The 101,781-nt window shown below is 42.7% G+C and overlaps 2 long non-coding RNA genes across 2 annotated transcripts; both read left to right on the top strand.

Annotated features, from left to right (window-relative positions):
- The first annotated feature begins 21,451 nt into the window (after positions 1-21,451).
- Positions 21,452-49,489, top strand: LOC119017195. The gene is made up of 2 exons (XR_005074362.1): positions 21,452-21,845; positions 46,274-49,489. It is a non-coding gene; the product is annotated as an uncharacterized LOC119017195 (long non-coding RNA).
- Positions 49,490-51,008: 1,519 nt separating this feature from the next.
- Positions 51,009-90,439, top strand: LOC119017194. Its single transcript, XR_005074361.1, has 3 exons — positions 51,009-51,142; positions 61,012-61,161; positions 89,517-90,439. It is a non-coding gene; the product is annotated as an uncharacterized LOC119017194 (long non-coding RNA).
- Positions 90,440-101,781: the final 11,342 nt, after the last annotated feature.

The raw sequence follows: 101,781 nt of genomic DNA, 5'->3' as shown, positions 1-101,781 counted from the left end.
ATCAGCGCGCGGTTATTTTCTTTGACTGAACCTGCCTGTGGAGTCAACAACACATACTGAGTCACCGTGTAGGTGTGCGTCGCATGAGATCATACATGTGAGAGTGATAAATACGTTCACCAGGACTCCCCGCCTTTGTTCCGTTCGATCGCGGGATTGCCTATCGCGTTCAATGACTCACACGCAGCAAGTACAGCAGTGTTGAAAATGGATGTCACACACAATTTGCCACACAGAAACTCCCCGCGTTTCACAGTCCTCCCTTTTTCCTTTTTCTTCCTTTCGAGCCAAGACGAACGCGGGAGGGGCGCTGCGTCAACCTCAGCCGACTCCTTACGTACTGCTATGAAGTATGGAGGCTGAGGGAATCTGATAAGACGCCCGGTGAACAAGGCTTCACTGTCCGCCCCACCTACACCTTCTCACAGTTCTGTTTGTGGATATGACACAGCCAACACCACGCAGAGCCGGGTTTATGTGGATTCTGTCAAAACGATAATCCTTTAATGGACAGACGGCTATTTTGCAGAGAGCCGAAAGAATGTCTTTGCAGTGTCAGGTGGTGGGTAATATAGAGACTCCTGAGAGAAGACGGATCGCTGCGATTCTTTCGTTGAGGCAACCATCCATCTTCAAAACCCAGCGTTATCTCGAGGTGATGGAGCGATAAAAAAAACTTAGCGCGGCTTACTCGCGGCAAACACAGCGGAAAAACAGTTTGATTTATGGAATTCCAGAAAAAAATATGGGTTAAGGTTCCCGTAAAAACTGTTTGAGTAAATGCTGCTGAAGGTCTGTGATATTTATCACCAATTGTTTGAAGAATGTTCATGAAGAAACATGCGCAGCGGTTAAATTTATGTCAGCCAGCATGTTGCAGTTAGTCACAAAAGGATCACTTGCTATGAATCAGGCTGTCTGTAAGCATCACAACAGCTCGTGTCTTCTTAACATATTTGTTTTTCTGTTATTTTTTAATCCCATCGTGGGGCAATTAGCACCAAATATTTACATAACTCAACCCTTTTAAGTTTTGTCATTTTTCATGTGTTGAAGACAGAAATATTATGGTTTTGAGAGAAACAAGCCGAAATCAACTGCACATGGCCACCGAGCCCTGCGGGACCAATCACGTTCCCGTCAATCTCCCTTTCATGGTCTGAGACACAAACAGAAGCATCTGCATCTGTTTACTATCTCCCCTCATCTGTTTCTGGTCAAACACGACGAAGATTGTTTTATCCACCAGAACATGTGGGGTGCCGCAGGGCTCAATTCTGGGACCAATTTATATTTTTTTTATACGTTTCTCTATGGTTACATAATGTTCAGGCATGGCGTTGCAGTTTATGCTGTTGACACTCTTGATGTTCCTTCATGTGTAGCCCAACAGCCATCTGTTGGACTTTCTCTCTGAAAGATGATGAAATGAAGAAACAACACTGTCGTGTCAGTGGTCAAATGAATGTGCAGGCGAAGATAAAGCCATCGTTTGGCTATATCATTGTCCTTAAGTGGAAAAACTACACTAATAAGCTTGTCCAGACATTTTTCAATCATCTAACAAATATTTCAACGATTAGATCGCTCCAGTTTTCGATGGTTGTCATAAACAGGTAAATTTCTGTGGTGCTGGGTGACTGCAATAGTCTTTCAACCACAATAAATCAAGCTTTTTTTCCCCAATGTACAGTCTAGAGACAGGTGTGTCAGAAAACGAAATCATGCACGAGAAAACACTGAATTCATGCACACTGTTAAGGCCAGATGAAGGTCTATGACTGAAACCTTGAATTTCTTAAAAACTTATGGCTGAAGGTCTGCAAAAATTTAGCTCCGAACGTACAAAGAAAAATAACTTTATTTAACTTATAAGTGTAATGAATGGAACAAATGCTTGACAGCTGCAGCTGCTAGACTGTTAAATGCGGCTAGGAGGCATTTAAATATAGCAACTACCTCAATGCCAAACATTACATTACATATCTTATATTATAACTGGAGTCCTGTTGGTTATCCCTCTTTTTACTGAGTGTATCTGTAATCTAATGACATATTTTATTTCTGTATCTTTAACTGAATGAATTTACTGAACCAGTAGCTGCTAATTTTTCATAGGATTGATTTTATTAAGCACTATCTCATCACCTGATCCATATTGCACATCTTCCAATGCTAACCTGCATATGTGCAACCTGAAATACTGCTTTTACTGTTTTAATACTCTTCTTTGTCTACTTGTGTACAGTTGATCTGTAATAACCTTTTTGTGGATTTAATTTTGAGTTTTCTGTGTGCAGGACTTTGTCAGTGATAGAGGAGGTGGGTGGGACTTTCACTCCGTCTCCGTCTCTCCCGCCCTCTCTCTTTCACATCACACGTTCTGCTTTTAATTTTCCCCTCTGCTGGATCTGAATCACCTGATGACAACACAAAGTGACTCTCGTATTTTCATTCCCTGCAGCTCCGACATTCATCAGCCAATTCCTTGTTCCTCGTTGACGGTGGATTGCGATACAATAGGTGCCGGGTCGCCAGCTCAGTCTGTCATCTGGCTGGTTCATCTGTGCACTTGTTCGAAAAACCCAGTCTCTGAATTCATTTCAGTCCTTGCTGCCAACAAATACAGAATATATAGAGGCTTTGTTAACTTGTACCTTTGTTTAAGGCCTCCGTAATGCAGCCTGCAATTGTTTTACATATTATTCTTATTTGATTGTAGTAGTCAGAAAGGTATCTCTGTTGTTGTTTCTTTAAAAAGACAAAAATGAAATCATTTATAATCAAAAGGGAAGCAGGTGGTCTGCTGCACAATGTGCTGTCACCACCTCGGACTCATTGACCCACACAGGGTTACACCATTTGATGAATGCAACGCACTGTGAAAATATTTTTATATGAATCACGTATTTCCATATTTTCATTTTTGGGCAAGTCTCATCAAGTCCTCGGTTCGCATGATGAAGAAATGTCACCGCATTCGAGGAGACCGGAGCAAAAATACACTGTTGTGGAAATGTATGCAGCTTTTGACCTCTTTTCCTCGTTCTCACATCATGTCATACATTCCAGCAGTAACTCGACGACATTATGGTGTTTCACTGTTGTTTACTCACAGCCCTTTTTCACCGCAGCGTCGACCCCTCCGTGTTACCACAGAGTTTTTTTCTTCCCTTTGTCTGCTGACAGTTTTGTGACTGTGACGCAAGTTCACTGCGGCCAGACCGAGGGGGGAAAAATAGATGCCTCGTCCCCAAGAACTGGGTTAAAAATTCCAACAACAGCAAAAGAAATAGAATCGAGTCTGTTTTTAAACTGACGAGCTGATCTGCCACAAAAAGGACACATTCGATTGAGATTCAGCACATCGAACTGTAAAGACGGCGAGATACTACGTGCTCTCGTCGTCGTCTTCCTTTAGTTGCACCAATATCAGCTGGTGACTGCACATCTGAGCTGCAGTGATTTTCTCGCTAACTGCTTGCCAAACGTGCTACTGTGCCAAAATATGATTTACAGCGCTCCTGAAGGATGTGTTTTGAGCTTATAAGATCATATTTTTATGACAACCATATGGAAAAAAACGGCACCCAACAGATATGACCGCATCTCTGCTCGCGCATAAAGTCAAATGTCACCGGGCCAAAGCAATTAATTTCTCTGTTTTGCAGCAGGGTTGATTTAATTCTTTTTTTTGCAGCCTCAGAGTCAGCAAGCACGTGGGATTGCGCGCAATGATACGAATAAATAAACAACACGTATCACCGACATTGATAGCGCTGCTTGCTTTGTTTGACAAGATCCTCCGATAACTTGAGACGTTTTTAGACTTAAATCGGGGCGACAGGGAGAGAAAAAAGAGAGAAAGTGAAGTGAGAATTTCCACCTAGGGGAAAGCAGAGAGGCTTTTTTTCACCACGGCCTGTGAGGCATCATTGCGTCACTGTCTGGCGACGCTTGCCTCAGCCATTAGAAACACAATGAGGTCAAGGGAGTGAGTGACAGAGCAGAGCGCGGCCCTTTAACACCTCACAGAAAGCCGGCGTATTAGCTGTCTATTAGGGCTCAAACAGCACACGAGCACGTCTAACATGTCCCGCTGCAAACTGGCAGCTATTCACCTGGTGGTTCGGGGCGGGTGTGTTTTTCGGTGATCTGTCAGAAACATTGACCATGCTACAAACCAGACCTTCACATCCCCCCCCACCCGACACACACGCACACACACTTCTTTACATGGCGAAAGACTCAAAGGTTTCCTTCAGCTACATGATCAGAAACAAATGTCTCATGAAGCTGTCAGCGCTGACGAATTGATTCCCTTAAATCGGAGCAATTTGTCCTCACACGACCGATAACGTGGCCTGGTCAGGAAACCGGTTCGAAGGTGGAGAAGTGGTATAAACTTGGCCATGCTATGTATATGTTTACCGGAGGTCTGTCACATCAAATAAAGCCAGAAGCGCACCAATGGTTTACATCACGTCACTGTGTTGTACGGGTCAGCAGGCCAACACTAAACACAATCAATGACTGGCCTTCCCGCCTCGCCGGCGAGGGTCCTTTTAGTGCTTATTGGAGTGCGTGTCTATGAAGTTGTCACGCACCGAAGCCGCTATTACCAAGTAAAAATAAATGGAGGCTAATTTAGCAAGTGGGGGAAGCGAAGGGACCGCCACATGGTACGTGACCCCGGCGACACCGAGGTCTGACCCACTTGCTGATCTCTCTGGTTCTGTTTGTTTCTTCTGGTGCTCTAACGGTTGACAGAAGTAGAGCCCGGAGGTGCAGAGAGCTTCCAATTTATCGTTGACTGCCAGAAAGCTGTGGCGCAGTCCTTGCGATCCGATGATAATTATTCAGACATTGTCATTCTGTCAATCAACCCTCTAATTCTAATTCTCAGATGCAGTGGCTGACTCAGGAAGTTTGAGGGGGCATTTGAAGGACCCCAGCTGTATGCAGTGGAAGGGCACCCTACAGGGAACCATTGGTGCATCCAATAGCGCCCTTTTGCAAATTTTTCTCTTCTTCCCTCAGTCAGCGAGTTGAGACACATCTGGTCGATCGAGGCGATTGGGTAAGCCACGTTAGCGACAACTTCTCAGTGACCGATATATTATAGTAATGTTATTGCTGAAATACTAAAATGTTATGCCCTTAGTTTAATTTTTTTGAAAATGTTATCAAATGAGAAATTTTTCAGTGTCTTGTATGTAGAAATTCCCATTTCATGACAACATTCTGTAATACATTTGTTAAAATGTCCATAACACTATAAGCGTCTTATGAGCAACGAGTAGTGTGTTCCATGGCTGTGAATGGATGAGACGAGGAATAAGAGGGTTGTACAACTCAGTATTACCAGTATTACTTACCAAAAATCATGCCATATGTAGTCCTCATCAAAATACATAGGTATCTGATTATATGGCTGAAACTTTCCAGCCAATTAAATCCAGGAATTCTCAATGGCACAAGGCGTTAGATATGGATTCATGTGGGCCAGTTAAAAAAAAAAAAAAAAAAAAATGGAAAAAATAAAAGTTTGGCAGGCTTTGGTGTGGTTTGGTGATGTCTTGACAGAGTTCCGACTTTCGGTCTCTTTCTGGGATGCATTTGCAGAGCGCCGCAGGGTGACGGCAGGTGGCGGGGGAGCCAACAGATTGATGTACAGCTCGTCAGCTGGTGTTGAAAGGTCAAGAAGATTTAATGCTCCGCGGTCTAAATGTGGGATTGAAGATGTTCTTGGGTGTGGATGGGAATAAGGTTGCCAATCTCAAAGAAAAATTCCAGAGCTGTCTCTTTAATCGCGTCGAGCTGTAACTCTGACGCAGAACAATCGATGGAGGGTTGAGTTTTTTATAGTTTATCAGTGTTTTGGGAGGAAGAGACGACTGGAGTCACGTCCTACTGAATGTCTGCACGCGATGTAAAATATTTCATAGGTTTTCTTTCGTTCCTTTCCTGCCTGTCTTACATTTTGTGGCATATGTTTGATTTGAAACAAGTCTATGGCTGCGAAACATTTTCTCTTGTCATGAAGAAATTTTGAATAACTGCACCTTTACATGCATTTCTATTATGAGTCACTTAAGGACGCGGGGGATAATCAGAGAGCCCGTCACAAACTGCGACTGCACATTTCTTCAGTTAAAAGCTGAAAATATTCCTCAACTGAGAAGAATCACAGTATTTGGCCATACAACACTTGTCATAAGTCTTTTTAATGAGGGCGAATTCCGGGATTTCTACAGTCTATCTGAGAACACAGAACACATATGCACCCACCCGGACCCTCCAAATAGATAATTAACAACGAATGTCCGGGGCAGAACCTCTATCGCACCACGGCCGGCCAGCCTTTCAACGCCCACGTCCAAACCCGTACTGCTTTTAACATGCTTTAGCCTTTTGTTTCCTTCTGCTTCCTCGTGCCATGGTGAGGGAGATGCTTTGCGCTAAGCACCTTCATATGCCGCGCTGCGGTTGCCAGAAAAGCACTCGATGCGTGGAGGTCGGCCCAGAGTGATGGCCTCCGTAGGTCGTATTAAAAAACGTCCAGGGTTGGCCTGTCAATACCACTTTGCGGGTTTTGCAAGCACCTTTTCCTCCGCTGGATGGATGAGGGGGAGGGAGATAGGTGTAAATCTCCCAAGTTCCTAGTGATGACTGTGGTGCTGTGCAGATGCTATAGCAGGGTGGGCCAACTTTAGGGGGTGACGACCCGGCTCTTTGGCAAAAACCAGACATGGACGCCTCCTAAGATCGTAAATCAGTCGTCCTTTCTACCTTTGATACTGTATATGCTTTTGATTTCAAGTTCATGTGGGGATTACGGCAAAAAAACAATAATTTAATTGCAGGCTTACTTGCAATAGTATCCTAAAAAGGGGACTTTATTGAATGACTCATTGTCTTGTCGGTGCGTACCTTTGTGGGATTTTAACCACAAGACAAAGGGCCGGGGCAGAGATACAATTACGATCGGAGCTCTTGACCCCTGACAAATCATGCGGTCGTCGCTTTGATTTAAGAAGAGCAAATCCATAAACCGGAGGAAAATAGAGAAGACAAAAGCCTGACGGATCCGGGCCCCGTCCACTTTGGCTCCTCATGGGCTCATGCATGCAGCTTCTCAGTCTCAATTTTTAAAGTTGGTTTCTGGGAAACTGGCGCTGCTCGCAGTCAGAGTTGTGCAAGTCACGAAATCATCTAAAACGAGTAAAGGCTAAACATTCACTTCACAGAAAGAGGTGAAAAGCTACAGATATTGTGTAAAGCCCTGTTAGATCACGCTCGGAATTTTGTGTTTCCACATGCCATGGAAAATCCGTGTCAAGGCTTTTTGTGCAAATGCAGAGCTGCGTGTTGGTGTTCGCAGGTTGTTATATTTTATAATTGCGGCCATATCCAAACGCTGACTGCTCACCTTTCCCTGTGACTGCTACTCAGGTCCAAACTTAAATCCTCTTCAATCATGTTTTACTGGTTCTGCTCAGTGTCATGGGGAAAAATAAATCTGTCATATTTTTGTGGCTTTGGCCATCAGACCCTATAAGAGTTTATGGCACTTGACTCATTAGAAGAGAAGGAAAATCGTCTGGTCGTGCCGCGGATACACGCGAGATAACGTTTTCTACCTTTAATTGGTACTTCATTGAATGTTTAGCTGATGCATGGATGACTAAGGACATTCGCAGACACGTAGTCCATGACACATTACACAAGCCTCCGCAGTATAAACCGTTCAGCGACATTAAGTTCCAGCCTGCCATCCTCTTTGCAAACTTCCCTTAATTTGCTGTGGCACTGCACTTTGGTTATCACAGTTCCGCAGTGGATTCATCATCATGACTCCTGACTTTTCCTTCTGGTGACAACATGTGGTTGATATTTGTGGTTCTGAATGTCTCAGCAGCTATTGAACAAACTGCATTACATTTGTTGTGCACATCCTGTTAGCGTTTAAATAGTGCTGTAATTAGTTTAAATTCTAAAGGACCATGGCACCAGCATACAAAAAGGGCACTGATTAGGCAGCCTAAAGGAGCTTTACTGCATTTTTTCCCCGCTTGACGGGTAAACCCAAAGGGACTTTTTCATGTTTTATCTACCATTGGTGCATCCAAAATGCTCTCATGTACTTCTCTTCTCTTGGTCAGCGAGTTGAGACACGTCGACGGGGTTTTCACTATGGAATTGCGAGAGGGATTCAATTATGCAAATGGCTTCATTTGACATGGTCATGCATCACACTGTGAGTGACAGAAAAAGATGCTTTGTAATTTGATGTGAGCATCCAGAGCACCCTGACCGAGGCGCCATCTGTAGAAATCCGATTTTATATCACATTTCAAACCATCTCCAAATGTGGTTTGGATCCGGTTTGCAAAAATCGCATTTCATGTGTGTTTTTTTTTTTTTGTTGTCCACACCTCGTAAAAATGAAGCCCAGGCAGTTTTGCATAAGAAGCCTTTGTGAAGAAAAGGTGAAGGGCAAACAGATAAAGAGCAGCGAGGACACTGCTGGGAAAAGCAACCAGCGTCCAATCTGTAAGAAAGGGTAGCCAGGGGTCACAGATCCATAAATAACACCAACAGAGGAGAATACAGAAGAGCAGAATATGCACACTGGACAGGTGTCTGAGTGCAGTGAAAGCTGCTTTTCCCCAAAGTTGATTCAATGTCCACTCTTGTCCGGTCCAGCCACCGAGATCATGCACACAAATATCTGAGCTGTAGCCTCGCTTGTCCTCGCGACGAGGGTAGCCTGAAGTTTGTTTCATAATGACGGTCGAAACTCAACACTAACCCCTCAGGCAAACAAAAGGCGCTGTAAGGACACTCTTGCGCTTGCAGAGCCTGTGGGTTTATAACTGCCCAAACAAATGCAAACAAAACTGTCTGTGAAGCTGCGGTTGTTTGCCTAAACCCGCCAAATATATGGACTAAGATGTGGAAATGTCGTGCACCGGTCGTCTCATTAGCTCTGCCCCGGGCAAAGTATTCACAGGATTTATTTTTGATGTCTGTCCTTCTAACACATACCCCACAGAGACAGTACACATGCACGGGAGGAGGGCGACTTGAGGCTGGAACTCGACACTAAAAGTCCAAGTTTTGACCTCCCATGGTGTCGTAAGAGGGAGAGAAAGAGAGGAAATAAGTCTAAAAATAAAGATGTGACACTCAGTTGGCGCAGACTGTATGCAACATCTGAAAATAATATTGCTATCATAGCACTTTCTTATGCAGGAGAGCGACGCATTCTCAGTAAATCCGGGAGGACAACAAAAGCACTGAAATTATTCAAAGGGAATCAGCATCAAAAGACATCTGGCAAAGAAAAAGACTAATGCTAATGTTGACTCCCGTTAAGATTAAAAACCTGGAAGATCTTTATCTTTGTTCAATGACTCCACCGCGCTCGAATCCAATAACGTCGGGTTCCAGCGAGAAAAGAAAACAATCAGTGATTGATAACAGCAGGTTCACTTTTCATGCTTTTCGTGATTCAGCATGTGACAGTTTAACCTCGGGTCAGTGTTAACAAAGGAACACGGTGAGATGTGTGAAATATTTTGTAGTAAAAAAAAAATGTATCTAATGCTTAAAATAAATATCTTAATGTTTCCGTGAGGACACATCAGGAAGAAGGATCTGTAATTATTGAGGCCTCTGTCCAGAATCATGCTCACCCATGTGTTTTTAGCCTGTTTCTGTTTTACTTGCAGCCAAGTTCCCTGAAGGTGCAGGCAGTGCTTTGCTGATGTGGCGTGTGGTGACTAGCACCCTCTTGTGATATCACCACAGCCTCGCCGTCACCTCGGAGCTCGACAAGACTTGCCAGATGCAATCCAGCTTCTGCCTGGAAACTGAGAACCGTGGTCCAGCGCTGGCACCGCTGCCAGGCTATTTGTACTTTGCCGTGGTGATAATGAGCAGCCTCGATGGCGCTGCAGGCAAAACTGCAATTGGAGAGCAAACAACCTTTATCTCAAAGGCAAAATAGACGTTCCCAGATAAAGGACTTGATTTGGCTTGATTCGTTTTTTTCTATTATGGATTAGCACTCAGAATCTTTGGCTAAAGTAGCAATGCTGCACTGTAAAAATACTACATTAGAATTCATTAAGTAGTCAAACAGTCCTACACTCACAACTTTGAAGAAGTTGAAGGCCTAAATTATTGGTGGCAATAACCTGTGATGTTACAGCTGGTTGAGGTAAAGTTAATTTTTCATACTTCATGTTGCTGTTTTATTAACTGATTAATTAACTTAATATGAATACAACCAATGACTATAACTGAAAAAAAAATTGCATTTTCTTTTTGTAAAACAATCAAGTAGTTTGTCAGATTTGTACTCAAATGCAGCAATGTGATGATTGACACATTAAATGTTACTTATTTCTTCAAATCACACCACTTTGATTAACAAACTCTTTTCTCACTCAGTCTGATTCTCTCAGCAGTGCTTTTTGAACAGCTTCTTAGCCTCGGCACACATGTTATGTCTTCTGTATGAATACCTAAGCCAGCTAAGAAGAAGTACAACACAGCAGGTTCAGTTTTCTGTTTCTCTCTCGTCACAACGCTGTCTTATAGATTGGATATAGCTAGAAAAACATCCTGTTTTAGAGTACCTATTTTGGTTGCCACAGAAATGGCTGGAGACGTCTCCAGGTCTACTTAAAAAGGAGTCCAATTTGCCACCACAAAAATGGCTGGAGGTGGTCGGTTCTTTCACGTAAAGTAGCCAGTTTTGGTCACCATTTGGTAGGTTTTGGGCGGCTGGAGATGAGCCCACAGACTCGTTTTGCAGCCTCGTGGCTTGTAATAAAGACGCCACCTTCTCATTCAGCTCTGGATGTTAACCTCAGCTTATAATTATATATCACGAATGTGATACGCCACATTTGGTACAATTCCGACATGTTACAAAAAAGGAATTTCAAACTTTAATCCCATCTGGTTACTGACAAACACTGTGTTCCATTATTATCCATTTTTATTGTGTTTTTATGTATGCATTTTTGCTCACAATCCAAAAAGGAGTGTAAGGGGGCTTGGCCTATTCTACTGTAAAGACCCCCTCCCCAACTGAGGCCCGGTGTCACTGAGGTGACGGGAGATCGTCCCCACACACTGTCACGAGTGTGGAAGAACAACTCTGTTAATTGTGTTTCATATCTGCTAAAAGGTGTCAGGACAGAGCAGCATGACCGTCTTCACATTCTCTTACACCCTCTATTTTTACCGACCACTGACAGCTCGTGCACTGCAGCCGATCTGGGAAGCACATGGAAGCTATTCAGACGGGTCGGAAACAACCGGATGCCAAAAACCCCCGTATCCACTCCGATCCCACCACAACAGATTGATTGAATCTCAAAATATTGATATAGTCCCGGTTTTATGCCTCTTGTCAAAGTGAGACCGGTGGAACCCCCTCGACTACGTCCTCATCAGTTTGAATTTCACCCGCGGGACTTGGGAACTAATTTCTCAATGGTTACAATCGAAATAAAGTAAATAGAAAACACACTATCAGCCATCATGTTTCATTAAGACAGGCTTCCTTTTTATTTCCCCAAATAATAAGACTTCAATGACCAATTTATCTTAAACTATCTAGGAAGTTACGTTGCGCTAACAGACCACCCTTCTGTGCACACTGCTTTGGGATGTCCACGTTTATCTGTAATTATACAATCGCTTTCACAGCTGCTTGGCATTATGCTCAATTTGTTGCACAAGCTTCGATACGGGCCCTGCCGCACTGATGCCACACTCCACCTACGAAATGATGTATTTGATTTGGCGCCCGGATGCACACAACTGTCTGCTTGACGTCTCTAATGTGACAGAGACAGCTGAACTCACGCCCAACGAGCCCGACAAGTGTCGGCGTGATCGATGAAAACGAGGTTTAGCAAAAGATTTTTTTTTGCTCTAATTGCAGAACGGTCCCCGTGGTCCCGGCCGATGTGGTGTGTGTGTGTGAGCGTGTAGACATGAGTGAATGTGATTAATCTGAAAACCAACACGCTCCCCTGAGTAGCCCCTTAATAAATCTGACCTCAATTTAGTGGTTTTAGTCCAGAGAGCTGCTTCATTTCATTTCAGTGTTGTGCTTTATTCCCTCTTCTCTTTGACCACACATACCTGAGCTGCGTCTGGCTGTGAGCTGCCAAGCAGCTTTCCAAGTATATTATGGCCACGTCTCTCTCGAGGTGTCCCATACGTGGCTGGAGAGATGGCATCTGTGTTGAAACGATATTTTGTGCCCTGGCAGCTGAATGGGGTCTTTGTGCGATGGCCGCGAAAAAAACCAAAACCCTGCGTTCTGCAGAGCGTCTCGAAAAAAGTGCTGCTCATGTCCTTATCTGAAAACGGACAGAGAACGAGTTCCAGACCTTGCCAGGAAGAGTGTGCTATCTTAGATCTTGTAGGCGATTTGTCATCCACTTTGAAGGCCACTTTTAAATTCTGGCGTCGTGTTTTAAAGTGTTGTCATTGTGACGCACGCTGAAGAAAGTTGCAAATTACATTTTCATTAGCGTTGGTTTGGTTTACAGATCAGATGGCTTGCAGCGATAGGGCTTGCAAGAGAAGTTTCCCATTATTAAAAGTTCGCATTGAGCGTCACTTTAAGAGCCTCCTGAGTACATATAATATTCGACGTTTATAAATTCACCGTCCTGTTTTGCTTTGGGGATTCGGCTTTGTTTTGGACTGAAAAAAATTCAGCTTTCATCAAAGCATTAAACTTCATAAATCTTTGCTCTCAGCACTGGCAGACAAAGTGAAGCAACAGCACTTTGACTCCATTTGCACCTCTGAAAGTGCATTCAAGCCTCCCAATGATAAGTACATAGTACAGTAAGTAGTGGAAAGGCTTTGGAGCTCCGTGGACAGCTGTAATAAAGTGAGCCGTTAAATCTCGACACCAAAATGAAGTCAGAGCACATAACTCTTGTTGATTAATTCAATATTAAACTACAGTTCGTTTTAATGTGATCAGATGATGAAAAGACTGTCTTTGGCAATTTAAAAACTTATAACACATTCATAATATCATGGATTTCTACGGTTGAGGATATGCGCTTTGAATATTGGGCCCATAGCTTTTGTTTTAGTGTTGTTTTTAACGGAAAAGAGTTCATTAATCAGTCAGCTGCAGCAGCCATATATAATTTTTCTTATTCCCACTGAATAAGACAGTTAAAATTAAATTACATTTAATTTTGTTTTACTTGGTAGATCACATTTTAGCATGGATATCCCACCCAAACCTGGTGAGACGTTTGATCATTGGCTGTTGTAGGCTCTAGTGTGGGCATATCAGCTGCCGTACAATCCTAAATACCGTGTTTTGGACTAAATCTGTCTCAGAAATGGATCTAATGGACAGTTTTTCTTGGAGTTTGATGCACTACAACCTACTGTCTGTGTTGGGGCTATATGTATTCACATTAAGTGCTGGGCTTTGAACGCAACACAGAGGCTATTTGTTCCTTTTCAGGTGGCAAACACTGATTAATTCAGCTCACTCAATAACAGCGTTAGGCTTGAGTCAGGTTTTGATTGGAAATTAAATGTCTGTCGAGGTCAGGTCGGGCTCTGTTGCAGCTCTCCAAGAGTCAGTCGGGCTCAGACAGAAAAATGCAGCCTGAGCTCACAGTGCTGCTACTGTGGATCACAGTGGGTAGAGAGAGTTTGTGACCATAATAGACCACAAGGCCATCAGGACAGACTTGTTTATACACACTTGTTCATACAAATCAAAATTCAGAGAGCACACTCGCAGCCCAGTTCACCTCTGAGGGAAGCTCCATATCAGAGTCACATTCACCCTTTTAAACCTCACATTCAGCCCTGTGACAGGAATGCAGCGGCAGATAGACAGATCAATGGCGCATTTTACAGGAGCCCTGCCACCTCTTGACACTGTAATAGCTCCATCCGCACCGCAGCATTTGCAGAAAACACTGCAGAGCATTCCTGATAAGGACCGGATGGACCAAGTCTAATTTTCTCCCCTGGGGATGAATATCTTTTTCACTGAACAGCGTGGCTTAATGGGGCCGACAGAACTGCTGATTTAGGCTTCTTTGAACAATGCACAAGCGTCCTGGAATATATTACCAAATAGTTTCTGCAGCTCATAATCGGCTGATAATGATTTGTGATGTGCAGCGCAAGTAAGTGAGATGTGGCCCGTACTCGGCACATTTTTGTCTTAATAAGTGTTGATCTTGAAGATTGGAGTGCTGTTTGTCCTCTCACAGAGCTGATGAGGGTGTGAGGCAGTTAGAAACACTGGCGTGCTGCTGACTTTTAACACTTTTGTTGTAAATTCACATTGACAATTTGGTTGCGTGTATGTGTTTTTGAGAGAGAGAGAGGTGAAACTAGGGGTTTCATGCTCGTTCAATCACCGACTCCATATCTGTCATCGCCCGCGGAAACGTAGCGGCTATAAAACACGGCATCCAAAAGTACCATTGACCCACACCAACCTCACCTCTGGAGAACCAATGGACACGTTAGATATACATAGCTGATAAATCCATTATGAATGAATGGGAAACACATAGTCTGAAAGGTAAAGATATTGGAACTACAGATATGTAACTGGGAGTTTCACAGATTTATGATAAATCTCTTGCCATCAACTAACTCTCTGACTATTTATTGGATTAGTTGACGACTACTAAAATGAAGCAGTCCAGTATGTTTGCTAAAGATAGCACAAAGCAAAAAGTCTGGCCTTGATAGATATATTGTACACATTTCACATTCCACATTCTGGAAGATGTTCTTGTTTGCCATCTTGCCGACAGTCAGCTGGGAACAGCTTAGCTTAGCATTAAGACTGGAAACAGGGGGAAACTGTTGGCCTAGCTCTGTCCCAAGGTTAATTAATTAATAATAGATTATTTCATTTTTAATTAGTGTGCTTCTGAGTGGATTTTTGTGGACAGAGCCAGGCTGTTACCCATCATTTCCAGTCTTTGAGCTAAGATAAGCTAACGTCCCTTTCCTCCAACTACCTAACCTTAAGCCAACCTCTGAGCAACCTACAGTCTAAAAACTAGAACTAGAAACTAGTCACCCGCACCATGACCCTAACCCAGTTGCTAATGGCATGGACCTAAACAAGCTAACTGGGGGTATCTTTTCTTCTGCAAGGATGTAGCTATTCTCAGCCTGTCCTCACTGTGACAACAGTTTATGACGACCAGTATTGGCATTTCTTGTTTTGGTGGTGATAGTAAAGTGGTTGGTTGGGTCAAACAAGGACTGTACACAGTGAGTTATTTAAACATACTAAATATAGTTAAGTTTTGTCACGTACGTAATGTAACAGTAGTTCAGTATGTAACAACCAGTGTTTTCTTGCCTTAATCCGACCAAAACAACGAGTGCTATCTGATATCTTTTATTGCCACTGATAATAACCCCATTTAAACCCACATACCAGTTCACCTCTCTCTCTCTATGGTCAGAGGGTTTACGTGCAGTCAGTGGGCCCAATTTGTTCACACCTTCTTTCTCTTTACAATACGCAGTGGTTTTCAATGGGGAACAGATTTTTGTGATAGCATCTTTACACTTGATGTGGACCTCAACTGCTGCAGCAGGTCAGCTGTAGTGTGTTAGGTCGATAGGCTGCACGATCATGATTAGAAGCACCATTCCCTCCCTCCAGAGATTTCTGATTAGAGAATTAGAGAAACATATGAGACGGAGGACTGTCCCTATTTCGAATGATGTAATGGTTGCAGGGCCAAACTATCACACTTTAACGGCATTGTGTGTGTGTGTGTGCGTGTGTGTGTTGGGTGTGGTTGGTGGGTGAGCATTAGCAATGTATGTAGGCACCAGAACAAGAGCGAACGTCAGAGGTAACTTGAGCCTGACGTGTCCAGGAACCCTAATTCATCAGTTTCCAGGCGTACAACTGACAGGAGGTCACAAGGGTGTCGCCGTGTGTGTGTGTGTGTGTGTGTGTGTGTGTGTGTGTGTGTGTGTGTGTGTGTGTCAGAGGGGATGGTTAAGGAAACGGACCAGACAACTGATAGCGGTGCACAGGGCAGACAAGGACTACTTTAAATCTGAGCCGTGGTCTAGATGGGAGATAAACTCAGTCGGGTGAATGCGTGTGAACATTAGCTTAAAGGAGTGATTGTGCAACTTTGATTTAAATTAGCTACTACTCGTGAATCTACCAGTGGAAATCCCTTTTCCCTGTTTTGTAATCCCACTGCAGATGTAGTTCAACATCAGTGTGGTTGAAGGAATAATTTGACATTTGGGAAGTGCAGTTATTTGCTTGCTTGTCGAGATTAAGCTGCGAATACTGATAACCGCTCTCATGTTTCAAGCTTAGCGTCAAGCCTAGCATAAAGACTGCTGATCCACTTGCTTCCTGTCTTTTATGCTATGCTAGGCTAATTGACCCCCGAGCTCAATATGCACGAACATGGTATTACTCTTAATCTTTTCATCCAAGTCTCGGCAATTGAACGGTGTTAGAGATGACGTATTTTTGTAGGCTAACCCAGAAGTTAGCATCTTCCTGACACCCTCAATAAAAAGCCTATTGGATTTTAGAATTAGATTTTTGGATATCGCTGTAAATAAGCTCTGTGGCAAACAATTATTATGATACTTACATTATTTTAACGGTTAGTGATCCAATTCGTGCTCCTGGCATTCTATCCCCCAACACCCCCTTGTGATTTTCTGATTTCAGTTCAGTTAACGGTAAATGCTGATATTCTGCCTCCTGTTTGTTTGGAGTATCTCACACCATCAAATGAATTCAGCTCCGTCAAAGTTTTAGTGAAGTGACTTTTTAATTCAGCCTCTTTTCTGAGCATTAGATGCCAATTACCGTTGACAGCCAAGGTAGTAAATGGAAGTCCTTCCTGGGGGATAACATCAAAACACAGCCCGCAGTGTCACAGTTAGTTAAAGGAAACACATTAAGGCAAGGAAAAAAACCCCAAAAAACCTAATTACACACAGCGTGAGCTGCGCGGCTAACTGATGCCAGGATCATCCTTTATACAGTTTAAAAAGATCTTGCAGTTACTGTGCATGACGGCTCCTTTCCCCTGAGTCTGTGTCTGTTCTCCTAATGACTAAAGGAGGCATTATGCAAATGTGAGGGAATCTAATCTGAAGTTAACAGCGTCTGAGTGCTTTGTGGCGGGGATCAAAAGGAGTCTGTGTACCCCGGCTACGGCCCAACAAACCCTCGGGGCAGGTGGGTCATGAAGGCCTCTGATAGCCAAACGGCCCCTCGGGGTGGGAGACTGGGACAAGAGAGAGAAGAGTTTGGAAAGTATTTACTGGGCCCCGCTTAATCTACACAGAGAGACAGAAGAGAATGCTGCCGGTATCAGGGGAAAATCCTCGGAGGAAACTCAGCGAAAGGAAAAAGCAGGAATGTTTGATTTCTTTTCAGTTATGGCAGGAATTGGGTTACGATCGTCATTCACCAGCTGGCCCACCAACGCAACAGCAGCCCGTAAAAAAAGCAGTCAAGTCGATAAATCATCCATCTGCGGGCCTTATCCCCCCCCTCCAGTCATCTGTTTAGGAACTCCACAGTAAAAAAATAAATGAATAAAAAAAATAAAAGGATCATAGAGGTGAATTGTAAATTGTTGCAGTGGGAATATTGTCATCTTAAAACGCAACAGTCAGAGACAAGGCTACGATTTGTGATTTATCCGAGCTGCGGAAGCCATTAAGAATAGGACATGGGCTGACACAGGGGGGATGTTTGACGTCAGATATATGTCGGAGAGATTCTTCATTCATTCATTCTTCATTAACAGTGACAGGGTTATACATGAGTTCAATGTAAAGGAATAGCATTGACTTTAGATGTTGTTGAGTGAGTGTGAAACCATAAATCTGTGGTTATTATCCAGGAGAGGTGATGAAATGAATAGAACACAAACCTAAACACATGTTGTTGTGCATGTAGATCAAGGTTTGTTTAAGGCTTACAAAATGAGTTGTAAGGGCAAAATTAAAGCATGACTGCCACCTGTTGGACATGAAAAGTAAAAAAAAAAAAACACTGTAAGGTAGTCATCCCTCCACTCATCACACCAGAGCTCAGTTTGCTTTTTTAAGCAAACACACACATCCCCCTACCCCCACTCAAACACACACACACGCGCACCCTCCATGAATCATGTCAAGCTATGGTGAGTAAACCGACGACATAATCAATTTTTCATCTTGCCAAGTTCAGTTAAACTGGTTAAAAACACAAAGTAATTTGAAGAACGGTATAATGGTTGAGTGTGTTTGAGCGAGAAAGCAGGGTTTATGATCAGTGGACACAAACACACACACACACACAGCTATGAACTGTGTCATAGCTTAGGGAGTTAAGTCCCAGACATGCTGTCTAGAGGACGGCTCATCACTCAGCAGCCCAGGGGGCTCTGCTGCTGGGTATGTGTTGTAAATGTGGGGCTATAAGGGGCATTAAGTTTTTGTGTGAGTGTGTATATATGTGCACATGTGCTTAGTAAGTGTGTGTGTGTATGTGTAGAAATGAGTATGTGTTAGACGTTATGGGAAATCGCTGCATTGTTGTTGGATTTATGCTTTAATATCTTTTCCGTTCTTTTGCCCAGATGCATTCATGTACGCAAACCTCATATATCTGAATTACACCTGTGTGTGTGTGTGTGTGTGTGTGTGTGTGTGTGTGTGTGTGTGTGTGTGTTTGTTTGTCTGTGTGTACAGAAAATAAATATAAATATCTCCACAGGGCAGGAAGACTCTAAACACCCCCCATCTTATGTTGTTTATAAGAGGAAGCGACTGCATTATTAGGGGATTTACCATTCGCTTCACAAATATCCTACCTACTCACTCTGAAGCCCAGAAGTATTAGGACAGTTTGTTTTGGCTGTGTGATTCTGCACGCTGGATTTGAAGTGGAACAGTTCTCTTCGAGGGATACATGTGATGGCTCCCCGCTCTAATTTTAGGGTCTTCAAAATCTGCATCTGATCAAGTGTGGCCATTTTTGTACGTCTTTCCAAAGGACAAAAATGTGTTCGCCCAGTGTGGTTGTGAACACATTTAAATGGGCCTTTAATCCTAAACCTGCAATAACAAAGATAATTTGGTCACTTGGGGTCAGTGGAGAGAAGTTGTAACCACACAGTACTGACATAATATCACCTTTTAAGTTGATATTATAAAACAGTTGCTCATATAAACATGCAGCAGACAGGAAGTTGTATTCCATGTTGGCACGCTAACCAGCCAGATCAGAGAAATCCAAAGTCCAACTGCCTGCATGGTTTTAGCTGGGAAAGAGGCAGCAAGGTAGCTTCTCAGTCAAATAATCACACTTCATTCAAATGCGTCAAAATCTAAACAAAAATCACCAAAACAGATATGGTTTGTCTTTCCAAAATCATATCAAATGATATGAAAATATTCCTGCTCTACATGCCTTTTTCGCCTGTTGCTGATGCTCGACACTCTCTCCCTTACACGTCTGTCACTTCCAGTCCCCGGAGTCTGTAGAGCGCCTCCATACTGTATTCCCCCGTCTGTCAAACTGGCATCTGTTGGTCTCAGAAGCCATGTTCCAGTCCCAGTGGAGTTCACTGAGAAGCTGACTGACTCCCCCTCGTTACTATGGCCAACGCTAGCTACAGAAAAGAGCAGGAAATTCAGTAGAGTCAGCAACAGTAACCAGTTGTGCTGCTCTCTATAGTTTTGGAACCACTTTTGAATTCTAGCCATTTCTTAGACATTATACCTTTAAAGACAATGAAAAACATATCACTGCAAATAACTCGTCAAAATCGACACAATTGAAAATTGCCTCTTAAGCATCTTGATTTGAGTTTTGTAAAATATCTTTTAACAAGTAAGCATGCATTACATTACATTCAGACAAAAAAAAATAGTAATCCGAGGTCAAGACTAACAGACTTTTTAATCCAGTGTCTATCTATCAAAAGAGAGACTGCTGGGTTTCGAGGTCAGAGTTGCTACAGAGGATTAGGTTGTCACTGTTCAGTCCAATAATGATAGATTGTCTAGGTTTTAGCAGTGCACGTCTGAATGCACTCACGCACACACACAGACACACTCTGTTCCCCTTCTCCCTTAGTGTCCCTGCAGAATTGAAGGCAAATGTGTTTCACTCCATTCCTGAGGGAGAGGGTCTGGTCTCTGGTTCGCTTGTTTATGTCCTGTAGTCATGTGAGGCTGCACCGCAGAGAGGTGGCGTTGGTGGAGGAGGTGGAGATGTTTAGGCTGCCTGTGTCCCGTCTAACCTTCTATAAGGGTGGAGCTGAGGGCCAGAAGGACCCAAAATATCCCTTGGTGGATTTTTGGACACAAACCAGACAGAGGGAGGGTTTGTGTTTGTGTTTATATATATATATGTATATATATATATATATATATATATATATATATATATATATATATATATATATATATATATATACACACACACACACACACACACACACACACACATATCTGTGTATGTATAAATGTGTCAGAATTATATGATTTTCTTCCGTGATACAGCTCAACCACTAGATGGCAGTGGAGTATTTAACAAAAAAACTTAATATTCATCCTCGGCTGTACACACATGCACAGGTAAAGGACATACACAATGGTAAGCTCAAGATGTTAACAACATATGGGCTGTTTTATCCTTGTGTCATAAATAAAACAGCATCCATCAGATGGTTTTTGTGCTTGCATTCATTTTTGGAGATGGGACAAATATGCATCACATTAAAATGCAAAGTAATAGGAAAAAAGAATCTGCATATAAAAAGCTTTTTTTTTTGTGCGTTTGACGATCCCAAGGATAGGTAGGTGAGCGGGTAGAAACGCCGAGGTGAAGCCGGGAGGAGAGAGTTGCATTTTATTTACCCGTTTCTCCTGCACAATGGGCGAGAGAATAAATCCATACCAACCCTCCAGCAATGTGACTGTGAATAAAAACGTCCTATTTTACTATTTCGGAGGAGAAGGAACTCAATAGTCTAATGTTACACCCTTGTACCTCGGTTGTATAGAGGGCCCTGGACTCTTCTGTTATGGGTTTTATAAATGCCAAAACCTGAAACGTGAGATCTGAATAGGTGAGTGAAAGTTAATGTGAACTCGCCTCAGCATACACACACCCTTTGGGCCTGGTATTTTCAGTGTGAGACATAAAGTATTCACAGCAGGCTTAGCAAGGTGACAGTAGTGAAACTGATATATGTTGCCTGCTTTGTTGCCGAGCAACTATTAAAAACGGCACTATTTTATATCGGTACAGATATATGTGTGTATATTTTACACAACAAAGACAGAGAGAGTAGAGAAAGGGTAAGTCTGCCACACCGTACATGGTGGTGTGCCGACCTATGAAGGAAGCAGAAACTACAGAAGCAGCGAAATTAAAAAAAAATTAACATTATCGATTGTTCCCTTTAGGCCGATTGTTTTACCTCAAAGAGTCATCGCCATAACCTACATGACACTCAAAAAATTCAGATATTGCATGTCCCCTCAGGGAATGACAGAAAATGTACGAGAGCTTACAATAAGCCTGTCAGCTAAATCTGTTTTTGTTAGCTTCAGTATGAGTTGAGCTAAGTTCACCATCATAAGTTGATCTGGCAACTTTCCCAGTTTGGTTATGTGCAAAAACTTACAGTAAATGTAGACTTTGAACAAGATTTTACAAGTCTTACTCAATGGATTAAGCATTTCTGTTGACCAAACCAGAGGGGCTCCTGGAAAGACAAACCAAGACTGTTTTGGTGAGTATTACTTAATCAGTGTCGAGCTGTGACAGGTGCCGTACAATGAATTAACAAGGAAATAGAGCTCGTCTTAGGTCAGGTAAAGGGAGAAACTTGAATTTAGAAGGTCTGGATTTTCCTGTTTAGCAAGAAAAATATTCAAGTTAAATGCTAGCTCCTTCATGCCAGCTTTGTCTTAGTTTAGCTAGGTTCTCTATTAAAGTCGACTAAGCTACTCTTTAGCCACGGCTAGCTATGGCTTTTCTCATCAGCTAGCTTATGTGTGATTTAGCATAAAGCTAAATATTTTCACATCTTACTCAACGAATTGAGGATTTCTTTAATATGACAGTAAAATAACTATTTTTCTGGACATTTCATGGGTTTAATTTGTTAAATGCTAGCTGCTCTGCTTTTTGGCATTATTATAGCTAGGACTTTCCCATTTGGTTATGTGCAATGACAGTCAATGTAGGTTTTATGAAAAGTATTTGTTAAGTAAATGTAGTTATAGCTAAGGCTAGCTGTGGCTATTGTCACCAGCTAGCTTATGTCTGATGTAGTGTTCAACTGAATATTTTGACCAAAGTCAGAGAGACTGTGACTGTAATCTCACTCCAGCAGATTGAGAAGTTAAGTAAACATGCCGTCCAAGCTTTTCGACAACATTAAACTTTATCTAGTCCACCTGCTAAGTTCAGAAACGGGAGGAGGGAGACTGCAGAGGCTTGTGCATAAACACGCGTTCTGCACATTCCCAACATTCAGACCTCCTCCTCGCCCACTTCTCCACCCCTCCAAAATTTTTGTTTTGGACCTGGGATCCTGTGATGCTCTGCCAGTGGCGCCCGGGCCGTCGAGCGCTGCTCAAATATTTGAGCTCAGAGGCAGCCAAGTTGACTTAGCGCGGAGAGCGCGGCGTTTCCCGGCGCTTTGATAGGACGCCTGTGCCGAGCCCCGGGCCCACACTGAGCGCCTCTTGTGCCCCTCGCTCCGTCTTATGTCTGGTGGGTTTGAAAACAGACAGCGCAGACGGCCACATGAGAGAGAGAGGGCTGAGGTTTCCCCCCACCGTCAGAGACAGACACTGGCACGGCGCTTCTGCTATCCTGAGCTGTTGGCTGGTACGGATCAAAGAGTTCTGGTCAACAGGTTTTGGTGGTGCAGCAGAGGAGCTGGGTTTCTTCAGGGTAACTCAGGAGTAGTTCTGCTGAATTATATCCTACCCCCTTTTTTTTTTTTCCCCATCCTGTCCTATAACCGAGACTAGCGGGACTCTGTGGCTGCTGCTTTACAGTTTATACCGACAGTCAGCTCGGTTCTGTATGCAAGGTCATGAGACTTTTATTTATATATTGTTTACATTCATTGTCTTTGCATAAACAACAACACACACCTTTACATTCTGTCATTATTTGTGTCTCATGTACATACATGTATGGATAGTTAGATACACATGCACTTTAGCCCTGCTGTCTTATTCTATTCTGTAAACCTCTTCTTCTTGTTATTATAGACATCACCATCATTATTATTATCATTATTTCATACATTTTATTTATTCATTCTGAGTCTCCAAGCAAAAGTCTCTGGTTCACTTCAATTCAGATAATTTCCAAAGACAGCACAAGTAAATCTGAGGTATCTCTTACTGACCTGATTTGAGTTCACATCAATACAATGCAGCGTTGAAATAGATCTTAAAAATCAATTTAGCGCGTTTCCCTAAACAGTGATTACCCGATTGAGTTCAAACCAGTTCAACAGACAGAAAAACACTCCTGAGCTGGAGGTCACTGGGGGGGTAAGCAGTTGTTGTTCGATGTGTAACTCTATAGTTGGTAAAAAGCTGCGCCTCGGGCTAATCTGCTGCCTTTAGTTCCTTTTTTCTCACAGGGTTGTCAATTATCCTCCTTGTCATTAGACTGTTGAGGCACATTTTTCTCCATTTTTCTTACAGTCCCTCCAGCTGATCCTTTTCATTGCTTGCCTCTTAGACGGCACATCAAAAAAAGGTTTTTCATCTTAGTTGCGGCACGTCGTGATGCGCGCCGAGGTGACGGGACCCCCTTCCTGCTTTAAACACTCGGGTGAATAATTTACATTCCGAGATGAGAGACAAAATGAGGGGTTTAATAAATTTATATTTGAAATTCAATCCTGAAACGCTTTCTCTCCCGCTTGGCCTTGAGGACGGTGAAAAATCAGGCGCACACATTTGACAGAGCGACAAGAGTGGATCTGAGGAGGCTGTAAAGAGACGACAGAGAACGGCGACGATAACAGAGTGTATACACGCCTGCAAAATCTCCTGAACAATAACGAGACAGCGAGGCTAAGCGGGCATAGCCTGGAGAATGAAATTCAATGAATACCTATGAAAGGGTTTGATTTTCTCTGGGAACCAAATCCATCTTGCTCCAAGTGTAGGTTAAACAGCGGGCGTTTGCAGTCCAAAGGAAATTCCCATGGTAGACTAGAGCCCTGTTGTTTCCACGAGAAAGAGGAAACCGGGCCTACGCAGATACAGCCGAGAACTGCAGCCCACGGGCCCGTGTGAGCTGGAGGTCGTCCAACTGAGACGAGTTCTGACAATGAGAGATCTGCCGAACGATCGGCGCACATGTGACTACCCACGGAGCAAAGGCAACGCTTCCCCTTCTTCTCTTTCCCCTTTTGTTTCAGTTATCTCGGAGCAAAGAGTCAGCGCGAAGAAGTCCGCGAGTACACAGAAATCCTCCTTTCCACCATTTTTTTTTTTTTTTTTCTCCCCCAGCGTTTAGCCTGTCACATCTGATTTGGAGAAAAGATGTTGACGTTTGGCCGCGGGGTGAGTTGAAGGTTCCACTTGTCAGTCTCCAAATCAATTTTCACCTCCGGATGAACTCCCGTGTCCTCCTTTGACATTTTCCTGCTTTATGCAAAAAGACCTCCGTCCTCACTCCCCTGTTCCTCCCCTCAGATAATCATGATGTGCGAGATATATCACTATTTTCCATCTCTCCTCTATATCCGTTATGTAAAGTCATACCCAGCCAGAGTAAACGATGGTGATGAGTTCAATTTGGCCACGCTGACACCTCTCACTGCATTAAACATCTCCAGCAGGACTGGCTTCCTCCTGAATGAGTAGTGGCAAGATTGCATGTTTTGAATTCCGTTGCATCACTTCATCTCCAGATATGTGTATCTCTCGTGTCAAATACAATTTCACATCACATCTTCCACACTCTGAAGGGACCCTTTGTCTTCATTTTTCCTGTAGGCCTTTTAAAATTCATGTGGGGGGATGTGCGTGCCAAAACTTGAGATAGCCTCATCAGTATTGATCCTCTACAGCCGGGGCAGCCCGACGTGGTGCCCAGCGGCCAAAGTCGGCCCCACCGTGAGATTACACTTGGCCCGGCAGATGTTTCGAGCAAAGAAAAAAAAAAAGAAATCACTGCTTTCCGAGTAGAAATCACTGGTCATGCTCTTGAAATATGTTTCCTAATTATGAATTATTTCTCATAGTTTGAGCACGATGCGCAGAGTGAACCTTTGTACAGGAAGTCAGCCATGTAAACTTGCTAACTAACATAAAATTGGGACACCAGCAGCAAATGTTGGCGAGTGATGCAAGAGCAGGTGAAATATAAATACAACCACCAATCAGAACCCCTTACAGAAAGGGATTGGACTTGATTAAGTAGCTGTGTTCTATTCTTCACTGTGTCTAACAACAGCAACAGAAACATGTAAACGAGAGATTCAATTAATCGAGCGGCATTACAACGCAGTAAGTGGTCGGAGAGAGTGGAGGAAGCTAACTCATCAAAGGTGAAACATGCCGCAGAGCGATTTTACATCAATGAATGTTGTTTTTGTCCGACGAACATCGCGGGCTTGAAATAATGATTTCGTCTTGCTCTCTGTCCCACTCCCCATCAGATGTTGGCGGAGACTCACAGTTCTGTTGTTTGCTAGCTGAAAAGAGGGAAGAGGAGAGGAGTTTCACACAAAACGCAGCGGGATTGAAGACTCAGCAGTGTGTTGCTGCCAGGCACTGATCTTCTGACGCATCTCATAACTCCAGCAGAGACATTTTAAGCAACACACAAGGGTTATGGTGTTTGTAAAAAAAAATATATATATATATCACATCCAATACGGAGCTTCTTGCTGAAGGGTGCACTTCGGGGCATTTTCACTGACTTATTAGATCCGTTTAGGGCAATTTCCCTCAGCGCATATTACGACGGATGGAGTGCTTCCACGATGAATTTGTAAGCGCCGGGCTCCGTCAGCGCCAGACGCTCCCAGATACAGTGCCGGGATTAATTTCACCCTTTTAAAGTTTGACTGACATTAAGTAAGTTTCATTAATTGTCCGTCATTGCAGTTTAATTTTCATAAAACTGCAAAAGTCACGAGTCAAACCATTAGTTCGATTGCTCACCTTCCTCTAATACTGCCCGCGAGCACACACACACACACACACACATTCACAAACGCTGTGTCCAGTTCCATGACAGTCTGGAGCTTAATTTGCATTTTTAATTAAGCAGTGCTTAATGGGGATACAAGGCCCACATATTGGTGGGGTATTTAATGGCGTGGAGGCAATCAGAGAGATGACTGTTAATTACAGATACACAGTCTGATTGCTTTCCGCTTTCTAATGAATTGTCTGCCAGGATGAATGGCTTCCGATCTAATGGACGTGGTCCCGATGAACCCAGCGGACCACCGGCTGAAAGTTTACTCTCGGCCATTAGGGCAAATCATTTTAAGATTATTCAACAGAATATGGTTTGTTGAATGCTAAAGTTCACTTAAGCTGTGAAGGAGCACTCGGTGTAGATGGGTTCAATCTACAACGAGTGAAATTGCGCAGGATGTCATCATTGTCATCAGAAGTGTTCCTGTCTGTTGGGAATGGCGAAGCAAATAATTTTATTTCAGTTCAGTAGATGCCAGTTGTTGTTTTTGCCGCTGACAGGCTGAGGTTGTTATTCTAAAGTGTCTGGCAACACTACGGAAACGATTTCTGCGATGATGATGACGACCTTTTCGTCAAAGGATCTCTGTGGAACGGCAGAGTTGTGTTGTATTAGTGGACCGCGATTCTAGACTGACGCTAGTTGCTGTTGCTCTCTGTTCATTGGGTGGTGAGAGGCACTGCGACATGAACAGGAGCATGAGCAGCTAAAACAGATCATCCGTGGGCCTGTGCAGGTGATACAGAGTGATGAGAAGGCCAAATTTGGATTGTTGAAGGAAGACGGCGAGTTAAGCGTTGGACAGGTGACTTTGTAGTGAACCTCGAGTAACTGCCAGCAAGAAAGAGCCATGTGTTTGTGCTTACAAAAAAGGAATCTTACTCTCCAACAAAAGGTCGGATTCTGTAAGAACCGTTGCCGTTCTCTCAGTGGCAAAAAAAACCATCAGAGTAACTTTGATGGTCGCGGTTGCCCAAAAGGATTACACACCAGAACTCCACTTTAAGAACACTGTGGAACACGACCCTCCGAGCGATAAGGTCTTCCGATATCGCTCTCTTACCCCAGAAAAAAAGAGTTCTGTAAACATGATACTATTATGAAAATCCAACCTGTTTGCTGTACAGAAATGATACAGGCTGTAATTACCAATCCTCCACTCTTGTTCAAATTGTAGTATGTGAATCAATATAGCTAAGATGAGACATTGGAGGTATAATTTGTAATATATGAGCCAACAGGCAGACGGAATGTTGTAGTATACCTTGTATGACAATTACATACTACATTATTACATTATTTACCATTTGAATGAGATGTATATCCTCAGAACTGCAATTATTTCTATATTATAGAAGCACAGTTTAGTAGTTCACTTTCATTCAATGCCGCATGGCCTTGTGGGGGGGATCTGCAGACGTGCACAGATTTAGAGGAATGTGGTTTGTTTTTGAAAGTACCAAAGTCCACAGAGTAATGGCTGTTTCATTGCCTTTCATATTTGATCTAAAACAGCTCGGCTGTATTCAGTGCAGTCGGCGTCCAGACTTTACTAACGTCAGACCTCAAATTTCCCACAGTGCGCTGAAATTTGCACCACCGTGTGTTCCCAACCCCCGAGACGCAGCTCCAAGCTTTTTTTCCCGGGTGGAGATGACATTGAAAGCAGAATAAAAAAGCGCCAATTTGATTTTTTTTAAGGTCATTTGTGTCTCTGTTGTCCGTGAGATGGGACCAGGTTTTTATCCCTCACTAAAAGCTCATCCTTTATATCTCCGCTTCCAGCAGCACGCAGCGATTTCCTCTCTCAGCAACTCGGGGAGATGATGACATTGGGCGAGACGACCTTGCGGGGACATGGTAAACAAGTATATTTACCCACATTTAGTCACAGGGACGAGGTCAGGATGATCTGACATACAGGAACCCACCTTGAATGGATGTTGTTGGCCCGTTACCACATTCATTAACATAGGGAGCTGCGAGGTACTACTAACCATCCGATGAGTACCTTGAGTGACTCAAAAAAATAAAGCATACAGCCGAGTCATTAACGCTCTTTGTCCATTTACATAATTTCTCCTCCTTTTTACAAACAAGTATGAGCAGCACTCGCATGAATACGCAGCACACACACACAGAAGTAGGACTTCCAACAGGCACGTCCCTCTGCTCTTTTTAAAAATGCATGAGTGCTGTATCCCATTTGGATAGTGGAAAAAAGAGAGTGGCAAGGCAGCGTAGGGTGGGATGGGGTAACGTGACATCGCAGAAGAAATGTCGGTCTCGAGCGGCTTCTCAAATAGCTCAGAGGGGGACGGAGTGAAATTAGGTTCGCGAAGGAAAGAAAGCCTTGGAGGCTTATTTAAAAAAAAAAGAGAAAAATGTAGGGTGAGAAAAAGGAAAAGAGATGCAATTATCATTAACGAGCGCGACAGGTGGAGAATACGCCGTGTGAATACGCGTCGTTAGGGAGCGCTAAAGAAAAGGCGGCCAATCAGGAAGGGAAAGTTGATTTTTTTTTTTTTTCTGGGACAGAGAAGGATCAAGGAATTATAAATTATAGCCGGTGGAGATTTCATGCTGAGCAGATGATCAGCTGTTATTCACAGTGAAATGAGCCCCAACAGAGAAAAAAAAAAAGTTCTTGTGCTGTTCAGGGATGTGATTTGAGCCACTTCGGTTGACTCTGTTGTTGTGAGATTAACATTCAGGTCAGTACAGTGGGAGTCTCTCCATTAGACAGAGAGTCAGTCAGATCACTTTTTTTCCATCGTCAGCAAATCCCATGAAAATACCAAAACTAATTACTGCATGAATTGACCGTACTATGAGCTATAGACGAGCTTGATATAGCTTATTTCAGCCCAGTGTTTCAAAAATGACTGATTGCCAAGAAAATATATATATATATATATATATATATATATATATATATATATATATATATATATATATATATATATATATATATATATATATATATATATATTCAAGAACAAGACAATCTCTTTTTCACAATGTCATCAAGTTTTTTTCTTTGTACCAACCCAGTCGGTATAATAAATGCAGGGAATTGTCATTGATAACCATGGATATGTTGAAACTTTCTATTTCTTTCAGTTAGATGTTTTTATTTATATCATGGCAACACTGTCCTTATGGTCCAGTTAGATTTAGAAACAAAACCACTTGGTTAGGGTTCACAGCTGGGGATTGTTCAAGATCTCCCTGAAAGTATCTTGTGGTGTCACCCTTACAAAAGTTAAAACAGTCTCTGACTTTGGCCACTGGTGCGACAGCCTTGACCGTTACAGTCAGTTCATAAAAGCGTGATGTGAACGTGATATTATTGAGTGGTTCGGGGTCATTTACGGACACGTTTACCACGTGTTCAGATGACGCCTCTTGCTTGTTTGCGACATGCGGGCGCAAAACAAAAGCCCACGTTTCACCAAACACCAAACTTTAAACATTATGAAAGACTTGGATATCAACAGGTGTTTGGATCTCCTCGAGTACTGCAAAGCCGACCTTTTCGAAAAGGTCACCGAACAAATGAAAATGGGAGGCTGCTTTTGTTGAGCTACCTGTGCGTGGCTGCAATTAAATTGGGATATTAGGAAATCCTCACCAGCTGGGGCAGCGTCGGCTGCGTGAGCCTTTCGTGTGCGTGTTTGTTGTCATCACGGCAAAATGTGGTATTTCCATCTATCTTCGTGGGTGTGTGTGTGTGTGTGTGTGTGGACAGATTTTGTTGGCGTGATAGCGTTACAACCAAGCAAGATGGAGTCAAGAGACTTTACAAGTGTGTGCAGCTGAGATCAAATACTTCCTGTGTTTGCCATCAAGACTCAGAGATGAGCATTTTAAATCATTCGGGTCATGTTAATATGGAACAGTGTGAGATATGTTGACCATTCTGTCCAGCACAAACACAACTTCTTCAAAAACATTGTATTTACCCTTTAATGTGGCTGAGTTTCTTCAAGTCACCTCAAAGTGTTAATGAAGCTCAGTTTTTCAGTTTTTCGGAGAAGTTTTCTGATGGCTTCACTTTTGCTGTCACGGAAGAAATTATTTCCTGATGTTTTTTTTTTTTTTTTTTGGTCCATGTCGGCAGAAAATTGCCTCTAAAGCGAAATACACGGCCCGGGGACCGAATCATCCATCAATCTGAGAGGAATTTACCGCTGTCACTGAATGTCACGAGGAGCTCAAAACTCAGTCCGAAAAAAAGCCAACTGCAGCTTCATGAAGTCAAACAGCTACAGGAAACTTCTAACCCTTTTTCATGCATCTTTAGTGAGTCTGAATGGGCTTGGGACAGCTGTCCACGCAGGCAGCTCTCTGTATTCTGACACGCGTTGGATGTAGATTTCTTAAAAAAAAAAAAAAAAAAAGCCGCCTCTGATAGGAAACATCCACCTGAGGTCGATGGCTTGATCCGACGGCAATTATCCTCCGCGCTTTCACGTAACATCAGAGTTGTTAAACCTGACTTCTGCGGAGGCGTCTCATTTGTCACAGTCAATGAAGCCAGCTGGGATCCTCCCGAGATTTGATGCTTCACATCAACTTCCTCTGCACCCGCTGACGGTCTGGGCAGGGACCTGAGCGGTGGCAGGTCTCCGTTTGAAACTGCGCGTCCTGACACGTAGCTGGCTGGCAGGCCAGCTCAGAGACAGACCCCGCAGCTTGTGAACGACACGACACGACACGGCCTAAGCCTCTTTCACGCGGCCTCCGAGCACGTTTCTTTCTTCTCGGTTGCCAAGGTAACCCTGGGGCTGGGAGGAAAAAAAAACATCCCACTTACTGTCTACACAGCTGAGAGACAGGAAGAGAGAGGGAAAAAACTGACAGCGAGAGACTAAGCAGACCGCTCTAAGTATACTATGATTTAGGTACATTAAGTGTGTTGATCACAGTGGTATGTGGTGCTGTTTATTTCCAGTCGGGCCCTGCGTGGTTTTTACTGTCGCCCTTCCAGTTCTATAAAATGTTCTCGTAAACTGACAGAGTTCTCACTCTTGACGGGCGCACCTGTAGGCCGATGCGTGAATGTGCTCTTTCTTCGCGCTAGAAGCCACACACGGCGAAGGGAGGTGAACATGACGTACCGCAGTACAAACTGCAAGACTGCAGGGTTTTTTGAGAAATTGTGTCACTGAAATAACATCCTCTCTGGGCCGGAGGGCTGAAGGAAACTTTTCATGTGTGAAACACAGAAGGGCCGGCTCTAAATCTGCCTCTTTTTAATTCTTATGAAATATCATTTTTATTTTTTATGGTTTAATCTTCAGGGTCAACATGGATTATTAGTCATCTGATTCTTTACTTTAAAAGCACCAATACCACTCTGTGTAATACTCCATTACAAGAAAGAGTCCAGCATTGATTTTGATACCAAAGAAACAGTATGCACGTATTGACAGCAACACATACTTTTTTTCTTAAATCTTGCCCAAATAAGCACTGCCTTGATACAGGTGACCAAGTTTAATGGCAGCTTTTCGATCTACTAGCTTGCACAGTGGTCAAAATTTTTGCTCAATTAGAAAGAACAAGTACAGCAAATTAATCTCAGCGGGGCCTAAATAGGCCAGAACGTCTGTCCGACAGTCTGTCTGGATGAACGCTCACCTCTCTTAAGCCTTCACAAAAGGGCGTCGCCCTGACGGGCTGGGAGGGGAACACCCCAAGCTGCTTTCACTCATCCATTAGGAGACAGTCTCCGCACCCTGCACACAGGTGATCTGAATCCACCGCAATCAATCCAGAGGGATTTTGACAATTCAGGAAGAGGAGAGTGAAAATATGGCGGCAACAATGACCAAATACCACATATAAATACTGCCTAATGTTGCGTAATTTCACTCAACAATCTACTTAAAGGCTGATAATTAAATACAGTTGGAAATATGGAATTGAATCTTCTCTGATAAAAGAAGAAATATGAGGGTGCTGACCATATGAGTTAGTGTTTCCCATGAATTCCAAATGAGAAAGTCTCACATACGAGCCATTTCATGCCTCCTATCTCACCATATGGATTTCCAGAAATTGCACATCACCTCCAGCGTGTCACTGGAGGTGCAGAATCAATGGAAATGCAATTCCTGCCCAGAAACTTACAGTATTGTAAGGAGGGGAGAAATCAGATAAAGTCTATTTACAGGGAGAATAAAAGGTAGATGAAGGGTTGTCACCAGAAAGGGTTGTCTCCACAGCTCTGCCATGCTCACGACAAATGAAAGCGCGCTGTATATATTCCGTCCATGCGATGTGTTGTGATACGGAATGAGGAAACAGCTTTCCAGTTTTAAACCTTACTCTCCTATTAAACTGCGAGGGAATAAAACGTTTGACACGCTTGAATTCACAGGTTTCTGTCAGCTACGAGCAAAAATAGGTTCCTCTCTTCGACAAAACATACAACACTATGTCAAAATATGGCCTGTATAGAGATAGGACAAATTTAGTGGTCAGTTTTGGGATAGAGCATAACCTATATGTGTACAATTTCATGATTTATGATTTCAGGCGGTTAGGAAAAGCCAGCTTGTCTTTTTCGCAACACAACAACAACAACAACAACACAAGTAATGAATTATAATGCCCTGCTGCTGCAAGCACACTGACTAGCAGCAACATGGTTGTCTCTGTTAGTCACGGCCTGAGCAGAGTAGCCTAATGTGTGAGTGAAGTACAGGAAGACGTATACAACGTGGGGCAGTGATTTAAACATTTAGTGTTGCATAGTACTCGCGGTGTCAAAATGCCACGGTTCCTACACAACAGTACAGTCAACCGGGGGACGGACGGACGGAGAAGACCGCGGCAGCCCACAAACACCTGCTATAAAGCAGCTAACACTGAAAATGAGTATAGTGGCGCTGAGCTAGCAGTATAGCTACACTGGTCAACATGGAGTGCCAGCATCTGCAGAGGCATCATTGTGTTGCAATTCTTGCAGCTAGCCTTTAGCATGAGGGCAAACTCAGGAGCACTAGCAGGGAGAGGTGTAAGGTCAAGTTCGTCCTGAAGAGAAACAATGCACAGGACAAGCTTCCCTCCTCCGAAGTACTTCTTAATATGGCTCCAGTGTAGCCCTCAGCCTCTAAAGGAATAACTGGAAGTTTCCTGCTTCCATTTCCACCTATTAAAATGACAAACAATATAAAGGCATAAACCATGATGTATTCATGTTTTTTTCTGCAGTATTAACAACAAACATAAAAGAAGTTGCATTTTAAGTACAGTAATTATGTACCTGCTGCTTTAAAAAGGAGCCACCTGTCCTGGAGCTGTGTCATCCTGGGGAATGTCTTCACCAGTAAACTGGACAACTACATTAAAATGATGACCCTTGATGACACAGGCAATCAGGCAATGTACTTGCTTCAACATGCATAATATCTCAACATGTGATATGTCAGAATCTACTGACACAGTCCTCTTCCCCAGGTCTGCTTGCATAAAGGTTAACTCCTCCCTGGGGTTTGGAGTTATTTCCACATTAGATCCAAGTAAAAAAAAAAAAAAAAAAGAAACATCGAATGGCTTCCATATCTTCACAGCCTTGGCTGTATGCATTTGACCTCTGGGGAGCAAAGAGGACTGATTTGCAAGCAAAGGCTTTTAACTTGAAAGCAAAGAGGACTGATTTATAAGCAAAATGGTCGTATGTTTTTACTTACAAACATTAGTTTTAATTGAAGTTGAAGAAGTTGTTCTCTCATATTTTTTTTTTGCAACCTGTTCTGTTTCGATCTCAAAAGAAAAAAAAGAAAAAAAATTGATTGCCACTTACTCTTTTTTGCTCTCAGATCTCTTTTTTGGTTTCAGATCTATTTTATTTGATTGAATAATAAAGGAACAAAATTCTCTCCATAGAAGCGTCTTTAAAAGCTCTTGAGTAAGCGCCTGCTGGCTACACTGACAATATAATCCTAACGGGATAATCTCAAATTGCACGACTGAAATGACAGCTGTCGCTAGCTAGCTAATTAAGCTAACGTTAGCGTCACATCTCTGGCTTACTTTTTAATGTATCAATTGTTTTAAAGCTAAAACCCTGTAAAATAGTTCTCCAATAAGCACTTGATGGCTTCATTCACAGCTAAAACTTATCACATCCTCACCGATTGACAAATTAGGAGACATCAAAATAGAGAAACATTGTTGTTCTTGTGCAGCAGTTTTCAATTATAATGTTCATAACAAAAAAAGGCTGCAATTGAAACATTTGACAAATGTAATGCTTTTGTTCTTCGGTGTCAACTGGAGTTGCTTTAAACTGCCCCAGATATGATTGCAAGAAGAACAGAGCCGCTAATGTTAGCTTAAATGCTGGTAGCAACCAGGACCAGCATTCACTCATGGATGAGTATCATGTTGTTGATGTGCTGGTCATAATCAGGGAAATTTAAAACCTGTAACTACCCAGACTTTGGAAGTAAGACTCAATTAGCTTAATTTTGAAGTGTGCTAGTTAGCTAGGCATGCTAATGATAGCAGCTTAAACTACATCACAACAGATAATTTGTGTTTTGCCATGCCATGATTTGACAGTCTCTGTTGCTGTTTCCATCACTACAGCTAATCAAGCTATGAAAAGATGAATCCATAATGTCACTTTCGCTCAGAGGGGACAAACTGTTTTTAAAAGTAGGCTACAGATTTGTTATGTCTCACCCATACTGTGAGTCACAACAATATTGGAACATGGCACCAGAAGCACTCCACGCTTCCAAGTTTGAATATTCAGCGGTGTGTACTTGTTCTTAGGCCCGCCTGGCGAGACAAGAAGTGTCTGGTGGTGGGATTATATGCTTCCAGATTGGACTCAGAAAAAGTGGGGGGGAAGTTAGATGGCGCAGACACATGAACTCAGGTCCCCTTGTTAACATCGTTTGGATCTCCACAACCGGAAACATGGCAAATTAATTATGCCATATATACATACAGAGAAAACAGCCCACAGTCTTTCTTTGCTGTTTAACATTTTTCACTCTTCTCGCCTCATCATCATCCTGTCATTTATTCAATCCTTTCATAATATCAATGAAACTGGTGTCAGACTGTATATTCAAAACTTAAGACCCCAATTACTGGTTATCTAACAGACAGAAATAAGTCCAGTAGGAGAAAATCAGAAAAGACTTGCATGTCAAGGCTTAGTAGATATTAGTCTGTAGTCTGCTTACAAACTGATGAATTCCCTAAATGTTTTGCCAGTCATTTGTTGGATATTTCTAATGCTTTCTCATAGAAGCAATACTGGAAAGGACAGATTGCATCTTGTAGTTTGTGTTCAAAAAGGTGGTAGATGTCGCAAATAGCTTGAGGCTGACTGACTGTACCCAAGTGAAAAAAACATATTTGATGCAATGTGTGAAAACTCTGTTAGTCTTTGCAGTGTAGTTAAGGTACTTTTGGGCTTTTAAGTGTTTCAAAAAACTACTAATCAACTGCTTTGACTGGCTTTAGGTTAGTTTTTGTTTTTATGTGAAGTCGCTTGACAATAATCAGACACATTCACTCTACAGCCTTACTAGCCTTCCTCATACGGTTGCAGTTTGGTAAATCTTAATTAAATACTCTGCAGTTTGGCTTGAAATACTTACGTTACTTATTTAGCTTAAATGGCAGACATATCAAGGTTACATAAGTAATGTCAGTCACAACACCAGTAAGTTAAAATAACGCACCGTTAATTTTCATGCTTAACCAGAACAGCTGGGTAAAAGGGCTTGTTTGTTCATTCAACACGTCACTTCCTCCTTTGCTGCTGTGATGCTTACTACAGCCACAAGAGGTCACTGCCTGATCAGAAATGTAAACACAGATTGTAATAAGCTGCTTTCAGTCAAACAATATGGCCATTTTTGATGTGGATGGGCTGAGATTATTCATTATATAATACATATTCTACCTCTATTTCCCTACAAATCATTATGTTTTGCAACGCTGATTTCACACAGAACATTTCATCTGATGCTGTCATATACCATATACTTCTTTACTCAAATAACCTACTGACAACAAACATGTTCTCATCTGGTCTCTATAATATATGTAGTCTTGTATATGGTTAAATTTTGAAAGCTCCCTAATCAGTTTGCACGTCATTTTGTCTATTTCAATGACTACATAGTCAAGATAACTACTCTCTTCCCAGAAATATATTTGGTATTCTTTTCATCATCAGCAGTTTCAGGAAAATCACTTGCTCATCACTTCAGCTGAGCTTTTATGATCTGTCCGATGACTTGAACCCCCCTGACCTCAATTACTGCTTAAAATCAGCAGCGTGAGGCGAAAAAGACCATTACAACTTTCTAATATGGGAGTTTTTGCTTTTCTGCTTAGACAAAAGATCAATAAGAGCGTCTATAATGATCAACTTGGTCTTCGTCCTTTTTTTTTTTTGGCGGGGGCTTAAAGTGACTGAGCCTTCGTTCATATTTATCACAGCCCCCTTGGTGTAGTGATTTAGGATCATGCACCGACTCCCTGAGCCCCTTTCAGTCATTACATTCCTGACCGCAAAACCAAGGCTAAATCATAATGTCATACTCGCCGGTGCTTAGGTTACAGTGACTGGTTGCAGTGTGCTCACCCAGCCTTCAGGGTCAGAGGAGACTGAACCATATAACACCCTGTCAGCAGAGGAGGGCGGCTACGTCAACATGTGGTTACACACCTGTAATAACATGCTGTCCACCTTTTATATACACTGTCGCGCACCTGTGAGCCACAGTCTGGCCGAGTCAGCTTTTTTTTTTTAATTTGCTTGCAAAGCCTTACTTATTTTTTTTTTACTAGCTGTATGTATTTCACTGGGAGACTAACAGACAGTGCATTCATTCCATAGAAAATGTACTGCGGCGTTGCAGAGGTGGGCATAAAGTTTGATTAGTTTCCATGTCTTTTACTGAAAGTGGATTGTTGCGCAGTCAGTCCGGACAAGTCTAAATGCTGAAAGAAATGCAGTAATTACCATAAGAAATACAGACTTGCTAGACTCAATTTTCTCAAACTCCAGCTGGGTGCCAAATAACCTGAATAAAGATGAGAGCGTCCTCAGCGCCGCATGAAGTGCTGTGAAAGATTCCTTATTATTTGTGCGAGATAGACCCATTTGGGTGATTCATGTGTTGTAGGCTCTATTCATCATCCAGCCTAATAACGCTGACTCACCCGAAACCATTGTTGCCACAGGTAGAGAGATCAGTGGATGACGCGGTGTGGACCTCACAGGTTGTCGGTAATAACATACAGGGTGAAAGGAAAACGCACAGAGGCGTTGTTAGCTTGCATTATCTCAGTCTGCGCGGGAGAGGCTGCACCGAACCACACTCCTCCAGTGGCTTATTGTAACAAGGTAGATCTGTCGGGCTTTCTTGGCGCACTGATGTGGTGTCCATGGGAATGTAGTAAGAGCAATACTTAACATTCAGAGTGGTGGGGGCAAGGATGTTACGTTAAAATCTGGGCTATCTTGTGGGGCCCATGGAGCTGCGCACTAGAGACTTCTGCTGACCGAGCCGGCTAACATCATGTTTAGCACCTGGCTAACTTGAATAGAAATGGAATGACTTACGGCTCTTCTAGACTTTCCAAATTGTACTGGACCGCATGGCTGAAATTACGATAGTCAAAGTAGTTATTTCGCGGGGGAGGGGGTTGTTGTGACACAAGAAGGCAAAAAAATCCATCCACTGTGTTACAGCCGACAATGCAGGTTGTAGAAAAAAGTACTTCTGAGCATCACGTGATGTTAGAAAAGTAGGCTTCAAAGCGCGATGCTCTTTCGGGGGGGCTGGCTCTGAACATAAGCACTATTGCACTGCCCTGTTTCTTAACGGAGCCACGCTGCTTTTATAACCCCTGCTGGAGGATGACATATGACTCCGAGATGATTCTCCTGTGGCTCATCAACACTGCCATGAAACATCTCAGAAAAATATGAAATCATCATAATCATAAAGATATCAAAATACACCGAAAGGGGGCTTTAACATTCTAAATCTGCCAGCGACAGTTATTAATTCAGCTAAATCAAGAGTTGCTATTTGTCAGAAAACTTGATTTCTGAGTCTCATTACCAGCTCGTCAAATACTGATGCATTGGGACTGAAGGTCAGGCTGGCCGCCATCTCAAAGCTTCAGTGTTTGACGAGTTGGTAATGAGACTCAAAAATCAATTTTTCTCACAAATCACACCTTTGAAAAAAGAAAAGATGACCTTGAATTGGGAGTGGTCGATCCGCCACTGTCATGCATCACAGTAGAACGATCATCTTGACAGGTGTAGCAACAGTAACTAAGGGGGAGCGAGGCTCCGCTTACTGTCAGCAAATCAGCACCTCTGACATTCCATCTCCACGTGATCAGACGCTCATGGGACTAATGGAAAACATTCTAGAAATGGAGAATAAGAAGAAAAAAGGGGGACTTCCCAAACATGTGAAACAGATGCTTCTCATTCCCTCTATCGCCCATCTATCCTAAAAGCTTCCCATGAACCCTTCCACCGGAGTCTGTAATGCGAAGGCAAGTAAAATCGCTTTGACAGGATGGATGAGGGTTTTTTTTTTTTACCTCCTGGCACGGCTCAGGAAACTATATGTCAGCTTGAATGAACATTATGTCCTCAGAAAGAGAGACAAATAAAGCGGGTTAGTAATCTATTTAGATTTTTTTTCTCTTTCCCCCCCTCTCACTTTCGGAGCAGAGGAAAGAATCTGGCTCGTTCAATTGGCCTCAATAATGAGCTGGATGGAAATCAATACACCCCCTTCTCTTCGTTGAGTGTGCGTGTTCAGGCTATAATTAGCTTATAAAACACACTCACTTCTGTACCGGTTCATGTGGTGCAGAGCACACAATCTGCGTCTCAGATACAATAAAATACCCGTATTAAAGCTGCAACAGATAAATATTTTTGCAGAATGTCGGCTATTCTGCCAAGGAGTTTATCTCCCTTCTTTTCTTTGCCCACCAAAAAGAGCCTCGGCGGTTGTAAGTGGTTATAATTGCACATCTGGTTGCAGTTAGAGCTGCGTACTTGGCACCGCCGAGGTTTCTGCCGAATGAGGAGAGCAGCAACACGTTTTCCAAAAAAGCGGTCCGGGCCCCGGCTCAATTCTTTCTCACTTCATCTCCTGGTTTAGAAACAAAAGAGTCGTTTGATTCAAAGGGAGCCCGACCTTTACTCTTTCACGGGAGGGAAGAGAGACGGCTTTCCCTTTTCGTATCGTCGCTTTCATTTCTCTTTCCTGAATCCGCAGATGTTGTCGAGCGAGCGAGGACATTAGATGAGGATAAAAGGGGATGTGGAGATGGCAGGAGGTGGAGTGTAAAGCAGGAGATAGAGACATGAGGGATAAAAAAACGTCCCCCAGAGTTGATTGATGGCTACGCCGAAGAACAAGCCAAGGCTTCCGTGAAGATCTCTCGCACACCAATGATGATGATGATGTGCCACACGGCTTTTTTCCTCCCTCTTGGTTAAATAGGTATGTCCGATGTAACAATCACTTTCCCTCCATGTGGAAAAATAAAAAAATACATGTTATTTTTGTACTGGCGATGGCAGAAGCCCAAGATCCCCCCCTCTCTTTGTCTCATCGTCACCATTTTTTCACCATTTGTTTACAACCTTTCCCCGATAACGCCTCACTATTACCCCAAACAGAATGACTTTTTTTTTTCCCCTGAAAGATGAAACAGATAGACCTCCTATGTAGTGTAAATGGCATCATCCCCGGCAGAGCCATTACTATTTGGGTTATTTCGGGCCATTTCTCATCCCAGATGAGTCCCCTCGGCTTTCGGCTAAAGCCAATGTTTGCTGGAATAAAATGAGGGTGCGTGTGAGATGTGCCAGCTCCTACCAAGCGCTCCGTCCTCGCGAGGCACCACGCCACGAAAAAACAACATCCACACACCAGCTCATAGCAACAAACCAATTCCAAACAACACAACACATTTTAACACATTTTTTCCGGAGAATCCAGATGTTGGGAACCAAGACGTTGAAAGCCCTAAAATTATGTAATGTACCGATGGCAGACTCTTTTTTTCCACACACCGATCATTTTCATATCTCACTGTGACCTAATCACCAATATCTATATTTGATATAAATGTCCAAGTACTGTAATCACAGTAATCAGCCTCCTCTGCGGGTTGCCTTGAACCTTTGGATTCCTTGTGAACAGACTGTGTTAGCCTCAGTGACGCAAATCTACTCAATTATGAGGTACTGGTATTTAAGTTTTTTCTTTAAATGCCCCATTATACTTTGATTCCAATACATTACAAAAGCAAATATTTTACTCCACCACATTTATCTGTCAGCTGAAATTACAGGTTTCTGTTCGGTCCCCTTACCCCAATCTTTTTGGATCGTGACCCCCCCCGAGATAAATGCGTAGTTTATGTGCATTATGTTGAAGATGTTTATGAGAAGCCCAGCTGCCAGAATAGGGTGTTTCCAGCTAACGTGTCATCGGTTACGTACCATATTGGTCGACAAAATGGGGATGTGGGGGAGTTAAAGGCGAGAGTGCTGCCAAGCCAGTGACCAAGGTTCAAGACTGTGTTTTAACATTCCTTAATTGTGAAACCACTGGATATTTTTGACGAGGAACCATGACGTCTTAACATTTCTAAGTTTGACATGAATACAAATTTTTATAGAGATGTTGGGAGATTTCCAGCTGTGTTTTTGGCAACCAAAACATGATCTTATGATCCTACCCCAAAAAAGTGGTTTTGGGACCTAAACCTTCCCAGACCATGATATATACAGCATTGTCACAACATAACATTTAAAACTGACCCAAAGGAGACTTTAATTGCAATTTAAAGAAATCTGACATTTAAAAATCTCAGTGGTTTGTAAAACGTACGTATTGTACGTTGCCAACATATATTCACATGACTGGGTTGCTGAGAGTTGTCAGCAGGTCCACCAGAGGGTTTAGGGTTAGGATTAGCCTCAAATTGCTTCATATAAGTCAAATATTTGATAACAACAAGGAAAAAAAGAATAGGAAATATTCTGAAATGTTTCTATGAAATTAACACAATACAAAAGGCAGATTAAACTCCTGAATTGTATAGATTCAGGATTCAAAAACGTTATTGTCCATTAATAACTCGTGCAGAGCTACAGTACATATAAGAACATTAAATGCATATTTAAATATGCAATAATGATGTAACATAATGATATATTCATTTTGAGGGCAAATTTATGAAGAAACGTTTACTTTTACTCTTCATCCTTTGTAGCAAATACAACCTCTGTGCTGACTGACCACTTTATATAGTGGTACTGATACTTTTACTTATGTAAAGGACCTTTGTACGTCTTCCACCACAAGCCTATCTGACGTCTGCTATACAAGCTTATAGAAGCTGGTGCTCCAGGAAGAAAAAAATAAAAGCTTTGATCAACTAATCATGATTCAGCGGGTTTGGAATGTAATTATAAAAGCATTATGAGGTGCTGAGTGCAGCAAGAACAAGACATGCACGAGAGGACAGCCCAGACTCTCCCTGCCACCAGGTTACTTTACATATCTGCAACCCAAGCAGCTCAACCCTCCCACCACCCCTCTGGCTCCTGGCTGTGGTAATGGCCAGGAGCAGTCACAGTCTCCTTGGCACAGCCCATCTGTTGTTTTTGTTTTTCAGACCGGGGGTTAGAGATGGAGTGGGTTGATGGGTGGGCTGGTGTTGGCCCGGGTGAGGAATGAGAAAATGATGGAGGGCTCGAACCACAAATCATTGCCCGTCTGTTATTACAGTAGGTTGAGCGTTAGCAATGGTTTACGCGGCCAAACAGTCTGACACGATGGTCATCTCTAAATAAAGCGGCGGCATATTGACGCAGTCGGTCGGCCACTTCGGGCTCGATGAGGAGGATGAAGTGGAGGAAGCAATTTGCAGCCTGGTGGTACCCACCATAGAGTCAAGCGTGCAGATAGGAATCTACTGCAAATTAAACATTACATCAAGGTCAAAAGTGTCTGCATTTCTGAATCAGAAACATTCTATTAGATGCTTTAACAAGGCAGTAAGGAGGCTCCTTACAACAGAACGGTCCCGGCTTCAAAACTCCACCCTGGTCCTTACTGTTTGGAGTTTGTATGATGCCTGTATATGTGTGGATTTCCTTACATGTGGGAAATCATACTAATTGGTACTGATAATGCATCCTCATACCCAAACGATTGGATTGGGTTGCTTGCCAGTGACTCCCTGAGCGCTCCCAAAATAGCATGACCCTTGCAGCGAACCAGCCAAAAGCGTACTCCCAGTTCGGTAAGTTTTAGGCAAGACAACTACATGGTTAAGTCGAGGAAAACATTGTGGTTTAGCTTAAAATAACTTTGTCACTTATGTGATTTAGTTAAGAATATACCTGCGTCACAAAAGGTAAAATAACTCATCGCTGAGAAGGGGTTTTTTTTTTTCGTGGAAATAAAAGTGGCTATTTTCACCTCTTCAATTGCCGCTACATCTGGAGACGCTTCAGAGTGGTACTGCATTGATCAATCAACTGTCCGACATGAAGAAATAGTTACTTCAATCCATGTAAAACCATTTCTATTAATTATTTTAATTAATTTGATCTGTTTAAAAGCTTTAAAAGTCACTTTGGTCTGAGCCAGGCAAACTGTCCCCCTACTTACCGTGTACCATCTCCAGCTCCGTCTGAACAGCTAAGCTAATTGCTTCTTGGCAAAGTCTGTCGTTTCTGTACAGACATGAGAATGCTGTTTATATTCTTTGAAAAATGTCATGAACATTTATCTTTTCAGAAACTTGCCAACTGCCTGAGCCAAATCATCGTTTCTTTAGTAGTTCCACTGAAATTTTTTCATTTAGCAGTTGAGCAAAACTCTCTAGCTAATTCAAGTACACCACAAATAAACACAGACATTTTACTAAAAGCTGTCAAGAGAAGAGCCTGCATGACTTTGTCAAAACTATTCATTGGACAGTGCACAGGCTGCAGCATATGTTACGTGGAGTGTGAGCAGAGAAAGACTTGTTGATGATATCTCATACTGTGCCTTTTCCTCTAAGGGTTTCATATTCAGCTCCTTCAGCCATCGATACCAGCGTAAAAAAATATAACTTTCTCTCCTCTCCACACAAGCCGCCTTTTGTTTGCAATCTAAGCACCGGTCCCTCGCTTTGCTCTCCCCTGTCTCATACACGAGAGCGACTGTTAAAGCCAGCCATTGTTCCAGGCCAAGATAATAGTATCGGTCCTTGACCAGGGGGAAGTTACAGTCGGATTGGCACCAGCTGTTAAAGCAGCCATACTTGCTTGGACTTGATTAGATTACAGAAATTACACCCAACCTCATGTGACATTAAATATCGGATCACAACATGTGGCCAACCCGACGCTGCGCTTCATAACCCCAGAACTACAAACAAACTGCGACGGCGCTCCTCCGCAGTTAAACATGTCCGGAGATAAGAGAGACGTCGACGGTAAATCTGCTGTCACGGTGTCCAGGGGATTGGTGGGTAATGTGCTGTGAAGACTCTTAATAGAGAATTCAGACGGCTTAATCAGTACTGCAATCACAATTCCCAGAGGAGAAGGAGAATGTTTTTCTGTTGTTGGTTATTGTTGCCAGACCACCATCCGAGATTCTCCTCTGTGTGTGTGTGTGCAGGATCCAGGCAGTGCTGTTGAAAGCTTGTGTTTCACCAGTAGTGGACTGAAATGCAACTCATTTAATTTCCCCTTTATCCAATTTAACTCTTGCTTTTTATGTGCGCTTGGTGGATGCCATTGACACGCCAACTGAAATGCGATGCTGTGACATGCTCATTTGATAGCGTGTCACAGCATCGCATTTCAGTATTGATATGTATTCTGCCCGTGAAGCCAACTCAAAAGCCAATATTCCTTGGTGCCCTTCGCCCCAAAAACTATTAAAAACATTTGATGAACCAAAAACAGTGCACTGTGTGATATTACAATGAATGCAGGGACTAGTGTTGTTGGAATTAGTCTGACATAATCGTCCTGCCGCTGTAAATCCTCGTTAGCGTGTATAAATACACGGCAGAAACTAGTCCAGGATTCTTCTCATTTCTGTAACATTTGCTGAAATGTACATGTTATTGAAACTTTTTTTTTTTTTTTTTTTTTAATGTATGTCTTCAGCAGAAAATAACAAGCTTGCACGGATGACTTTTGTCTTTCCATGGGAATTTTTTTTCCTAAAGTAAAGTTTAAAACCTAGTCTGGCACTCAGTAGAGCGTATACCTCAGTCAACAGTCCCCTTCATCCACATTGAAATTGTACTTACTCGTAGATACCGGCCGCCTAAATATGCCAGATCAATATGCCAAGATCCATGTGGTATTCCATGAGAAATTATATTACAAATTACATATTTGCATATTACAAAAAAAAAGAAAAAAAAACACTTGGCAATGGCACTGTTTTTTTGTCATTTTAGATGGTAGCATTAGTTGCTGTCAAATATTCTGCCTCCGTTACAGTGCTTTTTTACATTTGCATGCCAGTCCTCCTGGGATTTTTCCACGGTATGCTCCCGGTTTCCTCCCGGGGTCACAATCCTCCTGTACTTCTCCTGTTTTATGACAATTTTTCGCTGTCTAGTGTTTCGCCTCGCCCCGTCTCAGTGAGTGAGGGACGCACAGGAATATTTAAACGATTTCCAGACGCCCTGGAGAGAAGAATTACCGTTTCTTACGTAACGTCTTGAAGGAAAAGGGGCTGTAAAATCTACCGTGCTGATTTTTCCCGTCAATCACTGTGGCTGCATCGCCTTATCCAGAGGCTGACAAGCACAGGGCAGCAGCATGCACAGACTCTCTGAGGGGCAGGGGCAAAAAAACAAAAAAAATGAATGAGAAGTGATGAATACTTTATGCCACGGATTTATGCAAGTTTATGCTAGAAGGCAGGCGGTCTTTGAATCTTAAAGTTCCCTGCTGTTGACGTCTCATGGTTGGATGGATGGACATAAGCTTTTATCACAACTGTTTGATCACCACATTTGAGGGATCGTTGCCAAAAAGGTGCGTTTTGGGTCGATAAAACAATATTAGAATGTCTGTAATTAATGACGTTTATTTCACCTTTGAAGCCTCTATTGAGGTATTCAAATGAAGCTTTGAAGGCCTGTTTGACATATCTGTGACGCAATCAAACCAAAGAAAACCTGACAAAACCCTCAATTTGAATAAAGTGAGTCATCGGATTAAACGGAGCGCAGAGCGTCGAGTGAAAGCAGGCACATAATGGGATCCTTTTGCTGTAATAGCGTCAGAGCGGACATAGATGTTTTGTGCCTTGTTGTTGTATAAATGTTATTGATGCTGGAGAAACGGCAGGTTTAACCAGAATGAACAGACGTGACTGCTCAAGATTTGAACGTTAATTTAGAATTTCAACATTACGACTGAATAATTTGTTACAGCCCTGTTAGGAACTAACAGGTCTTCAGCTTTTACACACATGACCTCTACACTGATTACCTCAGCCTCAAGGATCAACCCACCAGCTGAAAATCACTATTACATTAATTTAATGCGTTTCAGGGCAACTTTAAAGCCGACCGATGTGCTGCCATCTGTCATTAACAGCACACATCGTGAGACCAGCCCTCTTCATCTGTAAAAACGATGTATACCATCACTGTGATTATTGACCACACATCTGTTGCCACTGCCTACATGTAGAACAGACAACGTGCAGTGCAGTGAAGCCACTCTGAGAAGCGCGGGAGGGAAAATGTAATGCTGTGATAGATTTACTGAGTAATGCGGTGGAGATCAGACCCGGTGAGATTTACATCGGTTCTGCTGCCCACGATGCGGAGACACCTCCAGAGGCGTCCTGGCTCGTTCCTATTAAGATTAATAATGCTTGTGTTTACAAGGCCCAGATCTCCCCTCAGAGCCCCACCGCCCCCAGTGCCAAACCACCGGCAGGACACGGCAGAGCGGCTGACAGAGGAAGGAAAGAGCGGTGAGTGAGTGTGTGTGAAAACACTGCGTGCCTCAGTGGTTTCGCCACAGACGTTCATTGTGATGCTTTTAAGTTTCTTACAAGCAAAGACTATAATTTGTGTTTTAATAAATGTGGAAAAAAAGGTGCTAAAGTTGGAGTTTTCCCCTCGTTTTCCAATTGAAATGTATTGAACAGCTCACAGTTGGCTGGAAATAAAATCTCAGGACTGGAAAATGGGCGTTATTTCTTCCTTTAAGCTGCAGTTTGACCTCTAGGGGAAACACGCTTTTGGATTCTTGCTGTACGATAGATAAGAACATTAATGCCACTCATATCTACCTGGTACATATAGGGTGAAAGCCCAGCAGCAGCTGGTTAGCTTAGCAAAAGACTGGACGTGAGGTAACAGTTAGCCTGTTGCTATCTAAGGCTAACAAATCCACCTACCAGAAGCTAGAAAGCTGACTAATGAACGTGTTAATTCTCATCTAATCTGTACAAAAACTAAAGAGTTTGTCAGCTGGTTACATGCAGGACTATTATTATACTGGTTTTAAGCTGAGACAACCCCCAGCCTTATATTTCACTGACACAAATGAGTGGCAGTAATCTTCTCATCAAAACCTCAATGAAGAAGTGAAAAAGTTTCCTTTTTTTTCTTTTACACATTTTTAAACTTGACAAAACAATTATCAATATCAATAAATACAGTGGCTTTATTTACACCATGTCTTGTTAGGCTGTTAAAGATGCACTATGTCATGTAAGGGAATAAATTCAATCAGACGTCTTTAGTTATTGATTTTCCTTACTGAATAAACTAAATGAACCACCTTTAAAGTGGTTAAGCACTTTTCTGGGGAGCTTATTTCCCTCTGAGGAAAGCTTGTTTATTCAGTTATAGAGTACCATTCATTGAATGAACATTTCTGGGTTTGTGTTATTACCATATTAGTTTTGTAAATATTACTTTTCTCAGTTCCAATTTATTTTCCCAAACCACATAGAGCACCTTAAATCCTTAGCAGCTTCAATGTTATGATGAAACATAATATTACAACAGCAAAACATTAAATTGAATTAGAATAAACTACCACATGACTAACGATTGTATGTGATCAGAACATGTTAAGGCATCCGATTCAGTCACTCTGAATGAGCTTCGTTTTCCCCACAGGCATGAACCGAGTATAGTGAGCTCAGAGAAAGAGAAAGCTCACACTAACTCAACTGACATTTAGAGTCTGTAATTTGTTGATATTTGAGACTGTATTTATCTATTTCTTTTGCAAACCACAGTTTGTCTTACTGTAGAGTCTCAGATTTAATCTCTTCCTCGTTCTCCAGCGGAGCACACTCGCCATCACTTGGCTCTAAAAGGTTGAGATTGGCCTGCACTGCCACCAGTTTCTGCGCCCTGTCTGCTGAGATGGAACATGGCATCTTTGTGCTGCAAAAGCGTGACCGCACGCTCTCGCAGGCACCTGCTGTCGGTGGGATCTGGAGTATTGCGGAGGCCACGGCGGATAGCGGCTCGGAGGAACACAGCCCTTTCCACCAGGTGGATGCCGACACGTGCTGACATGAGCTCCAAATCCCGACCCCCTTCCACAGTCCCTCCTTGGCTGAGAACCTGGCAAAACTCCCGAGCACCTTACCATCGTCGAGATTTAGCTGGTGTGACAGGTTGGATATCACGTAGTAAGCGCCGTTTATCTGCTCCCCGGAGAGCGTCTGCTGGCCGGCGTGCTTTGGATCCAGCATGTACGCCGCTGCGTGGATGGGTTTCATGCAAAACTCCTGACACCTGTCTAATGACGCCATGACTGCTTTCTGTTCGGCACTGTGCAGCACAGACTCGGACAGCGACGCTCCCACGTAATGCCTTAACTGAATGAACACATCAACAACATCAGAGAGTGTGCTCTCTTCTCTCTTCATGTAACTAATATAATTCCCGATTGAGTACAGCAGGTTCTGACTGCTGCTCAACCCTTTCCAAAATGCTGCGTCCTGTACTGTGGCCCTGAAGGAAGCCTCAACGTCCAGTGTGGGTGACACGGCCATGTCTTGTAGAGCGTCCTGACCCTCCAGGAGGCTGTTGAGCATGTTAATCACGCCAGTCCAGTCAGAACAACTATTCAGCACCAAGGTTGTCCCAGTAGTGCGGTGGTTTCTGGTCTTTGTGGTCTGCCAGCATCTGAAAGTCTCCGCTAACATTTTTTGCTCTGTCACATACCTCACCACCTGCTCAGCTCTTGTGCACAGATCTTTAACAGACGGCTGTGCGAGCACGTCATCAAAGAGCCGCTGGACTCCACACGCTGTGCAGCCGATAGTCGATATGTGCGGGAAGGCCTCCTCCACTTGACCCCATGCTGCCGTCATTTCCGGGGTGTCATCAGTGACAACGGCGAAGACCTTCTGCGGCCCCACTTCATTTATGATGTCTTTCAGTTCCTCCGTGATAAATGTGCTCTGGTGCATCTGCTCTTTTGTGTTTGTGCATTTGTAGAGCAGTGGTTCAGGAGTTGCAACAATATAAATTATAGTTCTGGTGTCTTTTGCTTTAGACCAGCCGCTGCTGCAAATGATAGTGACACAGGCAGCTTTCCCTACGGCCTCCTGAACCTGGCTTTGTACTCTGTCATGCTCACAGTCCAAGAGGTGAGAGGACAAAGCCTCTCTGGTGGGCGGACAGTAAGCGGGTCGGAGCACGCTGAAAAATCGTTTCCAGTAGATATTGTCCGTGAGCGTGAGAGGTGAGGACGTGGCATACACAGCTCTCGCCAGGCACTCGTCAGCATACGCCTGGCTGCGCTGATCCACCGAATCAATGAGGAACTGTCCCCCCGGACTGGCAGATGGTAAGAGGGAGAAGGAGGGGACAGGAATGGAGGCAGAGGAGCTCCCATCAGGTCCTGGTGACTGCTGCGAAGCCACAGAGTACTCCTCACACTTGTTCAAGTGTATCTGCATCTTAGTGGCATTCTTCGTGTATGTCTTCAAACAGTAGTTGCACATGTAGGTTTCCTTCCCGTCTTTGATTGCCGGGGTGAAATGCTTCCAAACCCCAGACTGCAAGCGTGGCATCGTCCTGTGAGAAGTCAAATGGAGAAAATAAAAAATTATATCTGAAATTATACACATTGGTATACTGACACCTTTTGTGCATCTAAAAATGTCAGACAGGGGCATTTCTAACCACACTGATGCTAATATGGTCTTAACAATTTGGTTATGTGCTATTTAGGAAGTAACTTGTGTATGTGTACTGTCATTATCGGGTCATATTTTTATCTGCAAAATGTCAGAAAACAAAGATAAAATACCTGTCATTAATTTCAAAACCTAAGGTGTTGTAATCAAATTGCTTATTTCCCCCGACAATTACTGACAAAATCAAGAAAAGCAATCAAGACAGAAAAAAACAACATAATTGCAAAGCTGGAAAAAGGGAATATTTGGCATTTTAATTACAATAAATCAGATATCAAAACAGGTGCCAACTGTTTTTCTGCCAATCATCTGTCACAGCTTCCTTAGGACCCCCAGGGGTCCATAACAAAAGGAAGAAAACTTTTGTTTTTTCACTATAATTCAATCTGTTAGAAACACAATGAAAGAATTTATGAACATTTTCATGAGTTTCACACACTTCCTTTAATAAAACCTCTATAAACCAATAATTTGTATCAAATGGGACTCTGTGGTTCAATTTGTGTCAGTCAGGGATCCTCCCCTCTAATGTTATTAGCAGAATGCTTCATTAGGAAACGGCAAAACCTATAAAATTAAGACAACTCTGAGGTGAACAATCTTACCCAAGGAAACAACTTACTACACCTGTTAGAAATGCACTGACTGAAGTCAAGATTTGACTTGGATGTGGAAACTCTTTTTTTGCTTGCTGATCTGTGCTCTCCTTAAAGTCTCTAGTAAAGTGCAATGTTTCCCCCCCCTCTTCCTTTAAAATCACTTAAATCGCCTTAATATGAAGGTTCCCAACTTTGTGGCTTAAACTTCTTGTGACCTCTTATCAGAGCTATCATTGCTCTACAGGTGGGTACCAGCTCAAAGAGTCACTGTGCCCTCATTGTGTTGCATATGAAGAAAACATATTTTTCTTGTCCTGTTATACATCTGACAACCCCTCTGGACTACCACTACTTTAGGGCAATCTGATTTACAAGCATAATATAAGACTAAAAAGACTTTAAAAGGTACACATTGCACTTGTAAACAGTGCAGAAGTTGTACTAATACACACTAAACTTTCACTTTTAACAGAAAATTACAGACACACCACAGTAATTGAACAACTAGCCGTTAGCTTGATTACCTACCTCTATGTATTAACACTACTCCACTTTTAAAACGGTCTGAAAGCACATGTAAAGCCGGCGTTTGTCTCAGTCTTGCTGTGAATTTGAGCCCATCTTTCTGAGTTACTGTCACTTAGCTGTTTGGGCTAGCGTTAGCAAAGTGGCTCCAAATGAACGAAAGAGGTAAAGTTACACGTCACTGTTAGGCTAGTAAACTGTGTCCGTACCGCGGACTGTCTGTACACTGAATGTTTTCGATGTAACAGCCTGATTTACGTGGCAAATGTGGGGCAAATGTGTCGTATTTCGGCGAGAAAAGTGCGTAATTTTGTGAGTGTCGCTACTTCCTGAAACCGCCGTCGACGAGTACGGGAGCTCACCTGGGTCAAAATGTGTGCGTTCGACTGTGGGAAGTCGCAGGAAAACGAGAGAAGTCGATGGGAAATGTTTGAGCCACTTATGAAAAACGGCAGGTAAGGCAAGTAAACACTGTTTAAAGTGGAATTAAATGTACAAAATGTTGTTACTGGTTGTGCAGAAACATGCTTTCTTCCCCTCCTGTCTCCTCCTTATTCAAACATGGAGGTTAAGTGTTACAATTAACTTCATTGTGGTCAACAGTCTTTATCTGAACTGTCCCCCTCTCTGCTTTACCCTCCCCTCCTCCATTTTATTTCATTGTCTTCGATGCCATAACCTTGAATTACAGTGCCACAGCCTAATTAGGTAATTATAGTCATGTCATATTTTTTTTTTCTTTAAATGGCAGCAAATGTCTGAATTTTTTTGATCCGATAATGACTGGCTTCATGGCCTTTTCATGAAATGCTAACACTGCTGGGTTAAAATCTGTCCCTGTCACATGTTGACGTGCTAAATGTAAAATTTAAGTGTAATTCACAGCATAAATAATAGCTGGGTCTATTTTAGTTGCTTCAGCTCAAAGGACCTTGGTAATCTTTTATGACGGCTCCTGTGGCTTTCCTGTACTTTTTCCTGTACATGAATGTTTAAAATATATAGGTCAAAATAAGGCAGCGATAGAGATGGTTGCGTTGCATTCATTTTTGGGGACCAAAAACATTCACAAAATTATGAAATAATAAAGCTTCAGATGTGTCACAGGATAAATAATTAAGTAAAACACTAAAATATCCCAATAACCCTGATTTATTTTGAGTAGTGTGTCACAGAGGAATGTGTTTATTGAATGATAATTCCATTAATCATAGCTTTTAGTTTTATTTCTGGAGCTTTCGATCAACAACGCTCAAATTTGTGTTATACATTTATGCTAAGTTCTGTGAATTTGTTGATTTTACTAACAAACTTGATGGGATGGGACAAGAAATGTGGGCAGGCAGATTAGACACTCAGACACTTGATTATAACAAATAATAAGAATAATTCATTTTAAGGTAAAATGGAAAACGAGCGCACCTGCACAAACAACACACACACACACGTGGTGCAGCTTGCTAGCTACTAACTAGCTTGCTATCAGGGGACAGTAGGTCCAAGTTGAACTGATTTTGTACAACAGGAGAAAGGCTGAAACAATGCATAGATGCATAGAAGTCAAGTGCATTCAAATTCAGTCATTTTAGCGCTTCGCATTTAGCAATCTCCTCCCTTCTCTCTGCACAGATAGGACCGCCTCTTTCTTCCTCAGTTCTGACTAACTGGAGGGGAGTCGGCAGGCTTTTAAACTCTGTGTGGGAGTGTTCTTACGGACACGTTAAGGACACGTGTGAACGCTGAGTTTCAGAGTCCTTAGGGCCACTTGTTGATTGTTGACTTGACCTCAATACTTCACTGTCGTAGGTAATGTCGTCTACAACAGGCCCTTACGACTCTGAAACTCTCAGCTTACATGTGTCCTTAACGTCTCTATAAGGACACTCCCACACAGAGTTTTAAAGCCTCCCGACTCCCCTCCAGTTAGTTAGAAGTGAAATGTCTTCAAAAAAAAAAAAGAAGAATCTTATTCAGTGCGTTTCAGGCAGTATTTTGCAACGTGTTTATCACACATCACAATTATGAGGAGCGCTAACGCATATCTAGAAGCTTTTTAAATACATGTCATCTAAATTATCGTCACCGCTGCTGGCGTAGGTCTGTACTGGTCTCGGTGTTAACAGCCCACACTGATTTGCTCTAACGCTGAATGACAGTGATTATCTCTCGCTCAGGGTCACGTTTCCGTGCCATGTGTCTGTCATTAGAGACATTTCTGAGAGTTCACACAGCGTCCAGGTTCTCGTTGAGCGGCGAGTGCAGCCAAAGCAAACTAACTCTATCTAATTTCGGGCGCAGTCCGAGCTGGTAATGTCAGGTTGTATCACAGCACATGGAAGCGCTGCAAAGAAAGAGAGAGACGGGACCTCGCCAGAGCCGAGCGCTGTTATTTTCTTGTCTCTCAGCGTCGGATTAAATCGCCCAGCCCTTTTGAGGAACATCAGCATCCTAGCCAGAGAATTAGGGAGTCGAGACCACAGGGACACTGGGAAAGGGGAAGCAGAGATGATGTCATGACATGGCAGTGACGGAGGCTGATGTTGGTTTTTTCTGGTTTAGTCGGCGGGTTTGGCTGCTCCGAAACCCCCTTCCCCCCCTGCTCTCGTGGGAATTGTTTCCCCCAATTTATTCAAAGCTTTTTTTTTTCATGATAGGAAATTCCACCGGGGACGGAAGCAACAACACAATAAAGATGTCTCGGAGTAACAGAATTTGATTTAAACGCGCAGAAAGGCTCATTTTAAAGTATGATAATGTTTTTTTCTTGCTCGTTTCGTTCCAGATTTAGTCGTCCCCCGAGCAAACGCCTCCCCCCCAATCCCATTTAATGTGCGACTGTAACAAGGTGACACACCAAAAGCAGTGTCACGCGGGCGTCTTGATTTAACTGTCACTCTTGAACAAATGTTTCTTTTTATGCATCCGATACAGTAATGCTGAAATCTGCCAGGACTGCGATGATGACACATAAGCCCCGTCTATCTGTAGGTTGCTCTGGAGAAAAATTTGGCTCGCAGATTAAAGTTATCGTTTAAGATCCAAGAAAAAAGGCTTTCATGTTTCTTCTCTCTGTGAATGCCCCTTAATCCGTCAGGGCGTTAGTTTGGGACCCAAACACTTTGTGTCATAAAAAGCCCTTTCAATTACCACGTAAAGAAAAAAAAATCTGCTTGTTTGAACATGAAAAAAGGCCGCTCGATGGAGATGAATTAAACTACATCATTTTATTCCACTTTAATGGCCCATCTCTGTGTCTCAGAGCTTAACGCTTAAATTACATCATGGGAGTCTGCCTGCAATTACTTGATTTATATCAGAGCCACTCTTTAAAACAGGCTGAGAATAGCTTTAGTGAGGTCTCTTAGAGCAGTTTATGGGAAAACACGGCGCACTGTACTCTCAGACAATGGCGTTTGTTGTGTCGTGAGAGTTTTTTGCTTTTAACAGCAGTTTCGTTTGTTGTCTCTGTGGTTGACATTTACTCCATATAGAAAGTGTTACCATGCTGTCGTAAAGCTTCCCTTCAAACAGTCAAAAGCTTTTATTTATAGACATTATGTAAATCTGGCTTGTTTGTTTTCCTCGTAACGTGTTAGGGCACACCGAGAGCTCTCAGCTCCTCTTTCTCGGTTTGTTGTCTCCGATATGCTAATCAGTGTCAGATATTAATGAGATATTCCTCCCCGTGATAACGCCGTGTGAGAGAGCGCACATGATCGGCAAACATTTCAGGTATAATGTGATGAGGTTTCCGTCCACGACCGGCTCCTGATTAAATCTGGCAAACACCTCTGTATTCCAGTTCAATTAAAAAGCCAAACATGGCTGCCGTCGCTCTCCGGCAGCTGTGCAAAGGCAGGACAGATGCGTCCCGCAGCCTCGCCCAGCGTGCACTCAGGATCCGCTCACTTCAATTATAATCCACAACAGTTGGCTGAGCGTGATTCATTATCTTAAGGTAAGCACGAGCATGAGCACATAGTTTAATGCGGGATTAGGCTAATTAGAGATAATCATCCCATTCTTGAATGGATTTCACAGCTGTGCTCCTCCACACTTTAAATCAGTGATCTCCACCCCTGCGTGCTCTGCCTCGACCACCCAGCAGAGGCCGCTGTGGCCAAGCGCCTTCACGAGACCTTTGACATCAGCCTCTCTCTCTTGGTGTTGACCTCAGCTTGGTTGAAAGAGGTGAACACACCAGGCACTTAATGACAGAAGTGCCTTGTGTGCACCCATAACACCCAGGCTCTGCAGGTAAATGTCACTTTGGCACTGATGGCCCCTTTTGGAGAATGTTTGATGTCATTATTTTTGAGACTTCCCAGCACTTACATGACATTACTTTGTATTTGCGACTGAAGCGCTGCCAATTATGGTGCTGACAACTCAAAATTGCAATCACACAGACAGCTGCACAAGGCAGTAGTGTCAAATTTGAGATGAAAAACTACTTTCACACCAGTTGTAAATGAGTAAGAAGAATTCGAAAAAAGTCATGACAATACATGCTAAAAGTGAAAAAAATAAAAGGTAATAGGTTTTTAAGTAAAGGCTCTAGTGTCACTCTTGATAGAGCGTTTGAAATGGTTTTAATAGAATTTCTGTGCACAAGTTGCGCCACCTAACTCTTTCTTCCAATTTGCTGTTGCAGCATAACACACAGGATTTCTACCCCCTCTTGTCCATTATCGAATATGGTATGAGTATCAATATTTTCAAGCTATTGTATCTCTGTTATGAATACGAGTAATGTGACAACACTAAGGGGCTCACGATGAGATACTAGTGATGCAAAGAAACATAGTGTGATATTTACTTGACGATGGTGCTCCTCAGAGGTCGGCTCAGTTTCTAGAAAGATGGCACCCAGGTTGGGCCTAGTTGACCCAGTATTCGCGGTGTTTGTGTTCAGAGTCCTGGGAGATGTTTGACAGCTGAAGTCTTAATTACAACTTTAAATATATGTTAAAATACTGTGACTGTAACTTTCGGTCGACTGCATTTTGAGTTTGCCCTGATACTCCTCAGGTCTGCTCCTAACCCTCTTCCACCAAATCAGCTCTGGTTCTTAAGCCGGTCACGTTCATGATTCTTGGAGCCTTAGATCGATCAAGAATGTCTCATCAATGGAAAACCACCTTTAGATTATGCGTGCCCACTATGGCTCACACTTATGGTCAAGGAAAGGTCCGGTAGTTTGGGTCTAAATGCTCCAAACATTAGGTTAGTGAAAGAGTATAGTAGAAAAAGACCTTCATCGGACCAGGTCTGACTACTCATTCAGATCCCTTTGCCATGAAAAGACATATGCATGTCAGGTTTAAGAAGAATTTCCCCTGATTTGTTTCAGATTTTGAACCCCTGAAAGTGTCATCACACCTCAAACTGTGGCCTCCAAGGAGTTGAACAAACATCTTCAGCTTCGCTCAACTGATACGATTGCGAGGTGTTTCTGCAATAAAAGTTCATTTGTTTGTCTTGGTTGAGTGTACGGAGCTCAGTTGTGTTCCCGGAGGAGCAGGCTCGGCGCTACGCAAAGTGCAGTGCATCATGGTTATGACTGCAGCACAATAGTACCAGTGTTCCTTGATGAAGCCGAGCCCCTTGTGTAACATCTTCTATTGCTGCAAATTGAATGTTCCCTGTGCCGAGGCGGGAGGGAGTGTTTGCTCACACATAATAATCTCCCTCTGTCATTGCATTATATTTTACTTTGCTGTGAGAATGAGTACGTCTGCCTGAAAGCAGCAGCTCAACGTTCACAGAGCAACAAGATGGATGCATTGACCAACAGAGGCTGAGAGGCGGCACGTCTTGCCCCCCCTTCCTCCTCCTCCTTACCACAACTAATGTCCCGTGAGGAAGCAGGTGTGCGAGTGGGGGGAAGGCGGAGATCAGGAGTGAAAAAGGATAGGTAAAGCTTAATGGATCAGAAATGGCGGCTGAGAAATCAATCACCTGCCGAGCCTCTCTCCCTCCGATTGTTTCCAATCTGTAATTCTGTTTTCCCGCGTGAAAGGCGACAAGCTCGAGTGGCCTCGATGAAGGAAACAAGCGTTGCTTGTTTCAACCAATAAACACCCCGGAAAATATCACAACCACTTGTCTTAGAAATTATCTCCAGTTACATGTTGTTTTTTTTTGGGGGGGGGGGGCCGGGGAGAAAATGCGACATGCTCGTCTGCTGAATCTACCCCGACAATCTGCAGATCCGCCGAAATGGAGCGACGTTAATGATGAGAGCGAGTTCACAGGCAGCCGGCCTTTGTAGATAAAACACCAAAGCCATTGTTTACTGCAGCAGACGGAGGCGAAACTATTCGTCGGATCCAGGACTGTTAAGGAAAAGGGAGAGAGAGAGAGAACAAGCGCATATTCTCGAAATCTGTGAAGTTTTCTAAGACCACTTCAAATCACATTGTCTGTGTCGGGTAATGGGTTTGAAGCGGCGGCCCGCTTTGTTTCACACAGCGGAGTCAGGCGGGAGACGGTTTGTCTAAAACGGAGAGGAAAACATTTGAATAACAAAAGGAGCTCGAGGAGCCAAAAAAAAAAACACAACAGAATTGAAATAATCTCCCTCCAAAACTGTTGCACACAGTCCTCTTACAATATAGCTTGAGTGTTTACCATCAGATGTGAAATTTGCAGCGTGCAGGAGTTCGTTAACGCAACACACTCAAGATCCTCGGATGCGTCAATCTTCCCATTATGTTTTAACGACGTGTGTAACAGACGTTGTAAACGAGGAGCATCGAATCAAAGTGTCTGTATCAGAGAATTTGTACACGGTGCCGTGACGATGATGAAATTGGTGTGAAATCCGAGCACAAAAAAAAAAAAAAAAGCACTTTGCATCTCGACAGCACATCTGCAGATGTCTCGTCTGTCAGTGTTTTCTTTGTCAGGTGTATGAAGCCGTTTGAGGTAAATCCTGTGTTCTTGGTGAAATATTACTCCTTTTACCAGATGCTCTGACCCGAGCTCAACCCTCCTTGGGATCGGCCGTGCAGCCTGACAGAAGACTTGACATAAATACATGCAGATAATGTTAAAGACAAACCTCCCCCATCACAACCACATCTACGTCCTGAAAAAAAAAAAGAAAAAAGAAAACGGCAAAGTCTCACAGTCACACGTTCTCTCCGGCTGCGAGAATAAAGAGAGCAAAACAGCAAAGGGAAAATCAATGACCGCATCAGACACATTCTTGAAGTGTCAGGGGTTAAAAGGAGCCCTTCGGGTTGAGTGCACATGCTTCCAATTAGGTCTCAAATAGGCTAGAGGAAACAGTTGATTTAGAAATATTACTGAAGAATGACTCTAATTAACTGAGAGGCTAAGGAGCCCTGAATGTGGGCACCACTGTCGGCACCAAACGAGGCCAGGAAGTATTAATCAGAGGCGCCAACGGGGGCTCACTGAGACTGAATGCGCTTGGAAACAAGACGAGGGGTGATATTTGTTTCCCGTCTGCCTCCTGATAAATCATATCAAGTTAAAAGAAGGGTGATGAAAGTAAAGCAGATGGAAGAAGCGGTACAGAGTGAAGGGAACAAAGGTTCCGCCCTGTTTGTTGTGTTTTACTCCGCGGCGGAAAACAACGCTACTGTCACCTCCAAGTGGCACAGCTGGATTGTGACGCATGTGACTTTCAAACCATCAGGAGGCTCATTTGAAAGGCAAATGCAGAACAATTGAATGTCATTGTATTTCTCCGCGCAAAGCCTTGTCTTATTAGATCCGCGAAAGGCTGTGACTCACCGACTCTGAATATTTCAGCGTGCAGTGTTTGTAATGTTGATGATTGTGAGGTGAATTACCCTTGGCTTTTCAATTTAATTTATTTTTATTGGCTTGTTAGCATCAAACAGTTTGTGGTTGTGTTTGGAAAATGTTCCGCTGAAGTACTTGGAAGTGTGCGAAATGAAGACGAGGTGATAAAAGGTGAGGTGAGGTGAGGTACACCTTGTGACAGATTACCTGGTGATGTGGAGCCCTTGAGGCTAATGTTAGCCTGCAAACTGCCATTGACGGAAACCTCTCACCTCCAGTTCACGCCGACTGCTTCTCCTCACTCATCCAGACTTTTGTTCAACCTTTTACTATTGTTTTTTTTCGCTCACTATGTGTCCCTATGGCAAGTTGTTGCTCCACGCGAAGATCAGATTTGGACAGTTTTGGATAGGATGTGATAATTTTGAGGGATTTGACTATTTGTTGGACAAAAATAAAAATTTTAATAAAAGTTTTACAAACATCGATACATACATCGATTAATTGAAAACATTTGAGATAACGGATTAATCTGTGAAGAAAATAGTCACGTTTATGATAACCTCAGATTTAGACATTGGTAATAATTACATAAGTTACAAACTACTGACAGCAGGCAAGTAAATGTACTTTTACTTCAGTAACATTCTCAATGCCAAGGTTTTACTTGTGATTGACTATGTTTGCAGTGGTATATAAGTACTTTTACTTACTCCCACTGAAGTAAAGGTATTTGAATACCTCTCATCAACAATGCATGTGCCTCATAAAACTAAGGTCTCCCCTCAGTCACTGCTCCAGTCTCTCAGCTATGTGCTGTATGAAAAGTCTCTCTGTTTTCACTCTCTTCTCCTGCAGGTGTAATACTAATCATCACTTTATCAATTCAGTTTTTATCATGTATTACGGCGGCAGCTGAACCGAGAAGTGCTCTGCTTTCAAACAAGCCGCCTGAAACTAACTTTCCGCACATTTATATTCAGACGACAGACTTTAACCAGGTAGAGACCTTACCTGAGATGACTCCAAGCAATTATGTAGCAATTACCTATCCGACTCAGTGAGTCGGCGGAAGAGGCAGCGTATTAAAACCATTATCAGGCTTATGACGGCTTCTCTTAATTGATTGATGCACAGTGAGTAACTGGTCATTACCACGCTGTGTGCTCACATGAATCATCTCACATGGGGTGGGGAGAAAAAGAATAACATGTCACGCATCGCTCTCCACAGAGCCGGAGCACGTGGAAGGAAATGTTCATTTATGGGAGGGTGTTAATGAATACACTATTGTACGAATATTATCGTCATCATTGTGTGTGTGTGTGTGTGGGGGGGTGTGTATTCTGTTCACGCAGGTGTGTCTTTGTGAATACGCTGGTCCATTATGTATAATCTCCACCAAGGTTCCTGTCAGAACATTTTGTGTTTTCGCTCGACTTCACACGCTGACTATTTCATGAAATCCTGCAATTTAAGGAAGAAAAAAAAATTAATAGCTTTTTTTCTGACAAAATTGAAGAGTGACGGCGAAAGATTATGGAGGCTTCCACTTAGAATGGATAATTACATACAGAAACAAGTATGACATGAAGAAATGGATATGGTTGTAGTCAGTCTCCTCTTGTTGATGCCGAGCAGGTGATTTAATCTATTGAGGAATAAATCCTGATTAAAGAAGAAACCGCTTTTTTCAACTTTTGTAAAATCTGACAAAAAGGTCATGAGCCTGTGTTGAACCTCAGGAGGTGGTGTTGTTTTAACTCGGCCGTCAGGATCCCCCCCACAGCTGACGGTTCAGCTCAAGTGCAAGTGGTCAGGCGGGTCAGAGTATCAGGTGATTCTGTTGCATGCAGTTGTCAAAGGAAGAGTTTGATGCTCTGGGAAAGATGAGATTTCATACCATTCACGTATCTGTCTGATTAATATAAAAGCTAAAGGTAGCAGTCAGTTAGCTTAGCTTTGCATAAAGACTGGAAACAGGTGGAAAAAGCTAGCCCCTATCTTCTAGCACTTCTGAAGCTCACTAATTAATGTTTCTTATATTATATCCTGTTGTTTGATTCAATTAAAAAACATTGTTAAAATCACAAGTTCAGGTGCTGTTAATTGGCCAGGAGCAGTGAGTAGCTTGGGTCGCTTTTGTCAAACAAACAAGATAAAATGTGTCAATTAAGTGATCTTCACAGTGACGATAGAAGAGCTTTGTCACCTTTGAGCATAACCAGGCTAGCTGCTTCTCCGTGTTTCCAGTCTTTATGCTAAGCTAAGCTAACCGCCTCCTGACTCCTGCTTTGTACTTGACACACGGGCATGAGAGTCTAACCGTCACATTGCTACAATAAGTGTTAACGCACACATGTTAACAAATATACCGTGTTGGGTTTGTACAGCAGTCCCTAAAAATGATAAAGCAAAAACAAATATGTATACTCTGAACCTCTAAGCCCATGAGGACACGGTTAGATGCAGCGACATACAGCAAGGATCCATACCCCCCCTCCATTCATGTGCACTTTGTCCTACATATTTGTATATTTCTCAGAAGAAGCGGCTCCGCGGCACTCAACTGCTTCCAGATGTGGAATGCCAGAGATAATCTGTCTTTCTGGATCTCAATGAGAGCGAGGGTGTCTTGCAGAAGCCTCGTGGTCCCAGATCCGGCTCCCAGATTGTAGACCTACATGTGTGCATGGTAAGAAATGCGCGCACACTAACACTTTCTGCTTTTGTTCCTTCTCCATTAGGATTCTCATTAGCTTAGCACAAAGTGGTCACTGATCTTCTGACAAAAACTCTGAGTTGAGTAGCGATAATAACAAAACGAGGATGTACGATAGAGGCCGCACACACATTTTTAGAAAACAACTGAAATATGTCCAGACTTACTGCATAAAGATTACACTTTTTGAAACATTTTACAATCTTTAACAGTATAAACGGCAGGATACTTCAATTATGGTTCGCCTAAATAGCCAACAAACAGACACAGAGACACTGTAGTGTTCCCAGAATATGGTTATGCATTGTGTCCCCACATTGATCCATTGAAATGTTCAACAAATTCACATAAAGTCATTTTTTATGAGATCAAACATAAAATATGCGCAACAACAGTCATATGGAGATTGGCCCTTACGCTCTTTCCAGTTCCTCAGTGTCACAAACTCACATATGCTAACAATACACACACACACAGATACAACATAACAGCAAGACAAATTACTTCCTTGTGTTTAAGTTTTCTTTGTAACAGCAAAGAAGTACACTATCCAAACACAGTCAAGATGGTAATTAAGTTATTTTTTTTCTTTTTGTTGTTTTATACTTTAGATTAGTTTTCATCCATCCCAGTTTTATGGCTTTTGAAGTGGTGTTTCGCGGATGGTTAACAGACGCTGCGGCAGAGATAGAGCAGATAGGGAATGCGGGAAGCTCCGAAAACTGTATCTGGGAACGTGACAGAGTGTTTAATGTGCGTCATCCACAACACACACATTACGAACCATGTGTTTGCCAGGTTTTGGTAGCCAAAAAAGCAAACATCTACGATGCATGGCAGCGCAGAGGTGGGATTTCTGGCCATTATAATAAACGCTATTGACGTCGGTTTTGTTTTGATTTTGAGGGGGAAATATTCAGTATAGCGTTTCATGACAGCTGGGCTCCAGGACCTTTAGCTGGCAGGTCTCCTACAGCCAACATAAACAACCAGGTCTGTAAGCTGGCTGCCAGGCATCACAGCAACCCAAAATGTATGTGGCAACAGAACAGAGCAGGAGACCAGGAAACATGGGCAACTCGTCATCCAATCAGAGTAAAGTTTTCCAGACTGGGAAAAAAAAGTGTCCGGCATAATTACCATAGTTTAGAGGGAAAAGCAATTTAGCAGTTTCAGAAAAAAAAAAAAAAACTCTTTCACAAACATAAGCAGGGAGAGAATTAATGTCCGTACTGTACATGTGTGTATTTTTCTGGCCGCAAAAACAAAAGATTGGCTTTGTCCGGGAGACTATTAACGTCCACATATCCCCGGCACCAGAGTCATTATAACGTTTGGCCGCGGGTCACCTTTACGAGCAAATTCATAGATTCATATCCATGGAGGGGAATACCCGCCATCCAGATTGAGCCGACCTGGAAAACCATCTGAAAATAAAACAGCCGTGAAGGCCAGAAAAAAATACATCGACTTACCTTTTGCCTTTTTTTTTACGTGAGGCTGCGAGGGACGTTGAGGTATGTTATTGAAGCCTTCTCATGCGTTAGAGGAGGCAACGTGTCAATAAGACACCAGATTGCAGATCATAAAGCATAACAAGCTCACATTTCTCAAAACAGTCTGCTTCTGCTTGAGGGGGAAAGAGGAAGTGTTTTCGGAGAGAGGAGAGGAGAGGAGGGAGAACAAATCCTCTGTTGGATTTTTGGATTCCAGACGCAGTGGCTCATTGTTGTCTCTGCAGAAAGCATAGCAAGATTTTGGGGGCCCCAATGTATAGCCGACTCAAAAAAACAAATGCCAAATACTCGGTGGAAGGACTACAGCAGAGTAGCCTGAATAATAGAAAACTTAGTCATGCTAAACTTCACAGCCCGTTCCAGGCAAGAATGTGTCGTTATTCCACCGCACCGCTCTGAGGACAATGTATGAACACCCAATGGGGGGGCATTGGCATTGTTGTTTTGCCTTTAGGACAGCAGCAGAGGTAGACACAGAGCCAAATTTAAGTGTGGAAAAAGGGAGAAAACAAAATCGCTGTCACACTGGGTGGAATTACCCTGTCGTTGTTTGGTTTAGTATGAAAGAGCAAAGCCGTATTGACAGGCCTTTATAATTACAGGATTGTTGCACCTCTGTATAGAAAGGAGCTTTGGATTTCAGGTAACCTCTCGTAATTTTTGAATCAATATGTCCTTGATTCAGTCGGATTAAGACGAAGCACCTTCTCGTTTTGAGTCCCTCGGCTGTCAGATTTGCCAGCTGAAATTACATTTGTGGCCGGATTAATTTTATCAGCTGTAGATAGAAAGCTATTTAAGCTAATGCTAGTTTCATCAGAGGGTGAATATGCCTTTCCCAGCTGTCCACTTGCGAGACAAGAGTTAGTTAGCTAGTATGTTATTTACCTACAGCATGTTCAGTGGTTGTCTGGTGTTAATGCGTCTGTGTCCTGCTTGTGGTTAGGGTAAGAGTTGCATTTGTATATTTAAAACAAACAGCTAGCTGTGATACTGCCACAGCGGATTGTGTAGCTGTAGTTTCCACGGTAAACACACCGACCTCTACGGCTGTTGCAAGTGTCTGGGTATTATTACCACTGGTCCCAGAAAATGAGCTGCTCTGGAGGCTGAGGTGAAAAATGGAATCCCACAAAGTTAAATAAATAATGTTTGTTGAATGTGTGCTAACTCTCAGCCTCCTTTTTATTAAGCTATATAGCCAGGCATGCTAACAATGGCAGTTAAACACAGTCATCCATTCTTGACCCCTTCTGTTCTTGTGTTTTCGGTTTTGGATTGGCGCCACCCTCCCAGCTCCTTACATACAGAGGATTGCTTCAGCACTGCTGAGCTCACTTGCTAAGCTATGATTGGACAGTTGCTTGGGGGCAGAATTTAGCGAAAGCTAAACTGGCCGTCACCTTTCCCTTTTTCATTTTCTTGTAGCGCTATTCTCCATCCTGTCATTAATTTGCTCTTTTCATCTCCCTCCACATGACCTTTTTTCTATTGCTCTGTACTTTTCAAGCTGTGTCTTAGTATTTCATCTTTCCTCCCACCCTCCATGCTGCCTCTCTAAGAACCCTCATCTTCAATCGTCCCTGTACTCTCATGTTATTTTCCTCTTCTCTTACTCTTGTGCCTGCTCATGTTTTTCATGCCTCCTATCATGTCTAGTCTGGTCCCATCTGATCGCTCCGCTCTCCCCTCTCCTCCTCCCTCGGCCTCCTTCCTCTCCTCTCACAGAGATGTGAGGAGCGCTGCCCCGGGTTCTGGCCCAGGAACAAGCGGCTGCCTTGTGTGGCTCTGTTTGTATTGCGAGGTGTTTTCTCACATAGCTGCGTTTCACGGTCCTGCCTGGCAAATCACACCTCCGTGTGTATTCCTGTGTGTTTGTTTGATTGGGAATACTCTGTATGAAGCACTTAGCGCTTGTGAACTCACTATAGTTGGTGCACATTCTTAACTGCATGGATGCATTTGTGTGCACGCTTTGCTGCTTCCTCATTATGCACAGCTTGTGTGTGAGCGTGTGTTTACAGTACTGAGTTGTGTATGTTTGGAGAGAGAGAGGTGCCCCTGGGTAGTGCGTACCTTAAGCCTTGCTCACCGGGTGACTAATGAACCGAGCGCATGCTTGCCTTCCTGTTTTCTCAATCAACAAACATTTAAGGGGAAATCAGCAGGCTTTTTTAGAAAGTCTTGGAGCGAAAACATCGTCCGCCTCAATTGCTCTTAGATAAAAAAGAACCAGGAAAAAATGCTCTGGGAAAATGAACCGCGAAGGTGATCATATCTCATGCTCTCGAATATTGGCTCTAGTGTTACATCAAGAACTCTTAAAATGTCCAACAGAAGATATAAATAACAGGGAAAAGATGTGCTAACACATTTGGACTTGCCTAAAGTTGAAAAAGTTGTGATTTAACATTTTAATACAAAAGCATGACAGTCTTTCCCATCACACTGTTCTAGACTGTACGTTTTGCCATAAACGGTTTTCGCTCTGAGGTACATCATCCTGGTATTGAATTGACCATTAATAACGCGAGGTAGCGAAAATATGAGGCAACTGGTATTAAAGCACACCTGAGAGGGATCATCCGACTGGAGCAGATATTAACAGTGCAGTTTTCTACCTGTTCAAACAGCCATATATCACACTTTCCACTCGCACAGGTGGAGACAGGCTGCAGATGGTTGCCAGAAAATGTTCCATACCTGGAGAGCTAACACAGTGTTCCAGGTCTGTCTTGTTTTTGGGTTGGGTTCTTGATGAATTGAGGGTCTCAGGGCAGATCGTAAAGCCCCTCGAGGCAGATTTTTGATTTGTGATTTATGATATTGGACTATAAAACAATAACCTGTCCTGACTTGACTTATACTTCTCTTTGCTGAGCGTGCACTGTATACTCGTACGTTCAGAACAAAGGGCTGCAGGTTGAACACAATCTTCTGTTGGCCACATGAGCAGCACAGAACTGATTGCCTCGTTTTTTGTTTTGTACATCTCGAAGCTGTAAAAATCCATCATGGGATTACAGTTACATGTTAGACTCTTTGCCGTGGTGTTTTAGTATTATTAAAACGAGGCAGAGCTCGGTTCATTCCAATAAAAGATTCTCAGTGGTGCACAAAGCCAAAAATGCTCAACTTCCACCTGAACTACAGACTTTATGTTTAGCGCCCGGCTAAACTTGAATGAGGATATGATCATTTAATTGCGCGACTCCTCTAATGGTCCAAATGTTACTGGACCAAATGGCTCAAATTGTGACAGTGAAACGAGTCATTTCGCAGGAGGGTTGTGACGCTCAACAAAAGTGTATCTATGGTTTCACAGCCCCTTCTTTCACAATGTTAGCTTACGGGAAAAATGTGACATGACACCCGACCCACTTCCTAGACGCTTGAGTCTATTCTGGACTGAGATCCATCCTCTGTCCAAGTTTCGAGGAAATCAGTTAAATAGTTTTTGTTTAACCCTGCTGACAAACCAACCGACGAACAAACGGACACAGTACAGTAAAATCCCAAAACATGTTTTATTCTTAGTCAGTTTAGACACAGGTGATATCTTCCACAGCAGATTATACAACATCTTTACCACCATCATATTTTGTCATTACATATTTAGTCAGAGCAAACTACGATATTGATTTTTTTACCTCTTTGCTAAGTCTTGTCCTTGCTGAAGGTCAGACTGCCGGTTGATCTCACTTCAAAATCCTGACAGAGGGCTCACCTGCGACTCAAAGACATTTTCATACTCTGCTAACTCAAAATACACCATAGACCTAAACTTAGCCAAATTCTAATACAACATTTATTTTTAAAAAAAAAAAAAATATTTTAAGACCATTCAAAAAGGATTAGTAATAATAATTGGGGATAGTGTGTTTGCATACTGATGTGTGTGTGTGTGTGTGTGACTGCATTTGAGGCATTGAAGGTCCAGACATTTTTCCTCACTCTGGCATAAACACATCAGAGGATCTGAAACTGTTCCTTTTTCCAAACATACGCCACACAATGTATACGTCTCAATGAGGCAAAAAGAATAACACATTACATCACTCGTAAAACACGGCACGGAGCCAGCGAGGTTAATCTAACAACAAAGCGTTCTTGTATTACGTGTGTTTATCACACCTGCCCACTCACCAGCCCCGGCCTCTCCTGAGATGTCTGAGGTGATGCTTTCAGAGATGTACGCATTCCCAGACTCGACTCAATCTCGGGACATTTAGCACAGAATGACCTGAGGGACGGGATTTCCCCAAGATAATCTCTGAGGCGGCGGTGGAAGGCAGCGCATAAGCAGTCATTTCTTCCGATCTCCACGCGCATCAGAGATACTTACTTTTCAGGTCAAAACAATCCGTGCTGAGGAGGGCTTGAAATGCGACTCGCGCAAAATAACATTAGGTCTTCAATTTAATTGTAATCTTCTCTGATCTTTTTTTTTTTTTTTTTACATCGGAACCAGCTGTCGACCTCAAGCATTCCCACAAACCACTTTGACGTTATCACTGTAGCTGTAAAAAGATACGGGAAAAAAAGATGAAAACCCAGGCACTCTTATGCAACTTGAATTACAACCTTCCCCTCTCCTCTCTCCCATACCAGCAGAAAAAGTGACTGGTTTGAACCAGACAAATAGGAATTTCAGCACGGAGGCCAAAAAATCAGACACCCGAGCAGAGATCACATTGCACGTAGATGTAGTTTTTGAGCTTACGCTGATACGAACCTCACGCAGTTGGCGCTTATGCAACCGGGAGTACAGAAAACACAGACTTTGAGCCGGGGTCGCTTGGATTTCCCAATGAAGCCAGTGTACCCTGAGCACTGTTATTCATATTGCTTACAGGAAAAAAAAAAAGTGGACATCATATTTGAACCCTTGTGTTTTTTTGAAATGGCTTTTATTCTTTGCTGTTTTATAGTTTTACACACAGAATTACCTATTTAGCTTTTACAACCACATTAAAACAGAACATGTGAAGCTAGGGCTCTTTTCCAGTCCACACATTCATATGCTGATGGCGGAGGCTGCCATGAAAGGTGCCAACTGCTCATCAGGAGCAATTTGGGGTTCAGTATTTTGCTCAAGGACACTTCAACACCCTCCAATTACTAGACAACCCACTCTACCTCCTGTTACATTGAAGTGTTAACCAGAACCTTTGCCACAAACAGCCAAAGTGAGTTGAATTTATTCACACATTTTAGATGATGACATGTCTTTAAAAAAACGGTATTATACTAAATAAAGACATTTGTATAGTATAATTTATATCTTATGTGGGTTAAACAAATACATATTCCTATTTTTGAGACAACTACATTTTTTTTCGGGAGATGAGTGAAGAAGTGCCTCATAAAAAGTTTTTTTACATGCCAATCACAGATAAAGACACTTTAAAAATGCTATATTTATCCAGTGGTACAGCTGATGTCTCTGACATCCCAAAAAGTAAATGCCTTTTTTTTGTTTCTTCTTCTGTAGCAGACTTTTGAAACAATGTCAAGTTTGTTTTTTTTATTTTTATTTTCTCAACTTGAGGATTCGTTAGGTGTCTTTATGGCGACGTCTCTGGCAGCCATCTGATTCCGACACGTCAGCCTCACCAAATGGCGTGCGAAGAACGTGTCACAGTTTTCAGTCATTAGGCATCAACTAGTGCATTATTTTGCATTTTGCATGTAATTCAAAGCTCTTAGCAATTAATGAGCGAATGTTATAGATTCAGTAATGTCAGGTGACGTAAAGAGGAATAAGGTCCTGGGAGGAGGGTGTGGTGGACGCATGGGTCAAACACAGGAAGTGTCGCTTAATCAGATCCATTAAGTCATTTTTCTGTGGTCCTCCAACCAACCAACAAGCGAACACTGGCGAAAACATAATGTCAGTCCGAGGTCACCTGAAGAAGGCTGACCGACTTTCCTTTTTATGTCTAAAACTCATCAAAGGGCCTGTAAAGCCTGAAATGTGTAGACATGACATGTAAAAATATCATTTACAGCAGCACTCTGTTTATATAGAGTCACATTATGTCATTTTGCATATAGTTGCGACAGCCTACGTGTTCATACAGCACAAGTTCTCGTTTTAGAAACTCCTGCCCACACATTTTCCTTCGCCCTCTTTCTCACAACCTGCGCCTCTGTTTTCCGTCTCACACTCTTTCTGTCTGTCAGCTCTCCCCCCCCACTCCCTCACTCTTGAAAACACATACACACATATATATATATATACACACACACACACACACACACACACACACACACACAGGACCTTTCCTGTACCCAACTCTCCTTTCCCAGCAGAGTGATGCAGCTTTGCTTTTATGAGATACCAGAGTTGGGCTTGCGGCAGGATGACTGACTGGCTTGTAGAGAGGACAGAGGAACCATTTTGTGCCTCCGCCGCCTTGCTGAATCCCTTTTAAAATATTCATTCATAAACTCCTGGAGCCTTTTACTCCACATCAAACATTCGACCCATAGGAAAAGCACTGAGCTGATGCATCCAGCGAGGAAAACAAAAATACAGGGTAAACAGGGACCACGGGTGAAGACCAAAATTAATGTAAATATTTATGCGCTAAATTTACTCAGATATATTCATTGTGTTTTTAGGGAAATTATTTGGACCCGAAGTGAGTCAACAGGATTTGAATCTGGGAAAATATGAAAAAGCTGCTAAAACCGCTTACTAATTTTGCAGAGCAGCTGTGATTATGTATGTGAAATAGTCCAAATTAATGAGCTGCCTTTTCTCTTCTTTTTTTTTTTTTTTTTTTTTTTTTTTACTTTTCTGTGAGCACATCAAGAAATAGAGCATAACCAACTGTTTTGGTGGGGTTGAGCTAATTTTAATTTTCCTCATCAGGACTGGATTGTAATTCAGTCAAGTTTGTCCATTCTATGTAACAAGTTTCAGACTAAACGTGTTTCATTAAAACTTTTAAAGAGAAATGTCGTTGCTGGTAAAAACCTAGGAAACATTTGTAGAGCTGAAAAAGCAAATTTACAATAGAAATGATAAGTCGCTGTCAACAGATGTCCCACGACAGTCCAAAGATGTGACCGTATAGGCTTTCTCAAGCGCCTTTCTCTGCTACGCTAACAGGGAGCAACAGTAGCTAACGTTTGTTTAGAAATGGAGACCGGCTTCGAGCAGAGCACAGAAGTTCCACAAAGCCCCTTTAAACTATACCAGTCCTTTTTAGAAGTATTACGTTACTTCTGCTTCCTACATCTACATGTTTTTTTTTTTCTCCCTGAGGCAGTCATACTCTTGCAGTTTAGAACAAACCATGTTGGGACTATCAGATTATGCTAACGTAGCTGGTGTGAATAGTTAAACACTTTGTGTCTAAGTGTGTTTGGCTATTTTTATGAAATGTTGTATAAAACAGAATTTTTCATCATGTGTCTTATTCACTTTCACTCTTAGAGTGTCACTTGTCAGCAAGCTAACAGAAGTTTGTCAGTTGGTTCAGTCAGCTTACTTCTCTTACTCCTCTGTCTTAACGTGTCACATATCAGCGAGCCAACAAAAGTTTGTCCATTAGCTGACAGTTTTACGTGGCGGTTATCTCTTTTCAAGAACTGTGAGCTATAGAGGTGCTCATCAGGTCCTGTTACCTTGTGATGTAGCTAGGCTTTCCATCTGCCAGCCTGTTTTAGCTATGCTAGGCTAACCGCTGGCTCCAGCTACATATTTACCACATAGACCTAAGAGTGGTTCTCAGCTTTAACTCTCAGCAAGCATTCTCGGCTAAAGTTACTACTGATGAGCTGGTACAACTGGCTCTGAGTTGTAAACATTAGCAGTTGGATGGCGTGTGGCATGCAAATTCCCCTTTCATGCATGCACTGAACCAGTGCGTTGTGTGTGCAGCCATCTTAGCTTTCCTGCAGTTGACATTTTTTAACCAGATGACAGACAAAGTGCTGCAACTCAAACACACAGTGCCGTCTTTTAAACAGTATTTCATCTTTTTCCCGTCCTCTCCACAAAGGATCCCTCTCTACAGAAACTTCTCTATACATCTCGAATGTCACCCGAACTAACACCGAGCTCGCACACTAGATTGGCTGTGTGAGTTCACTGTGCAGCAGTAGGATGTGCCCACAGGCAGCTTAATGCTTCCGGCACTGAATATCGCAAATAATAGACCCTGGCGTGACATATGTGAGTGTGAGAGCGGGGCAGACACAGAGAAAAGAAATGAGGAAACGGAGAGGAAATCAGGAGTGATTGTCATTAAAGCGAGGACCGAGATGAAAGGGAGAAACGCATGAGAGTCGGAGGGGGGGCACAGCAGGGGGGCAGTGGCTGCCATTTTAATGCCATTCAATGAAACAATCATCTCAAGTCTTTTTCCTTAAAAAAGAAAAAAAGTTGTGTTAGTTTTAAACTAGCTGTGCATGTGATGGAGACTTGTTTAGAGAAAAGTGTGGGGGCGGTGACAAAAACAAAAAACAAAAAACAAAAAAATAGAAGCAGCCTGGTGAAAATCTTTGGGTTTTTTTTCACAGTTCCGTGTTCCTGAAAGCACCTTGGCCTATTTTTTTATCCACGGCGTCAACACAGTTTGTCACGGCAGGGGCACCAAACATGCAGGCTGCCAAAACATCCCATTCTGGATGGGGTGTTGGATGACTTCACTCCCTCTGCTCCTCTCCCCCTCCCCTCCCTCACCCCTTCCTCCTTCCTCCTCCTTCCTCCTCCTTCCTCCTCCTCCTCCCTCCTGCAGACTACATAAATCACCCGCCGTCTCTTTGAGGTTGACCTGCAGATGAACCACTTGCTTTTTAAAAAAGTCATTTAAATAGCTAAAGCAGCGGGCCACACACACAGATACATGCACTTCTGCGAGGCCAGGAGGTTAATATTTGATATCCTCACCACAGTACTGAGTGCCGTCGCACCGACAGAAGCAGATAAAAGTTTAAATGTGTCAGAAATTACCTTGGGGGAAATAAAATAGGTTAACTCATGTTATACAATTTGCCGATACATTAAAACAATTAAGTACTGATATAATCTTAACAATACACACATGCTGATATTGTGCAAACAATCCAGCACATCTGAAATCATTACCTTTTCTTTCCATCTTCCCTTTGTCATAACACGTGTCAGGAGTGCACCTTCATGCTGACTAAAAATAAAAATAAAAGAAGAAATAGCTTCAGTAACTATTAGCTAATTAGCTAGCTATCTCTTACTTACTAAGTTTTAACATGTCACATTAGCAAGCTAACGGAAGTTTGTCAGTTGGTTCTGTTAACTAACCAGTGAAAATCTGATATTGTGACAAACCTAAAGTCATCTATAAATCGATCAAAAATGTCAGTACCTTATGATAAATGTGCCTGTGACTGAGTGTATCTTGTTCTGGCAGGCGGGAGAGATTTGGGAAATTCAGGTGGATCGCTGTCATGTCACAGCAGCGAGAGGGAGTTGGGGAAAAAAAGGTAAAAAAAAAAAAAAAAACGGTGAGTAAAAGTCACAAAACCAGGCACAGCACGAGACACGCGAAAGAAATAAACATCCCGGAGAGGAACAAGTAAGGAAAAAAAAGAGAGAAAGAACAGAAAACCAGAGGAGTGAAAAAGCAGACAAAAGTGTCCTGTAGTGAGGCCTGCAGGAAATGAAGTCAACAGTCTCAGAGAAATGAGAATGGGAAAAGCAGCTGTGGGGGCCGCCGTCCTCTGCTCCCCCCCGTCCAATCTGCAAGGCCTCTGAGGCCCAACTCGACTCACACCACATGGTTAATGAGTAAAACCAGAAAATGACACTGTAGCTGACGAAAGACTGTAATTAAGCGGTGATTAGACTGTGATTCTCGCCGTTCCCTGGGCCACGAGTGCTCACACTGTTTATGTAAGCTGCGGAAGAATCAACAATACTAATGTGTAGGACGGCAAGGTGCTCAATGTGATTAAAATTAATTCAATGTCAACTTTCTAGGGGGACAGATTTGAAAATGAAGGCTTACAAGAGTTGACGTAGAATATATAAGTGTGGGAAAACAGATATGCACGCATTGCTGCCTGGGATAATTGGATTATTAGACTTTAGTTTTAGAATCCCAGTTTAAGAGTTTTTTCCATTAATGACATCCAGTGGTAAACACTTGTGCAAATGTTAAATGTTTTTTGTTTTTTTTTTTAAACCAGATTACAATGGAATATGTCCTGCATCATGGCTCAGAATTGATTTCTCTGCAACATTTTCCGCCCTTTGATTTAAGAAAAAAAAAAAAAATGTCCGCAATCCAGAGAGGATTATAAAGACATTGTTTGTAGCATAAAACAAAAGGAGAACAAAACACTTAAGTCCTAACAAAGATGAAGAACAGCGGAGGGACAGTCGGGGTCTTTTTGTCAGATGAGCATGAGCCCACACAGATGGGCTGGGACAGAGGGAGGACTGATTAATGATTAATCTACCTTGGCCACGACAGAGAAAGATGCAAACACGGCCCGGGAGGAGAGCCACTTCAAACTCTGGCAGAGAAAAGGAGACACGCAGGCAAATATGCCATCTTTCAGCGCGCTCACTGGACCTTGTGCACATTCGTGTCCTTAAGTGGTGGACCAGTGAAAGAGAGAGCTATTTAGAGGCCTTATAGAGAAACATGCTTAGAGTGAGTGAGTGGGCGGCGTGGATGCGTGCGTGGGAGGGTGAGGCTTATGAAACAACTGTCTTTTATAGTCACTTTCACTTATTAAAGGACTCCATTGATTGAGAGAGAGGCTGCAAATAAACACATTATTTTAGTAGTAATTGTATCAAAGGTGTGTATCATTTTAAATTGGTTATTCATACCCTCTCCCTTCTCAGCAGCTCATGTCCAGACTTATCCTCCATATTGGAAACTGTTGTGACAAGTCAGACATAAGAATATTCTAATCAGAACCATCGGATCAGTATTGGGTCCGACATTTTGAAGCGTATCATGTAGACAGACATGAAGCGCCAATCAAAACGATCAGTCGATTGACAGAAATATGAATCAGCTTGACATGAAATTATGAAAAATCCCTCATCCCAGCTTCTCAAGTGTGAATATCTGCTACTTGCCTCCTGTTTCTCTGTCTGAGTATCTCTGGGTAGCCCATCGGACTGTTGGTTGGACTCAACACGAAATTGATGTCACATTTTTATACAGTAAATGTTTTGCTTTTTCTAATATTATGAGCCAAACGATTCACAAACAATGGTGAAAATAATCATTAATTGCAGCCCTACCATATATGTTCTGTTCAGTTCAGTTCATTTGTTGCATCAAGCCCTTGTTATGACTCGTTACCCTCGACACTCTGTATGCTTCACAATAAAAGCATTTTAATGGATGGCTTTTACTGCCATCACTGTGAAACCTTTTTAGTTATCCAACATTCCGCCCCATTTTGTACATTCAGAGTCATTTTGTAAACATTGCACGGAAGAAGTAACATTTGATTTAATTCAACCTTCATTAAAATGGAGCGCGACATCTAGAAAACCGTTCTTAGCCTGCTGTTGGGGCAACATGACATGCGTTGAACTGAAAAAAATGGATGAATGGATGGAGAAAGTTGTTGGATGAAATGCAAGCAGCCAATCACAGAACGGTTCAAACTATAACTATAACTTCTTCAGTGATAAAACAAAACAACAAATAACACATTAGCTTTAGTGTTTTGTTTTGTTTTGGTTTATGAGTAAAATGCACATAAAATCCAGATGACACACTCTAAAGGTTAAAAAACAACCTGAGCCTGAAACAGTTTCTATGTTTATGATGATTTAATGTCTTTTTGCACTTATCAGATTGTTTAGATTTCTTATGTTCGTGAAAGCCCTTCTTGGGAGTGGTGTTACAATCTAGCATCTACTATGAACTCTTTGATATTTGCGGTGGAGAGATGATCCACCTTGTCTGCTGGACAAGCTGAGCACCAACCATCTCGCCCATCTTGCTGGTTTGTATGTCCGGATGCGTCCTCTCCAGAGGCGGTTGTACTGAACTGTTGTACAGATTTAAACCTAGGTAAAAGAGAATACTGGTATTGGAGAAGTACTTGGTGCTCCTCCAGGTTCAGGTATCGGAATCAGCATCAGGACAAAATTGGGTTGGAAATTGAGTTCGCAGGTTGAGCCGGCGACCAACCAAATCGTACCTTTAATGACCAATGATTTATCCATGAAAAACTCCAGCTCAGTAACATCAAGAAATCCGGGTTGTTGTTTTAGTTCCAGACTTTTGAGTTAGTGGTCAGAGTGGTGCTTTGCCTTTTTTTTCCCCCACAAGAGTTAAATCTCAATAAAAGTCGACAGCAGTCGAGGTGAAATGCCCCATATACAACCGTGGGATAATGAAGCCACTGTGGATTTTCCCTCCCTCTGCTTCTGCAATCTTCATCCAATGTCAGGTTTTTTCTGCGGCAGAGCTGAGGTGATTACTTCTCTAGGAGATGGACAAATCATGAGAACAGATCATGATGTGGTCCCTGCAAGGTGAGGATAGCAATAAAATCCGAGGGAAACGGGACTCACGGCGAGGGAAGGCAGAGCGGCACAGCGGTGGGGATATGAGGGTGTTATGTTGGTGAGTGATGCTGGGGTGCTTGTGCTTTGCTTGTGTGGCGGCGGTGGGGGCTTTCATATAACAGATTAAAATCAAAACAGAAAGACATTCAAAACGAAGCCGAAAGGATCAGACTCCAGCCGGCGTTTGTGGTTCTGACGGACTGTCAAAACACTTTTCCTGAGATTACCCACCTGTCACAGGAATGCTGTCATGGACGTTATACAACACCGATAACATAATAGGATTCCTGTTATGAATTTAAGCAGTCTCCTCAAAAAAAAAATAAAAATAAAAAAAAACCAACCCCAAACACTATTGTTTCGCTCTCTGCCTGCGTCTTCAGTGCACCTGCCAAAGCGAGCTCAGCACTCAGAATGCCACCCTGTCAGGACAAGCAGCAGCTGAGCCTCTCACTGCTTACCTGTGTGAATCTCAACACATTGTGGTCTATTTATGCTGATTTATTACACCTTTTCACCACTTATTAGATCACCCTGGCTCTCGAAATATGACTGCAGTTTTTCTTTTTCCCTCCCTCCCTCTGCCTCCTTCTCTCCTCTCCCTTTCCATCTGTTCTCACCAGTGGCTTCTGATCAAACGGAAGAAAAAGCTGCTAAAACTAATAAACCTGCTCTGTCAGCCTGACATAGAAAATGCCAGACGCTGGCATCTCAGCACTCTGTCATGTGACTGTTTGCAACCAACCTGTCAGTCATGCTAATTTTGCAGATACAAAACCGTCTCTTTTTAGTTCGCTCAGGTAGAGTGATTGCATGTTTTATGGTACCTTAAAAGGAGTAAACTGAAATTTGTCATCCATTACAAACTGGAAAACACTAGAATCCCTAGTCGTCACTCTTGTGGCCAGTAGCCTGCAATAGCAGTGCACTCTCAGAAGAAATGGACCCAGACTGTTTCCAGAAATTGATGTTGACCTACGTTGTTGAGCTTCTCTTAACCAACTGACAAAAACGATCCATGTATTACCAAAGAGGAATTGCTCTCTTCTTTGGTGCCTGGCTCAGGTCTTCATTGTTTAGTTGCTTGTTGGTTGATGGAGCAAGCGAGCTCAGAGCTTCTGTGTCCCCACAGCCCTGTGCCTGTATTATGAAAGCACACAATCAAACTTTTTTACTCCCAAAACTGATTCCAATTCATCAACTCTCACAGAATCTACTGATACTGGCAGTCTCCTGAATTTAAAAATCTGTCTGTCTCTGTAAGTGTAACTCATCTTTATGCAACATGAGGTCACTGGTCACTGAGTGGGCAGTCCACTGAATCTCCAATACCAGATGGATGTTCCATATATGATGCAGCTGTATTGTAAATTAATGTATTCAGGCGCTGCTCACACAGGGACAGATTGCTATGCACATACATAATGAGAATAACATCCATCTAACTTATATTCTACCTTATCTAATTAGGGAATAGGACAATACTCCTATGCAACTGCTGTGTTTATATTTATTCAGTCACTGCCATAGTGTAGCAGATGGTTTGCAGTGAAGATTGCTTTAGTAGGTGCATCTGTGTTAAAGAGATTTAAAGAGACAGCAGTTTTTCTAAGAACTGCTGCCTGTTTATAGTTCCTTAGGATTTAAGTACATGTCTTTGATTCTGTCCTCTTGTATCCCTTGGTGACTTGGGTTGGCATCAAAAGCATGGCTCAAGTAGCAAGTTTATTCCACTCTTACCTCTTCAACCAAACCTTTTTGTTGCCCATGGAAACTCTACTTTTTCAACAGATCACCTGACTTGTGGTGTCCCTCAAGGCTCCGTTCCCGGTCCCTTCCTCTTCTTTATTCATATTCTGCCTTTGGGCCAGGTTATTCAAAATCATGCTGTGTGGTACAATGTTATGCTGACGACACTCACCTATACATGTCATAAAAACCCTCTGATCCCTAAACATCAAATAATATTACGCCCCGACCTTTCTCCCCTGCCCTCACCTATGGTTCATATGAGCTCTGTCTTGTGACCAAAATAGAAAAGAGATTGTGGATGCTACTGAATTGAGCTTCCTCAGTACTGTGGCTTGGCTCAGAGCTGCTGCTACTCCACATTGAAAGGAGCCCACTCAGGTAGTTTGGGCATCTGATTAGGATGAATCCTCCCTTTGAACATTTTCCGGGCATGACCAAGTGGGAGAAGACCCTGGGGTGATCCCAGAACTACCAGGAGGAATTTAAAATCTCCCTGACCTGGGAACAACTCTGGAATCCCCCAGGAGGAGCTGGAAAGCTTTCCTACAGAGCGACTTCTAGAAAACCCTGTTTAGCTTGCTGCCATGGCAGCCTGACCAAGGATAGGTTGAAGAAAATGGATGAATTGTTGGTGAAGATTGTCAGATAAAATGCAAGCAGCCAATCACAGTTATTGCAGGTGGCTGATGTACCCATGGTAGATACCCCAAGTAGGAACCTTAGGGACAGAGAAACAAAGCCAGCTCAGGTAGTGCCAAAGACTGCAGTTCCCCGAATGGACCCATGAGGCCCATGAGCACTGAATTGCATAATAACATTCACAAAAAAATGTATATTCAGTGTGGATTGTTCATACAATTGCTGATAGCTGATCTTAATGGCTTAATGAGCTTAATTAATGTCAGTGAATCCCAAGCATTATCTCAATTAGTTTGTCTTCAGCCTGTACCTCTGTGTGTCCTTAATATCCTGCATCTCAACAAGCCTTTCTCAGGCTGTCAACTCATGATCCCTGGGCGTCTGAGTGTGGTTTGTGAGGCTCATATCGACCTCAGCGGGTGTCTTTTTCATTTCACATGAGTTTCGCTTCTCACACCTGAATATATATAAAAATGAAACATTTTCAACTTTAATTTGCAGTGGACCAATAATTACTGAATTTGGAAAACAAATTAACTGGACACATAATGGGATCTTAAAAATCAGCTACTTCCACTGCCAGTATTTTTGAAAGCCACAGAGCACACTGGTCTTTGTACAGTGCTCCATCTTGTCTGCGTTGTAACAGTAAACAGGCCGGAGATTTGAAGTGACAGAGAGGCGTGTTTGAGTGGCTGCAGGTCATTTTATCGATGTCAGACATAGAGCGAATAAATAGGATGGCTGACTCGAGCCCCTCGGGATCCCTTTTTTTGTAGTGTCGATTGGAGGAAGAGGCACACAGCCGATCTATACAGCAATACCGGACGAGTGTGTGTGTGTCTGTGTGTACGTGTTGGAAACTGTCAAGTTAAACTCCAAAGCCTCTAAGCTCCCATGGGGTCTGAGGGATCAGACAAAGGAAACCAATGGGTACCCAAGGGACACTGCCCTATTCCAAGCACACACACACACACACACACACACACACACACACACACACACACACACACACACACACACACACACACACACACACACACACACACACACACTGCACCACAGTGTGCACTGAGTTGTACAAGGGTGCTGGAAGCAGACATGTTCTGTCTGGAGTTCTGCTTTTTCTTTACGACAGGTCTGCTGTGACAGACATCCTCTTTTTCAGGGACATTGTACTGTGACAGCACACACACACAGACACACACACACACAGAAATACAGACATAGACACAGACAGTCATACAGATCACATTACAATACTGTGGTTAAGGTAATAAAGTCAAGTAGCTGAAGATTGTGGAGCATTTGCTGAACAGGTCACCTACTTTCAAGGTGTGTAAGGAGAGGAATGAGTCTGCATTTGCAGTATAAAGAAATGCTTCACTATTTCTCTTCATGGCCTTCATCAGGGTCATCCATCGAAACTAGCACCCCAAAGAACTCCTGTAGCATCATCTTTTTCTGCATTGCACAACTTAATATGATATACGCTAAATCCAGTGTATATACTATACACTACTTCCATTGTGTGCAATGGCCTTGATCGTCATAGCTGGCCTGATGTAGTGTAGTTAATGATTAGCTGATAACGTGATGCTTGTTTTGAAGGTCAACGCAGTAGACTTGCAGCAAGACTGGTTTCTATGGAGAACTTTCTTTGACAAGATTTTGGCATGTTTTTGCAATGAGTCATTGTAACTGCTGTGAAATCAAACTGGCTACAGCTGCCATCCTGTATGACAGAGCGAAAACAGGACTGTCTCAAGAAAAATCAACAGCATGAGTCATTTTAGCAAGTGGCCCATAAGGTAATAGGTTAATCGCCCGACACTGATTTAGCCTCTGGGGGTAACGGACAGTGTTTTATGACTAGTGTAGCCAGCCGTTATCTGGATGAAAGACAACCGGGCCAGGACTTCCTCTTCCGTGCTCTGGTCATTGTCTACAGTCCTGTAAGCAACTTGACGTGCGAGACGATCACTTGAACCAGATTGTTTCTCAACTAGCCCCGTTACACTCAAATAACCAATGCTAAACTGTCTTTAGCTGGACAATAGCAGATGGGTTCTGTATTCTGCATTTCAGCCAATGTGTTTCGCCTCATTTGCGCTCCACACGGACTATTTACCTTAATGCAACAAAGCCCTCTCAAATGTAATTGGTCAGTAGTGCTCGGACTTGGAAACCAGAATGCTTCTGAAACCAACATGTTTTCCCTTGCCTACAGAAACTGGATTCACTAGCAGAGATTTAGTCATAGATATTACTGTTGATGTTTCAAAGACCTCTAGTGATCCATCAGGAACTGGGTAGAGCCAGAAGCCACAGATGTCAGAGGTTAGTGTGGCTTTATGTGTAAATCAAACATTAGACTTTGTTTACTGCTCTCCACCAGTATTCAATGTTGGTTTCTTTTGAACCTAACCCCAAGTGAGTCTTTATTTTGGTGTTTAAACCTAACCCAACCTTAACCATAGTGGTGTTTGGATCAGAAAACCCTTTTTGAAATAGTTTCATGGTAATTCGTAATAGTTTTCAGAAAAGGGAATGACAGCCGCCCTCCTGATTGGGGCCTGGACCCATCGTTCTAGATGGAAATTACAAAGCCATTCATTTTGCTGTTTAATTTGGAAGACTGTTTCAAATCTACAGGTGGTGTGTTTGAGGAACACTGTTATACAATGTGTGATTAAATGATGACAGTTCTCTATCTTTCAATTGTTGCAATAAAATGGGATTAGTGATTCCGAGGGTTATGAAACGTGTTTGTCATTGAAAGCGGTTTTCATATCCGTATAAATAAAGTGGAGGGACTTTAAAATGACAGCAACGCCGAGAGCGGACTTGACAGACACCCTCCGAAGACCACCTCATATTAGCATAATGAAAACACAAAAGCTAATTGTATGGCTTGAGGACAATACCTCCATGTGGCTAACTCATAAACCAGCCCCTCCCCGTTGCAATAAGCCTACATCCCACTGTGGCGTGTTGCGGCAGCACGCACACCAGAAGGGGGTCCTCATATTGAAATTCATAGAATCGGTATCTGCTTTTCTCTCAGCGCTGCGCAAATATAAATACACTTTAATCAAAATGAGACGCATTAAGCTTCCCATTGCAACACACAGAGACGGGTCTGAAAAAGCTGCCTTGTAGTGAGGCAGTAAGTCGATGAGTCACGGGTCTGGGAGATTAGACAGGAGGTTTTTATGCTGCTTCAGAGGGGATTACCAAGCATACATTACAAGGCAATGAATTTTGAGTTTACAGACAGAAAAAAAAAATGAATGACCATTTATGAAACAGCTGAAGCGGACAGGCCTCTTCACCCTCCCCTGTGACGACCGGTGGCACCTTCAGTTACCTATCTCACCATTAGCTCAGCTGTACAGGGATGTACCAGTAGGCAAGCACACACGCTCTCACTCAAACAAACCTTTTTTCCATTTCTGCAATCCCACCCATCTCGTCTCTTTCGTGCCGCTACTTATGCGTTCGATGTTCAGATTGTCGGCGCTGTTACATGTGCTACTGCCGGGCCAGTCATGGCCTATTCTGGGTGGATGCACCTCTCCCTGTTTTTCAGCAGCCAGCAAACGCCAGGCAGACAGCTCGGAGACAAAACAATTCACCATTATTAATGAGGACATTTTTCACCTTGTTGAGAAAAGGTAAATATACCCTGTGAATGGTAAGCCATATGGGCTGCTTCACAGAACCCAGATCAAAGAGGATTCAGTGATTCGGCTTGACATCAGGACAGCCCCTGAAATAACAGCGATCAGGCCGGGAATAACCTCCCGCAAATTGTTTTTGACTCAGTCTGGCTAACAAACATCACACCTAATATCCTCATAGTAGCTGCTAAGTCATGTGATTGCTTTAAAGGGGCCCATATGATGACGTTTAGTAAACAAACCAGCATGTCATTATAGTCCTTTAATGCATGATGTATTTGCCTCTTAGAGCAGTCACTCAGGTGATCCAGTGGGTTGATGTTCATACTTTTAACATCATGAACTGCTCAGGATGATAGGTTTGTGTTATTTTTTATGAGAAAACCATGTTAAGATGCCAGTCTTACCCTCAGACTGTCTCTGGAGAATATTTTCAGGCCAGGGCATGCTCAAAGCTATGCGTACACACCAAGCGTTGTCCGACCACCACACAAAACAAAAGTGTTTATTGCTGTCACAGAGGAGTGCCGAGACGCAATCAGTTCTACAAATTGCCTGTAAAAGCTCACACTCTTTGAGGCATTCACAAAGTTGTACACACAAAAAGGCGATTGGAAGTTGTCGTTTGAAGCGTGAAAGCACACTGCTTGAGAGAGAAGTTCAAGCCCTCCGTTCTCACCCCTGGACACCTGGGCAATTGCTGTGTCGGGTGGACAAGCATGTTGAGTTCTGAGTTCGGGAAAAAGTTACAAAACTTGTCAGATGTAGCCCCGCAGCTCCAGTGTCAGGAAGAGTAGTTTCAGAAGCCGATCGTCAATTCCTCAAGCATGTCATTTTGAAGCATACTGTTGCCTTTTGATGAGACGGTCAATACCTCTCTGATCTCTCAGTGGTCATTATGGAAAGGAGTCTGTAACAAGACTACTCAAAGTCATTGCAACCCGGAGTCAACTGCATGTTTTTAATGTTGGACAGGGCTAAGCTAGCTGTTTCCACCTACTTCCAGTCATTATGCTAAGCTAAGTCCTGAATGCGACATCTGGTTGAAACCATTATCAATCTTGTAGCTGATCCACCTTTTTTCTAGGCCCTTGCTTGAATTATGGGTGTGACTGGAATCAGCGTTTGCCAGGGTAAAAGAACACCAGTCCGATTGGTGTGGCATGTTATTGATTCATGAAGGTCTAAGTAAGCAACTTTTTCCGGAGTGAATACTATGAACACTATAACTGTTGCTTGACTCGTCTGCCTAATGCCTTTAAAGCCTTGAAAGTTCAGCAGATGCGTCAGTTACGATATATTTAGCTAGTTTTACCAATCACCCTCCCTGGGAAACTAGCTAAATGGCTTTGCCACATAGCTGAGCAGGGCTGCCTTAGTGCACAATCCAAATCATTTTCAACGCGTGGGTTGCTAGCTCGGAGGTCGTTTAACATAGCAGTGGGAATTGTGATAACAGTAATCCGCAGATAAAGCAAGGGGAGCTTGCTGTAGTTCAAGACAGCCAATAATCGCTGCGCTGAAGCATGCTTAACATCTTACCGTGATAATTTTTTGGTTTGTTTTTTGCTACATAGCAAAATAACCATGAGCATATATTTTTTATGTTAAATATGTCAATACGTTAATGTAATTCACACCTTTTAAACAGGAGAGTGGAATTAAATTGCCAGACACAAATAGTGGCCTCTTGCTGTGCCAGCACAAAATTCATTAAAGGAGCAACTTATCAAAATGTCAGCAGTGAAGCAGCCTGGATTTAATTCCCATGTATGCAGCATTAAACTGACTGCTGGGTTACTTGTAAGTCAGTCACCACCTTTATTCTTGTAAAAAAAAACAAAAAAAACAAAAACTTTACATTCCACCTGATGTCTTTACTTTTCTTCTCCACTTTTCATTTCATACACACACACACACACACACACACACCTGAACCCATGTGACCTAACACACAAACCATCCAGTCGTTTGCACACACACATACAAAATCTGCTGTGACCTGTTGTTCCGTACTGGGCTGGCATCTCATCCCAGCGTCCCACGAGACGCTGGCAGCTCACCCCCAACATCTGACATTGCGTGAGGCACAGGCTGCACACTTGGCTGCATCTGGTATTTTCTGTTATACCCAAAGACCCCAGACTGTACAGTTTCAAATTCTTCACTCTTTAATGTCTTGTTGGATTCCACGTTTCATTGTAGAAGAATAACGCTCTCAGCAAAATATGAAATACAGCCGCCACAGGCAAAAATGGTAATAATCGAACCGAAACACAACAAAAAAAAAAGAAAAGAAAAAAAGAGAAAAGGACATTTTTGCTTGAAGTTGACATAATAGACCTGTGACAGTGGAAACTAATGTGCCCAGACCTTGACAAAACTCTGGAAAAGACAGGTAAAAGTTGCAGCGAGGACAAGGTGGTGAATGTATTTTATTCAGGACAAGTCACCTGATCTATTCTGAGCGTTTGCCTCGCTGCACAAGTTAGCAGAAAAGAGCACAGATCGATTAAGGGCTGTCATACTCGTATTCTCTAAGGCTACCCCCCAAATGTCTGTGGTGTTTGTCAAGGGCAACAACACATTTATCTAGCATGCACCCTAGTTTTCCTCTGCAGAGTGCTTTGAAGGATAGCAAAGTGCTCGAAGCGCAGCGCTATATGAGAATGTGACTTATGGAGAGAGCCATTATATCGTGTTCCAACGGAGAACAAAGCGATGAAGGAAAATCTTTGATACATTCGCCGATAAATCACATTTCTCATATTTTTTGATGATGCTGTTAAATTTTACATGTGGACTGCAGCCTTCAGCTGACAAAATGAATATATACCTGAAAAAAAAAGTGTTGAGTTACTGGTGTCAGTTCCTACCTGTAGGAGATCACAACAGTGCAGCTCCAGGCCACGGTGACATTTTCACAGACGCACATTAGAAGATTATATTAACAGCGCACGTCGACCGGGTCCATCTTTAAAACCGGCCCGACCATCTCCGCTAGCCCAAGGCCACACGGCTCCTTAAAAAATGAGAGGCCTATTACAGTGCAGGGACGGTAATAAAACCGTCATGGTTGTTAAATAGCTGCGGTAAGGAAGAATAAATGTTGAGCAAAAAGCTGGTTAATGGTGATGGTTTTCACTGTTTTTTATTATGTGCTCCAATAAGTCCTTATAAATTGAATCAATTGAATATGACAGTTGTGGACAATTGCCTCAATGAATATTCCAGTAAAAGTGCCGATGGAAAGATACAGATATTAAAAAAAGAGGCAAGGAAAGGAGTTGGAGTCGGATGCGTGTGGTTCAAGGGAGAGATGACAACGACAACAGGCTCGCGTTTCACAGGTCACTGTGAACTTTGAGTTGGGAAATGTAGACGATGTATGACAGGACGCTTTTTATTGCTGAACAAGACCACACAATGCACGGTTAAGTTTAGAAAGTCAGTTACTACGTGGACGACGACTTCAGACACTGCCCTGTCCTGCACCTATTTGTTTGAACAACTTATATTTGAACAACGAAATGAGCCTTTCTAAAATGACTCACATCTCTCTTTTAATGTCTTGCACATATATGGTCAAAGCAGCTCTGATCAGTTTTTCCGTGCTAACAATAGGATGAATGAGTTTGTGAAAGTGGGTGCTTATTAAGAACCAACAGACATTCAAGCCTGACCTTGGAGTTCCTCTCAGTTTTAAAGAGACAGATTGGGTTTTTTTTTTTTCCTGTGTAATCCTGCTGACGAACCAACCAAAAACCTTTTTTCTGCCTTGTATCTTGGTCCAACTCCCTGCTAAGATCAAACAGAAATCAAAATCCTCCCATTGCACACGATCAGCGATAAATATTCATGCCAACAGCTGGTACCGACACTTGTGCCAGCCGTGATGTCACAGAGGTCGGGGTTCAAACTGGCTGGAGCCTCGGAGACACTGGGAGCCTGGGTCATCATTAGTCACAGCGCAGGAAGAGCTAATATACATTTGTGAGTCATTAGTCTGTGTTTAAAGACGGGGTTATTTGAGGGTTAATCAGTTGAAGGCATCATTATCAAAACAATGATTTAATACAGTGATGGATCAGTTGAAACGATGATGTCATCCCTCCAGTGTGCGCTGTGTGAAATAAATGATGAAATGATTCTTTTCTTCTCTCCTTTTTTTTGTCTGCCTCATAAAACATTCAGGATGTTGTCACGAACATCTTTTGTAGTCTGGGCCAACTTCTGCGTTGAGAATGATTTGTAAGTTATTTTGGGGCGTCACAGTTAAAAATATCCCCTACTACAGACGCTACTCTCCCTCACCGTCTGAAGACGAGCCACGGCCAATCCGCTCGCCTCGTTTGTTTCCCCCGAGGCGCCAGTGCGAGTTATGTTTAGATCTTGTGTCGAAGTCACACAGGGGTCGCGGCCCTGGTCGGACGGCGGGTCACAGCCACCGGTGACCTGTCTACATTTCCTCTGTATACGTGTTATTATTCAGGTATGCAGGGGAGGAGACGGGGTTCATGTTACAGTGGACTGCCCATTCATCAAGGCGATGAAGAGAGAGAGAGAGTGTGACACGGCGTTGGAGACGGAGAGACCGATGATAGATATCAGTGGGATATCATCTGTGAACCACAATAGCAGCAGAGACCAAAAAGCAGCAATATTAAACACACAGTGAGCGAGAGGCGGGTAGGCGGGGTGGGGGTGGGGGTAAGGAGTATGACAAGGAGTACAAGGAAATGAGAGAGCAGAGAGCCTGTCGGACCTGAGACTCACTGGCACAAATCAGTGCCGTCGGTCCCTCGGCTCCGCTGACCGCGAGACCTGCAAGCTAATTTATAGATCGGTTTAGGTTTTCCGTGGCTGCCTGAAACCTTCCCGCTCTATTATGAAGTCCATCGGGGACGGGTGCAGTTGTGACCGGAAATTTATTAATGCATCCTTTTTTTTTTTCTCATCCACACTGTAACCTTACCCCTTTTTTTAACAGAGCAATCATATTGAAGAGGCTTCTTATTCTTCAGTCGCAGCTGCTATAACTGAAAAAAATACCTCGTGTGCATCCTCAACGAAGCTCAAATGCTCTCAGGAGTATTGCTTTGTTTACTCCACCGCTAATGCTTCATCTCCTACATACATTCAGAGCCTCTTAAAAGCCCCCGAGCTGCAGATTTAAGCGCAGGTATATGAATATTCAAGATCCAAACAGTTTAAGTACTTTATGAATAATGCTCACTCCAAACAAAGCCATTGCCTGACTCATTGTCATTTGTCATACCCCCGCAAAAAAAAACAAAAAACACAACCCCTCCGCACTGTTTATTCCTCTTTCTCCTTCTCCCTCCATCGGCCTACGGGGCAGATCTAGAGGAGGGCTTCTTCAGGAAGAGAATAGACAGATTTAAACACTGCTCACCGTCCTGGCCAACTGCCCCAAAAACCCCGGATGACTTCAGGGGGCCTGGAATCTAAAAATCCCAGGATAAAGCGAGCGAGAGAAAGAGAAGGGGAGGAGGAGGAGTGAATGTCAGGTGAGGTAAGAGGTAAATGAGAGATGAGAGCAGAAATTAGTTTGGAAAAGGATTAAAAGTACACTGATGCCTGTGCTGTGATTACTATTATTATTTACACTGGAGCCACAACCTCCCCATTAATGATCTTTCCATTTTATCCCGGACGACGAGACGCTTTGTGACAGCGATCAAGATTTATAAAACAGAACCAGGAACAGTTTCAGTATGAGCTCTTACAGATTTGTCGTTGATCATCCGTCTGACGCTTGATAACGAAGACTGAGATGTTACCATGATGATGGTTCACATGCACACGTGAAGAGCGAGCGCTATAAAAAGCCCCAGACATGCAAAATGGTCACATGTAACAACAGCTTTCCTGACACTGCGAGACCTTGTTGAGACACATCGTGGGGCTCATTTTCTGTTCTGGTCAGTCTAATGAGTGGCGGAGCGGCACAAGTGTCGTTATACAGAAAGATGTTTAAGGGCATTTCTGCAGTCATTTGTGGATAATTGTAGGAGTGGAAATGAAGATTGCGCACAGTTTCATAAATCTCATGAAAAGAATTTCTGTCTTTGGTCCGAACACACAGTAGTAGCAGCTAACAGCAAACATTCAGTTACTTTTTTGTAACCAAGCTGTACCACCACCACGGCCTGCGTTCAGTTTTCATTTCTTTTGTCCCTGAGCGTTGCCTCCATTTCCTCTGAGTTTTGCATTATCGGGGAAAAGTACAACTGCACATTCAAAAATCACCCATTTTTTTAAATGCATACTGACGTCTTTTTACTTTATTTTGCTACTTTTGCAACCTGAACTCACTATTAACTCCAAGGCTGTTAAGAATGAGTGTGTATCATTATAGTCGTATAACCCCAAATGAACTGTGTCTGCCTGTCACAATTATTCTCAAAACACGGTTTCTATTTCTAATTTCTGTTTCTTCCTCGGTAGAAAATAGTTCCAAGTGTTTGGGGGCGAACCGAGACATAAATTGGTCTCAGATGGAGTACGATGTCTTTACAGCTGCCAAGTAATACTCTACAAACAAATGCACAGACATACAAGGTACATTTGCATACATACAGATAGTATTTATTGTAAACATACGCCCACAGTCCATGCAAACAGACAAGTGGAACGAGAGTTTCTTGCAGACAAAGGCGCATTGACGCGAGCCCTGTGCAGACACGATAACCACTGTCCTGTAACAGCACAGAACAGTTTCCATTTAGAATAATATAAAGCACATGGCCGTGCCCTCGTAAGTGCAGCTTCGTGTTCTTCTTTAGACGGTTCAGCTCAGGGATGATAATATTACACTGTGTTCCCACCTGCTGTATGAATTCTACAGCAGATTACTTTGCAGTACCTCTGCGCAAGTGTTTCTATAGTGATGCATATAAAGCCCAAGGTAATTATCCATGGGAGGAATTATGTATGCTCTTAATGAGTGAGGGTTTGTGTGTGTGTGTGTGTGTGTGTGTGTGTGTGTTATGTCTAGGTAGACTTTCTTCAGCTTGTGGTCCCTCGCAGTCTCATTAAATGCGGTCTCTGGCAGGGAGCGTAATGCTGCACATTCTCAGGGTGTGGTGGTGCTGGCTTGAATTTCACATTTCTTTGTGTGTGTGTGTGTTTGACTGCTTATTAGCTGTAGATGCCATTCTGCGCACTGATTGATCCCATAACCATCCACTGGTTGGCACTCCACCAAATGCGCTCTCTGGTTTTAATAATATGACCATACACCCGCTCCATTTTTTAAACGGTCTGCATACATTTTGTCTCCGCGCGTGTGTGCTCTGCAGTGTGTGTGTGTGTGTGTGTGTGTGTGTGTGTGTGTCTTTTATATGTGTACCAGGCACGTGTTTTATGGATCCCAGTGCTTTTCTTGCAAGACGCACCCTGCCCTGCCTCTGATTGGCCTTTTGTCTGTTGGTTTTCCACAACGGAACCCACTCCGTATGTTGAAAGCCTTGATGACTTTCTGGTCCTGGTACTCTGTGCTTAATACGTCCATCACCTTTTTTCCAAGGAGTTGGAGTTCAACTAATAGGCACCTTTTTCTCACTGCAAAAAAATCTGATTCTGGTGGCTCTTGAAGCCTGTTAGACAACAGGAGGAGGGGAGTCTGGTGGGGTCCGTGCCCATGGCCGAGAGCCTGTTCTCAACTGTCCTGCTGTGACCACACACCCCTCGGCCCCTCACAAATGAGACAATTATTGGCTAGCTTGCTATTTCTGAACTGTATGTTAAGTGTCTGTCTGGTTGTGAAAATGGGCTCCGGAGGATGTGTAACCCCAGGAGGGGCAGCAGGGGGACCATGCAGGAGGCTGAATATGTTGATGTGTTTACCGGGGAAACTTCAACTCATAAACGAGCGTATCAGTGCTGCAAAAAACCAGAGGTTGATGCAATGCAGCCTCTACGCTTGACTCAAATTGCGTATGTGCATTTATACAAACGCAACCAATGACAACTACTAATCAGAGGCAGAGTAGGGTGGGTCTTGCAAGAAAAGAAGTGGGATTTATAATAATGAAGCAGGCGCAGGTCCTTAAAAAAATGACGGGGTCTTGACATAACGAGACTGCTACAAAACAGTCTCTTCCTGATTGCGAACTTCTACCCTTCTCACAACCCATTTTTTCAGTTTTTACCACTCCTCCCTCTCCTCAGCTCTCGTTCTCCGGCTGGTTCACCTCAGCAGAAGTTCATATTTTTCGAGCTTCGGTGCGGAGACTGCCACTCTGGTGCGACTTGTCGGGAGCATCTGACAAAGTGGAGCCACAGTCGTGGGTGTCAAAGGCCTGTGATGTCTGAGGCAGCAGAAGAAGAAAGCTCTGAGAGAAATTGTTTGGCCTGTGACAGTGACACACTCTTCCACACATACACTGTTTGAGAGTCAAGTGACAGCGCTCTTTCTGATGAAATTCATGGTAATGAGAATGTCAATAGCACTCTTCTTTCTTTCACTGCTGCAAAAAGCTTGCTGCCTTAGTCACATCGGTCTGTAGCCATAAAGCCGGAGAAAGCTCTTAGTAATAATGATAAGTGATATAGCAGGCAGAGGAGTCTGTTGTGATTTAGAAGCACTGACCCTCCCTTCTAAAGTATCATTCAGCAATATGTCGAATCCCTGCCAGCTCAAGTAAATGTTGTTTTCCACCCGACAATAAAGTATCACAGATAATATTATTATATAATTTTTGGAAGGGATTATGTTTAACATCAACCAATTAAAACCAGTGTTCCACAGCACAAGTCAGAACATGTTGCCTGTTACTTAACCCCTTTCAAAAGATACATTTAACAAGAAGTCCCTTTTAATAGACGACTCTCTTGCCAAATAACCCTTTGAATTCATTTGAAATACTTCCAGTACATGCATAACAAAGATGGCCATATGTTGTGTTCATTAGTAAGAGATTTAAGTTGCATATTTAGCCACACTTGACGAAAATAAGACATTTTGGAACAGATGCAGGCTGACAGTGAGGTGGAGTACAGGGGTGGCTTCAGTAGATTCTGAGGCCATTAATCAAAGATGATGACTCTTCTCTTTTAAGAAATGAAACAGAAACTTTTCCACAGTCAACTTGTGTTTGATATTCCGAAGAGGACAGATTTGGGGTGAAGTAACACTTCAAAAGGATTCAAAGATTCAAAGGTGTGTGTAGAAAAGCCATTTTATTAGGTACGGCTAGTTAAAATTTAATAAAGCTTTCCTGCAATGAATCCTACTTTTATTCATCCTGTGTGAAAGAGGAGGGCAAAATATTGGAACCACCTCACTTTAAAGGTCCCATATTATGAAAAACAGGTTTTGTCTGGTCTCTTGAGGGTCAGTATAAGTAACAGTATAATATGGGACCTTTAAAACACAATGGGCACAATTATTCAAGGTGATTTGTCATTAAGCATAACAGGGTTGCATCATCATCATCAAGTATACTTCTTCATGCTACACAGACAGTGAACAAATATTATTCCATACATATATGCATAGACATGTAGTACGTTTTTCAGAGTTTTAAAAAAGCAGCTACAAGATGATCAACTTTGACTGCATTTGAGCACGGTGCATCAGTGATGTAAACACCTCCTCTCGGCCTGCTGGCGTCTTGTGCTCTTTTGTCTCTGCACTTGGTGCAACAGCTTGTTCGAGGATGTTGAGGTGGAGACAGGTCCCTGTAAAGATGCACACAGCGGTCCAGAAGACCCTGACATACTTCAAACTGATCGGCTTTCAAAAAAATGCAGAAAGTGGCTGTTTTTGTTTTTCTCCCAGCAGATGCATTTTTGATGAAGTACAGCAGCGCCCACTGAACACATTGCATCACCTGTGACTAGTCTACTTCATAACAGAAGTCAATTTGTGTTTCTCTAGTTAAATGCTTTTAATGTGAAGCTGGAACAGAAGGAAATGTTCAGCAAGCGTGCACCCGTGTTGTCACAAGCATATTAGTTGGCGGGAAAATGTTGCCACCCTATAATGAATGTAATACTTACTGCAAGGCTGTTGGATTAGATTTTTTTCATATTTGTTTTAACCGCATGTGCCTAATGAACCGGCAGTTCAGCTGATGTGTGTATGTGTGGCGACCCGCTATGTGGTACTGTGACATTTAGACGCATGCAGTTTCTGCGTGTGGCAGGCGCTGCAGGCCAGGTGAGTTGAGAGGTGCAGACAAGGTCAGTGTAAACAACCTGCGAGCAGCTGTGGAGAAAAAGCTAACATGACTGAGAATGGGAGGCAGCGATGCGACGAGGCGCCAGCTCGAGTCGCGTCACAGCCGCAGAGCACACTTATAATTGAACACTAACCCTCTCCAGCACACATACGTAAGCGTGATTGTATTCGGACTTACACACATACCAGGTGTGCGTTTGACACATGGTGATAATGGCATGCAGGCATGACTAATACACAGCGCCTCGCTGGTGAGAATAGGGGTAAGCCCGGGCATATGGAGATCATCACTCACACCTAGCGATAGTGGTGGTGGAAGATCTATGGCTTCCAGTGAGGGCCTCGGCTCCGGCCTCTCACCGCCAGAGCACATTTCAGGCAATCACTTACTCTAAATAAGCACACCGAGAGCTGATTAAAGGCGAGAGGTTGAGCACGGATGGATGACTGAGAGCGATTCAACTGCATGAATCTTTGTGAAGATTGCGAGGAGGGAAACATCACCCCTTTGGGTCCCGGTTGCTCAGTCATCTGATCCAGCAATCGAAGCAGGTAGCGTCTGATGGGACCAGAGAGGTGTCGTCCCAATTTATCTGACAGCGCCTCGACTCAGTCACCGGCATTTTAAACTCGCCTTTTATCTTCAGATCCGTCCTTTCCACAAAAGGGCCCCATCGCTCAGCGACCCCCCAGAATAAGATAAGCAAGGAAGATCAGAGTCAGATGAGCAGAGGAGAGGCAAGAGGATGAAAGGATTAAAGGGAGGAAGAGGAGGGGAAGTGTTAGATCTATGTGTATAAGAAAGGTGCTGTCATTACATGACGACCCCTGCCAGGAATATTCAGGGTGAAGCGGCTCTTACACCGCAGGGCCGTGCAGGTCTGGCTTTGATTTGACTCCAGGAGATAAAAGGCACTTTAACAGTGATCCATTTCTTCATGCTCACACACCAACATTTTCTCCCATGATTTATGCTCACATGTAAATATTTAGCTGTGGAAAATATGCTCTTGGTGGCACGTAATTCTGTTTCGAAAATCACAGCAACGAAAGGAGTTTGGTCAGATGAATTGCTATTAAATTTGGAGAGTCCATCTGTGGTACTAAGACAATAAATCACAGTGACTTTGGTGATCATCTGACTTGATAACGTAAGACTCAGATGTTTCGACTAATAGTGGTTGAATTGTCATAAAATGTGTTTATAGACATCAGATCTATTATACAGAAATGTCATTCCCATCAGCCTCAGCTGAATGCTAGCATGCAATCATGCTGAACTAAGATAATGAACACGATGAACATTAAACGTGCTAAACATCTGCATGTGAGCCTTGTGTGCATGTTAGCATGCTAAAGTTACCATCACAGTCCTGTTCTATCCTGCAGAAAAGTTGCACTTGTACAAAATACAACCTGCATCAAAGGTTTTATTTCACAATTTGATTTTTTTTTTTTTTTTCAAGTCACTGTGAATTTGTTGTAGCAGGGAGACTGGGAGAGGATTTATACACCATCTCTTCATCTCCGGCTCAAAGAAAAGACTTTCAACCAACTTCAGAATTTTTGAGTTAAGGTGAAACCAGGAAAACGGATCAGAAAAAAACACGCAGAGTCACTGCATATGGTGCTTCAGGTTGAGCAGTACATGCCTGTGCCCAAAGGCCCAAAGGCTAATGACTTATCTGTAGAAAAGTCAATGTAATGTGACTAAAAACAGCAGTTTGTTTGCCTCGTGTTCTCACACACATCTGATTCCATCACATCCCTCAGCCTAACAGTCCTGCGAGCTCCTGGATCATTACCGGTCATGCCACTGAGGGTCATAATGTGGGTGATTCACTGTCTTTGTCATTATCCATTTAGCCCTCTGCTAGTGCTAATCTAATAGCACTGGCTCGCAAGTTTGTACCGGATCGCTATAGTACACATGCCACACATGGTTATTCTTTGTGTGTAGCACACAGTGATGTTTGTCTAAACAAAGTACAGAATTTTGTGCCGTAAACCAGATTTGAACTTGCAGGGAAAAGCTCAGGTTGTCATGGGAGCAGCATAATAATAGGCCCTGACAGTGGTCCTAATAGGAAGCATCATTCTCCATCCCCGTGTTCAAGGGTATGGCCTTTGTTAGCCAGTTGGGCCTAATGGAGTAATTGCATTGCTCCGATTCCTTTCTCCAGTCAATGTGTAAATTGGCTCCAAAGCAGCTCTGTTTACCTGCAAAAAACAACTGTGTTGTTAAGAATTATGATCAAATAACTTCTGCTGAGTGTTACAGAGAGCTTTGTGTACTAATAGTTGCAGATTCCATCATTTGGTGTGGCGCTTTATTGGGGCGTCAGTTGAACTTATCACAATGAACAGAAACCATCAGCTTGTTTGTGTGTCTGCCTCAGCCATGCACCCCCCCAAAAAATGTGAACATGTTCTCTTGTTGTACTCTGTCTATCTTAATTCTGCATGTGTATATGTGGATGGAGGAGATAGAGTATTCGAATAATAATGTGCCTGGTGATGAGGAGGGTAAACTAAATGTTTGGTTTGTCACCGTACACCCATCTCCATGCAGCAAATGTACACAAATAGATGCAGAAAAAGAGGTAAAAGAGGGAAACATAATATTAGCTGCATAGCAGTTTTGTCCCTGTTGTATGCACTCAATTATTTTTGTCTGTAACCACTTCTGAGTGTAGTATGTACTTGTAGTATGACATACTCGTCCATCTTCTGTCCAAAACTTTCCTTGAATCGTTTGCCTCAATCTGTAAAAAAAAATTACAGATTTGTTTTGTTTTTAACTCAGCACGTCGTACAAAGAAAATATTTCTGGCATTGCTGCCATGGAGTCTAGCACCAGAATAAGAATCCTTTAGCTTTCTTTATTTTTTCAATTTTGTAAAAATGTTGTCATATTTTTTACCAGTATTTTGAATGTGACCCACTGAATCGAAATCAATGCCAAGGAACATCTTCTTTTTATTGGATTTTTGTCTTTTTAAATTAAAAAACATGTTTTTAATGAAAAATCAATTAGCTTCCACCTCATGTGACCCATTAACTCAAAATGAATGCCACCATGTCTTCCTGTACAGGTTCCAGTCCAACAGAAAGAGCTGTGTCTCATTCATCACAGTTTGGGATTTATCATTAACTTTCTAAATCCCATTGAAACTCTTCAAACTGTTCAGTTTTCTTTTAAACTTAGTCTTAACTCATTTAGGGTGGAAGTCAACTAGAAATCCCCTTCAAACCCACTCATTTTCAAACTCCTCCTAGACCATCACACATCCACAAAAAACCTCCATTAATACTTTGAATCATCCGCAAAGGCTAGGACTTCCTCATAACAATTCAGCTTTTTCATACATACTTTATATACAGCCACTGCTCATAAATTATCAACTTTTTTCAACGGATATTTCCAATCTCTCCATCGGTGTGTGTGGGCCAGCATGTGGACAGCCAGAGAGGACGAGCCGACTGACAGAACAGAGAGGAGACCTCGTCTTCAGCTCCCATTCCCACAGTGTTCACTCCACCTGCATTATTTAAACAGCAGCTTGAGGGAAAATTCCTGCTGGTCGCAACCGTTCTCCTTAACTGCTCCACATTTTTGACCACACACACACACACGCAAACACACAGACATTTCACAATGTGCTCATATTTCCTGCCATGACAATAGTTAAGTGATAGCTGTTCCTGTCTTTCAGGGAGAAGCATCGTAATGTGAGGTGACATATCTATAAAAATCATTACCATTATCAACTTGGTTACCATCACCGTAACTAATCAATGACTGCCGTATAACACACGTACAAAACCAGATTTTGTATCTCTTAATCTCTTACCTCTTTATCACTCTTTATTACATTTTACTAGTATCTGCTCTTTCGTGTTTAAAAACACAGAAAATCCATTTAAATATGAATTTCCCACATCTTTGATAGATTTGAGATTTGTTTGACTTTTCAGTCCCATTCATATTTTTTGACTCTGTCCCACTGGAACACCTCTTCATACACGGCTTCATATATGTTAAAGTCAACTAATTCAGTTTAGCGTCAGCTTTTATGCACATTGTTCGAACAGTATGCCACTTTATAAAACCAGCAATGTGAATTAAAAGCATTTCAGCTTTTCAACAAATCATTTTTCATTAATTTTTGGCAATGCAACAATGAACGTTTGGCGTCGGCTTTTCAACAGCCAGCATCAGAAACTGAAACACGTCCAGTTGCCTAGGATATGTCACTTAGAAATCTAAATACATTTTCTTGCTTTAACATTTACAGTTTTGAGATGTACTGATGGAAATGACAGCACTTTTATTCTAAGGGTTGTGCATAAGACTGTCACTCTCGAATTGAAAGTCTTATGCACAACCCCTTCAAATGCAGACTGAAGACAGGTAATTCAGTTATGAGGTCAGACCAACAGAGCCGTCAGTAATGTGGGTTCATGGTTGGCTGTTAATATATCTCGACTAATGACGACATAATATTTTAAAATGAGTTCCATTTTAAACTAATGAATAAATCCACAAATATGGCAGAAAAATAGTTACTCGGATGCATCTGTACCTGCTTCTTCCTGTCATGTGAACTTCCACCACCTGCAGCCACAACACTTCAGGATTAAGTGGTTGTTAACCTATTGGCAGGATTATCAACAGGATTATGTCTGTTTCCTCGCTGCATTAATCCAAATGTTAAATAACACAAACTTGCGGGGGGGTGTGAAAGGAGTTTGAGATCTATATGAAACATCCTGCGATTAAACTCTAATTTCCAGTTGGAGGCAGGTGGTCTGATGGTTATATCTGCCTCCACAGGTTTATCACTGTAAACAGAGAGAGGGGAGATGGGGGTAGCGGGGGATTAATGTGCTCATTATCTGGAGGATTCAGTTTATTACAGTTTTGACACTGATATATGTAATCCAGCATTCTGCTAATGAAGCCGCAAACGCTCCGATTGGCTGTTTTTAATTGATCTGACAGAACAGCCAACACAATGGTCGTGTCCTCAAGATTGTTGCTGCTGTGTGGCGGTCCGTATCCAGCATCTGTAAACATCGAGAATTCAATGTGGGTACCGCCGTCGAAAAAACACGCGATTAATGGGATTAGTTGCGGGTAATTTTTAGAAAGTAATGGAGGGAATGGGGTCAGTTTTAGTTTGAAGGAAGGAGAAAGTACTGTACGTTATAATGGCTGGTTGTTGGGGACCATGCTGCTTGTTTCTGAGTCTTTGCGAGTTGTTCACTACGTTTCACCCAATTTCACTGATGACATCACACAACACTTTTGTGGTTTATTAGTGATAGATTTGATGATCTAAATCCTTCTTTGTCTCTGTTCATCCCTCTGATAAAAACCCACATTGTCAGACTGAATACTGGCAACATGTGTTTCTCCAAACGAGATGTGTTGAAACTTTACAAGCTCTTGATGTTGCAACTTTTCGCCAAAAAACACATCTAGAAATTGTGTTGAGATCTCCTGTAAAGTATCCAGTGGTGTCACACTTACAAATGTTGAAACTGTCTAGAACAGCCTCTCTCAACTGTAGCTCCAACATGACCGCTTCCATCTCCCGATATTAAAGCCAAGTCATAAATTGTTAATGTGAACATGCCTCAGTCCACTTAATCAGTGTTAGGCCAGTATTCATGATTCTTTCAGCTCTGGTTTTGTACTCAACTAACTCTTATAGGAAATGTCAGGCTTTTTAGCAGCTAAATACTTGACTGGCCGGTAGTCGCTGACTTTGTCCATCTGTAATTTGGTGCTCAGTGTGAGGCAAAAAGTGAGCTTAAAAGATACCATGAAAGAGGCGAGACAGAACCAAAGCAGCAAAACTTCTGCACCAGGATAGATGGTATAAAGGTCCATACCAATTGCAGCCAGTTTAATAAAGAAACAAAGCCATTACACATTGCATTTGCTCCTCAAGAAAATGCCAGTGATGGGAAAAAAAAAAAAAAATGAATGCAGCATTGAAGAGAAAGTGCTGCTGCTGCGTGTCACATCTGGCAGTGCCCTCATGGTTCAGGTTAACAACAGGGCGATAACGGGCTGACTGTGGTGACGGGGAGAGCAAGCTGTACTTTATCAAGGGTTGAGGGAGGGGGGCAGCGGAGGTGATACCGAGGTGGTGCTGAGATTCGGAGGACAGTGGAGGCAGAAGGAGAAAATGTACTGTGCGAGCACGAAGGTGGAGGAGGAGGAGGAGGAGGAGGAGGAGGAGGAGGAGGAGGCGAGGGAGGTTTTTTTTTCCCAGATAACAGCGGTGATGGTGGTACATGGTGGGAGCAGGAGAGGAGTTTATCTGAGCCGCTGAATGTCCCCCATTGTTGAGGGGTCCCGGCTTGCTGGCCTCGGCGCAGATGTGCTTCAGAGGACGGAGGGGGATAGGGGAGGAATTTGACGATGTGCAACGCTATCTCTCTATCTTCACCCGCAGCTGCTACCGACCAATGTCCCTCCTCCTCCTCCTCCTCCTCCTCCTCCTCCTCCTCCTCCCTTCACTTTCTGGGAGTCTGCGAGGCCATTTGAAGTGTCACTCAATTGACATGGTTAGAACAAAGCACACACAAACACGCAAAGTAGGCAATAGGGGCGAATGAAGGAGTTGAACATGCCTCAACAGCCTGTCCAGCATTTCAGGAGAGTTTTCAGGATTACAGTTTACCGGAGTGCACATATTTAGGGGACGGACTTTATTAAATGGCATTTCAACGTTTCAACGCATTTTCATCAGAATTGAATGATATTCAGACTCACATTCTCTTAAATGACCCCTTCGCAGGCTGGAGGAAAGAGGACGAGGTGGTGTTCACAATTACAAACATAAAGCTGAAGGTAGTAAAATAAACAGATAATTACATTAAATACAAATACCACAGTGATTTAAATAAGGACACAATCCTGCACAGGCTGGAAAAATCTGTTGGAAAAGAGTGTTCCTTAAATCTGACTAAAGTCATTTATTATTATTTAAACAGCACATTCTTTCTTATAGGTCACCCTTACCCAATAAATGGCTTATAAGATGTAAATAACTGCTTCATTAATGTTAATCAATCCTTAATTACGGCCTCATAGAGCATTATAATCCATGAATAAGAAAACATTTTTGGTTGCCAGGTTGTGAAAAATCCCTTGCTTTAGGGTAAAAAATGGTAATAAATGATGTTAATGTCTTTGTAAACTCTTTTGGCGGCTCCTCAGGTGACCCCCTGTCAGGAATTGCTCTTAAAAAATGTTCCAGCAGTGAAGTGAAATATCCGCCCTTGTACAAAACATAGAATTTCCTAACAATTTATCTAACAAGGACCATTTTGTTTCATGTTGTTCCATTTCCTGTCAAACCTTTCAGTGACTAGGTTTTCGGCTAGCGTGCTACCACACTGGGCAGCCGGGCATGAACACATGTCACGCTGCTTGTACAAAGGAAATTGCACGACTATGCTACGACCCTGGGTACCAATTGGATTTGCATAAACGCCGTCCAATTTCCGCTTATTCTTTTGTCCCTTGGAATTAATTTTCTGATGCCAGCCTGTGGAGAGAAAATACTGCTTGAATGCAAACTGTCATGGCATCTCAGATTCTGGGACCTGTCAAAAGCAAATGAACAAAGTACAAATTAAAAAATTAGGTAACCACAGTTGAAGGCTAGAATGAGCCTTTTCTTTGGACTGAGCATCAGGTAACAATACAATCCTCAGACTGAACAAAAGAGTTTTATTTCCTGAAACTGACACCCTCCACCTCCAACTTCCTGAGCCTCGTGTGCTGTAAACGAGTTTGGAAGAGGATATGACAAATCTCATTGAAAAAACCACCTGCCAGCTGAGCCCCTGTCCTATAATAAGTAACTTATTTTGTCCAGTTGCTATGGACACAGATGGCGCAGGACTAGACCGGGGCAGTGGCAATCGACAGAGGTAGTTGGCCGTGTGGATCTGTACGTGCGGGTAAAGGGCAGTTACTGTGACACCGCTGTCACCGCTCTGATAATAAGGCGGCTGACAGGTAGAGAAACAGCAAAACACACACTCACTGTCAGTCACCAACAGTGGAGGAGGGGGGGGAGCAGGAATATATTCTCCCAGCACCATAATCAGGATGTGAATAAAACTTTATTCACCAAGAACAGATGATGTACAAGAACAAGATCAAGGGAACATAGACACTGACACTTGAAACTCAGTAATAGCTGTCGGAAAAATAACAAAATAATACGCCACAACAAAGGATATTACAGATTTTTACAGCTTGTGTTAGGCTATAATATGAATTGGTAATAATACCTTCATTTAATTTGGAAGAGAAAATGAAAGACGTTTTTCATGATAATGTATGATAATGCTAATTATCTTTTTGCTTTACACAACGACTTGTTAAAGTTTGACACACTGTACTCAGGGCGTCCAAACAGTGATGCACAAGTGTGTCATTTTGCATCATGTTGTGGACTGTTGCCGTCTTTTTATACACAATGGAGTTCCCCAGTGGCACAAAAACACCCAGGACTGCTGCAGAGTAATGTGGGTCGTTTGTGTTATTGCATTCCCTGTTACCTGCGAAATCTCAACTTTCTTTCATTACCGTGGCTTCACTATGTGAACAATCCCCTGAGAAATAATACATTTGGTGCCTGTCCTTTGTACTGTATGCACTCAGAATAGTGAACAATGAGCGCTATCTAACTTTCTCACGTATACTGATTTATCGCTGGGAAATTGTATTTCATTTTACTGCGTTGTGTCTATTATTGTTAATGTTCCTCTGTGTTTATTGTGTCAATCTGCAGGAAAATAGAGCTCAGTTCTCCTTCTGTTTTGGAGCTTTATGTCCAATCACTCTGCACAGGATAGAGTGTGGCAGTGCAGCTGTGGAGGAACTGCATTATTATAAGCATCCTGCTCACTATACCGTAACCACGATGCTTGAAGTAAATTGAGGTTTGCAGGATGTCATGCTGTAGGGATGATGGTACTTCTCTTTTTCTATTATAGATATGAATTGCTGCTGAGGGAATCGGCTTAAAAGCACAATGAGAGTGTTGTTGTTAAATAACAACCGGCTGGAGCGGAAAAATGAACATATAGAAAATGGCTACAAACGTTATTTTTGCATGTGATGTACACACATTCAGCCAGGACAAGATGTTGGAGGTTGATAATTCTGCAAACCACTTACATGTTCACGTTTGTATACATCACATGCTTCAAACTACATTGGCATTTCCACAAAAACGTGTCATATCATGTTTACATTATATGTTTATGAGCTGACTTCCATATGGGGAGGAAAAGGCGATGGTGGTGGCGTGGCAGGCGAGAAGGCTGAGAAGCCAGTGACCACAGTTCAAGACTGTGTTTCAACTTTTGTAAGTATGACATCACTGGATATTTTTAAGGAGACCTTGGGGCAATTAACAGTTTATGGCTACCAAAACAGGTAGTTTAAGCCAAAACATGGTATTTTCTTCTCCTAACCAAGTGTTTTTTTGGTACCTAAACACAACCACAGTCAGAGCACAGCGCCGACAGAACATAAAGGGAGAAAACTGAAACATACGTTGCCATGCCAACATTTATTCTGGCTATTGTGCCGGAATCACTTGAACCGGTGGTCCATTTAGTGAGGCCAACTGCACATGAGGGCAATTTTTTCCCCTTGTGCTCAGAATGGAGGCATTGTTCCTCAGCTATCCTCTGTGATTTAAGTGTAAACCAGGAAGCGCTGGTGTTCCCTGGGTCCTGAGTCTGTCACATGGCGAGCACAGTTGTTCCGTTAACATGCTGTGGCCTCAGGGGAGGATTAGCCGTACAATAACAGACCCTGTATTACACACACACACAGGGATACACATGACATACATGACACAGGCATATCCCATAATGAGAGTGGGGCACAGATGAAGTGTTGCCACCTGTTAAAGATCATTTCCCAGCCGCTGCCTCACTCTCCCCTTCAGCTCCCATCGTCCTTCTCCCTCTTCACGTGGAGGAAAAACAACTATTACCCAAGTCACCTTGACTCTCTGGCCCTTTCCTACGCTGTCAACTCTGACCTGCTGACAGCACAGCTACCGTTAAACCAATCAACGCGAGCATGTATGAGGTGACACACAGGACATACGCTAACAACTGGATAACACCCCCAGCTGTCCTGTTGCTTTCACCTTCATAGCTGCTAAGCCTCCATGTGTACATTACATTAATCTAAGCCAT

This window comes from Acanthopagrus latus, chromosome 3, assembly GCF_904848185.1.
Source record: "Acanthopagrus latus isolate v.2019 chromosome 3, fAcaLat1.1, whole genome shotgun sequence".
NCBI lineage: Eukaryota > Metazoa > Chordata > Actinopteri > Spariformes > Sparidae > Acanthopagrus > Acanthopagrus latus.
This window is presented reverse-complemented; position numbering and strand designations above follow the sequence as displayed.